A 144,179-nucleotide genomic window follows, 5' to 3' on the forward strand; every position below is an offset into this window, starting at 1 on the left:
CATCCTTAATGGTAGGCACTCAAGTTAAAGAGATAATAGCATTCTTGAAAGAATTTCCAGTTATCCAAATATCTAACAAGGTTTTTCAAAGACACTTAGATTGTGAAACAATCAAAAGCAAGAGGGACATGCATCTACAAATTAAAATTGGCTAGTTCCAAATTCATTAGTTTGCAAAATCATAGACAAATTGAGCAACAAGACTATCATAATGACCACTTAATTCTCAAACTATCATACAATGAGACACGGCCTTGATAAACCCTATTGAAGCATATAAGGTCAACATAGACATTCTCAAAACATCTACTTGAGGCCATGGAAACAATTGCCACTCACCATAAACTAAATCCAAGTTAATAGTCAAATCAATCAAGGACTATGTGATTTTTGTAGCAACTACCAATAGATATACAATCTCATTAGTTTGAGTGTCATACATGGTGTAATGGTTGCAAAGTGTAGTCTTGTTATCCTTAAGAATAGTAAATATTGAATGCCTTAGATAGAGGCATTATCTAATGGGACAAATTGATGCTTCTCTTAGATAAAAGAGACAAGTGACCCCACATACACAACCATATACATACATATATAATTGCATGTGTACATACAAAAATTGAGAGACATTCACAATAGAGATTTAGCTATGTCCATGTCAAATAGAATATTACAGTTGTATATACGAACTCAATCTTATCACATATACATACACATGCACATGGGCATACACATTCTCTCACTCTTATAGTTCAAGGATATACAACCAATATTGTAATCTTTCATGGCTACTTAAGACTTATCAAATTTATTAAATTGATGTTAGTCAAGGCATTCAACTACTAAAAGGATACTCCATCCAACCGTTTAGCTAGTTCTCCAAAAAGAGAACAATTGATTACTCGTTATGGGAGACTTAGACTCACTTCGGGACTTGTAAGAAATGGATATGGTTCTCATATAGCAAAAGGCATGGATCCGAGAATTCAAAATACACTCACAAAGAGTGGATTTAAAAATCATAATAGATAAGATAACTTTCAAACTAATGCTTTTAATGAGTGATGTATTGGCGAGCAGAGAGGAGTCCTTATTCTGACATATTCTATTGCAACATAAATCCAATGTAAGTTTTGTGTTTTTCTAAATGTATACAACTTCCAAGTAAGGTATATACAAACTGAATGGCTAGTTGAGGATTCAAATTGCTTATGATGAGATTTCAATATTCAAAGGTAGACACTTCCAAGTTAGGTGTATACAACTAAATTACTAGCTTGCTATAACATGGTAGAAATATTCTTGAGAAGGGCCAATCATTAGGCTCTTAAAACTTTTAGTCACCCCACATTTTAATCACAAGAATCCTCAGCTTGCCATTCTCCTTAAACAAGGAGTGCTTGGAGCATAACTACCCTTGGACAACTAGAGTCCATGCCCCTTTAAAAGTTGAAGAGAACCCCACCCTATGTTGTAGGATCACAAAGGCATAGGTAGCAATCACGATGAAGTCCCCCGTTCCATCACTTTGCATGATTCCATGAATTTTGAGAGGCCAATCTCCCCTAGAATGATTACGGCCTTAACGTGAGTGGAGCTTGCACCCTACATGAAGAGCTATAGCCTATCACAAGAATAATCCCAAGCATCTCATCTCACTAGAAAAGAGCCCCAGCAGGAATCCCATCATAAAAACATGGACCAACAATCCTTGTGGCGCTAGGGCAACAAAGTGTGTCTAGACCTATTATATCCAATGACAAACACAAACAACCTAGCAACTGCCCCATCCAATGTCCCTTCTCATGTCATGAGCCTTTTAGAAGCACATCAACATCAACCCCCTACACAAGACACATTAATTTCCACTTGACGCAGCTCAAGTAGTACCAGCTTTTAATGTTTTGCATTGATTCTTTCAATAATGTGCCTACCGAGGTAGCCATTTTCATTTTCCGTATTTCAACAGATCTTCCACAATCACTGCTTCTCTCTCTCTCTCTCTCTCTCTCTCTCTCTTTCAACCCCCCGCCCCCCGCCCTCGATTGGCGATAACGACTCCAGTTATAGGTTCACCCAGTGCTGCAAACAAATTGCAGACATAGCTGGAGTACCGGTAGCCCCTTACCTGCAAAACTATGATGCAGTTACAATCATACAGGTCTAACAGAAACGAATCAACATCTGGACAGACTCAGCTCTAGTTCTTGCTTTCACAGAAAAGCCAATGCTCGGAATCACACCTAACCGGGCATGAATCTTCGAGATCTTTAAACTGACCGGACAAGTTCGGTTAAGCACCGTTCTGCATGGAACATAAAGCTGCTTTTAGATTCCTGTCCCGCTGCATCTGTTACCGGGACGCACTACTTGCACTGGAATGTACAAATATGGCTGCCAAACTCTGATATGATGTCTACAAGACCACCATATCCACCCACCATTCTAACCTGCACATGAACATATAATGTCAGGAGTATGGAATATCAACAAATAAACATGCACCTGAAAAGGAAAGTCTAACAGAAGGATTTGTCCTTCCATGACATTATTTTAAATGTCCAAAACCCATGTTTATTTACCAGAAATTGAGATTTGAAGCACTCTTTGAACTTGCAACTCCTCAACAGAAGTGCTGCTTGAGTCATGCCTTCTAAAAGATTACAGACACTGGTAAACGTGGCTTGCAAAGTAAGTCAGTTCATTTAAGGATGGAGGGTAACCGCCTTGACACTTAGAAATGGTGGCCTGACATACTCCTACACTCCACATCTCCCTGTTTGCGAGGATACTACTTCAAGACTCATGTAGACCTGGTGAAGACACCAATCTAGATCCCCTTTGGAGGACCATGAACTGCTGAAAGCTAATAAAACGTAGCGTTCCTGCTCCAGGGGTCCTATGAGCCTTGTAAACTCTGTAAATGAAGTGTCATGAGGTGTGTACCCATTCCCTGGAGAGTAACCCAAAAGGACAAATGATCCAATCTAATGATTGAGTTCAGCAACCTCTACAAACAGAGTCCATAGAAAGGAGATTGGAAGAAGCTTCAAGTCTTGTGCAAAGAGTAAAACTAGTCTCATAAGAATGTTGTCAATGACACCTGTACATTCTAAGTCTGCTAAAAGCAGCACACTTCAGAGCCGAAATTACCAAAGCCTCAAGATGTGGAAGTGAGACAGCTAGAAGGACTAAGATTCACCCCACTATGTGAAAGGCAAGAATGTTTACATGAGAAGCGGAAGTGGCTGGCACTGTCTCTCCTCAGGCAAGGAACTTACTATCTAGGAAAGACCAGCTTGAAAACAGCTCACTGCAAAGGGGATGACAAGTTTAAATACAAACATCTAACAGCTGGTTTCTCAGTGTGACCACCTAGAAAGGGCACATTTCCAAATCCATATTAGCAAGATGGCTTTCCAGATTAATCTCTAAGTGTAAGCCTTTGCAAAATCTGGTTGATTGCACCTATGTGGCCTCAAAGTCAAGAAGCTACTTTAAAAAGAAGGCAGTGTCTAGCTGATAGAAACCTACTATCCAAATAATCAAAAGCATAAGCTATAATATTGTAAATTTTCCAATCAATTCGACCAAATCCTGCCATTTTACCAGCACGTACTTGAATTGAGAAAAACAGGTTGTTACATTACCCCACTAGGATGAGCGCACACAGAAAATGCAGATAACGGTGCGATTCCAACTTGTGAGATCATGTCTCCACCATAGCTAAAACAAGACAAGTGAGGTTGAGCTCCAACTGTAATTATCTGTATAAAGTAAAAAGACAGATTGCATTACAACATTGAACAGCTTCAACAATATGTGCACATAACAAATTATATCCTAAGCATGATCAGGCAATGCATGTCACTTCACATGTAGTTTGGTCATTACATGAAAAAAGTGGGAGTAGGTGGGCAGATTCAGAGTGTGTCTGTGTGCTCACTCATTGTGTATGTTGGTTTTGGAGGAGAGCTGTTGAGCTAGTCAGCTCTTTGTATGTGCATGTGTGTGTGTGTGTGTTTTTACCTATGCATGCTTATTGCAGATCCTTTTTTTTCATGGAATTTGTTGAAATGGTCTAAAGCAGAGGTCTTACACCAGTATGGACCAAATTGCAATGCTAGTGACTTTCCAGGTTCTTGAAAACTAGTATAAGGCTTGAAAGGGACATTCAATGGACAGAAACTCGTTTGACTGAGAAACTCAGATGCCAAGAATTACGTACATTTCTTAGAGGCCCCACATCCATGCATACCTCATCACCAATCCACCCTTACAGTAGGATCAATAGACAAACAAAAGAAAAACATAGCATTTTTTATTTAAAATCTGCAAAGAGTAACCATAGTTTATGATCTTTTTAGGTTTCTGGAAGATTCACTAGCATCTCTCCTCCTCATATGCTCTTAAATATCATGATAAAATTGTAAAGAATGGTCCAAATGATCTCCATAGTAGTTCCCTGCATTATTCTCACGGAATGTGATATCTCTTCACATGGAGAGACCACATGGCAGAAAGTGTGAATGTTATGTCCTTGGACATCAGGATGAGTGCTAGTAGCATTGGTCTCAGTGGTCATGAAGTGACTTAATGCGAATGCATTGAGGGCAGTTCGGGTTTAGGGCAGCTGAGTCCTATTTATAGAACTCAAGGCCCTATTGTGCACATTCATTGAATGATCACCACTATTGGACTCTTGGCATGTTGGCCGATACATCCGTATACCCAAATGGTGTGGTTTGGTGCTATAGAATCCCAACCCTTGGGATGTGGTCATGACCCAAAGTGCTACTAGCTCGCAAGCTTGGGCGTGAGCCCATTTGGCTCTACGGTTGGGAGGTGAGTTTGATGTCGAATCCTTTTTATGGTGAGTTTGGTTTGCATCATGTCTCATGTATAGGTTGGATCCTAGGGGACGTTATATTGGTATCAGAGCATCAACTTGCAATCGGACGCTAGATTCGATGACGTGCACAAAACTACTTTTGCTCACGGTGCGTCTAGCGTCATGGGCATGTTATGAGTCACTACACTCGGATCTATCCCCTTAAGCTCTTCTAAGGACCAAGTGAACACGTCCATATACTCTCGCAAGAGAGTAACAAGACTCGTCTCCTCTTCCTCAGTCAAGTCATCGGCAATTAAGACCGGTCAGGGTGTCTCCCCCTCCTATGCTAGGTTCACCTCCCTGACCTTGGCTAGTCTCTCGATGGGTTCACTTGTTTACCCTTGGCATTTGGCACCCGACAGGATTCCGTGAGGGTTCACCCTTGAAAAGTACACCTATCTCATTAAGGGTGGTTCCTCCTTCTCATCCCTATTGTATTCGACTATGCTTTGCAAAGCCTTGCAGGCTAGTTTCCTCTCTTCTTCTAGGTATGCGATGATGGCGTCTGCCATCCTGCCGCGGTACTCATACCGGGCGAGTGCATCGTAGCCGCTGACCAGTTATTGAATAGCCTCTGGGAAGACATTTAAGTCAAGTTCCTCATTAGACCTATGGTCTCTACTTACGCTGTACGGGCCTTTCCACTGCTGAGCTCAAGGAGCTAGGTTTTGAGGAGCATGAACAGCCAGTCGACAAGCATAAGGTCACTCGTAGCAAGGATCGCTTGAAGGACTTTTGTTTTACTTGCTATCAAACGGATCATTTTCGTAGTGATCATGAGTGCCCCCCGAATAAAAAGAGGAAGTCTACTTTCAAGACTTCAATAAACTCTCTTGAAGCTCTAGGTAATTCTTTAAAAATTTTATTCGAAGAATGTTTTTTTAATGCTAGTAATCCTATTACTAAAACTATTTCATTAATGCTAGTAGAAATAGTAGTTCCACCAATAAAATTGTATTTGATCCACATGATCTTCTAAAGGTCGCTCGGCATATAAATGACCAAGAGGTTACAATTTTATTTGATAATAGTTCTATTCGTAATTTTATTTCTTCATGCTTGATACAAAGACTTCAACTCTACACGATGCCTGTTAATTGAGTTTATAATGTTTAATATGTGGAGGGCCCTACAGTGGATCAATGGGATCAAGTAATATCGGACTAGGATCTTTCGATCCAACAATACCATGAGATCATGGATTTCTGACTTATGAACCTTAAGCACGTTGATGCCATTCTTGGCATGCCATGGTTCTTTGAAAACTACTCTTTGTATATTGATTATAAAAATAATGTATAGTACTTGATCACTGCCCTGTCAAAGTACGAGATGGTATGCATTGCTACCACATCCAGAGACAATAGGGTTTGCAGTGAGAAACACAAAGTATACAGCAAACACTCATAAAACAAAACTCAAAAACTCAAAAGAAGAAGATGAATGAAGAATGATGAACACTAAATCATGTTGTTATAATGAAGCAAAGCTCTAACATGACTTCATTGTCCTAACTAATCAAGCACTATGAAGGGAGCAAAATGTAGTATTCCAAGCAGCAAGATATCAAAGCAGATGCAATAGTAGGAAGAAGAAGATGAATGAATAATGATGAACACTAAATCATGCTGCTATAATGAAGCAAAGCTCTAACATGACTTCATTGTCCTAACTGATTAAGCACTGTGAAGGGAGCAAAATGTAGTATTCCAAGCAGCAAGATATCAAAGCAGATGCTGTAGTAGGAAGGACAGCTGTAGAGGGAGAAAAACACAATCCTCAGGGGCTGTTGGAGTGGATGAAGATGATAATCAGCAACCTGAATCAGGTCCGAATAAGGGATGAGTAGATAAAGGTGACTTGTTGGTAGCCAAAGCATACATGATGCTGATGAAAACAATAGCTCCAAGAAGAGGGTGGCTTGTCTAGACAGAAAATACAAATGAAGAGTACATTCTAAGCATTCGCGTACTATCTTCTTATCTGACTCTGAGGATCCTTGTAACCCTTGATTGGATTGACGTGCCTCCAAAACAGATGTGGTGCCATGATAAGGTGATGCGAAATAGGAATTTGTAAAGTTAAGGAGTAAAAGAAGTTTAAAGAAAAAGGAGGAGGAGGAGGAGAGCGGAAAAAAATAGAGGAGGATGGAAGAACAAAAAAACCTTAGAAAAAAAGAAGGGAGGAGGAGGAGGAGGAGAGAGTTGTAGGAGGTAACGTGCTTCAGTAAGAGTAGGACACAGTTGCACAAAAGATCGGAGCGAAGCTGAAAATAGATTTGCCCATTCACCGCAGGGTGCAGAAACGGTGTTTCGTCGTTCCTATTTCAGTCTGAAACGGCCTTTCCGTTTCGGAGCCCCCAAAACGTCGTTTTAGGGAACTATGGCCCTTAAGCTGCCCCCCAACTCACCCAAAAAAAACCTCTCCTATTATTAATATCATGTCTTCTCACGTAGTATCTCTCTTTAATGTGCCCATTTCCACTGAACCTCAACACATGGAGGATGCCCATCCGGCTTCTCCCAAACCCAAACACACGCATAGATAGTATCCCAAAGCCTCTTGACAAGGACAAGATAGCTAGGCAACTTCAAGACTATTTAGCTAAGGGTTTTATTGAACCAAGTAAATTCACCTAGGGCGTGCCTATCCTTCTTGCAAAAAAAAAGGATAGCACAATGCCCTTCTATCTAAGGACAAAACACCATCAAATACATATAGCTTCAAAGGACATCCTAAAGACTCTATTTCAAATACAAAATGGATGTTATCAATTTTTGGTCTTGTCTTTCGGATTCACCAATACTTCCGCAACTTTCCAACAAACAATGAATAATCTATTTTGTTCGTACCTTGGAAATTGGATAGTTGTTTTCCTTGGTGATATTTTTCTTTATGAGATGTCGTTAGAGGAGCATACCAACACTTGCATATTGTCTTATGTCTCTTAGGGCGAGAGCAATTGTTGGCCAAACTATCCAAATGCAAATTCTATGGCACGGAGTTGTTATACCTTGGTCATTTCATCTTGATTGATGGTGTCCATATTGATCCCGAAAAGGTATGCGTTATTGGGTGTTTTTGGAAATTCATAAAGGATTTGCTCATATTGTTGAACCCTTGACACATTTACTTAAGGATATCTAAAGCAAGTAGTACATTAGTCTGTCAGTTTTTTGGACTAGTGAGCTCAATCAATGTTTTTAAACAATGAAATGGCTCGTTATCACTACATCAGAGTTGCAAATAATCGATCTAAATAAACCTTTTGAGATTCGTACGGATACGGACGACTATGCTTTAGGTGTTGTCCTTTATCAGCATGGCCGACCAATCGCATTTGAGAGCCATAAGCTTACAATGCCCAAGTACATTATACCACCCAAGAGAAGGAATTATTAGCGATCATCCATGTGCTTAAAGTATGGCATCATTATTTAGGTAGTCCTTTTTCAAGATGGCCCACCCATTGCATTTGAGAGCCATGAGCTTGCAATGCCCAAATACGTTATACCACCTAAGAGAAGGAAATATTAGCGATCATCCATGTACTTAAAGTATGGCATCATTATTTTTGCTCCTGGTTTATTATTTGGATGAACCACCATTCATTGAAATACCTATATTCTCAGTCTGATCTCCGTGGTGGCCACAAGGAGAGATTGGATAGAGCTTATGCACGAGTTTGACTTCGAAATTCGCTATAGGAAGGGTGCAAACCAATACGGTTGTTGATGCTCTTAGTCGAATTCCTAAATTCAATGCCTTATCATTCTCCTAAGTTTCAGCTTATTTCTATCTCTCTCAAAGGGTGTTGCCAAAACTATCTTCACTTTGGTAAGATCTGGCAACTAGTTCAAGAGGGATCTAGTAGTGCGGAAAGCTTAGTTGGTATGAATGCTTAAAAGCTAGCTACTAATAGAAAGATGTCGGAAATGTGTTCCATTCATAATGGATTACTTTTTAAACAAGGCAAAGTATGTGCACTAGATGATCAAGATATTTGCAAGAATATTTTATACGAGTATCATGATGTGCCGAGCATTGGATACCCTAGCATACACCAAACTTTAGCCTTGGTCATCCGCTATTTTTGTTAGCCACGTATTAGACTATGGTTAACTTATGTGCGTGAGTGCCCATAGTATCAACTAAACAAAGCTTAACTGCATAAACAGGTATGGATACTGCATCCTTTACAAATCCCTAATAGAAAATGGAGTAGCATTTCTATGGATTTTGTAGTCGGATTGCCCCGTACGAATTCAGTTCATGACACAAGGATACCTTCTTAGATATCTTCCATATCATCGTTGAAGCATTCTCCCCTCACAACCTATGACAATGGCTGAAAGGGATAGGCACTCCATACTGTCTCCTTCAAAGCTGATGACCACACCAAATTTGAAGGATCGGTATTCTCAATCCAAAATTTATAGAATCACTTGTTATCAAGAATATGAGATATTTTGATGCACAGACTTTACAAAACACATATGGCATGCAAGTCCATTGACCAAGTCTACAATATGAAGGATCTTGCACACTAGTCAAAAATCCAAGTTGGTGCAAATCACAAACCCCTAACAGAAATTTTGCAAGCTCTTCTTTTATTCCTTCATCTAAAATGCAATATACTTGAAAAGCTATTATGAAATTTCGTAAGTTCTTAGTTTATTCCTCCTTTTGAGATGCACATACTTGAAAAGCTATTATGAATATCCAAATCCATACGAACATGCAAATGCAAGAAGAGGTGATTATAATTTATAAAAGAGGTCAAATAATAGCTCTATCTCTCATGCTTACTCTAATGAATTTGCCATTGGTGCTTCACCATCTAAATCAAACTCAAAATTCACAATTTTGATTGCCATCCATTTCACAAAATCCTTCCACTCTATACCCAACTTACACTTTTTGGCACATGTACCAAACATTGGTCAGTCATCTCACTTGGGGCAAACACCTAGACTCGCCATAACAAGCACTTTTGTATCACGTGTAGCACCTAGTTAGTCACAATTGTATTTCATGCCACCCACTTATCTAACTCCTCAAACAACTATCTATGCATCTACATCAATTGAGAATGCATTTACAAATGAGACCCATTTCAACAAGTCTAACTTTATTGCCTAGTTCAATCTAGCGGGGCATATCTTGAACTCTTAAGACTTGTGGGAACTCGTTCATTGGCAACAACACCAACCTAAATCCCAATGGTTTTCAAGGTAGTCCACCTTTTGAAGAGCAAAACAAGCAAAGCTACAATATCCACTATCAAGCTCATCCAAGGTCTTGTGTCCAAGTTCCATTCCCGACTTTAACTTTTTGACCTTAGTTCTAAGCGTTGGGCATGTTCGGTCCACTTCTATGCAGCTCAAGATTGTACCTAATATATCAACATCAACTACAAGCTCCAAGATTTCAAAATCACTAAGTGGAATGATTTGACTGTGCATTTGAGCATTAGGCACAATCTAGTCAACCACTATGTGGCTTGCAATCGTATCCAATGTACCAAAGGTCAAAATCACTAAGACGGATGATTTCATTGTCAAGTTGGCAAAGTACCAATGTCTATCAAGTCACTTAGTTCATGAACAATTTGCCATCTAATACTTCAATTTTATGCAACAAGTTATCTCACAACCCCAATTACCCATGGTCTATAGTTTGCATGTCAACTATTGTGTTCCACAACATTGTGCAATCAATTTTAAGCGATCGTCACTCAAATGTCTAATCATTTTCACGACAAGTGTCACTCAAAGACCAAGGGCAGTTAACCCTCTTCCCATTAAGACCTCGAGTGTATCAAGAAAGGGCACTTCTATCCCTTTCCCAAGTGGGAGAGATCATCCTCCCACGCCTATAAGTTATCCACGCCAGCAAGGTGCTTGCACTGATTAGTACCGACATGCTAGCCACATGGCTTCAAGAACCCCCTTAGCCCACCCCCATGATACTCAAGGGATTATTTGATTGGTTTGCCAACCCTCCTATGGACTTTGGTAGTCAAGAGCACCTTCTCTCCCTTAACAATATTGGATGCAGCCATCACTTCTCTTTCTAAGTTGTGCATCTGTTGAGATATTGGCAATCACACCCAGCTTAGCCTCTTTGTATGGAGCAATGTGGGCTCAGGATACAGAATCCCATAAGCACAGTCATGCAGAATGCTACCTATGGAGCTTCTATAAAGCATTGTACTTGACTATCACTTTAAAATGAGTAATGTAAGATCATGATGCTTTCCTCTTTCAGTTAGTGTCATTCTCATTGTTAGTTCATTACACAAGATTGTGTTTATGAGAGTGTCATTCTCATTGTCAGTTCATTACACAAGATTGTGTTTATGAGTCCAAGCTTCCAACTTGGAACCTAATTCACTTGTGTAACAGTTGTCTCTAAAGTCTCTATGTCAACATGAATCTAGCCTTTATCTTCCATCCTCCATAGCTCCTACCATGCTCTAGATCCTGACATTCTAACATGGTATCACAGCTCAGTCGAGCATGGCTTAGCTCTCCTCTCACTCCTCTCGGCTTTGCTCAACTTCTGTCCAGCTCAAGTTGAAGGCATGACTTCCTTTCTTCACCTAAATCTCATACCCACTATTTGGCAGCCATAGCCAACCTGTACCATGTCCACTTGGAGCCTTCATATCTCTCTCTACATGCCATATTTCTCAATGCTTCCTTCTGGGGGGTTGTTCTTCTACTCAAGACGCCGGTTCCTGGCACCTCTCAGAGTGCAACATTGGCCATTGTATGCTCTAGCATTGCTTAAACTCATGCTCGTTGCTTGTCTACGCCTTGCTCCTGGTCGTACCATCGATTCTCCTACGCGTCGTGATATGTCCTACAAGCATAGGGGAAAGCAAGCCCACTGTCTAAGCTTCCTCTAGCTCAAATATCTTGGCAAATAATCAACTCCACGAGCTGCTGTCACCAAAAAACTAGACCTGCACAAACCCTAATAGACAAGCACCATAGTCATCTTACTTCAAGCTCAAAACTACTTTATTTTCTCTCTCCTGCCACTCAAATCAATCTTCGACCACTCTAATCTGATTGAGAATTAAAGTTTCCAGCAAGCATTTCTCATCAAATCAGCAACAATGAGAGAAATCCAAGCATTAAACTCAACATCAAGTGCTTGAAAGCATAGTATCTATTGATACTTATCAAGTGTTATTTGACACTACATTCCTTGTGTCTCTTGACACAATTAAATCTTCTGCTGCTCAAATCTGAGAGTTTTTTGTGCTGATTTGCTGCTCCAACATGGGCAAAAACTCTCCAACTACTCGGTCCAAAGGGGTCGGGTTTGACACCTAGCAAACCCGCATCAAGCTCATCCTAATAAAGAAGGGTCTTTGGGCCATTACCAATGGCAAAGAGAAGAAGCCTTGGGATGCGAACCTTGCAGCTACTTGGCAGAAGAATGATGACAAAGCACATGCCATCATTAAGCTGAAATTGGATGACAGCTACATCCACCATGTGGATACCTGTGAAACCTCTAATGATACATGGAAGAGATTAGATACTTTGTTTGGTGCACAATCAAAATCAGCTAAGTATCGATTACTGATTGAATTTTTAGGCTAGATATGAAACCTAACACATCTCTTGCAACACATTTAAACTACATGGAAAGTCTCCTAACTCAACTTGCAGGAATTGATCTCAATATGAATGAAGATATTTGTATTGGTGTGTTGTTAAAAAGCCTACCTCCTTACTATAATAATGTGTCAACTACATTAATCAACATGCCTAGTCCTAAACTGATTGATATTAAGGCCTCCCTACTAGACGAAGAAAAGAAGATAAAATCCAAAGAAGAACCAAGCACCTCTAAAGATGAACAAATGTTATATGTCGGTAGTAAGTACAAGGGCAAGAAAGATCAGTTGGTATGTGACTTCTGCAAAAAGAGGTCGCAAAAGGCCTATCTAGCTGCTGTTAAAGAAGAAGAAGACCATGGAGCAAAAGAAGAAGACCACCAGGAGAAAGACAAGCCTCATCAGTTCTTCTACTCCTATTCTGATAGACTTTTTTAGCCTTATATTGCCTAGCCCTAATGCTTCTAACATAAGCTTGTAAACTCCTCATGTAACCTTGTACTACAGCCTCTGTACACTTTGTGAGACCCCTGTTACAGCCTCTGCATGTCCACCATGTCTTTGATACCCACATTTAGCCTTTTCTACGATAGCCTCTAGTATTTACCATGTTTGTGGTGTGCCCACACTTTGCAAGTGGTTACTCACTAAAGCCTCTACACACTTTGTACTTTTCTGGTTGTAATTGAGAAGGGGTGTTGAGATATTGGCAATCACACCCAGCTTAGCCTCTTTATATGGAGCAGTGTGGGCTCAGGATACAGAATCCCATAAGCACAGTCATGCAGAATGCTACCTATCGAGCTTCTATAAGGCATTGTACTTGACTATCACTTTAAAATGAGTAATGCAAGATCATGATACTTTCCTCTTTTAGTTAGTGTCATTTTCATTGTCAATCCATTATACAATATTGTGTTTATGAGCCCAAGCTTCCATCTTGGAACCTAATTCACTTGTGCAACAGTTGTCTCTAAAGTCTCTATGTCTACATGAATCTAGCCTTTATCTTCCATCCTCCATAGCTCCTACCATCCTCTAGATTCCGACATTTTAATAGCATCTACATTTAGTATGCAACCAAAAGCAATAGTACAAACTTTCCCAAGGGATCATGGAGCCCTACTCGGTTCAAACGACCATGACATTAATCAAAATACAATCACCTTTTGCACCTGCGAATCTAAACATTATGGGACCTACAGTTTTGATTGAAGCTGAGACTTGAATAGTTCAACACTCCCATATCGCTTGCCCCTCTTAGAGGCCTCGCAAGTTATAACCCTCCTTGAGGCTACAATGGCAGCCATTCATTTCATAGGTTTTCATCTAGATACCTGCTTGCCTCTTTTTCTTTGGGTGCTTCTCCTCCCCCCCTTTGGCATTGGCATGTTGGGGTGAGAGGAGGTGCTTTCTTCTCCTTCCACTATCCACTAATGAGAGAGAGAGTTATCCTTCTCTTGGTACTTACAAGATCTTGATCATTGTGCTAATATATTCTTATCTTTGTATCTGGATGATCATGCTTGTAATCCACTTTAAATAAGGCTATCTAAAAGAATATACCCATCGCCTTTGTATTCCTGGTAGGTTCATGGGCAACCAATCATAGTACCCCGAAATGGCATTTTGGGGCTGCCGAAACGGAACGGCCGTTTTGGCCCGAAACGGAAACGGGGAAACGCTATTTTAGCATCCTGCAGGAAAACAGACAATGGGTTATCCAGGGAAAAAAAGGACTTCATTTCGCATTTTCAACTAGTCTTTGGCACCTTCGTCTCGTACACTCCAACTCTCTACCTCCTGCAGCTGCTGCTGCTCCTCCTCCTCCTCCTCCTCCTCCTCCTCCTCCTCCTCCTCCTCCTCCTCCTCCTCCTCCTCCTCCTCCTCCTCCTCCTCCTCCTCCTCCTCCTCCTCCTCCTCCTCCTCCTCCTCCTCCTCCTCCTCCTTACTACTACTACTACTTCTTCTTCTTCTTTCCTCCTAAGTTCTAAGTTCTTCTCCTTCCAAGTTCCTTCTTTCCTTCTTCAACTTCCATCCTTCTTCCTTATTCTTCTTCCAAGTTCCCCCCCCCCCCTCCTCCTCCTCCAATCTTCTTCTGAGTTCTTATTACTTATTCTCTTTCCAAATTTCAATTTCCCATTACCTAATCATGATACCATATCCATGTTGGAGGCATGTCACTCCAATCAAGAGATACAAGGGCTCCAATGGATAAAAAAAGAGGTGATGCAACTATTATGGATTGGAGAAATCAGTGAGCGTAACATGCGTGAAAGACCACTTGGCATGTGTTTCCAACTAAGACATCAAGCCTTGCGCAAATATGATGGTAGAAGTAATGGTAAGTCTCCATCTTTGGCGCCGAAAGCGTACGGGTATTAAGCTAGAAAAGGATGAATCCTCTCATTTAATACCACATCAGGCTAATGAAGCAAAAGTGAGACAAGGAGAGGCTAGTGGGCCTAGTGGTGCTAGCCAAATTGGAAGTGCCAGTGGCCCATCAAAAAGAAATACATCCATATCCGTATTAAGTCCAAGTGCAAAAAGGACCGCGTTGCCATCTTAAAGGGCTCCTTGCATAGTGCAAGTATGCATGCAAGCCTTCAAAGGCAAGCAATCATGAAGGCAACTAGGAGCTCACACACTTATTTATTCCATGTGCTATCCCTTTCAATGTGGCCACTACACATCAATGGAAGAAGACAATCAGGACAGTGAGCCGCATAGAATGTAAGTGGAAAGGCCCATCCATGGATGCATTACGTACATAGGAGCTTCAAAAGGAAAAAGCATCCATAAAGGCTCAATTGGAGCCCTTGAAGGAGACGTGGGTAAAATATGGATACACTATGTTATGCAATAGTCAAATATGCACCGCAAGAATGTTTACAATGTTTTGGTCTCTTCATGCAAAGGCATCATGTCCATTAAGGCCATTGATGCCTCTACGTCAAGTCTTATAATCACAAGAGCTTTCATTTGGAAGCACATGTGACGGGTCATCATAGACGTAGGAGTCCAAAATGTGGTACAAGTGGTGACAAATAATGAAAGGAGTTATGTGTCTATGGAATGTATACTTGAGGAGGAGTTTCCTAGCATAGTATGGACTCCATGTACACCCCATTACCTTGACTTGCTTATTGAAGATGTTACACAAATAGCTTGGGTGAATGAAATTTTCAAGACAGCAACATGGTAAGATTTGTGAAGAAGAGGCCATCAGTCACAAACATGTTTCGAGCCAATAGCACACTTGAGTAGAGGTGGTGGATACTCCCGTGTGAGGGGGAGATCTTAGTCTAGGGGAAGAGGATCTTGCCATACTCGATCTAGTCATGAAAATGCAAACAAGGATAAAGATTGCAATTATTGTAGCAAGCATAGCCACATTGCAAAAGAGTGTTGGAAGAAGCAAGCTGATCGGAAGGGTACACAGCAAGGTCATTATGCATCTTCTAGTCATGTAGAGCTTGAGATTGGTGAGAGACTCTTTGCTATGACTCGTGTACGCAACAAGAGCAAGCAACAAGGAAAGCCTGGTGATGTCTAGTATATAGATTATAGTGCCTAAAACCACATGACACCGCATGGCGAGTGGTTTGTTGAGCTGAAATCATGTGCTAATGGCTATGTATGTATTGGAGATGATTCTCAGCACGATATAACACACACAAGTATTCTTCGTTTGGTTATGTCTGATGGCAGGAAAAATCACTTACATGATGTATTGCATGTACCGTCGATCACCAAGAATTTGTTATCTGTAGGTCAGATGGTTGAGCAGAACCTGCACGTATGATTTAATAGAGATGGTTGCTTCATAGAGCAGTATGGCAAAGGATCTAGATTAGTTGCCAAAGGCCAAAGACATGGCAAGATGTTTACTCTGGATGCAACTACACTTGAGTTGAATGCTGCTATGTTTACTCATGATGAGACTTTGCCACTAGATTTGATTATATGTTTATTGTATTAGAGAGCTTGATATGGGTTCTTCCAAATTTGATACGGACCATTGTATGCCAGGAATGGCTCACATGGAGTGAGCGAGAGTCTCCAAAGGCTCTTGCTTTTAGGCGCAATATTTTAAATTAGAGTCAGTGGGTTGAGGCAAAGGCATTGGTGAAAAACCTCACTCCTATTTACATTGTAATGCGCATCACTGATATGGAGAGAAATACTTTGGGCCTTCTATATGAGTATATGGATAAAATTGACAAGGCCTTGCTTCGCAACAAATTTTTGCTCTAAGACAAGTAAGTTATTCTTTAACTTTTATACATGTAATTATTTAGTGTCAATGACTCATGGATAATTGATCATTATTCTAACTTCTAAGTTTTTACCTTATTTTATCTATGATGTTGGGAATAAAGGGTCATCGTGCCTTTTATATGTGCACGGGTGTGAACACACCCTTAGCACATTGTACTTTCATACATATATCTATCTAAAACCTAAAATGGTACATTCATCATTGTATCCAAAAACGCATTCACTCTACACTCTGCTCTCTCACACTCTCCCTGTCTCTCTCACTGCGTGTAATAACTGTCTCTCTTGATCTCCATGCCTAATCGATTCCTTCAAACTGGTATCAGAGCATAAGGTGCTGCAGACGGTCGTCAAGCTGAGCGAGAGCTCAAAGGCGACCAGGAGAGTCATAGGTGTAAGCTGCAGGCAGTGACTCTACGACAAGCGTGGACCAAGCGTGCAACGGGCTGTAGAGCTGACGATCGAGAGGCTGTTGCTGCATGACTAGTCGAGCTGCGCGACAAGCGACGCGACAGAGAACAGCGACCTGGCGTCACGGAAGGAGGGCACGTGGGCGAGAGGCCACGCCAGCGACGAGGTCACGGGACGGCGAACAAGTGCCGTGTCCAGCGGGCGTGCGTCACATCGCACAGCTGACGGGTCCGTTGACCCATCAGATTTTTTTTCTTTCCCAAAATTCAACTTTTCTTTTCTCTCTGAAAATTGCTTCACCCACTAACGGGGCTTCGCGCGCGTAAGCACAAGACTTCAGATCTGTGTAAAATTAGCTCAAAAATTTAGGGCTTTTGTCGAATCTAGGGATCTCAACACAGAAGTGGACAATCTGACTCAGAAATTGCAAAGTCGGTGCACATCTGCACAGAAATTTTGGGGCTTCTCACATTTTTAGTGAAATTCTTTCAATTTCATTGAAATTAGTGCACGCAGGACTTGGACAATTTGGGGATTTGTCCAGATTTCATACGCGCAAGATGCAACAGTGATATTTGTCTCAGAAATTGCAGGAATTTGTGACATTTTGTCCCCGACATTTGCGGCTTTTCATGTACATGCACAAATTGGGCTGAAATTGACCCAATTTCTCGACATTGAGGCACATTGAACCCCGTACAATTTGAGGCTTTTGCAATTTGGGCAAAATTTGTGCAGCATTTGGTCATTTTATATACATGCAGGTTGAATTCCGCACAATTTGGACATTAACACTTGGTAAAATTTGGGGGTTTTACTGAAATTGCTTTATTTTGGTAAAATTGGACAGTCCTATGCATGACAGAGGAAAGGTAGATGTGTGTTTGACGATTGTGAGCACAAAATTTTGGGGCTTTTGACCGTTCGTGTCAAATTTTATGCTCGTGGATACACGAACAACAGAAATTGCAGCTGAAATTTTGGGATTTCTCATGTAAAGTGTGTACATGCCTTTTGGAACAGCTGTAGTCTGTTGGATAATGCTGTAGCACTTGGTTTGGTGCTTCTGAAAACTGAATTACAGATCTGAAATCTATACTTCTGCGTGGTCATTTATTGCTGATTGGTACTTGTTTGTACCTTGGTCACCTGGGTGACAATTTGGGCCTGCATTTACTGGTTTTTTGGTCACTTTTGAGCTGACAACCATGGCTGGCAGCAATGACAGCAATAATTTGATGCATATAAAGAAGCTTGAAGTGCACATAATTTTGCAACGTGGCAAAAACAGTGCTACAATATCCTATTACAAAAGAAGCAAGCAAAGCCGATCAAAACTAAAGGGGCAAAGCCTATGGACATGGATCAGGAGGATTGGGATGAGTTGAATGAGCTTGCACGCTCAACCATAGAGCTATCAATTTCTGATGCCTTGCTCTTCAACATTGAAGGTTTGGATTCTGCATATGCTATATGGACTAGACTGGAAGAACTGTATGCATAGAAGAGCGCTGCAAGTCAAGTGTATTGGCTGAAAAAGCTTATGGATTTGCGTATGAAAGAAGGTACAGCAATGTCTACTCACTTGAGTGAGTTTAACTCCATTTTCAGCCAGTTGGTTGCCTTGAAATTTATGATTGATGAGGAATTTAAGGCTACTTTCTTGCTTTGCACTCTACCAGAGAGTTGGGATACATTCAGGACTGCTATGAGCAATTCTAATGTGATCCTTTTGTATGCCGATGTGGAGAGTGCTCTACTTATGGAAGAGATGAATCGGCAAAACAATGCATCCAGCAAGTCTTCCAGTGCTTTGCATACTAGGGGCAGATCACAGCAAAAGGGCAAATATGATGGCAAGGGATGCAGTAAATCACGTGGCAAAGATGTTGAATGCCATCATTGTGGCAAGAAGGGTCACTTTAAACGTGACTGCTACAAATGGAAAAAAGAAAAAGGAAAAGGCAAGAAGACAGATGATTGCAAGGAAGAGAAGAAGGACAGTCAGCCTAAGAAAAGCAATGTAAAAATTGAAGAGATGAATGTAGTCACTCATGACAGTGACAGTGGCACTGATGTACTCTTTGTCTCTTCACATTTTGGTGCACATGCTCTACTTGCAGATACAGATGATGACATGCATACCTGGATTCTTGATTCAGGTGCTTCTTTTCATGTCACCCCTCATCATGAGTGGTTTTCCACATATACAGGGGGTCGACATGGTGTTGTCCATCTTGGGGACAACTATGCATGTGCAATTGCAAGTATTGGCAGTGTGCAGTTACAGTTTCAGCATGGCTCTGTCTTTACACTTCAACATGTACGGCAGTTCAGCTCAAGAAGAGCTTGATCAGCACAGGGCAGCTAGATGATGATGGTTTTCATAGCACCTTTGGTGATGGAAAATGGAAGATATGTAAGGGATCTAGGGTTATTGCCAGAGGTTGCAAGAGTGATACGTTGTATCCACTCCATGTATCTAGTGTGCGTGGCCATGTTGTTGCCGTGACTGAGCAGCCAAGTGTTTCTTTGTGGCATGGCCGGTTCGGACACATGAGTCAAACAGGAATGAAAGTGCTTTCTCGTTTGGGTTACTTGCCTTGTCTTCGTTATGCTGATTTTGAGCACTCTGATCATTGTATTTATGGCAAACATGCACAGACTTCTTACCAAAAGTCTCTTTCTTTGAAATCTTTTCCTCTAGAGTTAGTACACTCAGATGTATGTCAAATGCCAGGATTATCTTTAGGGGGAAAGAAATATTTTGTCACCTTTGTCGATGATGCTACACGGAAAGTATGGGTTTACCCTACTCGTAGCAAGGATGAAGTGCTTGACAAGTTTAAAAAATTCTTAGCATTGGCTGAATATCAGAAAGATAAGACACTTAAGTGTCTTCGCTTTGATAATGGCACGAAATATCTGTCCAAAGCCTTTCAGGCATTTTGTGACAGCAAAGGAATAAAGAGGGAGCTCACTGCCCCTCATAATCCACCCCAAAATGGAGTTGCAGAGCGTATGAATCGGACCATCCAGGATAAGGTCCGTACAATGCTGTCTCATGCTGCATTACCCCATGGTTTTTGGGCAGAGGCTGTTATGACAGCCGTTCACTGGATTAATCGGTCACCAAACAGGTCTTTGGGGGGGGGGGGGGGGCAGTTCCCAAGAAGCGTGGTCGAGCAAGCAACCTTCATATGCTCATTTGAAAGTGTTTGGCTGCGAGGCTTTTGAGCACATTTGTAAAGAAAAACGCAGCAAACTTGAGCCAAAGTCCTGTAAATGCATTTTCCTGGGATATGGTGGTGAGGGTGAAATGGGGTATAAATTGTGGGATCCCAAGAAAAGGAAAATAGTACGCACCAATGACGTTATCTTCCAGGAAGATCGCATGCACAAACAACCCTGAGGAGGTCCGTAGGGTTGTATTCCGGGAAGAAATACCTTTTGGACAGCAAAATGTGCCCACTGTACAGCAGCAAATACCTGTTGTAAATGAACCTGTAAATGCAGGAAATGATGCTGGAAATGATCAGCCAACTATTGCCCATGAAAATGAGCCATTAGATGTGCAGGAACAGCCAGGACAGCAAGCTGTAAATGCTGATTTGCAGGCTGAAATGCCAGGACAGCATGCTGAAAATGGAAATTTGCAGGAACAGCCAGCAAACAATGACCATTGGGTTAGGAGATCGTCTAGGGCTACTAGACAACCTGACAGATTTGTTCTTGGTGCAATTAATGTGGCTGAGTATGTCATGTTGACAGACTGTGGTGAACCGTCTTGCTTCAAGGAAGCAATGGACAGACAAGACAGCAAGAAATGGTATAAAGCCATGCTGTCAGAGATGGAATCTCTTGAAAAAAATGGCACTTGGGACTTGGTGCAGTTGCTTAAAGGGCAGAAAACCCTTCCATGCAAATGGGTTTACAAAATGAAAGTCACTTTTGGTTCCTCACCAAAGTACAAAGCGAGACTGGTTGCAAAGGGGTACAAGCAGAAGCATGGAATTGACTTTGATGAGATTTTCTCTCCTGAAGTCAAGATGACTACATTGAGAACTATTTTGGGCTTGGTTGCAGCTGAGGATATGGAGCTCATACAGATGGATGTAAAGACCGCGTTTTTACATGGTGATCTGCATGAAGACATATATATGCAGCAGCCTGAAGGGTTTGTTGAACAAGGGAAAGAACAAATGGTATGTAAACTCAAAAGGAGTTTGTATGGGCTGAAACAAGCACCAAGAGAATGGTATTATAAGTTTGATACATTCATGCAGTCCCTAGGCTTTCATAGAAGTCAAGTGGATCACTGCTTGTACACCAAGAAGACAGCAGATGGCAGCCTGATTATCTTGGTTTTGTATGTTGATGACATGCTAATTGCTAGCAGGGATACTCATGCCTTGGATTCATTGAAGCAAAGTCTTCATGGCAGCTTTGACATGAAGGATCTGGGTGATGCAAATCACATTCTTGGCATGCGAATACTCAGAGATAGATCTAAAGGTTTACTCTATCTATCTCAGCAGGAGTATATCTCCAAAGTCTTGCAGCGTTTCAATATGGAGGGGGGAAAACAATTGGGATTCCATTGCCTCCATATGTGAAACTCAGTGCAAAGGACAGCCCTACATCTGATGATGAGAAGGTTGAAATGGCCAAGATACCAAATGCTTCAGTTGTTGGTAGCTTGATATATGCTATGGTTGCTACACGTCCTAACATTGCTTTTGCAGTGGGAGTGGTTAGCAGATACATGGCAACCCCTGGCAAGAAGCATTGGGATGCAGTGAAAGGTATTATGAGATACCTCAAAGGCACAAAGAAGTGTATCTGCTTTGGAAAGCAGAAGGCATCTGTTGTTGGCTTTACGGATACAGACTATGCTGGTCATGCGGACTGCAAGAAGTCCACTTCTGGGTATGTGTTTACTTTCACAGGAGGAGCGGTCTCTTGGATCTCCAAGCTACAAAAGTGTATTGCATTGTCTACTATAGAGGCACAGTATGTAGCTGCCACTGAGGCATGCAAGGAGGCTTTATGACTTTCACGTCTGGTGGGAGAGCTTGGCATCACAGAGGTACCTGTTCTCCATTGTGATAGTCAGAGTGCTATCATGCTAGCACGGAATCCTGTCTTTCATGCAAAGACAAAGCACATACAGGTGAAGTATCACTTCATTAGAGATGTACTTGACAGCAAGAGCATTGAGCTTGTCAAAGTGCATACAGATGATAATTCTACAGACCTTCTCACGAAGGGTCTTCCAACAGAGCGGTTTGCTCATTGCCGACAGATGATGAGAGTTGGATAGATATATTTATTTTAGCTTTGTACATACTTAGACTTAGCTGATTCTTTTCTCCTCTTAAGACACATTGCGTTTAGGTGGAAGGTTGTTGGGAATAAAGGGTCATCGTGCCTTTTATATGTGCACGGGTGTGAACACACCCTTAGCACATTACTTTCATACATATATCTATCTAAAACCTAAAATGGTACATTCGTCATTGTACCTGAAAACGTGTTCACTCTACACTCTGCTCTCTCGCACTCTCCCTGTCTCTCTCACTGCGTGTAATGATTGTCTGTCTTGATCTCCGTGCCTAATCGATTCCTTTATATAATCCATCATCCTTCGCTCTCAAGGGTTGATAAGATTCGTACAATGTGAAAGGCACGATAGGATTGATTCCATAAACCAATCCATGCTATCGCACATATTTTGCATCCTCTTAGACGCAGCAAGGAGTAATACGCTAGTGAGGAGTTAGAGAAGGGCTTCATGGAGTACATTAAGCACCTCAGAGAGGGGATGATATAGATATGATGAGGAGAGTACAGAATGATTTGCTGGCATTCCGCAATCATTCTCTTCAGTTTGGCCGACAACTAGACTTCAAGAAATACAGCTTCAGCCTATCTCTTGGTGGGAGAAATATAGCAATTCTGCTTCTACTTTTATATGTGACTGGTGACTTTTATATTTTCAATCTTAATAATCTAATGCATTATGCAACCTAGGTAACAAGTTCTAAAATCTATTGCCCAGTTCAATGTTGGTTTTACGGCTTGTCTATTAGCAATTGCCAATTATTTAACCTCAATCTCTTAAATTTCAAAAGAAACGCATTGCCATTCGTGTCCTCTCGCAAGATTATCAAGGCATGTTGAGAGGAGTTGGAGCACATGGACCCTCTTCCACACCAAAAAGAGAAACAGGCTCATAACTGCCCAACTAGAGTATTTAGTGTTTTGCCATTGCAATCTCTAGCTTCTTGAGAGAACCGCTCTATCCCCTGAGCCTTCATAGGTAAATTGGTAATGATTAGTATTATGTATAATTAACTTTTTAACCTTGACACTTAACGTTGATTGGAAGTTGGATTACAAATTGTGATATATATGAACATTGAACATGTTGAATCTTCTCTCTTATCTTTGTCTCGTTCACTTTTGCAAGTGAATATTAACAAGATCAATATAGAGAATGTGCGTGACATCTCAAAGATACCACAGCAGGAGCAAGATATCTACTCCATGCTCCATGAGAAGCTATCGGCACCGATACATAAGATTCGTGCACAGTGGAGGGATAGAGTCACTAGAGCGAGAGCCACGCGTGGTCGTGCATCATAGACAAAGTTAGGGCCAAAGTTTCAGACTCAAGCTGAGGCTGTTTCATCAACTTTTCAATCAGGGTCATTGGAGTCGAACGAGATGGTGCACGGATCCTTGGAGTTTGAATGAGTCATGACTCATGATACACAGAAGTCAGTTTAGCATTGCACACTACGGTTACCAGTTGTTCATTGATGTTGATACTTATTAGTCAGTAGTTACTAGAATCTAGAGACTAGTACATAGTGCTCAGTGCTCACTACACTTTGGAGTTTTGATAGATTATTCACATGACATAGTTACACGTATTATTGTATCTTGATTTCACTTATTATGCATTTTGTTTCATTTTTCTTGATGTCAGTCTTCACTGCTCTTCAGATCATAGATGATTTACGAGCCATAAATTATAATTCATTTTTTTGCCTTAAGTTTTGAAAACCGAGTCTTAATTGTGTTAAGCTATCTTACGTTTCAACCATTGAGTCTTGACTCCTGAGTCTTTACTCATAAGTCATGACATGTGTAATGAATCATGATTTCAATCATGTGGCATGAAGACTCAAAGTTTTATATGAAATTTGGATACATGTTGTTGTAGGCATTGATATATTTATATACCCACATAATACCATATTTATTTTAGTGTACAATCCGAAACGTCATTTTCCCATTTCCAAATTTTGATCGAAACTCCACTTTCTCCCGTTTTCATTTCCCCCGTTTCCAAAACTCCCCTGTAGTATGCAGTCAATGTGCACCCAATGACCAATGATGCACTAGCTACTTTGGAGTGGGACCTTTGAATTATGAAAAGAGGGTGAAGATGATGTGACTTACACACCTTAGGCACAATCCTTTTTGGGCCTAAGAGTGGGTGTTGAGCCACTGATATTAGGGTTTGCACGTAGACATGATTATGGTGCATTAATCACTAATTATTCTCCATAAAACAGCACCAAAAAGCATTCAATACCAACTTATAAAAAATAAATGGCTTTATTTTTTATATTTGGATCCACCCCCAATCCTATATAAATAAAAGTCTTGTGTTTATGCATCCCATTCTGTTATTCCAACCAGCCACACCTTCAGCTCTCTCATCATGCATTGCTGACCACATTCATTCCAGAGGACATCATCAGTTCATGGAGTTTGTTCGAGTGCTGCCCCTGCTGTTAGATAGTTACCAGCAGCCCAGCAAACAGTTCATACTGCTGATAAGCTGTGTTTGCTGCTCCATACTGCCACTCATCTGATCAGCTTTCTCCTCAACTTGCTGCCCTGTGTTTTGCAGTCCATCAAGGCCACCCAGCATCCAGTCAACCTCAGGCAGCATCAGCAGCAAGCCTGTTTCACCTCTTGCATCTGTGTTTGGGCCACATACAGGTAGCCCTGCTGGTCACCTACCATCCAGAGTCTTCATTGACTGCTGACATCTCCGTCATAGATCTACAAACTATTGCTGCTCTGTTTTTGTAAGTACAGCACATTCGGACACCCAATCATTCAGTCACCCAATGCATATTTTATGACTTCCTTGTATATTACTTATATGTTGCAGCTTGTTATGCTGACAAGACTGACCTGTTAGTCGGGACGTTTTGGCCCAAAAAAAAAAATTTGCTCGCTCTTTGCAAACTATGCAATTGTTCTCCCGTGCAAAATTCAAATAGATTACTCTTATTTTCTTAGGACAGTTTTCACATAAGCTCAAGCGATCTATTTCCTAAAGCTTTCTAGAAATATTTTTGGAATGGTTGGGAAGAGTTCACTTTTCGTTTACATGAACCAGCCCGTCAGCATTAATGTATCATTCGCTTAACCTTCCCCATAAATCTGACACTGTTTCTGTTCCCCAGTAATGGATAAATACTACTAGCCTGCTAGGCACCTTGATCAAAGTCATAACAAGAAAGATTGTATGCAGTAATATTGGATCAGGACTATCTGCTTTATCAGGTAGAAAGACCTGCATGTGAGTTGCATGGAAAATCCCAAGGAGGGTTTTCCATTACCATGCTCATCGCCATACAACTCAAAAATCGGTTTACCAATAAATTGACGAGTAAACCCATCCTGCGAGTTATTTCAGCTCCAAGATAAACATGGCAATATCCGGGAAAGTGCCTTCTTCAACTGAGATGCTGAAATCCATGAACTCTTATTTGGGATTTACTCAATGACTGTTTCTTATGCAAATCCCATGGATTATATATCAGATAGAATAGTAATGTCGGAGATTTCTGTGGGTTTTTCGAATTCCATGAATCCAAATAAGTATCCTGCTTGTCAAGGGAGAAATATTCACATGCTTTAATTTTCTGGAAACAAACTTTCAAATAGCTTTCAAATAGTAAAGTTCACCTGTCTCAGAATGCATGATACGAAAGTACTGCCAAAATAAAAAGTATCAGGAAAGGAGAAAAGGGGATTGCAATCAGCCAAAATAAAAAGTATCCGGAAAGGGAGGAAAGGGGGGGTGCAATTCATGTTAATGATTGCATATTTAAATATTTTCCCAAACATGGATTTGATCCAACCTCTAGAACAATAGACATCATCCCACCTCCAGAAAGAAAAAGGTCATTAACTAGGAACCTGGTCATTTGCAATAGTGAGAGCTTGAGGTGCAGACAAAGTTGCAATTCTGGTAACTGCATCAAGTCCAGGTAGGTTCCATAAAGTCACAGAGTGGCCCCCAGTGCCAGAAACCTGCACTTAAGCTCCTTAGATCTTAAAATCACAGTCCTACAATCTCACTATTCTGTTCAAGTATATGGTTCTTATGAAGAAAAGTAACTGCAAGCAAGAGAACAAAATTATTACCAGCCAATTTTCACTTGCACCAAGTGCAAGACAGCTGACCCATGGAGATCTTTCCTTTGGACCTTTCCACACTTGTTTCCCTTTCCAAGGATCCAAAATAGCAACACAGCATGCGATTCGGCAATCTGTATAAAGTTTCAAAGAACTGTTAGTACTCATCAGCTGAGCCAACTTGAAGGTATGTTGCAAAAAATTTGGCCTTGCTCTACTTAATTAGGTTCAGACACTTGCCCCAAATTCGAACTGTTCCATCTTCAGATCCAGTAATCACCTGCAAAAAGCAAGGATTACATAGATCAATCAACTGTCAATTGGGATGTCTCAAACATTACACCATAAATGTACCTGTTGTTGAGTTGGTCTTGCACAAATACAGTGAACATAATCAGAATGACCTTTGAAAAACATCTTGATTTTTGTAGTTTCCTGAAAATAAGACACAGAAAAATAGAAGTTCACAAACCCTCATTAAACTTGTTACACACCGTTACTAAAAATTAGTGATTCTGTGGTATGCAACTGAACATCACAAAAATTACTCACAACATCCCAGCAGTAAGCAAGCCCGTCTCCTGCAGCTGAATATATGCAACCTTCCTGGTGTTCAAACACAACCATAACCAAAACCCACCTTGCTTGTCATGATAAAACTCACAAAACTGTCAAAAAAAGATGTTTCATCTATTTGGGGGGAAAATAAATGCAAGCACTGATAAAGTAGGAACATAAGCAGCAGTACTAGAGCATTTGAAGACCCATTCAAGATATAGTCTTCATTACCATGGCATCCCACCCACTTTATATGTGCAATATCAAAGTAAGTGCTGGATCTGCAACAAGTAAATTGACAAAGGAAATGAGCAAACTTGTAACCCTAGGGAACCTGAAAGTATTACCAGCTACAATGGAAAGAATAAACCCAAGACTAGCCAGGAATGACATCGTCTCAAGTAGTCCTCAAACCTAGTCATGCCATCCTATTGAACTTATGGCATTCCATGTGCTTAATACCAGTCAAACAACTAGGATGTCATCAAAACCTCAATTTGCAATGAGTTAGCCTCCTTTCTAGAGTAAGGGGGACGGCAAGTGCCCAGTAGTGAAATGAAGAATCTCCTGTCAATAAGCAATCGAGTGCGAAAGAAGAATACATTGTGGTGTTTTGACTACTTGAGTCGAATCCAAGTCATGCCACAAGGAGGCTTGGATTCTAGTGCATCATGTGAGATGTCAATATCCTCATTGAAAGCCATAGTAATCTCTACCGAAGGATGATGTTGCTCACATAAAGACTATGGCATGGTTATCTGCAAAGCCATAATAAGAACCTTAACATCCAACAAGGCATGAAACCAACCTTCCTTCTTGGATAGGGTGGTAATAACTGATTAAGTACTTAATTACAACAATCAATAAACGAGCATAAACTGAAATGCACACTTAACAATCTTGGACAATAAACACCTTGTTGGCCCCAAAACTAGCGTCCCTTGCGGTATTTCCTTAGATTATAGTGCAATTGGATGGAGTACAACCGGGATTACATGATCTCCTTTACTGATCCAAAAACCCCTTGCTGTCCAAATTGATCAACAAGTATTCCGAGCAATTTTCCCCTTGAATTTCATCTAGAACTTGTACAAATTGGACCCACAATTAGCCAAATGTTGCCCCAATTTACAATGAATGAGTTAGCACCTAAAAATCCCTAACAATTCCTTGAATTGCAGGTGGAGATTTCAATGTATGACAACCTTGATTGATGGCACAAGTCCCAAGGTGGCTGCTAAACCCTGATTTCTACAGAAATTTAGGGTTTACAACAGAAATTCTCTTGCTGTCCACCAAATCTGGCTGTGATCTTCTCCAAAGCTGAGAAACACTAAGACAAAGCTAGAGCAGGTGGGAGAATCCTAAGAGTAGAGAGAAATCTGAGATTCTTTGCAAGAAAATGCCAAAATCTGCTTGCTACCTTGTTCAAACTGCATTAAATGCAGTCGCCTGCTGCCATGAAGGCCCAAAATGTCATCACTTGATCAGCTAAGCTGCCACAAGCCCCTAGGAAGAGTTCTCTTGCTATCACCTGCCGCCTATAGGCCCCAAATGGCTATCACCTACCTCTGGTAGGCCCCAAATGGATGTCGTTTGTTGCAATGGCTGATTGCTGCCTGTGCAAAATGACAGCAGTTGCTCCCTCTCTCTCATACCAAAAAATGCATTGAATGGCTCTCTACCAGCCCAAAAACGGTTTTCTCAGTTGCATGGGTATTTTTGCCAAGTGACAACTTTCTAATCCCATTTTCCAGCCATTAAATTAATTTTCATAATTAATTAATTTTAAAAATTAATTTCAACCCTTCTGACCCAGCCCATATTAAATGTGCCTATCCATAATTAAATTGGCTAGGCCATTTGCAACATGGAGTCGTCCCCAACCTCAATTGACCCTTACGCTAGCATTAATTAATTAATTAATGCTAGTCCTTAGTGTCACCACTAATATTCAATGGTCAAATAACTGTCCTAGGGTCAAAATTGCACGAATTGACAACCACAACTCAAATGGCATAACTTGTCACAACTTTTATCTTTGACATCCACTAACTCCTCGAGGTCCTTGGCCATCAACCATGAAATAACTGCACTGTGCCGAAGGAAAAGCATACTGCATTGAAACTTCCAAAAAGCATCACAATCACAACATTGGCCACCATTATCTAACCATGCCATAAGCCCAAAACTTGCTGAAAATTTCCAGCCAGCATAAACATGACATAAAACTATAAAACAATCCAAAATTGTTGCTAGAAACCCATTGGATGCATGCATAACTCATGTTTCTCAACAGTTCTCACTTCCCAACCATAGTAAAGCATAAATTCAGCATAAAGCATGACTGCAACAATCAATGGCATAACTAACATGCTGTTGTCCATGGAACCAGCTGAACCATTGAAAAATGAGCATAATCTGATCATAAACTGATCTAAGAACTAGTCACTAATTGCTGCAAATGTGATCCCAAGCTGATCACAAATTGAGTGCAGAAACTGATGCAAAATCGATCCAAAAATAGCCATAATCTGATCATAAACTGAGTACAAAAACTGATGCAAAACCAATCCAAAAGTAACCATAATCTAATCAAAAAATGATCTGAAACTAACTGCTGCAAATGTGATCTCAATCACAAACTCGGTGCAAATACTGATGCAAAACCGATCCAAAGGTAAACATAATCTAATCTCTAACTAATCAAAAATTAAGCTGAAATTGATCAAGAATTGATCTCAAACTGATGATAAACTAATGCAAAACTTGTGTCAAACTAATGCAAATGTATAGTTTCAATGCTTGTACTGCTACTAGCCTTCCTTCTCTGATAGGGTGGTAAATAACATGCTTAAGCACTAATTACAATAAGCATAAAATTCACACAAATTGAAAATGCACACTTTACCACTTTAATCTTGGACAATCAACACCCAGTTGGCCCCAAAACTGGCGCCCCTTACGGTATTTATTTATCTTATATCACAAATGGAAGGAGCACAACTGAGATACTCTAATCTCCTCCACTAATCCAAGTGCCTCTTGCTATCAAAACTGACTACTAACAAGCCTCCAAACCAATTTGCCCCTTGGTTTGCTTGGGGATCAATCTTCACCCTACTCCTTGAAATACAAATTCAACCCCAAATTTGATATTGCCTAGTTGACTTCTTAAATCTCCCTAAAATTCCTTACTTTCGACTACTAGAATTTAAGTCCAAGGCCCTTAATTCTGAGCTCACATCCCAAGGCAGCTGTCAAACCCTAATTTTTGCTGTAAATTAGAATTTACAACAGAGATTGACTGAATCTCTTCCTCTCATGGCTCAAACTGCTAGAAAATGCTAAGATAACTTAAGAGATGGCTGGGGAATGAGAGAGAATGTTGTAGAGAGAGAAATTTCAGAGTTTCATCGCGAGAAACATTGGGAAAACTATTGTTGCCCTGCTCCAACAACCATGGAAGCTGTCATCTATAGCTTAGGATCACCACAAAGACTGTTGCCCCATCCTATATGTTGTCATCTACACTAGAAGAAGGGTTGCTGTCACTACTCCTAGAGGGCTCCAAACTATTGTCACATGTTGTAGGACTGACCCCTAGCAATTGCAAATCACATCAACAGCCTCTCCTTGCTCTCTAACAGCCTCCTTCTCTCTTATCATAGCTGGAATAGACTCCACTAGTCCCTAAAAACGCTTTTTCCACTTGCATGGGCAAGTTTTACCAAGTGGCAACCTTTTAGTCTCACTTTTCAACATTATCTAGCTTATTAATTTTCAGAACAGTAATGCTAAAAATTGATTTAATAATAATTCTAATGCTCAAAAATTTATTTTCACTAGCCGATAATTAAATTGGCTAGGCCAATTTATCTTCCAAATATCCTTAAGTAATTATTAGCCCTTAGATTGGCATCAATTTAGTAGTCTCTAATGTCACCACTAACATTACTAGCCAATAAATTGATCTAGGCCCAAATTTAACACCAGATGCCACCTAGTACCTATCAAACATAACAAATTATAGCTTTTGCCATTGGCACCCACTGCATCCTCAAGGTTCTTCGCCTATTACATGAAATAACTGCCATTTGCATTACATGTGCTAAACAACCTTGCACATTTAATTGATAACTTAATCAAATATTATTGGCAAGATTAAAGCATCTCCAAATTTCACATCCCCGTGACAGACCTCCCCCTTGAAATCCTACAATCGTCCTTGATTGCATTGCATTGTGCCGAAGGAAAAGCATAACTTAATCTCACAATGACTAGTACACTGAGTAGTGACCTAATGAAAGACATACTATCAACACAGTACCTTGGATGCATACTGAATGCATCCGAGATCCACTACATACGAGAGTTGTCCACAACTCGTAGAGTGGAAGTACTACTCCCCCCCCCCCCTTGAGCATCAGGCAATGCTTCGGACCCTTGCTTTGCTAAACCTAATTGATCCCAAACTGAAGTCGGCTCCAATTGAAAGGCATCTCGTTAAAGTTGCAACAATTGAGGATGGTCTATTAAGTTATTCTCTTCCATCCACTTTGCATCATTTGATAAATCAATGATGAAGCTTCACCAAGAAACATATGAAAACATTACCTCTAACTTTACTTGCCTCGAAACCTCCACTAGGTTGTAGGCATTTCTTCCCCTTAAGCATTGCAATGCTTTATATTTTCACATTGCTGCAATTACAACTTAACTAATATGCAACATTGCATCTAGTTGACTAGCCTTTCATTTGTATCTAACATGCTAGGAGCACCAAATGAATAAGGAAACATTCTTGTTTGCATACTTTGGACCATTGCAATGTGATTATGCATGGGAATTTGCATACTACCAGCCACACCAAGATACATTTTCCCATACATTACATGCATTACTAGCAGCATTTTTCCTCATGATTAATACTATATGGAGCATTTGCATAACCAATGTTAATGCGATGAGTCCCAAACAAAGTGATTACATATATGCATTGCCAAACTTGTCACTTTGTGCCCTAGCATCATGCCAACATTGCTCTACATGGAATTATGCATATTATTGGCCTTGCATACCATGCGTTAGTTACTGCATTGCCCGCAGGTCAGTTTGCACAACCCCTTTGCATGCTGCTCTGCAGTCCTACAGGACATCGGTATGTTGGTCGGCAGTGTGTTAGGTCAACTGCGCGCCGGACTAAACATGGCAATGGTAGATCAACTGCACACCCCTCTCTCTCTCTCTCTCTCTCTCTCTCTCTCTCTCTCTCTCTCTCTTCGTAAAAGGTAATTGTATTAATTACGAAAAAAGGTACAAGATTACATGATTACATGATTACAAGAGACACAAGGGCCCTAGGCCAACGTGTGGGAAATCCCCGTATTAATGCACTAAAAAGGTTACACCAATCATGGCAACGACCCAGAGGCAATTGCCATATGCCAGGGATGCAAATCCTCCCGAGGGAGCAAGTCGGAGTGTCGAATGAGATCTAGCTGCCAATGCAAGAGCCCTTTAAGCCTGGCAATATGTCTCGATACATTAGAGGCCGAATCAAAGAGAAAAGCATTGCGCGTGGTCCAAATGTGCCAGCATCCCCAGTATCTGAAAAAGTGAAATAAGATCTGCATATGTAACTGTGGCGGTGTGGGGTACTTTGGGCGCACAAAAACCCAATCGAAAGGAGTTAGTGAGGACCCCACCACCACGCGCCAGATTTGCGACAAGAGTAACCAGATATTCTTGGCGAGCGGGCAAGAAAGAAAACGATGTCGGGACGATTCCGCAGTAGTAGTACAGAAGAAACAATTGCCATTCGAGATTCGACGCTTGGAAAGGGCCGAGACAAGAGGAAGACCACCAATCATTACCCGCCAAAGAAAGACTTTGCATTTGAAAGGTGCCTTATTCCGCCAGCCCTCCATCAGCGTCGCCTGCCACCATGACAGCGATTTCCGCAGTCCCCAAACAGTATTAGCTTTCACACCCAGCCATTGGTGATCTTGAATGAAAAGATGATACACCTGATTAGTAGAGGCCTTTTCCAGACTCAACCGGCCTGCAAGGTCCCAGTCCTGCCAAGGACGATCCACAGCCAGGACAAGAAAGGGTTGCCTACCCTGAAGCTCCAACAAAAGCTTTTCCCATAAACCACGGTATCCGCGCGGGATCCTGAAAAGTCTCCTAGCAGTCCGAAACGATGCGAGGACATTGTGAGTGGCAAGGGTAGCATCCGCAATCGAAGTCACACCTAAACGGGCCATGCGGTTAAATCTCGGTCTGAGCTGATGTTTGTCTTCCCATGAAAGTAATCTGGATACTGCCAACAATTCCAGCTGAAAGGAGTTAGTCTGCAAGCGGTCCCCTACTGGATGCCAACGGGCCTTTTGGAGCACCACTTTCCAAGAGCCGACCAAGTGCAGTAACAAAGAGGAAGAGGGACTGGAAAATCGAGAGTCAGCATTAAGGACATGCCACCAGGAGGCCCGAAGCCGTGTGTTACCATGGCGTAGCCCGCTGTCCTCAAGAAAATAACGGGCTATGATGGTCCACGGGTGATGATCCACACACATGGCACGAAAAAGAGACCAATGAAGAGCCAGCATATGAGTTTCTGCATCCAAAATAGCGCCACCACCCATGCGTTTAGGGGTGCATGTATGTGACCATGAAATCCATGAAATGCCTGCCTGCAGGGAATCCTTCTTCCATAGCATGAAACGAATGGGATGAGTGAGAGCCTTCAAAGTAGTAGGCGTCCACGGCAGCAATGGCAGGAAATACGTTAGCATTGGTAGCATAATTGTCTGAGCCACTTTGAGGCGCACATGGAATGGCCACGCTTGCGACTTCCAATACATAAACTTCGCTGTCAGTTTTTGTGAAATCCACTCCAGTAGGTCCTTTGGCCATACATCCACTCCCAACGGGTATCCAAGATGCCTGACAATGGATCCACGGGAAACCACTTGGCCCTGCCAGCCTAATGACTGTAAATCAAGCTCCGTGCAACTGAGAATGGCCGACTTAAAGGCATTGATGCGAAGACCAGAGGCCTGACCAAAAGAGCGTCCAAACATCTAATGCCTTTCGAATGTTGTCCCTGTCTGCCTGCAAAATCATAAAGGTGTCATCAGCCAAAGATTGGCTAATGAAGTGCTGCCCCAAAGGAAGAGACAATCCTGCCAGCTGAGCAGAAGCCGCCATTGAGGATAACATTGAAAGGACCGGGTGAGTCGCCAAGGCAAAGAAGAGAGGACTCAAAGGGCAACCCTGTCTGACCGAGCGTGCAAGGACAAATGGCTCTGTAACCCCACCATTGAGCATAACTCTTGAAGAAGCCGTAGCACTAATGGTGTAGATCAATCGGGACATCCGGGTACCAAAGCCCATAGCAGACATGAGATCTGCAATGAAAGACCAATCCACATAGTCAAACGCCTTTTCCAAGTCCAATTGAATCAATACCACTTCCTAACTGGAGTGCCGCGCATAGTCAATAGCCGTTTGCACATTCAAGATATTATGCAGAATGTTGCGGCCCTTTATGAAACCATATTGGAGAGGATGCACAATAGCTGGAAGGTGCTTGTGAAGCCGATTCGCCAGCACTTTGGAGAAGATTTTATACATCGAGCCCATCAAAGAAATTGGTCTCCAGTGTTGCAGCTTTGACGGCGAAGGGACCTTGGGGATCAGTTTGATAAGGCCTTGTTTCCATGAGGAAGGCATGACCCCTGTTTCCCAAACCTGCTGACACATGACCGCCAATGGCTTCACCAACTGCGTGGCCGAGTTCTCAAAGAATTCATTAGTGAGACCATCCCAACCAGGACTTTTATCCTTAGGCAGGTGCAACAAAACATCCATAACCTCCTCCTCGCAAATATCCGCCTCCAAAGTGGCTTGCATATCAAGTGGAACCTGCTGGCGGACCAGATGATAGAAGACCGAGCGGGCATGCGTAACATGGCTAGAAGGCGGGGGAGAAGAACCAAGAAGTTCCATAAAATAATTTCTGCACATAGTGACAATGGTCTGCGGATCAGTGACCATGCGACCTTCCGAATCCTGGAGTCTAGTCATATTTTCGCGAGCCGGAGAAGCATGCAAGACGCAAAAGAACTTATGAGACTGGCAGGCACTATCTTGTAATGTGTCAGTCAAGTTATGCAGCTTGGCCTGCTGATAAGATTTCAACTGAAATACTTGAATAAGATGGGCCAAACGCCTTTCTAGTGACAGCAGAAAATCATCATCTGGGGAATCCACGAGCAAGGAACGGACCAAAGCCAGTAAGTCCTCTGCTGCATGTCGACGTCGCCGACAAAGAGAGGCATGATGAATCCCATACTGCCGAGCAACCCGCTGCACATTAGAGAGCAGCCGTGCAAATGCAGCCAAGCCGTCAGAGGCGAAGTCCAATAAGAACCTCTCAATCAATTGCTGCATATAGCCCTGAAAAATTGGATGCTTTAAATAAGAGGAGTTGAAACGTAAAGGGAGCCTATCCAGCAACTGCATAAAAGGTGCAATAGATTGTGCCCGCATCTCAAGCTAGAGGGGGAAATGGTCCGACAACGCATATTGCTGCAAGACCTTCATTTCCAGCATCTCGGGAAGAAAATCATCCCCTTGCATGATATACATTCGGTCCAACAGCGACCAAGTAGTTGCATATTGTGCGGAATGAAAAGTAAAGCCTGAAAAAGAAGGGTGAAGCCACGACCAAAGATCTTGCTTAAGCATGCGCAAAGCAAAGGAATTCCACACCCGACTTTCCGGCGTATCCATTACCGAATGCCCTGAAGTGGACTGAGAAGAGTCAACACACATATTGAAATCTCCCATCAAAAACCCCCTTCGGCCAAGTGACATGGAGCCCTGCAAAGTCGACCAAAGATCCCGTCGGGATGAGGGATCATTCGGAGCATAGAGGCCCAGCAACCATAAAATCTCTCCTTCAAATAAGACTTCGATTACCAAAAAGCGGCCCTGCACATCATTTTTGACAAGAACAGGCTGGTATTTCTCATGGACAATCATCAGCACGCCCGAATAGTGCGTAGCATGTGTCCCTGCATAAAACAGACGGAAGCCATGACAATCCACAATTTTCCCTGCTTCAGCGTGACTTTTGTGCTCAACTGCACATAATACATCCCAGTGGTTCTCATGCAAGACAGTCCACATGGCATGTTGCTTATGGCGAGAGCAAATGCCTCGCACATTCCACGTGGCTATCTTCATATATCTTCAAAAAAGGAAATCAGGAACGAGGCGCCTGTTGCCTCGATTTCACCTTTTCCGCAAGAGCATCTAGGACACCCTCATCCAGAAAATCAGCCAATACTGCAAACGAATTCTGGCGACCTGCTTTAGAGGTAGAAGGAAAATCCACTGCCTTGGGAGTGGGGGGGGGATAACGCCGATCCCAGGGTATAATCACATTACCTTTTGTATCAAACGCCAGCTTAGCAGGTGGGCCCTTGGGGCTGTCTGTATAGGCTTTCCCTGTAGACTGATTACGGGGGGCAGACGGGGCCATAGTACGCACAGCCGGCTGTGAAGTGAACATTTCTTTCCTGCGCATATACGTGCACACGGAATCCTGTGAAGTATTAGGCCCAGGATCCGCCAGGCCTGCATCCAACTTTTTACCTTTTTTTTGACGTGCCTCAATCCAATCAGTGCTACGAGAATCCAAACCCAGGACCTATTGTTTGCCTTTATCCACGACATTTGGTGGCTGAAGGGCCTCCTGTGTCGGGGCATCAAGCACCATGTCATCCTTAGGCAGCACAACCTGCGCATCCTCGGAAGACGGTTGCCTTTCAGGGCATTCGGCCATGAAATGCCCCAATTTACCACATGAAAAGCAGTGGCCTGCAAAGTTGCCCCATTTCAAGCGAAAATGCAAAGGATGCATGCCAGAACAATTGAGGCGAAGCCACGCAGGCCTTTTCTTGGCTGTGTCCCATAACATGCATAAACGGTTTCGATTCATAGCCCTGAGGCTTGGGGGCACCAGCACTGTTCCCACAACGGCCATCGCATCCTTCAACAATGGCCAATAAACTGCCGGACAATTTTCCACTTCCACCCATACCGGGCATTCTCGTTGAAGCAGACGCTGGAAATCGCCCATAGGGCGCCATGGTACAACATGGACCAAGCGGCGATCAAAGAATAATGGCAGCTTGGACAGGAGCTCAGCTCGATGTGTTTCCGATTTCAACAGCACCTCATAAAAGCCGCGAGGTCCAAGGAAGATCTCCTCAACACACTCCCCTTGCAATAAATGGTGCATCCACTGGCGAATATGTGAAAGCACTGGGATCCTGCCAGTGAAGAAAAGTATAACTGCACGGTCATAAAACACCGAGAAGGACCGCAAGACTGATTTCGGGTCCACCGTGGCTTCCAGCACATCATCAGTTCCCGCGTCAGAAAAAGTTTCATTGTTGTGCTGGACATAATCGCCAAGCAGAGTATTGGCAAAGTCCAGCAAATGCTCCCAGTCAATCTCCTGCGAATCCACAGGATCAGAGGCAACCTGCGCATAGGAACGTTCCTGAGGACCCAATTGGCTCGTCAGAAGTATACTTGGAGCGTTTGCCCGCAGGCGGCAGTTCAGAACCCGGAGGCATCTCCTCCGTGCAGGGCACCATATCCTCCGGCTCCTCTGTATCGGAATCAGGGCCAAGGGCTGCCACCGTCCGGTCTAGAAAATCCATATCCAGGCCAGCCATACTGCTTCCTTAGCTCTGCACGCGGACGTAAAGCAGGGGACCACAGGCGAACAGGCGTGCACTCGTTCAGGCCTCTCTCTCTCTCTCTCTCTCTCTCTCTCTCTCTCTCTCTCTCTCTCTCTCTCTCTCTCTCTCTCTCTCTCTCTCTCTCTCTCTCTCTCTCTCTCTCTCTCTCTCTCTCTCTCTCTCTCTCTCTCTCTCGTTGGCTCTCTCTCTTGCTCGCTCTGCAGGTCCCGCAGACCTGCAAAATCAGTGCACCACCCGGCTGCAGCAACAGGACTGCAACGGAGAACCGGGTAGACACGCGCAGATGACCCGGGGTGCCGGATAACAGGAGAAACACGGGGGAGGCGTAAATGTGGCTGCATCAGCCCCGCACGCTGACACAGAGAAGTCTACCACAGGCGGAGCAGATGGCAGGCAGGGCGGACGACAGGCGGGGCAGACGTCAGTCAGGGCGGACGTCAGGCGGGGCAGTCGTCAGGCAAGGCGGTCGTCAGGCAGGGCAGACGTCAGGCGGGGCAGCATTCGACAGGAGGGGCAGACGCCAGACGTCGATGCAGGCGGGCAGACGAAGTCGCAGCAGGCGTCCAGCGAGCAGGCGCGAGGCATGAACGAAGGCGTGAACGGGCGCAGGTACAGACGGGCGATGGTACCTGCGACAGGCGTGGCCACAAGAGGGACTGACGGGCGCAGCAACGGCACGTCCTGACGGGGTTCGCGGCTACACAGGGTGAACGACTCGCTCGCTAGGTCAGGCGGGATGAAGGTCCGCCATCGCTCCTCGCTCCCTCCGAGTTCTCTCTCTCTCTCTCTCTCTCTCTCTCTCTCTCTCTCTCTCTCTCTCTCTCTCTCTCTCTCTCTCTCTCTCTCTCGTTCGTTCTCTCTCCCGTCTGTTCTCCCGTCGCTGCCCCGTCCATTATACCTGCTCTCTCTCCCTCCATTCTCCCAATTGATTGTCCGTCCGTTCTCCCGTCGCTGCCCCGTCCTGTGCGCTCTCCCGTCTACCGCCACTATCTTTCAGTCGATCACGTCACTCCAAGAAAAGGGTGGAGATCACACCACTCCAAGAAGGGCCGAACAGGAAGGGCGCTAGAATTATATTCGAAGGCCCTCAATTGTGTTCACACCGGTGGAGCAATATGTCGTAATCAACTTGCGCCCAACACAACAAGACGGAGTTCACCCCCAAAATGGAGAAGGTCCAGATAGAGCAGATGATTACCAATGCCATCAACAAAGTCAAGAAGGAGTATGACAACGGACTGAGCATAGTGAACAGGCAGCTGAACGATAAGATTAAAAAGCTGGAATTGAAGATAGAAGCCCAAGATGGGGAGATTCAATCACTTAGGCAGCTACTGACTGACATTCAGCTCAGCTCCAAGCTAGAGGAAGGAGAAATTCAACCTAGCATGACTGAGGAGCTCACCCACATCAAAGAGGAAGTACAACAACTCCAAAAAAAGGAGGAGGAGACGACGAAGGAGGCTATCTCTTGGGCAGAGATGCTCAAGAAAACCCAACAGCAAGTAGAGGAGGCGGAACAATGGATTCAAATTGCAAAGAAGGGGAAACACCTAGCACCACACCTACAACCACCATAATCAATGACACATTGGAGGAGGAACAAAAAAGGAAAATGAGAGCACTCCATGTTTGGGTGACGGGGCTGAAGATGCATGAAAAACTGGATGAGGACACCAAGGTGCTATACACGCTAATGAATATTAAGAAAGACACGCATGTCTCCAAGCACCCGCTTGGAGAGTAGGCAAGAAAAGCACAAAAAGGAAGAGCTCAAAAGAGCGTGCACTCATTCTCCACTTCCCCACCATGGAGGCTGGGAGAGACTTCCTAGCTCAACGCCGTACATTGAAGGGAAGCAATGTGTTTTTGGGTGACGATCTCACACCAACCCAACTAGCCCACATGAGGGAGTGCATGCCAAAAATTAAGGCAGCCAGGGAGGAGGGCAAACTTGCCTTCTACAGAGGAGGGAGAGTGGTAGTCATGGAGAGGCGCCACAAATGACGGCATAAGACCCATGGGACCAGCCTTGCAATGGCAGTCTGGAACTGTAACGGAGCCCTCCAATTGGATGTGGGAGCTTTTGAGGAGACATTCAGTGGGAGAGATATAGTGTTCTACTCAGAGACACATCAGGGACCACATACTACACTTCCACGGGTGACAGGCTATAGGTGGGAGTCAGCTTGCAAGAAGGAGACACGCACAGACCACAGTAATCGCGGGTCGGGAGGAGTGGCAGTGTTATTCAGGAAGGAGATACAGCACATGATCCAAGTGGTCCGCAGAGATGAGCAGGCCAGATACATGTGGGTGAGAGTGTGTGGTGAGGAACGCACTTTGTATGTTGCCATATGCTATTTTCCCCCTATGACGTCCCGATACCCCCCACCCAAGGGGCAATCACCATATGTGGCTTTGGATGAGGATATTTGGGAGTTCTCGAAGGAGCGAGAAGTTATCTTACTAGGAGACTTTAATGCCAAGATAGCCTCCCATCAGGTGTCTTTCTTTGATGCATCTGAGGAGATGCTACAGGAACAGGATGTGTCAAAGCTACAACTGGAGAGGACATCTCAGGATATGGGGGAAGTTACCGAATATGGGAGATACCTTGTGGAGATGGGCACAACACACAGGTTGGCCATTCTTAATGGCCTAGCTAGATACCCCCTATCCGGCACCTTCACATGTTATCCTCACCGACATGGTGCCAGCATAGTAGACTATGTTCTTGGCCCACCGATGCTGATATCTCACATCTAGGACCTCTCGGTATCCCCACGCCTTCTCGGAGTTGCAGTGGATCATGCCTACATATCATTCACCATCGACCTCGAATTCAATGACATGCAGACCCATCATGCAGCTCACCGACACCCGAGATACCTCTTTTCCAAAGAGACAAAGGATACCTATGAGGCGGAGATCCTTAGATTGTTACATGATGCAGACCCCGACGTTCCATTACAGGAGCTGACTCAACAGTTTAGTGAGGCCCTACACATCGCTGCAGGTGTAGCCTTCCCACACTCAAGACCCACACAGAGAGCCTCCACCGGGGTGACACCTCGAAACAGCTGGTATGATGATGAGTGCCGTGAGACCACGGCTACAGAGAGAGATAGCACTAGGGTCCACTACCCACAGACAGGCACAGATACTCTTTAGGCGCCTCACATGGTGGAAGAAGAGAACATTCTTGGCCCAGCTGGAGCGACACCTATATCAGTTATTCTTGAGCTAGGACTCTAGAGAGGCTTGGAGGCTTTTCAAAGAGCATTGCCCGACCACACCTATTATGTCCACCGCTGTATGGGAGGAGTATGCAACTAGTCTTTATACTGTGGAGGGTCAGCCACCTCTTCCTGACCCACTTGAGCCTTGTCCACAGACCACCGCTTTCTTTACAGAAAGTAGGGTCCAAGAGGCCATTAACAGACTTAGCAGAGGAAAGACTCAAGATCATGATGGATTAGTAGCCGAGCACTTGATCCGTGCTAGAGATTTGGTGGCAGGATTCCTAGCTTACATGTTTAACAAAGCCATGTGTGAAGGCCTACCAGAAAGCTGGAGCACGAACACTATTGTGCCTATCCTCAAGTCAGGGGACCCTACTCTACCCAGTAACTATCGGACTATCATGGTTGGGCATACATTGGCTAAGTTATATGCTTCCATCCTTGAGCATGAGTTAAGCAAGTGGGCAGAGATGTGGGGTCTTAGAGCGCACGGACAGGCTAGCTTTAGGAGAGGCTTCTCCACATTGGATCACATCCTCACACTCAGAGTGATCATTGAGGAGGGAAGGGTCCATGGCCGACGGACCTACTGCTGCTTTGTGGACTTCCGCAAAGCCTTTGACCCAAGGTGGGTGTCCATGTATCTCGGGCGAACAATAAAGCCATCATCTGTAGTATGAAGGAAATGCACACGGTAGAAAGCCATCTTTGTCCCTAGCTCCTGCCCTGGCATCAACCATGTTCGCGTGATATCCAATTGGGTAAGATCCATCTTGATGATCTTGCAGATCTCTAACCTGCTCAGATCAAGAGATGGTGCATCAAGGGAGTACTGGAAGGGGGGTAACTTGTCCATGCTAAAGCCATGCAGCTCAAATCAGGCCGACATCTGTGCATACCAACATGAAGTATCACCTTCTCTGGCAAGCTGCCTGGAGGACTCAAGGGCCAACCGTGCATATCTGTGTCTGGGTAAGTCCCATAGGCTATGTATGTATGTGACTGATCGAGTGAGAGCCTCTACCACAATCGGTGTAGCTGCTAGCTCGGCTTTGATGATCTCATGTGGCACTGAGGCCTTACATCTGATCATCCTGGATATCATGGACACTAGGGGTTTCTCCATCAACCTCCATCTGTTATAAGTGCGCCTTGATCTGCTACAGTGGTTAAGACTAGGCCCCCATATCTGTACTCCATAAAGTAGTGTGGATGTGACCAGTGTATTGAAGAGCCATAGCTTGGTACGGGGTTCTTGGAATTGCACTTGTGAGCACATCCTCTCCAAACCACCTAGTGTTGTGTATCTACGAGTTAGTCTAGTGTCTGCTGCCTCTCGCATAGAAAAGGTGGGCCCTGTGAATAAGACTCCTAGGTATGTATAAGAATCCATATACTCTAGCTCCTTAGATCCATATGTGAATTTAGGTGTTGATCTCCTGACCCACTATGGTGTAGTCTTAAATACCATCACCTTGGTTTTACCAAGGTTCACTGAAAGCCCACTATCCAAAGTATAGGAGTGTAGTGCATCCAAGTGCCTTTGTAGACCCTCTGGAGAGTCAGCTATCAATACAATGTTATCTGCATACAGTAGGAGAGGTATCTAAGTGCCAGCCAATGGAGCTCCTCTATCTCCTTCTTGTGAAATGTAGTCAACAATCCTATCAATGTACATGCCAAATAATGTCGGAGAGAGGGGACATCCCTGCTTCACCCTAATGGTGGAGTAAATAGGTGCTGAAAGGGCCTCAGGTGTCCGGACTCTGCCCAGAACTCTCTCTTACAGTGCCAAAATACCCCAATTGAGCTCTTTCGGTACTCCCATGGTATGCAATCTATTTATTAGCCTGTCTCTCGGTACTGTGTCAAAGCAGATATAGATCCATCCCACCAGAGGAGCACATATGCCAGATATGCCAATTAGAACCAGAGACAGAGGAGCATTATATTTGCGGCTGCCAAACGTATTATGAGGTCCGTGGTCGTTTCCACTGTCTCTTTAGAGATGGATTTGGACCACTATCCAGAGTCATGGATTTTACAGATCAGCGATGCCTTGGCCTCTTTCTTCTTGAGATACAACGGCTTCGTGACATGCATCTCAGGAGTACAGCTGCCCCAGGACATCGAGGCCCTTCACAGAGATAGCTCACAGACTTCTTTGCAAAGGAGACTCAGAAGACTTCAAACAGTTACAACCACAGCCCACACGAGAGCCTCTCTCACCGCCACAGTCCACACACAAACAAGGAGTACTGATTGATCGAGCCGTTCAGCTTAGGCGATCCAGACGTCCTCGGCCTCGGCACAGACACCGACGATACCTTCATAGGCGGATACAAGGGATTATTGCTCGGGCTAGAACTAGGTCCTCCATACCCACATGAGATTGTACCATTTGGAGCTCATTGTTACTAGATAGAGCTCTATGTTTTACACATAGCTATAGTTAGTTTCCTTTCTTATTTTGCTTTGTGCTACATACATATTTTGCCCAAACAGTTGTACCATCATACACATGATTGTAACTCATGGCCTCATAGGTCATTTTGGCCTTTTGTAGACGTGTGTGTGTGTGTGTGTGTGTGTGTGTGTGTGTGTGTGTGTGTTCACACGTGTATGCATGCTAATTTCTGTGCTAGATTCAAGTGGTGAGAAAGACAAGCAGCTCCCTTTTCTTTCACACTGCTCTGCAGTCCTTTAGAACATCTGTATACTGGTCGGCAGTGTGTTAGTAAACTGTGCGCTGGGACTGAACATGGCAATGGTGGATTAACTGCATGCTTCTCTTTCTCTCACAATAGGCAATTATATTAATTACGAAAAAAGTACAAGATTACATGATTACAAGATGCAAGATGGCTCCATGCCATCATGCATAAACTCGCTTAACAAAATATCAGATAACTAAAAGAGTACAAAAGTCACGGCAAAGAAGCAGTAAAGACTACCATATGCCAAGGGACCAAGTCCTCCCTAGAAAGGAGATCAATGTGCTGAATAAGCTGAAGCTACCAATGTATAAGACCTTTCAACTTGGCTAGGCGAGTTTGCACCCCACATGCGGAATCAAAAACCAAAGCATTCCAAGTTGTCCAATTGTGCCAGCAACCCCAGAAATGGAGGAATGGAAACAGAATCTTCATATGTGGTTGTGTTGGAGAAGGGTATTTGAGCCGCGAGCAAATACCCAATCAAAGGGGCGTACTGATGTGCCAACTAAATTCTACCAAATAGTAGATAACAGGGACCAGATTGTCTATGCCAAAGGGCACAAAAGAAAATAGTGATGAGAAGTTTCGTAGTGGTAAGGCGGAAAGACAAGCATCATTTAAGATGCGGCATTTTGCAAGTGCCGCGGCGAGAGGCAATCCACCAACCATGACATGCCAAAGGAAGACTTTACTTTTGTACGATGTCATATAGAACCAACCCTCCATGCTAGTCATTTTCCATCAATGCCAAGATTTGTGCGCACCCTAGACAGTATTAACCTTAGTGGCCAGCCAATGGTGGTCCTTACTCATAAGATGGTATACTTGATAAGCTCAAGCCTTTTCCAACTAGAGTCGACCTGCAAGATCCCAATTCTACCAAGGTTGATCAGGAACGAGGGCAAGGAAGAGCTCTCTAGGCTGCAGTGTCATCAAAAGGTGGTCCCACAAGTCCCAATAACCTCGAGGAATGCAAAAAAGCCTCCTGGCGGTATGGAAAGACATCAACCACCGGCGAGCCACCAAACTAGTATCAAAAGTCAAAGATAAGCCTAGTCGTGCCATGAGATTAAATTTAGGGCGAGCCTCTTGCTTCCCATCCCACAAAATCAGCTTGGACACTGCCACCAATTCCATCTAAAAAGAGTTAGCAGCAAAATGATTCTCCGCAAGGTGCCACTCGGACTTTTGAAGGACCAGCTTCCACGAGCAAACAACCTAGGCGAGTAGCAAGAAAGAGGATAAGGAAAAGGGGACGTCAGCATTAAGAACATACCACTATGAACCGCAAATGGTCATGTTACCATGAACCACGCCCCACTCTTCCAAAAAGAACTGCACAACAAAGACCGAAGGGTATCGATTAGTGCACATGGCAAGAATGAGAGACCACCAAAGAGCAATCATGCAAGTGTGTGCATCCAAAATAGCCCCACCACCCATATTTTAGGAGTGCAAGCATGGCTCTAAGACATCCGCGAGATACCTGCACGTAAAGTGTCTTTTTTCCATAGTATAAAGCAAATGTGCCCAATAAGAACCCTCAAGGTGGAGACACTCCAAGGCAAAAGCAATAAAAAATATGTGAGTGTAGGAAGCATAATGGACTATGCCACTTTAAGATGAACATGGAAAGGCCATGCTTGGGATTTCCAATACATACGCTTTGCCTCCAATTTGAAAGAAATCCATTGCAACAACTGCTTGGCCTGAACATCAACGCCTAGGAGGTAGCCCAAATGCCACGTGGCATTCCCATAGGGGATCACCATCCCTTGCCATTCCAAAGACTGAATTTCCAGATTCAATACAATTGATGAGAGAGGATTTGGCTACATTAATACGAAGACCAAAGGCTTGGTCACAAAGTTTCCTTACATCCAATGCCTTGTGAAGGTTCTCTCATTCTGCTTTGAGGCATTAACGCATCATCAGCTAGCAATTAAGGGAATAGAGAGACCAGCCAGCTGTCCTGTGGTCACCAAGTGAGAAAGCATGGAAAGGACTAGATGGGTCGCTAGGGCAAAGAAGAAGGGGATCAAATGGCAACCCTATCTAACCAATCGCACAAGAGTGAATGGCTCAATGACCCCACCATTCAGCATGACCCGCATAGAGGCATCCATGTTGACTGTGTGTATGATGTATCAGATGGGACATGACATGTGTGGACCAAAACACATAACATGCATGAGTTCTGCCAAAAAAGACCATGCACTCATAGACACATGCAAGCCGCAGAGGAGCAAAAGCACAGATGCACAAACATAGATGTCAAACATCCAGTGGGAGATTCTGCAGCATAAAGGCACACATGTGCAAACATACATGCCATACATGCAGTGGGAAATCCTCAACAACATCAATAGCAAACAGTAAATCAAAGTTAAAGAGTTCATTTTTACTTATTATTACTGCAAACACTGATTCTCAATATATTTCAAAAAAGGTTTCATTTTGATTGAAGAAATAAAAGCTTGGTTGGAATAATGACTACCTGTGAGTTGATTGCAAGAGCATTGGTCTCTGGCATGGGAGCCAAGGCTCCTCGGGGACCTCTGTAAAGCCACATTAATACATAAGTTATCTATCAACCATGAGAAAGCTTCTCAAGACATGAACACCATTCCTAAACCACCTCACACAATTTCTAACTAATATACACATTTGCTGCACAATGCTCTCTCAATTCTATTTTCACAAGGGATCTTTAAAAAGTCATATTTAGCATTTGAGCTTTCTCCATCAGTTTTTCTATCTATAACAAGCAAATCAGATAAATAAGTGTTCAGACTGCACTCCTTCAAATCAAAGTTGATTGCAAAGGGAAATTCTCCATACTTCTTTTGAGGATTTGACATAACAAGATCTGGTTCCAACAGCTTGACTGCAGTTCACATTCAACCAACAGTCAAAGATAGACAAAACCGTATAAACATAACATGTTAGAGGTCCAATATGTGACTCAAAATGATTATCAAGAAGTATTAAACATGACAGCATAACATGTTATAGAAAACGCCTGTATTCTCAGATGCTCTAGAAATTCAAATGGTGCACTTCTTGCCTTCGTTATATGAACAAGCCACAAAGAATTACCATGACAAGCTCTAAATACTTCATCCTTTAACCTTTGCCACTGCCATCCTTGTATTCTGCCATCATCTCCACAGCTGCAGTTACCAACTCATGAAGGTAAGCTTTTATACTCTGTACAATGCTATTTATGTATAAGTGTATCGAAATTTGAAAATAACTACTTTGATTTTCACCAGATTTAGAAGATCCAATGTGGATGCCTGAACGGCCACACTCATTATTGAGCTGGTGTTTAAGCTACATCAATAGTATGAATTTTTTAACACAAAAAACTGGTCCACTGAGCCACAATCTTCTACTAATCCCTGTCACAAAAACTGATTCCATGGCTTTATACAAATCTGCTGATTTTTTCTCTGACTTTATTGAGAGAACATTTGTGCGAATATGGTCTCATGTATGAATTTAGTAGAGTCATTATGAATTCCTCATCATGCCATTTGGATTAACACACTAGCAACATTCAACCGGTTAATCTAGGATATATTTCGCCCTTATTTGGATGATTTTGTGCTAGTATTCTTTGATGATGTCCTTGCATTTTAGTCTCAAAAAGATCATGAAGTCCAACTGAAGATTGTACTTCACACTCTTACAATAGAATCAGCTCTATGCCAAGAAGAGCAAGTGCATCTTTTGCATGGATTGATTGAATACTTAGGGATGTATTATCTCTGCCGAAGGAATCTCAATTGATCCTACTAAGGTCATCCATATTCTTGATTGGCGGATCCCCAAGAAAGTTAAGTTCACGGATTTCCAGGACTAATGAGATGGTATCAGATTTTCTTTAAGGACTATTGCACATGAACCCTACCCACTCCAACTCCAATACAACATGCTCTAGCCCAATTTGAACATAAAACCCTTAAATGACTCGAGATTAATTTCATATCCACACAGGAGCTCTACAGTCTCAAACAATCTATCCATAACAGCTCTGCCAAAGAAATCCATTCATACAGCTCCTCAAAAGAACTGCTCAACAAGGTAATACAGAAATTAATGATTCTCCTTCCAAGACAAGTGTGTTGACATTTGCAATGCACATGTTCTAGTGTTTATAAGTTTGCCAATATCACATTCTTCTTCCAAAACACGGGGGTTGACATTTGCAATACTCATGTTGTAGTGTTTGCAAGCTTGTTGACATCGTATTCCATACCCACTAGGGACGCCCTACAATCTATCCATAACAGCTCTGCCATAACAATCTATCCATAACAGCTCTGCCCTACAGTCTCAAACAATCTATCCATAACAGCTCTGCCAAAGAAATCCATTCATACAGCTCCTCAAAAGAACTGCTCAACAAGGTAATACAGAAATTAATGATTCTCCTTCCAAGACAAGTGTGTTGACATTTGCAATGCACATGTTCTAGTGTTTATAAGTTTGCCAATATCACATTCTTCTTCCAAAACACGGGGGTTGGCATTTGCAATACTCATGTTGTAGTGTTTGCAAGCTTGTTGACATCATATTCCATACCCACTAGGGACGCCCTACAAGTTCAACTCTCAAGGCAATAATATTCCAAAAATGGGAAACATGAAGAACATTATACAATGTAAACTCACAACTAACAACCACAACACTTTGGCTTCTTTAAAATGCTTCTATTACTTAATCATTCAGCACACCAAAAACGTACAAGCATCAATGAAACAAAATCTCGTCTTAAAAGAAACATTTAAAGTAGTCGCTCTATAAGGTGGCTAGGTTATTGAAGAGATGACAATATTTCTTCGAAAGATGACTCAAAATAAGAGGAATTAGATGATGAAACCTCAAAGGACGAACTTGAAAGAATCAATTATAACACTGATGGACAAACCATAGAGCAAATCCTAACTGATTCTTCTTTGAAGAGTGTAACCAAAATGTTAGTCCATGGTAGATCAATTGAAGTCAACAACAAAAGCGAATGGCTGAAATTTCTAGATGGCCCAGATTGTGAAAAAGCTGGACTTTGAACTACCAGAACTACCCACCCTATACAACATAGAAGAACATAAAGTAAATATTATTCATAATGAAGAAGAAATTATAAGGGACCCTTGGAAATTCAACTTAGAGTTGAAAGGAGCAAAGATAACCAAGCAGAATGTTGCACTCTATAAAATGATGCCAGGCAATCTTCCTCCTTATCATATTTTTAAACCAGAGATGTATCTACATGCTAACTCACACCTGAATGCATACTAAAGAAGAATCTCTTAGTAGGGAAAAAAATACCTACCCCAAGAAAGGCCGGAGATTAATTGAAATCTCTTTCTCTAATGGTTCAAACTGCTGGAAAATGCTGAGATAACGTGAGAGGTGGCTAGGGGATGAGAGAGAATGCTGTAGAGAGAGAAATTTCAGAGTTTCATCACGAGAAATGTTGAAAAAATGTTGCTGCCCTGCTCAAACAGCCATGGAAGCTGTCACCTACAGCTTATGACCACCAGAAAGACTGTTGTCCCACCCAATATGCTATAATCTACACCAGAAGGACCTTGGGTTGCAGTCACCTGCTCTTGGAGGGCTCCAAACTACTGCCACATGCTGTATAACTAATCCCTGGTGACTACAAATCACATCAGCAACCTCTCCTTACTCTCTAACACTCTCCCTCTCTCTCACCATGGCTGGAATATAGTTCCACCAACCCCTAAAAACGTTTTTCGCACTTGCATGAGCAAGTTTTACCAAGTGGCAACCTTCTAATCCAATTTTCCTGCATAATCATTGACCCTTAGACTAACATTAATTAATTAATCAATGTTGCCTAGTCCCTAATGTCACCACTGACATTTGTGGCCAATAAATTGGTCCAGGCCCAAATCTAACACCGAGTACCACCTAGTACCTGTCAGGCATAACTCATTATAACTTTTGCCTTTGATACCCACTAGGATCCTTGGCCTGTTACCATGAAATAACCGCCATGCACTTCACATGTGCTAAACAACCTTGTACATTTAATTAATAACTTAATCAAATGCTATTGGCAAGATTAAAGCATCTCAAAATTTCACGTCCCTGTGATAGACCTCCCCCTTGAAGACCTTGCAATCGTCCTCGATTGCACTACATTGTGTCAATGAAAAAGCATACTGCACTGGAAGTTGCATAAGGCATCATGGTCACAACATTATCCACTGTTGTCCAACCATGCCACATGCCACATTCCCCAAAACTTGCTGCAAATTTCCAGCCACCATAAACATCAGATAATACTAAGCATTAGCCCATAACTATTGCTAGACACCCATTGGATGTATCCATAACTCATGTTTCTCAATTGTTCTGACTTCAAAACCATAGTAAAGCATATTCTCAACATAAACCATGGCTAAAACTATCAATGGCATTTACTAACATGCTGATGTCCATGAAACTAGTTATAAACCATTGCAAGATGGATGCTTCAATCAAGCACTACTTCAAAGTGTTGAATGCTTCATCACAATCAGTGGTCCGTACAAACTCTACATCTTTCCTCAGAGCTTATGCAAGGGGGTTGCCTTTGTCGCAAAGTGCGCAATAAACCGTCTATAATAGCCCACATGGCTAAGAAATCCCGTCAACTGTTTCAAGTTAGTTGGCACTGTTAAAGTTGCAATCTTCTTGATCTTGGCAGGATCTATTACTATCCCCTATACAGAGACAATGTGGCCCAAAAGAATTCCTAAAAAGACTCCGAAGACATATTTGTCAGGGTTGAGAGAGATCCCATACTCTTGATATATGTCAAAGCACTGCTCCAGGTGTCCCCAATGCTCATGAATTAGGCTACAGACACAGAAGTCATCTAGGCACACCTCAATGAAATCATGTAGATGGTTTTGGAATGCAGCCATCATCACTTGTTGGAAGATAGCATGAGCATTATAGAGCCCGAATGGCATCACTCTATAAGCATAGGTTCCCTATTCTATTGTGAAAGTTGTTTTGGATTGATCTGCAATTTGGACTTGGTTATATCCACTGAATCCATCCAAAAACGGAGCATAATCTGATCATAAACAGATCACTTGTTGATCTGAAAACTGATCACAAACTCCTACACATGTGACCCCAAAATAATCACAATTTGATTGCAAAAACTAATTAGTAACTAATGCAAAAACTTATGCAAAATTGATCCCAAAAGTAACATACCAAACTGATCATAGACTAATGCAAAAGTATAGTTTTAGTGCCTTGCTGAAACTCAAACTCATCTGCATGCATCTCACAATGACTAGTACATTGAGTAGTGACCTCATGACTGACATACTGTCAGCACAGTACCTTGGAATACTGTTAGCGCACTACCTTGAATACATCTGAGATCCACTACATATGAGAGCTATCCACAACAGGAGTGGAAGTGCTACCTTTCCCTTGAGCATTAGATTGATTGAAATCTCTTCCTTTGATGGTTGAGACTGCCGGAAAATGCTGATATAACTTGAAAGATGGTTGGGAGATGAGAGAGAATGCTATAGAGAGAGGAATTTCAGAGTTTCACTACGAGAAACACTGAAAAACTGCTGCTGCCCTGCTCCAACAGCCATGGAAGCTGTCACCTACAACTTAACACCACCAGAAAGACTGCTACCCCATTCTATATGCTGTCATCTGCACCAGAAGGACCTTCGGTTATTGTCACTTGCTCCTACAGGGCTGCAAACTACTGACACATGCTATAGGACTTATCCTTGGTAGCTATAAATCACATCAATAGCCTCTCCTTACTCTCTAATAGCCTCCTTTTATCTCACCATGGCTAAAATAGACTTCCATCAACTCCTAAAAACGTTTTTCCCACTTGTATGGGCAAGTTTTGCCAAGTGGTAGCCTTCTCATCCCATTTTCTAACATTATCCAACTTATTAAATTAATTTTCAGAATAATGATTCTAGTGCTCAAAAAATTAATTTCACCAAACCAATCATAGCAGCAAAGAAATGTGTTTCTTTGCTTTTGAAACTTATGAAATGTTTTGTAAAGTACCAAACGTTTCTTTACATAAAAAACATGGAGAGGGAACCCAACCAAAAAAAAAAAAAAAAGTGAGTTAGACTATTAAAAGAAGGTTGATGTTAGTCTATTCTTGGGGGCCAAAAAAAAAGTTTAAAATATCAAAAGAAACATACTTTTCATGACCTGTTGCATGCACAGCCTATCACACCTCCCATCTCACTCATCTGTCCTGCTCTGTCATGCCCCATCGACAGTCTTGCACCTGTCCACTTCTGCCTTGTCCTGGGTCCTACACTTACTATCCCGTTTCTGCAACTCCTGCGCTTATCCTTTAGCCGTAGAAAGACTTTGTACTAAACCTAAAGGAAGCCCTTTATAAACAAAAGAAACACCCCCCGCTATCCAAACAACAGTTGTCTTCTCAACCACCATCTTCCCTCTTCTTCTCACGAACCACAATGGGACGTCCTAAATTTGTAGGATAGGCAAAGATAGAGAATATCATCGATGAAAGTAAAAATTGAATCTCCGGTGGAAGAAAGATATGGAGGTATAAGCATTACAACAATCTTTACAAAGGAAGTGCTCCATAGTTGAAACCCCATCTCTTGAATATTCCTGGGCAAGGAATTGCTACTTGTAATGATGACATCCTAGACGATGTGATTGTTGCAGTGGGCAGAGATCCAAACGTCTTCCATTAGGCAAAAAGAACTTGGTTGAGAATTGAAAGAGAAAAGGAAGATGTTCATATGAGGCAACCCCCTTCTACTACAGATTCATCTCGAATGTTGGATCATCTACAGCTACAACAACTCAGCTACATCCTACCATATCTCCCTCTCCAAATGCCAATCTAAGCACAAGTGTATCTCAACTTTCTAATTCTCAAAGCATGCTTACCAAACAAAAGAGAAAGAAAGGGACATTGCAAAAGAGTTGGCTGAAATTGAAGCATGAAAAGGCTAGAAGGGTTGTTAGGTAGTACTTTTTTGAATGTAATGTGCCATTTGATCATGCACGAAAGCCAGCCTTCATCAATATGTTGAGTGCAATGGCAAAGGCAGGTGAGACCTTCAAGCCCCCATCCTATGAGACACTTCGTACAAAGGAGTTGAAGACTGAAGTGTTAGACATTGAGAGGGAGTTGGAGCCTTTCAAGGCTGCATTGGTGAAGTATGGATGTACCATACTATGTGATGGATAGTCTAATACCAAACATTGCCCTCTTATTAATATCTTGGTTTCTTGTTGTCTTGGCACTACCTTCTTGACAAGCATAGATGGCTCGACGGAGGCTCACATAGCACACTATCTATAAGCAGTTGAGAGCTGTGATTGTGGAGGTTGGCCCTGCAAATATGGTATCAATGATAACAAATAATGCAGCCAGTGCAAACTGGAAAGGTCTTATGTAGAAAGGGACTTTCCTCACATTTGTTGGTACCATGTGCATCACACTCTCTTGATCTTCTTATTGAGGATATAGGGAAGCCTGAATGGGTGGCTAATGTGATAAAGAAGGCTGAATTTTTAGTTGATTTTGTATGCTGCAAGAAACATGCCCTTAGTATTTTTAGGGCCAATTGTGATATAGAGTTGCCAAGGCCTTGTAGTACAATATTTGCCTATCTTTTCATTGTTCTACAGAAGCTGGTCAAATGTCGGATTGGATTCAAATGTATGATTGTCGATTCTATAGAGGTGGCTTGCATGGCCTAAAAGGGAGACTCCCAAGGGAGTCTTGTTTGACGATCTCATCCATGAGGCCAACTTCTGGCACGATGTAGAGGCAATCGTCAGATTCATGGAGCCTCTCATTGTTGCTTTGCGGCTTTCTGACTCCGAGGAGTACACCATGTGTCTCATCTATGAGTTCACGGACAAAGTTGGTGGTGCCTTTGATACATGTACACTTATCTCACGCCTTAGATAGAAATATTTATTCTTAAGCTCTTGGTCCATTTTGTATTTTAATTTTTAAGTGTTCATAATTCAATTTTCAATGGACTTTGTAGATAACTTATAGCTTGAAACTAATCTTTCTATCCACTTGCAAGATGGATAAAATCAAGGAGATATGGCAGGATAGATGGGATTGGTTTCATCACCCAATCCATGTTGTTGCTTACATCTTGCATCCTTATTAGAGAAACAAGGGGCAAAAGCATGATGCCGAGCTCAACTAAGGATGGACTTCTTATCTTTGCAAAGTGGAGTAAAATCTTGTGTTGCAGGACATAATTGAGGGGCATTTTGTGGCATATAGAGATCCTCTTGACCCTCACTTTGGGAGTGCATAGGCTAGCATTCAAGCTTGACAACTCAAGCCCGTTACTTGGTGGGAGAAGTATGGTAACTCATGCTCCCAACTTCAACATATTGCATTGAGGGTTTTCTCACAAGATTGTTCGTCAGGAGCTTGTGAGAGAAATTGGAGTTTATTTGCAGCCATACACACAAAGAAAAGAAATTGTTTATCTCCTGAGCAACTCAAGTGTCTAGTTTATGTAAATTCAAATTTAAAGCTTCTCCGCTTCAAATTTAAAGCTTCTCCGCAAGAGAGAGAATCGCAAGGAACCAAATGAGATCAACCCCAACTCCTTCAAGGTGAAAATTCGCTTAGAAGAATTGGTACATCCTACACATGAGGACGATGAGGTGTGGGCCTTGCTTGCAGTAGAGAGAGCACAACTTCGGTATCACAGAAGATCTAAGACTAGGGATGTTGATACATTAATTCCAATAGAAGGTTTCCATCAGGATGGTAGCAGTTAGTGCTCGAGCTAGTGTCACACAAGACACAGAGGATAATTGGAGTGTGAGTGAGGAGGATAAGCATGGGGATGATGATAATGATGATGGTGACATGGTGATGATGATGAGTCTCAGTAGTGACTCACGAGTCATGACTCATGAGGATTCATGATTTTGGATTAGACTCTAGAGTCTTACTTTTTTGGGATTTTGTCACTTAGTCAGTGTAGTATCCATGGACCATTATTGTTTGGACAGTTCATTATATTACTCTAGTTTCATTTATGAGTTATTTATGATGTATCATCATCCATTTTACATTGCTATTTGCACAAGAGCTATGTAAAACGTCTATTCCAATTTTCTTTATGTGATATGTATAAATCAATAACCATGATGTTTAAGGTTTGATTATAGTAAGCTTATTCAAATATAAATCTTTGGCAATAGTCAACAATGGATTATGGATCATGGATGTGTATCGTGTTATTCTAAATTGACTATAGTGTTTTATGTTTTATCACTTTTGCTCAATTCACTTGTTTTTGTTTAAAAAAAAATTCCATAGAGATTTAAAATCTATTTTCCTAGTTTAAAACTATTAAAAAACCTTTTATAAAAAAATCTCGCGTTTCTTATTTTACCCCCTCCCGAAAAAACTTACGAAACATATTTCTAACATTTCATTTCTAAACATTTCTGATGTTATTAGCTACTATGCAGCCAATAATTAAATTGGCTAGGCCAATTTGTTTTCCAAGTATCCTTGAGCATTTATTGACCCTTACACTCGTGGCTCGCATTAATTAATTAATTAATGTTTAGTTTCTAATATCACCACTCACATTACTGGTGAATACATTGGTCTAGGCCCAAATCTAATACCAAGTATCATCTAGTACCTGTCAGGCATAACTTATTACAACTTTTACCTTTGACACCCACTGCATCCTTAAGGTCCTTGGCCTATTACCATGAAATAATTGCCATGTGCATCACATGCACTAAACAACCTTGCACATTTGATTAATAACTTAATAAAATGTTATCAGCAAGATTAAAGCATCTCAAAATTTCACGTCCTGGTGATAGATGCGCATCATACTTGATTCAAGAAACAAAAGAATCAATGTCCTAGATTATCTTTTGAGGTCCTTTCAAACCAGCCAGCTGACAAGCCTAAAGATCACTGCTAAATAATTAAACTGTTGCCAGAAAGTAAAAACTAGTGGGTTCCAAAGGAGGCATTGCAACCAAAAACCTTCACATGTCAAAGCCTGCTCAAGCACCCATACTTGAAACATCAAGAAAAAGTATTGGAATCCCAAGCAAAGACCAGTAACATGTCTGGATCCAAAGTGCCTCCAGAAGATAAAGTGCACATCTAAATGCAATGGAAAGCAGGTATCAACAGGCAGCAAGGCTCTAATATTAATATTGCCTTGCTTTGAAGAACTGTATCAAGGATGCCAAACCATGCTGATGAAATGGAGCAATACTATGCCACCTCAGCAGTGGCTGCTGGCCTGCCATCAACACAGGATTAAAGGAAGTTGCAAATGGTCTTGTCCAGCCAGATGTAGTGTACCTCATGTAAGAACCATACTTGCTTGAACAAACACCCTCCCCCCCCCCAACCGCCCAAAACCTTTTTTTTTCAAGTGTTCCCCTTTTTCAGCTTTTACAGCTTGATTGCTCACTTCAATCCTGTACTCAGCATTGCTTTCTCCACCTTAGTACAACAAATACACTAGCATATTCTCCCATGGCAATTGCAAGAACACAGTTCAATGCTGTATATGTAAGGATTAACTCTTTGAACCCTGTACAGAATCTGGGCAAGAAACTTGACATGTAACATCAGCTGATTGAAAAACACAATACCTCAACAGTAATGCATTGTCACCGGTTCCATAAAACTGCAAATCATAAGCAGGCCCAGCATGCTTCTGCAGTGATAGGACTGGCTCTGCTACCCTTACAAATGTAAACCACAGTAAAAAACAAGAGTACCAGGACTCCGCAAAATTTCAGAAGGTTACATATATCAAGTACATGCAAAGGGTAGCAGGAAGTTACTGTGCTAGCTTATCATGATCCGATTTCATGGTCTGCAAAACAAGATATGAAAGACTCCATCATAACCAGGTTCCTAGATATCACTGTCTTTTGAAACATCTATAAACTCAAAATAAATTTCGAAATCCACAAAAATGTAAACCTACAATCACCACAATCATGATACTTTACCAAGAAACCTCAACCTACAAACTTTTTTGCATAATCTTCTGATAAACCATCATTCAGTGTTAGCTACCTGAAGTTATCAGACTTACTAAACAGCTATACTTTTCACCACTAAAGTGTCATACTCAAACAGCAAATTACCAAGTAAACCAAAATATCATCTTTATATACAGCTATGAGGACTCCAAACCCCTGCTTTAAAGTGTGACTCTGCATGAGAATACTTCACTACAGTGACATTAGCCCACTTAAAAAGCCCTTCATAAACTATTGGTTTCAACGTACGACATCAATCTTGTTAGATGCAGCACAAAATGTTATGTTTTTCTCAAGGCTGCAGATAATATGATTATTGCGCATACATGCTATAATTTCGAGTGATACCTCATACCATGTAATATTTCCACACAATAAAAATTAGTTGGTTAGTTCAAAAGTTAGTTAGTCAAATAATAAGTTAGTAAGATTACTAACTAAAGACTAACTAAGGTAAGAACTAACTAACATTAATAACTGATAATTTTTATTTAATTAAAAATATTTTATTTAGAAAAATCGAGACTCGTAAATCCGATATTTTTCTCGGATTGACAAGGACCGTAGCCACCCTTCATGTAAATTACAACGTGAACGAGACTTATGAGCTATATTAATCACTAGTATTAATGTGTATGGTTTGGGATGGTCCAAAAATATTAGATTTTGGGCAAAACTAGTTTATTTTAGATATTATCCTAAAAAAAGATATGGAGATTTCTAGAACTGGATGTTATTTAAAAGAAAAGGCAAGTGATGTTTTAGTTAGTTTTGAGATTTTATAAAAAGAAAAAAATAAAGAGAGGATTTGTGAAATCGTGTGCGCCGCGATCGCAATCCACAGACAGAAAACAGCACTTTGAACAGAGAAAAGAAAAAGGAGTGAACTAAGAGCTTTCTAACCAAGTGTCTTGGTGTTTTACCCCCCTTTCGAAGCCAATGGAACCATCAGATTTATGATCTGAGCATCAGATCGCTAATCTTTCCAAGATCCCCCTCCACAAAGAGCTCCACTTCTCAGCCACAAGCCCTATTCTCTAATCCACTATAAATATGAGGCATGGGGAGGCACAAGAAAAGATAAGGAGACCCCGAGAGGCTGCGAGAGAGAGGTAGAGAGAAGGATACCCCTCCAAGAGATTGTGAGAGAGAGTTTGAGAGAGAGAGAGAGAGAGAGAGAGAGAGAGAGAAGAGTTACCCCGAGAGGCTGCACAATTCCCTCTATCTTGATTCTCAACTTAGCCATCTTCTCCTACACTCTCCCATCTCGAATCTATTCCGCCTTCTTAATCTTTTGAGTCTACTTGCGGACGATGACCCCCAAGCGAAGAATATCACATACGGATGGCAATCCCATAACCAACAACGAAGCTTCGAGCAAAGGCATCACTGTCAATCCAACTGCGGTTCCGGTTGTAAGTAATGTATTTCCAAATTGATAGATGCTTATTTTGATTATCGTATGAGATATGTTAGACCCATACTATGATGCACAAGTATAGATCATTTCATCTCACATATTCGTAGGATGGAGCTTGCGAAGTGTATATATCAAGGAAAGTTAATTGCACCTAGTTGCATGTGGCTTATTCGTTGATAGAGCAATTACAAGGAAGAATCGGTCAAGGGTTATGAATGGCATAATAATGACATCAAAAATTGTGCATACAAGCGTTAAGTAAATTTTATATAGAATCGCTCGTTGATCCCAAGGGGGAGAGCAGATATGCGATGGAAATGTTATCGCGACTATTCTTACATTGTTTGGGAAGAATGCCATTGGTTTTGTTGGTTGATCGAACATCCTAAATGCTTTTACATTCAACTGGTTGTTAGTTGTTGTTTGGAAGATTATTCCAAGTGCTTGTGGTTTATGGTAAATGCATGGCAAGGGTCTGTAATGACAAGTCGCCATGGGAAAATAGAAATGTTTTCTTAGAAAATGATATTAGGACTGAATGCCTTGTTTGTGCTTGATTCTTAAAGGATTTATTTAAGAAATGATATTTTACACGGATGGATCACCTCCATGATCGCACCGCGAATTAACCCAAAGAGGGCACTGCTCAATTCATGGGCCGAAGGTCGAGTGGTGAAAAGGCCAACCACAGGAATGATGTTTCGCTCCTAGACAACTTGCGGGTCAGTTAGAGCTCTGGACACCCCTTGCTAGGTCTAAAATGGAGTTGAAAACCTTCATAGCTCCCAACATCTGGGTATGTTGGGAGATCATATTCTAGATAAAGGATTGAATTTGTGGTGCCATGTGATTTAGACCAGTTACTTTTGCAAGGCAGAAGGGATACTTCTATTGGACAGAAGCGATACATAATTTCTCCTATATGGGCGAGAGACAAAGATTAACTTGAAGATAAGTTAAGAAACTTGTTTGAATCTTGTTTGTCAATAGATTGCTTTGCTCTGTTTTCGTGTCTGTACTATAAGTTATGTGAACGAACCCTGTTTCCTTAAAGGTTTAATTAATGAAGCTGATTTTAAGCGTCACACATAAATGTGGTAGGACCTAATTAGAAAACTAAAGCTATTAAGGAAAGCGGGTGGGCGGAACCCCCGACGGGTCCGTCCTACAGCAGGGTGGTCCCAGAGAACTAGGAGGCTTCTCACAAGGTTTTACCGACGTCCGACGATCCTTAGGAATTGTTAGATTAGAACCCTGATTCATGTCGTTTTAGGGGACCGAAATAGGACTATGCCCTACGCACAAAGAGGTTGAGCAGTGCATCCCTCTCATTTCCCATTCTCTTTGAACCAAGTGCGGCATAGGTCTGCTTCGGATTGGTATCTCTGCGTAAAATACGATGTCCAAAACCCGACGCTAGAATGCTATTAGGAGACCTTAACAACTAGAAACTCAAATTTCAGATCGATCCTAGTGGGTTCGGTCGTGAATGTTTCGTTGCAAGGCGGATTCGGGAAACCCTAAGCGACAAAACTTGGAACATTCCATGGAAATGCCGAGCAGCAACGCTTAGATTCGTTTCTCGATAGACCGTTAAAAGCGTGCCTGGACAGCTGATGGGCGGGCACCTCACATACCAACATTAAACCAAAAAGATAATTGTCACCCCACTGAGTAAGGGCAAAAAAGAGAGCACACTTTGATCGCAAACTATGTGAAAAAATGACATTTGTTGAGCTTATCCTTCAAAAACATGAAAAGGGGTTGGTTTTGACCAGTTGTACCTCTGTTTTGTTGTGATGACCAGTTCTCAAGCTGCATTGACTGAATTTGATGCATTGATGAATGCGTTTTGATTCCAAGTATCTGCCTTTGCAGGTTTTGCATTATTTTGTTGGCTGGGTCACAGTATTTTCAGGCTGATTTACTGCTTTGGGTCTTTTGGTTGTCTTAACTGCATTTTACCTCTTTTCAATAGTCGTTTTTGTAATCAGCTGTCATCTTTTACTGCATGTAAACTCATGTCTAGTGCAATCTGGGTTATGTTTTGGCTGTACTCTCTAATGATCAAATTGTTCATAAGTGCAATGACACTCTAGTTGTCGCAAAAAACAATAGTGGGAGAGTCACATAAAAACTAAAGTGGTGTCAATAAGCTCCTCAACTAGATAACCTTTGTGTTACCATCAAAGACAGCTCTATACTCCACCTCCGCAGTGAAAGCTTCCACCATCTCCTGCTTACAGCTAGCCCAAGAGATGGATGTCATGCCCAAGGTAAAGAGATAGAGGGCATGGAAACATCGAGTGTTAAGCTCTCCTGCCCAGTCAAAGTCAATACACCCTTGCAAACATAAACTAGAACCATAAGTCAATCCATAAGAATAGGTACACCACAAATATCTTAAAACACAAAGATATGCAATCCAATGTGACATCCTAGGTGCTGTGAAATAGTGACTAAGCAAACTAACTGAGTAAGCTAAATTTGGCCTAGTGTGAATCAACCAAAGGAGTTTTTCTACCACAAATATATAGGTGCGCTCATTGAAGGACTCACAGATCTGAATGAGACTTGCATCCTCAACAGTATGGGTTTGGCCGCACCATTGCCCCTACTAAGGATTAGCACCACCCCACCTCCCCTACTGGGGGATTTTTTGCCCGTGCAAAAAAACCGATTGAGGATAAATCTAGGTCTTAGCTTTTGGTATTGTGCCTCTTGCCTTTGATCAACCCTCATCGTCAAAGTAGCCATCCTTCTAACAATGTTGACAATACTCATTTCTCTTTGGTACATTCTACTACTTGGGTTTTAAAGATGACTAGTGTTATGCTAAGAATTGCTCTTAGCCACTTAAACAGCCCCAAAACATGCTTATTTTAGGCTTATTTTAGCCAAAACCCTAAAACGGGAAGCGGATCGAGAGAGTTAAGTGGGAGAGGATCTAGAACCCTAATTTTCTATAAATTGGCAGCCAGCCCTCCACTCTTTCCTCAATCTCGTTTTTGCATGTTTCAGGTGTTATCAGCTTGCTGCCCACACCCCGTTCGCGGAGAACATCTCAACCCTTGCTCACTGTTCCCTACAGTCTGGCGCTTGTTTCCAGCTCTCCACACACTGATTGCTACTATTTCTGCCTGGCGACTGACTGCTGATCATCTGCACTGCTGTCGTACAACGTGCCACATCAGCAAACTGCTGCGTTTGCAGACCCCAACTGCTGCCCTGACAGTTTTCTCTCTCCCGCTGCAGTCGCTGCAGTTTTTCTCTCTCCTGCAAACTGTCCTGCCTGCGTTTTTAGTCTTTCTCTCTTCTGCAAGCTGTCCTGCCTGCGTTTTTAGTCTTTCTCTGCATTTGCAGGCCCCAGCTGCCACCCTAACAATTTTCTCTCTCTTGCTACAGTCGCTGCAGTTTTTCTCTCTCCTGCAGGCTATCCTACTTGCATTTTTAGTCTTTCTCTCACCTGCTGCCTGCGTTTTTAGTCTTTCTCTCTCCTCACTGCTGTCCACATCAGATCCAGCTTCTCACTGCTGCGTTTGCTGTTGTTTGACATCCGGAGGCTGCCTTGTTGCGATTAAGGATCCGTTCGGAGTACGACATACTCTCCAGCTCATTACCCCTGCCCTAATCCTTGAGATACAAGAGTTCGAGGTTCAGTATTCATTCACTGCATAGTGTGTTTGCTGCATGAGCATCGTATTATTAGTAGTTATATCATTTCATTTATTAACTGTGTTCATTGTCTCTGGGTTACCCTAACCCTAACCCTAACTGTGTTCTTTTATCAGTCTGTGCTTTGTCATACGGTTTCTATTTATGCTTCTGTATTAGGGTATTTTCTTTACATGGTATCAGAGCCTGGTACTCTCTGAGAAACCTAGGTCTTTGATCTGAGAGCTCTTCGCAAGAAGCAAGAACAACAGTAGGTTCAAATAACTTCGAACACATCAACACCGATTCTGTCTCCAAAACAGCCTATGCTAAGAACTGAGCAAGAGTGGCCCGATCAGCTTGCTCCATAAAGTTCCGACATGGTGAAAGACACATCTGAGTACATGGAAGAAAAGATAGGTACGCTAACCTTTGAAGAATATAAAATCATAGTCTATCGACGAAAGAAGATTGAGAAGCTCGACCAAAGGATTGCCCTTCAAGAAAAGCTTCTGAATGAAGGTATACATGATTTTCACTCTTCAGATGTTACACGTAAGTCTAATGATGTTGCAGGGCCGTCGAGACTTCCATCAGGGATGGCAGGGCCGTCAAGACCTCCATCAAGGATGGGCCCCCCTCTTGGAGAGCAAGATCCAGAGTATTTTCCATTTTTTCAAACTTTTCCATCCTCTCCAGTGCAAGGTACTTTTGATTCGCCTTTTGTGTCTTCTTCTTTCACCTCTTCTGTTTTGCAATATACTGATAGAGATCATGTGGAAGAAAGAGTCCAGTCTATTGACTACGGAAAAGGTCCTCTTGAGAACCAATTCTTGTATGTTAACACGTGCCACGGGGATTATAAGAAAAAGTCAGGTAACTCTTCTTCTACCCTTCCTTATTTTCCGTCTACTTCACATAAACAGAATGAATTTGGTGTTCCTTTCACTTCATTCCAAGTTTGCAAGGCAGCATTCTTTCTTCAGGGTATTGCTTTGCAATGGCGGTCAACTTTAGTTCGTCAGAGTATTTGCTTCAGATAATCCGATAAAGTTTAAGCAGGTTTCCTCTTTTGTTTGGCTCACATCTTTTGAGGTAGATGTTATGAGACCATGGCACAAGCTAAGATTGTGCCAATTTAAGAGGATGCAATAAGAAGTTTTGGGATGCTTTGCTTCCTTTTACTTCTTACACACTTGTACCGGAAGGTTGAATACTAATGCGAGGAACTCAGAAATCCATGACGCCGTGAAGATTTGGAATGCGTGATCGCAAGAAGCACAAATGTTGCCAAAATTGATGATTCCTTACTTATTACTGATAGTTCATATTGGGAGGGCATTCTGTTCTATAAACTCTCAGCCATACCTCACAGTTGACAACAACTCCAAACGCACAGTGGGTCTATAACAAGAGAAGCTAGCTTGCAGAGGAAGGAAAAGAAGAGACCTGGGGAGTCTGCAGGCAAGAAGAGAGGGGGTATAAGCAGACGCTGCCGTCGCTGGAAGCGGTAGCCACGATCTCAGGAGAGGCAGAGGAGGAAGAAACCGGGCAGAAGCGCGCCGCAAAGACGGTGCGCGTGGAAGCCACCATGTCCGCTCGAAGACGAGCTCTGTAAGCATCCTCGTCCCAGTTGGTGAGATCGCCCCAGCCACGTTCCTCCATTCCAGCTCCAGTCACACACGGACACTATCTGTGCGTGCGTGAGTGTGTGTGGATCTCTCTCTCTCTCTCTCTACACATAACCCCTGTGTGTCGTAGGCGGCATAGGAACAATCCTCATGGTAGCAACTGCAATTTATAATTATCTAATTATTAATTGCAATCATTTAATTATTATTTTCTTATTAGTTCTTTTTAAATGGGGCACGAGGCACATGTGGGCCACATCACTATCTCACACAAGCCCAAAGTGATGGGATCAATGGCCAAGACTAGTGTGTGCTTCTCGAGGCAAATCTTATGACTTACACAACCACAGCAACCCATGACTAGGCGCTCCGCGCCTAGACTCGCCCCGGCGAGGGCGGGTGCTAGACGCGTGGCACCCGCCCCCGCGTTTCTTTGTGAGGAGGTTGGGGGCTGCCACGTGGCACCCGCCCCGACCTCCCCTTAACTAATAGTAAAGATGTGCACGCCAATAACCTATTCACTAGGATCATCATCATCACTTTTGATTATCATCATATTTTCTTCACCAATGTTGTCAAGCATGGATACTTAAACTCCCATAAATCACGTCATCACCCTAAACTTTAGCTAGATCACCAAAGTGTCCCCTCATGTGAGAATAGACCAGTAAGCCATCGAGATTCACTTATTGTGCATACAAATGTACAAGTATACCCTATAATACAATGGGGTTACAAAAAAGAAAAATAGGCATATTGTAGAAGTTGCACAGGCATTGATGGCTAAAAAGAATATGTCAAAGTATTATTAGTCTAAGACTTTCTCCCACATTTGTAATTCCTGTTATGACCCCTAAAAGAATGTTTATATGCAAGAAGCCTAACATGTCACACCTGAAAGTGTTCAATTATATTGCAAATGTTTATATACATGATGAGTTGTATAAGAAACTTGATCCAAAGGTTGAAAAACATACCTTTATAAGATAGTATAGAGTAGAAAGGGTGCCATTGTTTTAACCTTGTCACCAATAAGTTTAGAGTAGGCAAGAATGTTATTTTTTATAGATGAGTAGTTGGTATGCATATTGTGGAGATGCATTGGATGATGATCGTGGTCATGATAGTCATTTATAAATAGAAAAATAAGAATCACAAACTCTTAATGGACCAGAGATATCATTTGGTAGTAGATCTGCAATCAAAGTCTAAGAGACTAAGGAACAATCCCTCATATTCAAGTGCATCCACCAATAGTGTTATTGAATAATAACAAAGGGAAGAAGAAAGTGTTAAATGATTATGATGCATCTACTAGTCATTTATTTATTGATAGAGACTCTAGTGAGTTGACGAGTTTCAATGATAAGCTTTCCTTCAGTCAAGGCACTAAGTGTACAAAGAGCACATGGTAATGTAAAGGCTCCATTGAGTAATCTAGTGGTACTCTAGCAATGTGAGATACCCAAAAGTTTTAGTTTTGAGGGTTATACAACTCATCATTATGCTTATATGGTGAAGGCGATTAAGAATATTAAGCCTGCTTATTTTAAGGAGGTTGTTGGTCATTCTCATTGTAATGTAGTAATGGATAGGAAGATGGTTGCATTAGAGGCCAGTAAGACTTGGGATCTAGTACCATTACCCAAGGGCAATAAAGTCATTAGCTATAAGTGTATCCACTTATAGCCAATAAAGTCATTGGCTATAAGTGGATCTATAAAATTGAGCATAATGCAAATGGTTTTATTAGCAAGCACAAGGATCATCTTGAGATTCTCTTGATTAGTAAGCAAGACTACCAAAGTAGCTCTAGTACTTTCTTCCACAAGAAAAGAGAACTAGAACTCCCCCAATTTTATCACCCACTTTAGCAATCTTCTTGACAAAATTGTGTTTTTTATCCCTTGAGGTGAAAGAGAATAGCTTGTCAGAACCATAAAAATTTGTGGCAAAATATATGCTCGAAACCTTCTGCAAGAAAACACCATACTAAACATAATGTGATTAGCATCTAAAAAATTCCTCTCATCCTTACCCATTACTTTGCTTACATAGTAAACTAGCTTCATATATTATTTATCCTTCCCCTTTCTAGTACAACCACCCTAGTTGCATCCATTCCAATTGAGAGATTTACATAGAAATCCCTTTCCTAATCTAATGGGTGCAAATTTTCCAATCTTCCCAATACTTGTTTTACCTTTAGAAAGCCCTACTCACATTCATAAGTTCATACCAAGGGATCCAACCTCATGGCTTCATGAAGAGGGAAAAGAAGCTAGGATGCTAGTGGAATAAAATTGGATAAGTATTTCACCTTTTGGTTAGCTCCCCTTTTATTAATGAAATAAAAGGTTTTAATTTTGTAATAATGAAGACTATCATTAACTGCTTTGTATTTTTAGAAGTAACATCGAAGCCTTTACTTTATCATAATCGGCCTTTATTCCATTTTTGAAAACCATGTCCTAGTATCTTCACCATAGCATGAGCCAATCTGCAATTTTTAGGATTTAGTTGAATCCTAGATTCATCTAATCCTCCCCAATGGCAATATCAAGCTTTTCACAACGATCAACTCTAGCACAATAAACAAACAATCATCAAGGAATACCCTTATAAACTTTCCCAAATAGGGAGACGCCACCCTTTTTAAAACCAAGCTTGACCAAAGAATAACATTCCATAACACAAACATCCCCATGGTGTGATGAAAGTTATATTTGTGGAGTGATTGACAATCGAAAATACCTTAGGTACTTGTCATATAGATTCTATCTCCCATAGTCTGGTAGCTCATCCAAAATTTGATCAATGAAGGATAATTGATCATAATCTCTTTCTGTAGCACATTCAAGGGTTTGAAATCCACAAAGATTCCCATCCTCGACTCTTCTTGGCTTGGATGATAGTATGGTTACCCATTCCAAACACTCTACAAGATAGATACATCTCGCCTTCATTAGTTAATCCACTTCCTCCTTTGTTAGGAAAAGAGTCTTGAGTGGATAGGATCTATGAAAAAAGCTCAATTGTAATGCCAATGGGGGTAATGGACTAGCATAGCTAAGGAGTTAAGGGATAGCCTATATTCTAGCATAGGATGCCAAAAGGTAAGCATAAGTGTATATGGAACAAATCATCAAAGGATGGGTGATCAATGTGAATGGACTCACTAAGGTCAATCTAAATATTGAGTTCATGGATATGCCTAAATATATTAGTGTGGTGGCTAAAAGAGGTTATATTATCTTGAGTGGTTGGGGGGTTAATTAGGCTTTTTCTAACTTCTATGCTCAAGAGAGGCTATGGCATCCACTTGTGCATGGCAATTGTATTAGAGCAAGGTTCAACAAAAGGTCAAAGAGCATGTGCATGGCAGGCCTACATTCAATCAACACACAAATTCCACCAACCTTAATGACAAGGACCAAATTGCATAATGTAGTCCTCCTATGGGTTATGATTGACCAAGGCATACTTGACAATAAAGCTACAAAGGCTTCATTGATATCATTGGCTACACATGAGAATCAACTATTTTCTTGGACAAAAAACTTTTTGAGAGGTCACTAATTACTTAGATGAACTCGAACTAGTTGATAATAGTGAATTTCTTGGACAAAAAACTTTTTGAGAGGTCACTAATTACTTAGATGAACTCGAACTAGTTGATAATAGTGAATTTGATTCTCTAATGACTCGCATGGTGACACAAGAAAAAATTGCTGATGTTAATGAAAATGCCACAAAGATCTCATATCTTTTAAAGTAGCTTTGTACAACAACAAGCTTTGGGTATCATGAGGATGACTTTTGAAAATGAGGTTGCTCCTAGAGTTGGTCTATTAATAGGGCCACCTTAAGGCATTGAGGTCTTTAGCTATCTCGAAAAATAGAAAGCTAATAATATTTGTTAAGGAATATGAAGCCACCTATGTTTTGAGAAGAGGAATGAGATTGCAACAATGATGCATTCACCATTTTTTGCAAAAGTGGAGTAAATTGCATTAGTTATGTCATACATCAGATTCCATAAGAGCCCTTGAGACAAGTCTTACACTTGATGGGTAATAACTACAAGTGGTGGATGTGTCTTGTTCTTACTACTCATCCTATGACATGGGCAAATTTTGAAGAAACATTTCATTAACAATTTCTCCTTGAGAATGAAGAGGACCATAATTGGAGTGCTTGTGATAAGAGTCCAATGGAGGATCTAACACAGACCAAATACATCCCTGAATAGAGAGAAGTCATTCTCAAACTTGATGGCTTAGATGACTTTTAGAAAGTTCAAGGATTCATTTGAGATTGGATAATGAGCATAAGGTCAAGGGAAAACTCAATATCCTAAAATATTGGAAGAGACCATCAAGAGTACACAAAATTTTGATGTTTTACTAGGTAGGAAAACATCTACATATGCATCTACACATTCAAAGTCTCCATCAATATTCACAGTTAATAAGAACGGAAAGAGAAAGTTTAGAGATATATTAAAATATGATAATGCTAAGAAGCCCAAAGGGGGCTAGAGGGTCATTCTCAACCAAGTAGCTTGCCAGAGCTTGTGAGAAGAAGTCACGTGTCCATATTTTAGACCCTCATGAATGCAAGGATTATCTAGAATTCAAGGTTAATGAGCTTGACAAGAGAAAGGGAAAAGAAAAAGCAATACATATGGTGCAAGTTCTTCCTTGGAGGCTTGCTCTAAGTATTTGGTTGTGCAAATTAGCTATTAGGCTAATGGGCATGAGCATTACTTGAGTGTCTTTCCATGGCAACATATATTTGGCTCCCATGAGTTGTTTTGTATGCATGGCATGATTAATGGATGATGAGTTTGCATTATTATGGATGATGGATCAACTCGCAAATTTCTTATCTATACATTGGCTAAGAAACTATGTTTACCTAAGGTGCATGGCACCCATACATATGTTGTTTTTGTTATGAATGAGAGTGACAAGGATGATGGGATAAGGAAGTACCTGATGGTTCATTAGAGGTATAAGGGCATACTATGAGTGTGAATTTCCAAGTTATTAACATGACTAAGGTAGATGTAGTTTTAAGCCAAGAGTGATTGCACAACTTGATAGCATGCTAAAGCGTAGTTATGAGCATAATGCTCTTACATTTGAGGAATGGTGTGCATTTTTTGTTGTAGGGTGAGTGTAAGGCCCATGGAAGGTTCCACCATCCCCTCTTATATGTACAATTGTACTTAATTATGTGGCCAAATATAATGGAATAGAAGATATCTATTTTTGTTATGTATTGTCTCCCTTTTTCTCTTTGCACAAGTATGTGTTTTATATTGCTGATGTTGTTGTAGATATTTCTTTAGTGGAATCTAATGATAATTTAAGTATGCATCATGACTCTACTCTCTCCTTAAAAGAAAAGACCTTATTGCAACATTCTCTTATGAACTCTTCTTCTCTTTTTCTACCACATGTTCATGATAATAGGCTACATGTACTTAAGGAATACGACGATGTGCTTTCTCTTTGATTTACTACTAGGTTTACCTCACGAATATACTATAACACACAATATTGACATTTTACTGGGGAATAAACCCATTAGTCGACCACCTCGTCAAAACCTAGAGAAGTGGAGAAGCAATTGATTGATTATCCCCAATGAGGATTTATTCAACCTAATTCTTCTCCATGGGATTCACCACTATGGTTGGCGAAGAAAAAAAATAGGCCCATGCACATCTGCATAGATTATAATGGTTTAAATGCAATCACTATAAAGAAAGTATCCATTTTCTTGTATTAACAAGTTATTTGATCAACTTAAAGGAGCATGATACTCCACCTAGATTGACTTGAGGGTAGGGTACCATCAAATTGAAATATGCACAAAGGATATGGCTAAAACAATATTTTAAATGCATTTTGCCTATCATGAGTTTTTGGTTTTCTCTTGCAACATTCATGACACTTACCGATGGTGTCTTATGGCCACATCTTATTTTCGTGGATGATATTCTTATTCATAGTTATTCTAAAGAGGAACATTGAAAACATCTTCACTTAATCTTTAAGTTGCTCAAGAAGCATAAACTTTGTACAAAGGAAAGTAAACGTGAATTTTTCAAGATGAAAGTTCACTACCTTGGCCATATCATATTTAAAGGACTTACCAGGATGAATCTAAACAAGGTCCATACTAAAAACTCGAGAAATTAGGAACATTCCTTGGTGTGGCAAGATTTTACCACGAACTCATCAAAGATTATGCTAAGATGGCTATTCATATGATGAATCAGTAGAAAGCTCAAGGTTGCACTTTCTTTTAGGGCGAGAAACAACAACACACTTTATCACTACACCGATGTTAGTTATAATGGATCCATACAACCATTTGTAGCAAAATTTCATGCTAGTTCCACAAGCATTGGGATTGTGCTACTCTGAGAGGGTAGACTTGTGGCTTTTGAAAGTAAAAAGCTAGATAAGGCTTGGTAAAATCATTATGTTTATTAATGTTAGCTCTTTGCGATTGTTTATACTTTGAAGAAGTGGCACCATTATTTGTATGGTGTTGTATTTGACATAGTATTTCATTAAAACAATATCAAGTAGTTTACTATCCAAAAGGTTTTGAAGAAAAGAAAGTAGATAATTTGAACTATTTCAAGAGTTTGACTACATGTCATGCTATTGTAATGGTCAATACAATGTTATAGTTGATGCTCTTAGTAAAAATCCTAAGCTTGTAAATCTCATTTACCCTATTCAAGAGTGATTTTGTAGAACTTTTATGAAGCAAATGTGAGAAAATGTGGATAAAAGAAGGGATCCCTCACCAATCTATGCATAAGATGTGAATAACGCAGAAGGTTCCTCTCTTACAAGTGATGAGCTCAATTGATGTGAGAATTTTATTATCAAGAATGGGTACTTACTTCATAAGGGTTCACATATGTGTACCTTAGGACTCATACACATGGAATCGATTTCTTTATGAGTGTCACAATAGTTCTATGCATGTTATCTAGGTATAAGAAAGACCTATGCACATTTATGTCAATAATTTTATTGGTCTAGAATGCATAAGGGAACAATATATTATTCAATGCCAATACTCTCAAACTCATTAAGTTTCCTAATGGCATGTGGGAAAGTATCTCTATGGATTTTATTATTAGACTCCCTATTAAGAATCGTATTCATGATATGCCATTTTAATAGTTATGGATAGACTCACTATGATGGGTAGATTTATTCCAACAAAGGTAAATGTTAAAAATCCCAACTTAGCATGGCTTTTTGTGGATAAAATTTATAAGCTATATGGGCTACTAGCCAATATGATAAGCAATGATGATCCAAAAGTTTAATAACCATTTATGAGCTACTTGCCAATATCATAAGTCATCATGATCAAAAGTTTAATGGCCATTTTTGAAGAGTTGTATCCAAAAGGCTGGATACAATGCTCAATTCAAGTTATATAGATCATCTTCAAATAGATGGACAAAATGAGTGGGTATAACAAGTTCTAAAAGATATCCTATGAGCTTATGTAAGCCACCCCACACCCTAATTAGAAAGATTATCTATCCATCTTAGCATTTGCTCTCAACCGTGCTAGGCATCTAACTACATAAGGTTTAGTCCATTTGTGCTTATGTTATTGGGGATTAAGGGCCACCTGTGCCTAGCCGCTTTATATCTTGGCTTTTGTGCGTCTTTGTGTTATTGTAAGGCATGAGCATAGAGAGAGTTTGAGTAAGAAAGGGTATTGTGAACACTTTTTTATTAAAAATTTAATCTTTGATATATTGAATAGCTAGGTATTCTCTAGGTTACTTTCATTAAAGTTACGTTAACTTGTCTACCTAAATAATGTTACTAGTATTAATATTTATATATTGTCTCTTGTAAGTCTTTGTGCTACTGTATGATATGAGCACGGCAAGATTTTGAGTAAGAAAGGGTTTTGTAAACTTTATGCTTGAGGGACAACTCGAGTATATTATATCGTCTTCCCCTTAGAGAAATTGAGGTGTCCTAGTCTTGACAAGACCTAGGGTATTGTTTTTTAGTCTTGATTTGATCCACTCAAGTTTCTTTATAAAATTCTCAATTGAGGGTTTATGTTATCAATCAATTCATTACATTTTCCTTTGATGTTGTGTGACATATCCACCTTTATAAGCCAAAGATAGCCAAGCAAGAGAATGTGATGATTGTGACAAGGGAAACAAAGATGACATGAGGTGGCATTGCAAAATAGGCTAGAAAGAGTTTTAATTAGCTAAGGTTCAATAAACATTACATGATTAAATCTACCACACCAACCTACCTTAAGTAATAGTAATCTATTAATACTAATTAACTATTTAACTTAGGTAACCAATTTATTTTGATTAATATTCATAAATTACCAATATATTTTGATTAATATTGCTAAATATATTGAATATCTTAATCTTCGATAGCTTTAAGTATTGGAAAAACTCTTGCTAACTAAATTTTTAATCTTTGATATGACTACTATACTATTAACTAGCCATGTAACCTTTGCACTATTCTAATCACCTAAGTAGTTAACTTAACAAACTAGATAACGTTACTTAGTGTTGATCTTTATATCTTGGTTCTTGGATGTCTTCATGTTATTGTGTGTCGATGCAGTCACGACAAGATTCCAAGTTAGAAAGGGATCTTGCAAACTTGATACTGAAAGGAAAACCTTGGTATATTATATCAACAATGTAAGAAATACTATAGTTAAGTAGCAAAATACAACAAAAAGACTTAGAATAAAGTTTGAAAGGAAAAACTTACTTCAATCTTTTGAGCTAGTACTACAAGTTTATAGTTGGGCAAAGTCACATGTCTCATATACATGGGGTACATTTGTCAAAGAAAGATAACATTACAAATAGTGTTCATTCTATTGGAATGAATGCATTTATCACTAGTTAAAGATTTCTTAAATGTTAAAAATCCTTAAGGATTATAGGAATGCACTTTATATGTATTACATAATGTTGAGTATTACACACACATAAGTCTATATGCTTCAATACCATCTACCTGCACCTTTGTGAAGCTTTAGGATTCGAATGAGCATGCTATGTTCTCTTGAAAAAATGAGTATATTGACCATCTAGCTTAATGTCAAATCCTTTCTTGTTATTTATATTTTAGTTTTATGGAACGAACAGAGAGAAGAATACAAGATAGGCCAAGGAAAATAGGCTAATTCACAATGAAAATATAGACTAAATAGGCATAGAAAAGAGGATAAAATAGAGCTCTAAGAGAAGTGGAATGGAGTAGAAGAGCTAAGAGAGAAGGGATGTCCAAGGGTTATTGGATTTTGGAAGAGGTGTAATGGAATAGAAGAGCTTAGAGGGAAGGGGTATCCAAGGCCTTTTTGATTTTTAAAAAAAAACTTTACCTCAAAATACATTACAAAATGTGAGTAACATTTTTTTTTTCTTGATTAGAAGCTCCTATATGAAAAATCTCTAAAAGTTATTGAAAGAAAGTCTCAATATTTCACTTTTCTCAATTTCTATTAAGAAATGAATTAGACCACATCTACTAATCATTTGGCATTGACTATGAAGCATCACACTCCAATAACTAATCTTTGCCTTTGCACTTCTTTTCCACCAATAAAGTTACTCAAGGGAGATGTTGATTATAAAATGCGCTCCAATTGGGCTTTCATTTAGAGGCCTTTCATGTAAAAACACTATGTGTATGGAAAAATGCCAGTGCAAGAGATTAACAGAGAAAAAGTTTGAGCTACTCCCACCATGCCATGACTGAGTGTCAACTCAATGTCCTTGGCAAGGAAGTTTTTGTTCCTCTCTCCAACTATACATTGGGGTGGAAATAGCAGACGCATGGTGGTGGGAATTGACTTCTCGACACATGTGCACTTTGTATATGTTCCTCCCCCTCCAAAAGGGAGGCTGATGAGTTTTGGCGACCTTCTAACATGTCAAGCATTCCTCTTGGTACAGCCAATGGACTTCCCCCCCTTAGCTCTCCTACTTTATTAATGGAACCCCTTTTGTCAATGGTCCTTGCGGTCCACATTAGCAACCTGCCTCACACGAGCCAACTCCATCATCATGTGAATGGTTTTGACCTCTAAATGAATGCTAATGGATTCAGATACCAGTACAAGGATCCTCTCTAGTAGGAATGAAAATCATGAGGGATAGAGAATCATCAACTAGATTCTTGTACCAATCGGTATCTAGTAAGAAACGTAGTGTCAATCCTTTCTGTCCATTCAAGATAACTCTATTTTCTTCAATAATAATGAGTCTCCACAAGGTATCTCAAGTATTTTTCATTTGTCTCCTAGCAAGTTGGTAGCTCTTCCCTCCCAGTCCCCCCCCTCCCTTGGAACTAGTCATGGTCAAGGCTTCCATGAAGTTGTCATGCATGGAAGCTCTACAGCTCACATAAGGGAACTCATCACAACCCATGCTCAAAGGGCACAAAGAAATTGTAGAGGTGACTGCCAAGACTCATGGACCGCTTACTGTTTAAGCGTTTCAAGCGAGCACTAATGGCTACCTCTCATATAGCCAAGACACCATCCCTCTCTACGAGTGTAGTGAGCTTACCTTTATGCCCGATTGAGTTGCTTCCTCTCTCAATCATTCCAATAGCTCTACAATGCATGATGCATGCTCAAGCATCCTCAAGCCTCTTCCTCCAAGCTCCATCCTCCATAGCCACGCGCGAGACGAGAGAAGAGAAGAAAAGAAGAAAAAGAGAGGAGATGGTGGAGGGCTTCACCTCCAAGATCCCTCACCCTCACACACTCCCTCTCTCACACTCTCACACTCTCACACTCCCTCGCTCAAGCACTCACAAGCAAGCAAGAGAAGAGAAGAAGAAGAAGAAGAAGAGTCCACTTTGCCACACACCAAAGAATGAGCTCTCATTCACTTTTTGAACTTTATATAGAAAACCCTAAATCCCTTTTGGGTGGCTATCCCCTTTTTCTTACATGGTCGGCCATGGCCTAGGGCCCTTTGTCCCATTGTCATCCTTTCTTTCTAGCTTAGTCCTACCGCATGTTCATCATTACAAATTGCATAGGAGGGAGCCTGGCGCTCTTTTATAGAGGTTTTGGCTGCGCCTTTATATTTAAAGGTGCGCCTTCTTGCTTTTGGCTTCTTGTGGCTTCCATGGTTACATCTTGTACTCCTGGTGGGTCCACTCTCTTGTAGGGCACCTTTTCCTCTTGATGCCTTGTTTTTCACTTCCTTTGCTTTGTAGTAAACATTACCCCCCTCCCAGTTGAGTGCCAGTCCCATGGCACTGCTGGGTGGGTGGTGAGTCGGGACGATGTTGCGGGGTAGCCATGTGGCTTTTTGAGTTTGTATACAAGCTAAGTTGGAAGGTGTGTTGAGGGATTTATGCCTTTGAAATTGAAGATAAAGTTGGACAAATCCCTACGTGGAGAGAGATTGATGGGTGGATCCATTTTTAAAATTGAATATGGTGTTAGATGGATCCTAGTGTGGAGAGAGACTGATGGACGGATCCATCTTTAAAATTGAATATGGTGTTAGATGGATTCATCTTCTAGCTCTCCACAATTGCCTTCTCTTGCGATGTTCCAAATGAGCTTCTTCATTCACTTTTTGATTGGGCCTACCTCAGTGTGCCCCTGCTTTGTTTTGCCTACATGGTGACATTGTCATAGAAGATGGGGAGTGCATTGCATGGATGATGGGGTCTTCGGAGCTGGTGATTGGGGTCTTTGTTTGTACTTGAAAAGAAAAGAAGATGCACTACCTGGGGGTGTGCTCTGTTGTCCTCTGGTGCATTGAGCTCATGCTAGTGGGACTGGGAGCAAGCATGGGCATTATCCCTCACTTGAGGACTTAGTTTGTGCATAAGGGAGGTGCAGTGCGTGTAGCTTAGGGTGACAGGTCTAACTATAGGCGAGTGTTACCTCCCTAGGTGTGTCCTTCCCTTGGTGTGCCCTAAACATGAAGTGGGGAATCAAAATGAGGCTAGGGGGTTAGGGACCAAGCCAGCCGGACCAAAGCCACCAGACGCACCTAGCTTGAGGACCCCTAGGTGCATTGACTGCGATCGATGTGCAACTTTTTGTGGCTACATGTGATGTCTTTTTCTTTTTCTTTCTGTTTTAAAAAATATATATAAAGTTACAGAGTCGTGACAGAAGTTTAATCTTCATCATCAGAGTGAGGTGGAGAAGGGGGCTTAATAGATTTGTTAAGAAACTGGCGGCTTTGGAGATATCCCTTGAGGTTTAGGCCAGCCTGAAGGGCGGTGGTGGAGAGGAATGGATAGTTCCAGCGGGTGAAGCAGCTATCATTCATGTCCTCTAGAAAGGCTAAGCAAAATGAAGGTAATAAAGTAGCTCGTATCATTAGTCGGGCCATCGTGCAACTATCTATAGCTTCTTTAGGATCAAAATGGAGTACTGGGAGGCCACACTCTTGTGAGGTGGGGTCTTGCCTAAGGAGTATCCTAAGCAGTCTAAGGTAATTACAAGTAGTAATGTTGGCGGGGTCAGGGCATGAAGAGAACTCGTTAGTGAATTGGATTAGAGTATCATACAAGTTCTTTGATGTGAAGACGAGGGCCTCTTCATATGTAGTATAATGAGGATGTTAGATTATAGGGAAGTCGTAGCAACCGTGGACATTAGAGTCAAAATCCACTCCCACCCTTCGAGGGTAAGGCATAAAGGTTGTGTCATTCCGCTCGAAGGGTTGAGTGTTGCAAAAGGCCATCCAGGTGTTTAGGTTGGAGTCGTAGACCCTTCTCCATTCGTAGCCGACCACAGACCTTGGCACTTCAAAAACCTTATCCTGCCAAAACTCAGCATCTTCAATGGCCCATAAGGTGGGACTCTGATCTCTCTCCTCCAACCATTTCTGTCCAAGCCTGCTTCCGATGTTAATTACCTCCTCCACCACTACCTTGAAGGGCAAGATCCTACGCAAGGTGGTGGGGAACTTGAAGTTAAAATCAAAGGGGATCCTGGACATTTCTTGCCTTTCCCAGATTACCAGATCGGCATGGAAGCTTACTGGGGCATCATCCTTGCATGGTGGGATGGGTGCCTAGGGGTTCCCTCACTCCCTTGGCATTCCATTTTCTCCTTGTGTCCTCCACCATTTGTTTTCTTCTTTCCTCAATGCTGCCTTTCTTTTTGCGGAGGTGTCTGCGTGTTGTTGCTCTTCAGTCCACAGGGAAGGAGGGGGTGGGACAAACTCTTGTCTTCGTGTGATCCCACTTCAAAGTTTGTTGAAAAATAGACAAATGATGTATGCTCCAGGAAGAGCTGTCATGAATCCCATATGTACAGTGAGGCAAGTGGAACAACCCAAACTCTATAAAGCATTGTACTTGACTATGAAATGAATAAAATGTCATGATGCTTTGTACTTTCAGTTAAGTGTCTTATCATTGTCAATCTTACAAAAGATCGTGTTTATGAGTCCAAGCTAATCTATAATTGAACCTAATTCACTTGTGTAACAGTTTGTCTCTACTCGTCCATGTCATTATGAGTTTTGTCTTCATCTTTCATCCACCATAGCTTGTATCATGCTCTAGATCCACATCGTTTAACATGGTATCAGAGCACAACTGAGCATGGCACAACTCCATTTTACTCTCATTTAGCTCAAGTTGAGTTCAGTTTAGCTCAGGACAAGAAGTCTAGGACCTCATCTCCCACTACTTCTTCTCCACAACCTTGTGGCAGCCATAGCCAACAATACCCTGCCTACTGGAAGCTCCCATATCTCTCTCTACCAGCCAAATTTACCAAGCTTCCTTCTGGAGAATGTAATAAAGCATATATGCTTAGCATAAATGCCTTAGTCTAGGGTAAGTATAAAAGGTGGAGGTGTAACATGTGTAGCATCTTTTTGCCATTTTACAAACATTTCTTGTTTGAGGTCTCAACCTCCCACCATCTAAGAGGGTGAATACTCTTGGCCACCATAGCTTGGGGTGCATACCTTGTTGCAGCCTCTCATCATTTGATTCTCAACCAATATTGGTAATACCATTTCTTACCAAGCTACCTTGGCTATGGCTTCCTAGTATTTTATGTCTATTTCTTGTATTTTCAGTTTAAAAGCTTGATGTGGAATTTAGCTTTATTACATTGGTATCAGAGGATGGACTTTGATCCATGGGAAGGGTCATTTTCATGGTGGATCTAGTCACAGGCTTGGTACAGGGTAACTGGGAGGACAAAATTTGGTCACAAGACTAGTTAAAGTTTAAACCGCTAGCCATGGCTATCCGTATCAAGTCATTACTATTTTGAAGGTTCTTGGAGGCTCTATGGTGAAAATAGCAGCTCGTAGCCAATCCATAGGTCATTTTGGAGGGAGATTGGACTAATTGGAGTTAAACAGGGATTATGGAAGACTAAACAGGGTTACTTTTTGTTAAGCAAGGGTTTCTTCTTCTCTTTTCTCTTTCTCTCAAGCTTCCCTACAAACTACCATGGAGATTTCTTCTCATATTTTCTTCCCATGAACTCCAATGGACAAAAGGCTTACATAGGATTCTTCTATGGATCATGAGCTCTCTATTGAGTACTTCTATGGCATAATTTGCCTATCATTTCTTCACGAGGTAGAGGAGTGTGTTTTCAGCCTATTTGCGCCATTTTCTCAACAACATACTCTTGCCGCACGTGTTCAAAAATGAGCCATAGAAGCTCATAGTAAGCAAGCTATGGTCTCTACAATGCTTGGCAATGATCCTTCTTCATCAGTCTGGCAAGATTTCAAAGCATTGGTGGACTCCTATTCTCTCTTGAAACTCTAGAGCTCACTCTTTCGGACAACATGAAGATTCTTGCAATTTCTTAAAGTATGGAGAGGGCTTTCATGATCTATGGCTTCTTGGAGATGAAGGCAAGCTTCTATGCTTGAAATAGAACCGACATTGAAGCATTTTGAAGAGATTTGAAGCATTCTTGCTCTCTTGAATTGGGGGAAAACACGGCAGCCACTCAATTCTTCAAAATTTTTGGTCTTACAAGACTCAAATCATGGGGCTTTTGTATTCTTGAACTTCGAGAAGGTCTCATTAAATCTACTACATCAAAGGATGGCCAACATTGGAGCAATCTATCAATAATTGAAGGCATGTTCTCTTCATGAAGGCAAGAAGGTCCTGAATTCTCATAAATTCTTGATTCTAATCAAGAATTGAGGCTTCTTCAAGGTTCTTGGATTATCTATAGCCCTTTCTTGAAGACATTCAATCAATGATGGCATTCCCATAATCAATTGGAGCTTCATGATTGCTTGGAGTTGGAGCAAACATTATGGGGTTAATCTTCTCTTGAAGCTGAGCCTATACCCTTCAACTTGGATCAATTTGATGGTGGATTTTATGGAGTATTGACCGATTGTGATTCATCTATCATTCTTCATCAACAATCAAGAGGTATTCCTATTGCTCATTGTTAAATCTCTCTTTCCATCCTATTGTTGAGCTAAGTCCTATTGTTGATAAGAGAGATATTGACCAATTTGAGCTTCTAAATTTACTCTTAGATAACATGAGAACTCAACCTAGGGCTGATTGATGTTGTTTACTGATTTCCAGCTTTGTCCATTCATAAATTGATGCCTAAATGATTGCATAGATTGATTCATTACTCCTTGCTTTGTTACTTGATCAACCCATATTACAAAATCATGCAATTGCCTTTCATTGATGCTTAAGAATTGCTTAACCTCTAACTTTGGGTTTTTTTGTGGTTCAATCCATTGAGAATATCCAATAAATTGTAAAAAAAGGTGAGCATAGTAAATCAGTGAGTCACTGATTACTATTAGTAAACCTTTCTCATCCTCAGTTTTCATATAATTTACCCTTCAATTCTTGCATACCATGAAATGACAAAATTGTGATTTAGCCATGCATGGCATTCCTTGATTGTTAGAACACTAGCTCTGCCATGTATATTTCGACCGAGGAAAAAGGTCGAAGCCGGACGAGATAGCAAGACAAAAGAGAGGTGACCCTCCCTTGCTATTTAAGACTCCGTAGGGGTACACAATAATCACTCACCACAGGTGGTGGACTATGGAAGACCACTTGGGAAAGAGTGGATGAAGATTTCAAGACTTGGGGTACCGAACATGGCAGTTTGTGACATCCTTGGACATATTTACAGGTCTTTTCACATAGGCACCTATCAGTTGCAAGGGTTACTGGATACTTATAGGTGCCTTACAGCCTACACAAGTCTACTAATTGCTTTGAAGTTCTACAAGTACTACAGGATTCATTTTAGGGTCAAACAGGGTTCCCACAGGGTGTTAACAAGTTACAGGAATTCTCTGGACAGGTATACAGTTCTTATTATAGAAAATTCTGTCCTAATTCAAACTAAGAAGTTGATAGCTCATTCAAAGATGGGATCCTAAGCTCCAACTTGAATAAAAAATTTTGTTGATCCGACATCGGAAGCAAAAGTTATGGTCAATTCACTGACAGGGGGTCTAGTGGACTGCACCTAAACAGGCTGTCTGGAATACACTGTTTGAGTTCAATTGACCTATATACACTACTGCAAGTTGAGATATTATTAAATCTGGTATCCCCATATAATAAGATTTCCATAGAGCTATTAAGCATTGGGATTGGTGCCATATTCAGAGAGAAACAAGAGGTTTAGTGATAAACTGTCTGCTATTATAACACTGTTTCCTAATGACCAGGAATAAGAAGAAAGACCCTATTACTGAGGCATTGAATGATGGTGTCAGAGACTTCCAAGAGGATCAAAATTACACAACTGAAGCCCATAATGTTGATCAAGTAGATGAAGAATTAAGTATTGTGATTGCTCATAGCACACATTAAGCACAACAGGATATACATGAAGAGCATGCAGGGAATGATTATCTCCTACTATCAAAAGAGCTGGGACATGTCAATAAAGGCCTTTCTAAGGATTTGAAGGCTTTGAATGAAAGTTTAACCCATATGAATCAAGGTTTGGTGCAAGGGATGGCTTAGGTACACCAAGGAATCTCTGAATTGCAGCAAAGCAATAAATTCTTATTCCAAGAGCTCATCTTAGCCATAAAGGAAATCGGAAGCAAACCACAAAGTGAACCTCAAAATATTGAAGACTCCCATGCGATTCCCTTTGTTGGTAATCCTTCCCATCCAAACAAAGAAAAGTATCAGCTAGTAATGCACACCTTTGAAAAGGGAGAGTCATCTAGAGTCAAGGGCAACCATCATCCTTCACAAATTCATGGTATTCATACCCCAAGGCCTCAGTTTAGCAGTCCAAAGGATAGTCATAGACATGAAGGGGAATATGACAACACTCGATGGGACAGTGATTATCATGGATGTGACCCCTTCTACAAGAATTTTTACCATCAGCCCTCAAATGCACAAAAAGGAATGATGGTAAAAATTCTTGTAGAAGGGGTCACATCCATGATAATCAAGTTCATGAAGGTGGAAGGCATGATGAGCGAAGATTAACCCATGACATCCCAAACCAAGAGTGTGTTTCAAATGGAAAATCCTCATCTCATGGTTTTGGGTCACCTACTTTTAGAAAAAATTCATGAAATAAAGATTCATGGAGACAACAATCTCATGGGCAGCCATCTTACAATGAAAAAGAATATAAAGAGAAGATCAATATCACTAATTTCAAAGGAGATAATGGATCATCTTCAGAATGGGAGGAGTGGATCAATAAGCTTGAATTGTACTTCACCCTTTGCCCTAGACGTGAAGAGGCCAAAATTTATTTCGTGGCTCTTCATCTTGAAGGTTATGGCCATACTTGGTGGCGTTACATGCAAAAGATTGGGCAAAGTTTTGACTCTTGGGAGGAGTTCAAGCAAGCGACGATTGATGTCTTTGTGTCTCCTTTGGAAAATGAAAGACTTCAAAGAAGATGGTATGCATGCGCTCAAAGGGGAATGTTTGTTAGAGACTATTCCAATGCCTACTTGAATCTTTCCATGTATGTTGAAGGTATTTCAGATTTTGCTAAGTTGAATAAATACATTTTTGGTCTTGACCCTGCCCTATCATCGAAGGTAGGAGCTCAACAACCAAAAATATTACATGAGGCCATACAATTGGTTGAAAGATACTCTTTGAAGTATAAAAGGGATGCAGAAAATTTTCAGCAAAGAAGTATGGGTAATAATGTTTCCAATCAACCTACAAAGTATGGGCAAGTTTTCAGCCAATCAAGAGACTCTTTTAGACAAAAAAACAGAGGTTATAACAGTCCAAACAATTATAACAGCAAAGTGCCAACATTTCCCACTATTTATGCCTCTAAACAAAGTGGAAATTTTGTGCCAAAGCAGGGGCAAACTTTTAGAAATGTGGCTGAGACAAGAAGTACTTTTTCAAGAACTGAAAATGCTCCTAAAGTGCCCCAAAACAGTTCTAACAGCAACTTCCTTCATCATGACAAGCTTCGGGAAATGCATGCAAAAGGATTATGCTTCAAGTGTGGGGAGAAGTGGTCACAAGATCATAAGCTGAAGTGTAAAGCTAAGAACTCAAAAATCAACATGGTGATCACTCAGGAAGTGGAAGTTGAAGAAGAAGAAGATTAAGAGAGAAATTTACTGCATGTTGATGCATACCCAATGGTCGAAGAGATTCATGAAGAGGAGCATGCCACCAACGAAGAATTCTATGATCCCATGGATGGATTTACTTTTGATCCAGGTGGTAATCATGATTCTCATGTTTCCTTGTGTACCATCTCACATGATACATGGACCGGTTGCAAAGGGGAAAATACACTTAGACTCAAAGATTTCATTAATGCACATATTTTAGTGGATACGGGCAGCACTCATAGCTTTGTCAACACCAAATCTTTGAATGGGCTGAAGTTGCTACCCATTGATATGGATTCTTCCTTGCGGATACAAGTTGCCAACAGTGCATATGAGTCTAGTAAAGAAGTGTGTCCATGTTCCTCAATTGAGTTATCGCCCTCTTGCACAATAAAAGTGGATTTGATCACTTTGGCAAATTTACCTTGGACTTGGAACACATGCTAACGGAATTTAATTAGCCAGAATAGCACATAGAGTTGAAAAGCATAGACCACAAACAAATAGAACTCATTTCCATGAAGAAGTTGCGAAAAGAAATCAATGCAAAATCATGCATCTTCACTCTTTTGCTTGCGAAAGTAGATGAAGGTCAATCAACAAATCAGCCATCTTCTCCTTCAAAGGAAAGGGATCCAAGATTAGAAGAGCTATTGGAAGAGTACAAGGATTTATTTTAGCTACCATCATCCTTACCTCAAAAGTGCGAGGTTGACGATCCTATTGACTTGTTGCCCAATAAAAAACCCATCAACAAACCTCCCTATCACTTGTCCAAGTTTGAAAGGGAAGAAGTAGAGCGTCAAGTCAAGGAATTGCTGCAAATGGGTTTAATTCAACAAAGTCAATCACCATTTGTCTCTCCAGTGCTCTTAGTCAAAAAGAAGGATGTATCATTTCGCATGCGTATTGATTATCGGGATTTGAACAAGTCAAGGGTCAAGAATAGGTATCCTATTCCCCGAATTGATGATCTTCTGGATGAGCTTAAAGATGAAAAGGTCTTCACCAAAATAGATCTTCGATCGTGTTATCATAAAATCCGAATGAAGGAAGAAGATGAGTTCAAAACAGCCTTTAGAACTGAAAGAGGGTTATATCACTTCTTCATTATGCCACTTTTGGACTTTCCAATGCACCTGCTACTTTCCAAGCCCTTATGAATAAAATATTGTTGCCTTTCTTGTTCAAAACAGTTCTTGTTTTCTTTGATTATATTCTAATCTATAGTAAATCCAAGGATGAGCATTTGAAGCATATGAGAGAGGTCTTTGACACTTTGTGAAGACACACACTCTTTGCCAAGATGACGAAGTGTTCTTTCATGGAAGATGGAAGTTGAATACTTAGATCATGTTGTGGGAGAACAAGGGATTAGAGTGGACCCCAACAAGGTAAAATGTATCAAAGAATTGCCTACTCCTACGAATGCAACCTCTTTGAGAGGATTCCTTGGGTTGTCATTCTTCTATAGAAGGTTCATCAAGAATTATGCTCATGTGGTGGCTCCATTGACGGATAGGCTAAAAAAGGAAGCTTTCTTTTGGGACTTCATCACCGATCAAAGTTTCAATGAGCTAAAATCTCTTCTAATTTCAACACCCATCCTTGTATGTCCGGATTTCTCAAAGGAATTTATAATATGTGCGGATGCTAGTAGAAGAGGAATTGGGGTTGTTTTATGTCAAGATCATGGAGTCATAGCTTATGAGAGCCGAAAGGTTGATGACAAGGAGCGTCAGCTACATGTTTATGAGCAAGAGATGTTAGCAATATTGCATGCTATCAAAAAGTGGCATCATTACATTTATGGCAGCCATTTCAAGGTCAAAAGTGATCATCGTGTGCTGAAATATTTTCTTTCACAACCAAATTTATCTCCCAAGCAACAAAGATGGTTAGCTATTCTTCAAGGATATGACTTTGAAATATCTTATATGGCTGGAAAAGACAATCTGGTGGCGGATGTCTTATCAAGAATGTGGGCATGTTCCATTTCTACCATTTCAATTGTGCATAAGGATTGGATCCATGATATCCAAGAGGAGTATTTGCTTGATGAGCAAGCATCAATGATGATGAAGGAATTTCAGCAAGGCAAAGGAGAAGAGTATCCAAATTTCAAATGGCACAACGGTCTTTTATGGTATCATGGTAGAGTATTCTTGACACCACAATCTTTTTTCAAAGACCGTATCTTGCATGAGATGCACTCTTCACCCTTAGCGGGACACCATGGGTTGTTCAAAACATTTGACAAAATCCATAAGAGTTTCTATTGGAAGGGCATTTGGAGGGATGTTAAGGATTATGTTATGCAATGTCTTCCGTGATAACAAAATAAAGATTCCTCTCTTCTACCCGGTGGATTACTTCAATCACTTCCTATTCCTCAAGGCAAGTGGACTGATATTACAATGGATTTTATTGTGGGCTTATCTACAACAAAGCATGACTGGAATAGCATTTATGTGGTGGTGGACCGATTGACTAAATCAGCTCATTTTATCCCTACCAAGGCTCAATTTACAGCAAAGCAAGTGGCTGAACAATTCATGGAATGTGTTTTTAAGCTTCATGGTATGCCATTGAAGATAGTATCCGATTGTGATACTAAGTTCATGGGAAGCTTTTAGAAGAGTTTATTCACTTCTATGGGAACAATTTTGATTCCTAGCACGGCATATCATCCCCAAACCGATGGCCAAACGGAGTGTGTCAATAAATGGTTGGAAGTCTATCTTTGTCATTTTTGCCATGACACTTAAGCTTTGTGGGATCGTTGGTTACATCTTGTTGAATTCTGTTATAATAGTACTCATCATATGAGCATTGGCATGTCACCATTTGAAGCGCTTTATGGATACAAAGTGCAAATCCCTTCATTCCTTTTTCATGAAGATGTAAATCCACAAGCCAAGGTTGAAGTTGAGAAACTGGAAGCTCTTTTGCATCAATGCAAGGAAAACATTCGGAAGGCACAAAATGTTATGAAGGCTTATGCTGATGAAAAGCGGAGACCTTTGGAGTTTGAAGAAGGGGATTGGGTATTCCTCAAAGTGCCTAAATCTAGGTATGCTTCTCTCAAAGGCGGTCATAATAAGTTGGCTCATCGTTACTATGGGCCTTATCAAATCCTCAAATGAGTTGGTGAGCTTGCAGACAACCTTGATTTGCCTTCTTCAACAAGGATCCATTCTACCTTCCATGTTTTCCAACTTAAGAGATATGTGGGTCCATTCATAAAGGTTTTATAGGAGTTACCTCCCATGGATGAAGATGGTCTTATCATTTATGAGCCTGAAAAGGTTATTGGCAAAAGAGAAAAGATTTTAAGGAATTGTTTATTGCTGGAGTACCTTATTAAATGGAGAGGTTTGCCTATGGAGGAGTCTACTTGGAAAACATCATCATACCTTGACTCTTTTCCATGGCTTTTGCAGGAAATAGAGTAATATTTGAACAAGACAGCTTGTTGTATTAAATTTCTGTCATAAAAATATATGCTCTATGGTCATCAAAATTGGATTTTTATGGCATGGCTAGATACTAGGGATTGTCCTCTACATTTCTATAGCTCAATCATGATGGTTGGACATTCCTTCTCTTCAAGTTAATACCATTCTTGTGTAGCAGCCTGTTTTGGATAGTTTCCAGTAGTATATTCAAATTTCATACCTATACTTCATTGATATATGATATCTTCTTCAGCTTGAGTTTCATTTAGCATGGATTCATCACTTACAAGCTATTCTTGTAATCTTCCTTTATGAATTGTCCTAATTCCAGCTTTGAGGACAAAGCTCTTTTAGGCCGGGATGGCTTGTAATAAAGCATAAATGCTTAGCATAAATGCCTTAGTCTAGGGTAAGTATAAAAGGTGGAGGTGTAACATGTGTAGCATCTTTTTGCTATTTTACAAACATTTCTTGTTTGAGGTCTCAACCTCCCACCATCTAAGAGGGTGAATACTCTTGGCCACCATAGCTTGGGGTGCATACCTTGCTGCAGTCTCTCATCATTTGATTCTCAACCAATATTGGTAATACCATTTCTTGCCAAGCTACCTTGGCTATGGCTTTCTAGTATTTTATGTCTATTTCTTGTATTTTCACTTTAAAAGCTTGTTGTGGAATTTAGCTTTATTACAGAGAAGTGTTCCCCTGCTATTGAAGCTTCTCTGTATCACTTGAAACATTAGCATTGCCCTTCCATAAGCTCAGCATTATCAATTTTCTCAAGCTCTGTCTGCCATAGCTAAATCTATACCTACCTCTAATTGAGCTTCTTGATCTCCACCTACACGGCATAACTTCACCTGTTCTCTTCAAGAGACGTGTTCCTTTACTGAAGGCGCTTCTTCCCATCACATTAGAAGCAAACATTGAGCTCTACAAGACAAGGCATTGACAAAAAGCATGAACCAGGCACAGAAAACGCAGGCATGAAATCGATGCCAATCAGCGACCAGAACGCCACAAAATCATTCTGAAGATTATAGGGTTTTTGTAGAGCTTGAAGAGAGCTACATTTCCATAAAAAAACTTTTGGAAATGATCCACTGCAGCTCATGAAATCAGTAAAAAATCAGACATGTGTCTAAACGCTAATGTAGGAAGCCAAAGGAGCTACTGGACCCAAAGGAAGAGGTCGAGGATTCAACATCGACAACAGAAGTTGGATGCAATGTCATAATTGTGGTAAGACTGCAGTGAGTGCTTTCAAAAAAAAAAGAGCATAACATATGCAGAATGACCACCACCAAGGTCAATTCATGAATGAAGAAGAAGAAAATGATACTTCCACTACCATCAACAACTCTGACAGAGTGTTCTAAGGAATTTGATTCCCATAATGGATGTAAAAAACCCTACCAAGATGTAAAGTTTCAAGCCTTAACTTGACTAGGCTGCCAAAGAGCTAGTCTCCTGGTCCATGTACACATGCAAGGGGGCAAAAGCTAGCAAGGGTAGAGACTCATCATTTGAGGGGGGTGTTGAAAAATAGACAAATGATGTATGCTCCAGGAAGAGCAGTCCTGAATCCCATATGCACAGTGAGGAAAGTGGAACAACCCAAAATCTATAAAGTAATGTACTTGATGATGAAATGAATACAATGTCATGATGCTTTGTACTTTTAGTTAAGTATCTTGTCATTGTCGATCTTACACAAGATTGTGTTTATGAGTCCAAGCTAATCTATCTTGGAACTTAATTCACTTGTGTAATGGTTTGTCTCTACTCGTCCACGTCATTATGAGTTTTTTCTTCATCTTTCATCCACCATAGCTTGTGTCATGCTCTAGATTTGCATTTTTTAACAAAGTTTACATCCACCTCCCTCTCCTGGCTTGGCTCTTACTGCTCCTCTTCGAGGAACCCGAGTGTGTCTACTTCCTGTGAGGTTAGGCATGCCAATAGGAGATAATGGCGTTGCTCTTCTAGGCTTGGGCCAACTCTACTAGGTTGTGGCAGCATTTGTAGTCTTGCCTTCAATGCCCTACAAGCCATTCCCAGTTTCTTTTTCATTGCCTCTATGGACTCTCCCTCCTCTGCCTGGGTGACATTCAATAGGGTATCCAAGAAGACACATTTGGGTGTGGAAGCTCACTTGGGCAGCTTTTGCTCTGCTTTCAACAAGTATCTTTTCCTTTTTGACTTGAGTGAGACGACAGGCCAAGGCTTTGACCCTTTTTTCCTTATGATTGGCCCATTCTTCTACCCTCTTGTTCATATATTCGAGGCTTTCCCCCTGCCTCTAGGCTAGCACCGTCAACCTTTGTTCTTGATCTTCCATTTCTGCCCTTAGCTTTTGTTGCTCTTCCTGTGTTGAGGTAGCCTCTTGGGCCAGTTTCTCCACTTCTCTTTTGTACTTGAGAGCTCTCTCCTCCCTCAGCTCCTTCAGCTCTTCTATGGCATTTCACCTGGTAGATATTCATAGCGTGCCATAAATCTCTCCATCATGCCATTGTAGGCATCGTATAGCTTCGGTTTCTTCATTAACTTACACTTGCCATTCTGCTTCTATCTCTTCCTTAGCTTGTAGCTGCTCCTTCAGCTTGTGAACTTCCCTTTGGGGCATGGCTATTTGGTATGTTTTCTCTAACTGGGATGCAGCCATGGCCTCTTTTTAGGCTTCTAGCTCTGCCGCCGTGATTATCTTCTCCTCCTTGGCTTTCTCTAATTGAGAGAGAAACTCCTTGACATATTCGTCGTAGTCTTTAGGCGGCCTCTTTGTTGCCGGGACGGAGGTCATGGAGCCTGCCACCTTCTACCTCTTTGGGTCTTGCCTCAACTCGTCATCTGCTACCATTCGCCTTTTGGTTCCTACTAGGGGGGTTTCTTCTCCTACTCCTTGGTCCATTTCTTTATTCACGAAGGTTTGGACCCAAGCCATTAAGTTCATGGCATCCACTTGGGTCATAGAACTGGGAGTGGAGAGGGCGGTGGTGGTGGTGGTGGTGGGTGTCAAGAGAGTGGGAATGGGGGTAATTGGAGCCTTGCCCTTGCCTTGTTGCACTACCAATGGTAGAAACTCTAGCACATGGGCATTTGAGCTCGGGCCGTCGTCTCTAAATGGGCTCATGAGTTCCGGCCCATCACACCTAAACTGCTGCTCAATGGACCTGCGCATGGAAATGGCTATGTCTTCCTCCTCCTTTTTTCTCAATTCCTCCTCCTCCTCCTCCCGCTTTCTCCTTCTTTCCTCCTCGGCCTTTTTGGACTCTCTATGGGCCTTTTGCAAGTTTGTCTTTTCTTGTTTCCTCCTCTCCTCTTCTTGCTAATATTCTTCTTCGTCTGCTAGTTTGCTCTTCTCGTTCCCTGCTTTCTTCTTCCTCACTCAGTGTCCTTTCATTGGATTGTGCCTCTTGTTCATGGTGAGGTGGCGACTTGCTTGGTGTTTCATCCACTCCTTATCCCCCTTCGTCCTGCCCTTGTCCCAAGGCTTCCCTGATGATCATGGTGAGAACCCCATCGAATCCAATGGTTGTAGTCTTTGACGACAAAGCTTTCCTTTTAGCTTTGGCGGCAGGAGATTCTCCTCTGGTAGGCTATCCTCGCTTTGCCAAGGCTTTTGTTGAGGTCTCAATGGTCTTTCTCACAAAACCTTTGAGGTTCACCTCGTCCAAAGACCTTGCTATGATGCTCTTTAGTAGAGGGACGTTGATGCGGCTCATGATGGTGTTGTATCTTTGACTAGAAAACAACACGTGCACCATCTTAGCTTGGAGTTGGATTTCAGGGTCAGGAATATCCGCCAAGCTGATACCATCATTGCTGTGAACCTTTACCTTTTCCATTCCTAGCAAGGCATATACATGTCTCTTTGACTTTCTCTCTACATTTTTCACCAAGCCCAATGCCTTTTCCACTTGCTCTGGGGTCAATTCAATCTGCACTTGATGAGTTTCCTTTTCCTCCTGCACAGTTACAGTGCCGCAATTCCTGTGGAAAGTCCTCATGAACTCTGCATAGTGGAAGTAGTCCACTCCCTAGCTTACTGCTTCCATGTATTTTAGTAGATTGCATTGCTCGATGATCTGCCTCACTGTCCATTCTTCAATGGCCACATCTTCTAGGTTGAGAACTTGAACTAGTTGAAGGCTCGTGTTTCCACTAAAAGTCCATATTTTGCTTGTTCTTCCTCTGAAAAAGGCAATTTTCCAGCCTTTTCTTGGCCTGCCATGATGGGTGCCTGTCATGAAGCCATATTCACCATTAGTGTTTTTCAGAATAATTACAAGCAATAGGAAATGACTACATACTTATTGAACTAAAATGCTAGAGTGTAGGAGTAGACTTTTTCCTCCCAATAGTCTATTGATTTCAAATTTTATTGAAATTTTTCTCAATCACAAGTTGTTGCATTCTACCTTGCAATGTGTGCTTTTCCTTTATTGTTTTCCTTATGTGTTTGGTTTGATTCACCTTATCCCCACCTTACCCCCTCCCCCTTCTGAAATAAGAAGAATCCTTCCTAGGATCAAAGGGTTAGAGGATGAAGGACCTTTAGTGCACAATCTCAGTGTTTTACTTTCACATGAGCCAGGCGTAGAAATTCGGGTTGTATCCTAAAGTAGCATAGCTATCCATGTCTAAAGGGCATATGCTTGCACGTGTAATGTAAGTGAGGACATCAAGCAAGAAGTCATCGGAGTCCACTCGGCTAGCAACATGTAACTTCTCCTCAGTGAGGATGCGGTCTAAATAAGGATGTCCCTTAAGGTGTTCTTCCAGGGGTCGATTACAAATGGTAGTCAATACCCTATAGGAAGTTGGAGCGACATAGGTTGGGTCATATTCAAATGCCTTGATTGTGCATCGTTGTTCAGCGTTGGTATTTATTTGGCATCCCTTTAGCTCCCATTGTAATCATGGAGCATACCATTTCGGCAAGAAGGAGGAGTTGTTGTTAGCAAGTTGTTGCAACTTCTCGATTTCCTGGTTTGTGGTCATGATCATGTTCTTGCTATACGACATAATGAGATGCTATTTGATTGCTTGTTCCTTGGATATCTCGGTTGCAATTAACTCCTCAGCTACTTTGGAGGCTTTCACGAATACAAATTTCAACTCCTCCCAAAAGCAAGGGAGTGTTCGTACTTCCATCGCTATAGGTTTTTCCAAGAGGCCTAAGTCTAGTCGATCATAGCTTTTAGCCAATATCATGAAAGTAGTAGCCAAGCATCAGAGGCAAGCAACCCCGGTGGGTGGTTGAGGCTTGACAGAATTAGAGAGTTCAACATCTTATGGTCGCAACATGGTTTGCTCCTTAGGTTGTAGCTTGGCCTCATGTTCAATGGGTTGGATTGTAGTTGTGATTGTGGTGCTACTAGATGCATTTGAGGTCCGAGGGGCACCACTAAGGCTAGATCTGGGTGGTTTGACAATAGCAGGCTGCTGCAATTTTAGGCAATAGATTGGTTCAGGCCCTGCTGAGCTAGGCTTTGGCAGTTCCATGGATTTGGCGGCCTAATTTTCTTGTGGTTTGAGTGTCTCCAGCATGATGTTTCATGTGGTCAAGCTTGAGGGTGGTGTTTGAGTAGGGTCTTTGGTTGTTTTGGCTTTAGGCAGCCAAATCCAGGTGTTATCCCGCATAGTAGCCTTGCGCTTATAATAAGGCCTTGGGAACCCATCGCAGCTTGACCATACGTTGATGTTTATAGTTTCGTCTTGGCTTCCTAGGTTTCAGGTGTGGATCATTAGCCTTGCAAGGCCATATGTTTCTATTCCTAGGTGGCGCTCTCTGTTTAGTTACCCATTTGAACTAGGGTTCATGGGCTTCAGCGTTGGTTCTAGTTGGTTGCTAGCATCGAGGCTTGATAGGTTTGTTGAGAGTGGAAAAAGACTGAATTTTTGACTCTGTAGTGGCTCTGGTGCCTCTTCACATCAGACATACCTCTTGGGAGATGCATCCACGACCTAAGAAGGATTATTAAGAGTTATTATGAGAGTATTGTAGTGAGGATATGATGTGCCATTGATAGGGAGAGAGAGAGAGAGAGAGAGAGTTAGAGATAGCCAATTCCATCAAAACAGTGTAACTATATATGAGAAATTGAGAGAGAAAACTATGAAGACATTGAAGATGAATACTATGTGATTGGTTTCCATTCAAAGATGGTGTATTCTTTTGTGTTCATTGTTCTATTGATGGATTCTATGAAGATGTTGAAGATTATGGTTGATTCTATCAAATCAGTGGGAGATATTTACTATGATGCTGCATGAAGATTTGCTGTTTTCTTTATTTTGGTCATTAAAAGAATGAAATAAAAGCTTGTTGATGTTACAAGATAGATTTTCTTGTAGTAGAATCCCTTTTTCCTTGGTGTTTCTCTTGGGGCTCCATGTTTTTGGTGCGCAGTCGGGAAACTTGCCATCAACAAGCATTAGAAGAGGCTGAAAATGAAGGAAATGGCATTGCCAAGAAGAGAAAAATTCAATGGATGTGTGTAAAGTTCCTTCTTCCACTGAAGAGTTGGAGATTCTTATCATCAAAGCCACTTTTCACAAGAAGTTCATCCCACAATGGCGGAAACATATCACCATCATGATGCATGCTCTATGTGGTAGACTGTTTCCTCTTCCTATTGAAGCAGTAGAAACTTGCATCTTGGTGGAAAATTGTTTGGGAACAAACTGAAGAGTAGAAACAGAGAGAATGACCATCCATGGAAGATTTGGCATTCATTGAGAAGTTTCTAGATATCATCAAGTGGGAGATTGTGAAGAAGCTTCAAGAGTTGTGGTCTGTGGAGGTTCACGAAAACAAGAAGGAAAAGAGTTAGAATTTGCTCATAGATACTCAACAGCAAGATACATGGGATGCTTGGTGCACTTACAATCTTCTATTTGTCCAATTAGCAACCCACTGGAAGTTGGTAGACAGAGTGTTTTTCACAACATACACTGTAGACAGAGTGTTTTTCACAACATACACTGTTGAAACCCTCAGAAGCTAGCATTATTATAATGGCATAACAACGATCCTAAGAAGAATGAGTTTTGATACTTTCAGAATGGAATATCTCCCCCTCTATAGTGGTTTGAAAGCCGAATTCAGAGATGTTGAAAAGAAGGAAGTAGAGGAGATGTTGGCCAGAGAATCCCACAGAAGACCAGTCAATGTGCAAGCTGCAGTGGAAGGTGCAAGATTGTATGACGAAGTTGAAGCAAGGCTGTGAATGACTCAAGGTAGAGGAGTCTTACCTCCTCCTATGCCAGGAATGGTATACCCACCAAATGCAGTCCCAGGGACAGTTCCCTACCCCTATCCCCAGATGCAAACAATGCCGTAGTATAATGCACCTAATCCACTGTGGTCGCCACAAAGGACAATGCCTCAAATGATGGTTCAACCACAACAACAGTGGCCTCAAACAGTTCCTCCAATGGCTACTCAACAATAGTGGAACCTACCAACTGGAATCAACAACCCCAAGTCTCAGCAGGAGCTTTGAATGAGAGCCAGAACGGAGGACCTTCTGGATCAACCCAACCAGTGTATGCAGTAATTACAGAAGCTTCCCAAAATCCCACTACAAGTACTTCAGGAGGTGAAAATTTGAAGGACTACTTATCCAACTCAGTTGCAAGTATCAAGAAAGAGCTTATGGATGTGATTACAAAGCAGCTAAAGACGTTGAAGGTGAATACCACCAATATATCCACTCCTACGGGAGCTGGAGGAGATGTGATACGCTCTAATACATGGTGCAGAAAGTGTCATCAAGCGGGACATTTAGCTACTGAAAGTACCTGAAAACCAACCATTCCTGGAGCCTTCTGTTCCTACTATTTGCAGAAGAACCATAAAAAGGATATGTGCTCTCTGAAAGAGATGCATGAATGAAGATAGAAGGATGAAAATGCAAGATTCAACTTGCTAGAATCCAAAATGTCAACACAGGATATTGGACCAAAGCCTAGGGAGTTCGGTCCTAATTTTGGTCCAAGGAGGTTTGCCTCTCAAAGTTACAGAGGATGACAGTCTAGCGGTGGTCAAAGATCAGAGGTGGACTGTTATAGGTGTGGAGAAAATGGTCATACCTTTCCAAATTGTCCAAACCCTAGAAGATCTGTGGATTACAAGCCCTTATGCACCCGATGCAAAGGAGAATGCCACACTGCAAAGGACTGTCCAAGTCCAGCTCCTATTAAGGCCAATGCTACTGATAGCCAACAGAAGGCACAAGAGCCTGCCTCCAATTTGGTAGAGTTGGAAGTTGCCACTGTCACGTACGCCAAGAAGAAGGGACCAGTTGTGCAAGAAGAGAACAACTCTCCTGCCAAGACTGTGAAGTTCAACTCTCCTGCAAGAAGTGAATAACTCTCCTGCCAAGACTGTGAAGTTCAACCTGCCAACAGAGGGACAGAGCAGTACAGGATAGAACAGTGCAGTACATAGCACTATAGTGCTACAGAGAGTCACAGAGACAGTCCCAGAAATAGGACCAAAGGTCCAGGAGATAGATGAGACAGAAGCACCTCCAGAAACAGAGGAAGTGTCGATGCTGCAATTATTAGAAGAAAAAGAAAAGATGAAAATGGGTGTAGCCCCATTCCCCAGTCGGCTGGAGAAGCTTGTGGATCCTATCAAAGATTATGACTTGGTCAAAGACCTAGACACCTTTAAACCAAACCTAACATTCCGACACTTACTGATGTTGTCTCCTAGCTGCTGAAAGAAATTCAAAAGCATCTTGACAAGAAGACGAGGACTAAGGATTGCTCCTTCTCAACAGCGACTAAGACCAATAAGGCCCCAGAGCCTGTAAAGGAAGTAGATGTGGCTAATGCCTTCCTAGATCTTGGAACCCCAGAGATTAGTGTATAGATAGAAGGATGCTTCATCTCAGATGCATTGATTGATGGAAGTTCATCCGTAAATATAATGACGGATGTGACAATGAAGGACTTAGGGTTGTAAGGAATTCAACCTACACACTGGCTTATTAGATTGGCAGACCAAAGCAGAATTAAACCGTTGGGCATTCTCCCATATGTAAAAACAACCCTTACAGGAAGAGACTATTGACTGACATATTTGGTGGTCAAACCAAATTCTTATGGGACCTCATACCCTCTGCTGTTGGGAAGACCTTGGCTTTTTGAAGCAAGAGCCAGGACGGACTGGTTTAAAGGAACCCTAACCCTAGGCAGAGGACCCAACAAACTGGTGTTAAAGTTGTATGGATCACAAAAAGGCAATGGATCCACATCCATTGAAGTCATAACTAACTCCTCCAACGAGGTAACAGATGGTACATCAGGAGACGAAGAGGCTGTTAAGCAGATCTTTCCTAAGAAAATAGAGGCACAATCCCTAATAGCGGGCACTGTAAGCCAACTGCCAAGGGAAGCACAATCCTTGTCCATGGGATAATACCTCCTGCCTCAACTAGAACTAACGTCTAAAATCACCTCTGACAGTGAAATAGAGATAGAGCGAATATAGAGACAGTAACAGACACAGAGCTAGAGACAGAGGCAAAAGCAGAGTTAGAAGCTGTGACAGAAACAGAAGTAGACGCAGAGGTAGAAGATCTATTCTTCTCCTACAGAGCCTCTACAGAAGCAGAGACAGAGCCTCCAGAGGAAGAGGTTGAAAATAATGAGGAAGAAAACAAAGCAGGTTATGAAAGTGCAGATGAAGAATTTCCTCTGATAGCGGATGATCTTGCTGATGTCCCTACAGAGACCTTAGAGGCTGAAGATCTCAGGGTGCTGTATGGAATGACTATGGTTCCATTTGGGTTGGCCAATGGACCACAAAGTATGCAGAATCTGTATAAGCAATGGATTAAAAGCATAAAAATTAAGTTTACCAGTGGCTCCCGTCGCCCTGACCGTTTAGTCCAGAGAAAAGATAATGATGATGCCCCCTGCCACCAACAGAAGCTAGAGCTATCAAAGCCTCTGCCTCTAGAAGGTCCATGTTATGTGACATTCCTGGACGCATCCTTTGAAGATGAATCCCTAAGTCCAGAAGAATTTACCACTCACATAGAAGCAAAAAAAGCTCTGATATTCTTCCAGCAACCTCAACAGACAAATGAGTCATCTGTTCAGAAGGAGGATACTGGTTCTAGCGGAACATCAAACGAGGATACTACTCTCTTGAAAGAGTCAGACCTCTATCCAGAAGCAATCCGTGGGACATTTATCCGCGAAGTGGAAGGTGAAAAACAAGTAACATTTTTGGATACTGACGGTACTGAACTCACTTGAAAGTGGATCTCAATCTTCCAAAAGAGGAACTAGTGGTCCTGTGAGACTTATTAAAGGAGAACTTAGACGTGTTTGCTTGGTCGTATAAAGATGTAAAGGGGATTGATCCCACAATATGCCAACATCACATTGACCTAGAGCCTGATGCCAAACCTGTAAGGCAAAGACAAAGGCATATGAATCCTAATTACTCTGCTTTGGTGAAGGCTGAATTATTGAAACTTCTTGAAGCGGAGTTTATTTATCCCGTGGCTAATAGTGAATGGGTTTTGCCCATTGTGGTAGTACCCGAGAAGAACGGGAAACTTCGAATATGTGTAGAATTTCGAAAGCTCAATTCGAAGACGAAGAAGGATCATTTCTCTATCCCTTTTATAGACCAACTGTTGGACACAGTGGCAGGCCATGAGCTATATTCCCTCTTGGATGGATTCAGCGCATATAACCAAGTCCAGTTTGTAGAAGAGGACCAATCTAAAACAACCTTCACCATAGAATGGGGGACCTATGCCTATAGAGTGATGCCATTTGGGCTCTGCAATACTCCTGCCACCTTCCAAGGAGTCATGATGGCTGCTTTCCATAATCATTTGCATGATTTTATTGAGGTGTATCTTGATGACTTTTGTGTCTATACTTTGATTTGTGAGCATTGGGGACACCTAGGGCAATGTTTTGATAGATGTCGAGAGTATGGGATTTCTCTCAACCCTGACAAATGTGTCTTTGGTGTCTCTTCAGGAGTTCTTTTGGGCCATATTGTCTCTGCACAGGGGATTGCAACAGACTCGACGAAGATTGAAAAGATTGTCGCCTTGACAACACCAACAAACCTCAAGCAATTGAGATGATTTCTTGGCCATGTGGGCTACTACAGAAGATTTATTGCACACTTTGCAACCAAGGCAGCCCTTCTGCACAAGCTCCTAAGGAAAGATGCGGATTTCCTTTGGAGGACTGATGACTGTGAAGAGGCCTTTAATATCCTAAAATAGTGCCTTATCCAAGCACCTATCTTGCAGCCTCCTGACTGGACGAAGGAGTTCCATGTGCACAACAGATGCATCAGTTGAAGGGCTAGGTGCTGTCCTATGTCAAAAGGCCCCCTCTAAATTAGATCAACCAATATATTATGCAAGCTGAAAGGTCACTGATAGGGAACGGAACTACATAGTGACAGAGCTTGAGTGCTTAGCAATGGTGTTTGCACTGGAGAAGTTTAGAAACTATCTACTGTCAATGCATTTCAAGTTCTACGTGGATCATGAAGTCCTCTCTTTCTTGATGAACAAAGTAGATGTTAAAGGACGACTGATGAGATGGTTCTCCTCCAAGAGTTCAATTTTGAAGTAGTCACTAAGCCTGGCCGTTCCCATGTCCTAGCTGATCATCTATCACGAATCCCTCAAACAGAGGAAGAGGAACAAGACGATCCAGACCTTCATGATGCTTCCTTGTTTCTAGTTGAAATAGTTACTCCCTGGTATGCAGACATAGCCAACCTCCTGGCAACTCAACAGTATCCTCCTGGCATCTCAAGCCATGAGAAGAAAAAGCTTATGTTAGAATCAGTCCCCTACACTTTGCTAGGCGGTGCATTGTACAAGAGAGGCAAATATGAAGTATTGCGAAGATGTGTTGCAAGGGATGAAATCGGCATAGTATTGAAAGCATGCCATGACGAACCATGTGGTGGACACTTCGCAGGAGAAGCGACAGCCAAGAAGGCTCTGTTACCAGGATACTGGCGGCTGACCCTCCACAAGGATTCATATGACTAATGTAAGAGATGTGATGCTTGTCAGCGAATGGGAAACCCACCAAAACAAGTGCCATGCCACTGCAACCCATTCTTCCCCTAAAGCCATTAGAGAAGTAGGGGATTGATTTTGTGGGTCCCATTGATCCACCCACTAGACGGAAGCAGAACATATACATCCTAGTATGTACAGATTATGTCACAAAGTGGTGTGAAGCTAAAGCCTTGAAGCGGGATGATGGTAACAGCGTAGCCCTCTTCATGTACGAGAATATTATCACCTGTTTTGGCAGTCCCCTCGAGCTGCTAAGTGATAGAGGTACTCATTTTCTTAACAAAATTATGGAGGAGCTGACAGAGCTATATAAAATCCGCCATCGCAAGTCCACTCTCTATTACCCCAGAGTCAATGGCCAAGTTGAAGTCACCAATCACATCCTTTGCTTGATCCTGACAAGAACGATTGCCGCACATAGTCGCAACTGGGACGATCAACTTACAGAGGCCCTCTGGGCATATAGAACCTCCCATAAGGCAGCTACAGAACAAACCCCTTTCCAGCTAGTGTATGGGATAGAAGCCGTCTTCCTTGTTGAACTGGAATTGCCCTCTTTGCGAGTGGCAGTTTAAAGAATGCTTGGGAGATGATGAGTCATTGCAATGCTATCTCCTACACTTGGAATGCTTGGATGAGATACGGCGGATGGCCCTACAGTGCATGGAAACCACTCAAGCGCGACGAAAAGCCTATCATGACAGTTTCATCAAGCACAAGGAGTTCAAAGAAGGTGATCTTGTCCTAGCCTATGATTCGAGATTTGGCAAGTTTCCTGACAAGCTTCAACAACGGTGGATGGGCCCATACCAGGTACTTGCTGTCAATCCTAATGGCTTTGTTCAGGTGCAGACCGTTGATGCCTCTGATGATCCTTTCCTGATCAATGGCTATCGCTTGAAGATGTACTTCCCTCCCTGGGGAACTTGACAATCACAGTCGGCCTACCCTCTCCCTTTTGGGTGGCGCACTATCCTTCTCGTCGTGCTTTTGATAGCCCTTATGATTCTCCTCATGAGGTGGTCTCGTTCTGCTAGCCCCTCGCAGAAACATCTCAACCCGACCTTGTTCTCTTCTCGTTTGATCCAACAACGATGTGTAATGAAGGAATAGGAGAGAGAGAAGAAGAAGAGAGAGAGAGAGTGCAGAAGAGAGAGAAAGACTGCAGGAAGAGAGAGAAAGAGAGTGACGAGGAGAGAGAAGACTAGAAAAAGAGAGAGAAAGACAGAAAGAGAGAGAAAGAAGCCATGAGAGCTTGGAGAAGGAGATGAAGATGAAAGGAGACTTGTATTAAAATCTGATAATGAAAAATCAAGTCCCTAACACCTTATATACTAGCCAGTGTAGCTAGTATTTCCCCATTATTAAATCCCCCTCTCTTACATTCCATCCCCACCCGAAGGTTTTTGTCCTCAAATACAATTTGGGTACTTATGTTAACTAGGTAGGAGCAGATCAGAGTATTACTCTGCTGCATTATTACAGGGGTTTACAAATGAACGAAGAGGTATTATTATGTATGTCGGGTCATTGGGGTGGGTATGTTACATGGTACTTATTAGGAAATTATAAAAACGAAATTTGACCCAAGTATCTTGAGTGAATGTGAGTTACAAACAGTGGACAGCAAGCTATTTACTACAGGACCCTGCTGTAGTAAATCTGTCATAACTTTCTGTAGGAGACTCTGATCGGGGTGGGCCATATATCAAAACGGAGCTCTCGAAGAGTACTTTTAGCCCGTATATGATGTCCGTTGCTGTCCATAGTGCAGGGTAAAATCTGTTTTGAAACAGAGAGCTGTCTGCAATCATTCTGGAAGAAAAACAGGGCCATAGTTAGCTAGATTGAGCCAAATCTGCTTCTAATAGATATGGGAACTCTTCCAAAACTAAAACTGGTCTCCAAGAAGCTTACTCAAGTGGTAAACCTTGCCACTTAATCAAGTATTTCGTGATGGAATGAGAGCAAAGCTTCTTTTCCCTTTGTCCAATGATTTGCTCGGGTATGTATTGAATGATGCCTTCTTCATTTATCGGTGGTAGCTCCTCAACATAATCCACTAATGATCCAATGAAGGGCTTCAATTGGCTCACATGGAAGACATTATGAATTTTTGTGGATGGTGGTAGTTCCAACTGATATGCCAAGTCTCCCACTCTTTTGATAATCCGATATGGCCCATAAAATCTGTGTGCCAACTTATTGCTGGATCCATCCTTAAGGGTGGCATATCTAGACTTGGGCACCTTCAAGAGCACCAAATCCCCTTCTTGGAATTCAACATCCCTTATTTTGTCATCAGCATAAAGCTTCATTTGATCTTGTGCTTTCTTCAAGTTGACTTTGCACTATTGAACTAAGGCCTGCATTTTATCCAAATCCTCCTTGCTTTGTGGGTTTATTTTATTATTGAAGATAACTGTGGGGAGAGGTACCTTATATCCATACAATGCCTCAAATGGTGAAACTCCAATGCTAGAGTGGATAGAGTTGTTATAGGCAAACTCAGCCAGATACAACCACGAGTCCCAAGTGTTTTGCACATCATAACAGAAATGTCTCAAGTAAGTTTCCAGCCACTTGTTAACCCTCTCTGTTTGGCCATCAGTTTGTGGATGATAAGTAGTGGAGGGAGCTAACTGAGTGCCCATAGAGCTGAAAACTGCCTGCCAAAAATTGCTCATGAATTTAGCATCCCGGTCATGCACAATGACCTGTGGTAAACCATGTAATTTGAAAACATGTTCCATGAATTGGCTAGCTACTTGAGAAGCACTATATTGAATCTTTGTAGGAATGAAATGGGCTGCCTTGGTGAGTCTGTCCACAACTACATAGATGCTATTCCACTCCTTCTTAGTCACCGGTAAGCCGGTTATGAAGTCCATAGTGATATGTGTCCCTTTGCCTTTAGGCATAGGCAATGGCTGTAGTAAACCGGCTGGTTTTAAGGTGCTGTCTTTGTTTTGTTGACATGACACGTAGCTCAAAACGAAATCTTTTACATCCTTCCATAGGCCCTTCCAATGGAAGCTTTTAGCAATTTTGTCATAAGTTTTAAAAATGCCCAAGTGACCAGCTGTAGGTGAAGAATGCATCTATTGCATGATCTTTTGCTTGAATGGGGAATTGTATGGGATAGCAATCTTGCCCTGAAACCATAAGAGACCGTTCTTAAGCTGATATGGAGAGTTCTCTTCTACATGCCCTTGCTGTAATTTCTGGAAAATGTGGCTGAAATCAGCATCTAACAAATAGGCCTCCTGAAGCTCTTCTATCCAATCACTATGAAGTTCTGTAATGGCTGAAACTTTACAAGCCCACATTCTTGATAATGAATCAGCAACTACATTGTCTTTTCCCCTTGTATGTGTGATGTCAAAGTCATAGTTCTGCAATATAGCTACCCATCTGCGTTGTTTGGGGGTAAGATTAGATTGGGAGAGGAAGTATTTGAGGACTCTATGGTCGCTCTTGACCCTAAATCTACTGCCGTACAAGTAGTGGTGCCATTTCTTAATGGCATGAAGGATGGTCAGCATTTCTTGGTCGTATACATTCATGCTCATCTCATTTTCAGCAAGTTTTCGGCTCTCAAATGCTATAACTCCATGCTCTTGTAGCAATACAGCCCCTATGCCTCTGCCACTGGCATCACACTGAATGGTAAATTCTTTTGAAAAATCTGGGCAAACCAAGATGGGTGCCGAGGTAAGCAATTCTTTGAGCTGATTAAAGCTCTTATCAGCGATGGCATCCTAGGAGAAGGCCTCTTTCTTAAGTCTATTCGTCAGGGGAGCTGCAATAGTGGCATAATGCTTAATGAATCTGCGATAGAATGATGAGAGACCAAGAAATCCTCTAAGTGAAGTGGTATTTGCAGGTGTGGGCCAGTCTGCATCTGCATGAAAGAACATTTTGTTTCTTTGGCAAAGAGCCTGTGCTGCCTCAATACATCAAACACCTGCCTCATGTGCCAAAGGTGATCCTTTAGTGATCTACTATAGATGAGGATGTCATCAAAGAAGACCAACACAAATCTGAAAAGAAAGGGCTGAAGTATTTTGTTCATTAAGCTCTAAAAGGTGGCCAGTGCATTAGTTAACCCAAAAGGCATGACCAAGAAATGGTAAAGCCCCCTATCAGTCCCAAATGCTATTTTGACTTCATCCCCTGCCCTCAAGTGGATTTGGTGATAGCCTGACCTCAAATCTATCTTCCTAAAGTACTTAGCCCCCTTGAGCTCATCCAGCAAGTCATCTATGCATGGAATAGGATACATGTTCTTCACGGTGATCTTATTAAGATCCCTGTAATCTATGCACATCCTAAAAGTTCCATCCTTCTTTTTGACCAATAATACAAGGGAAGCATACGGTGAAGAACTAGGCTCAATGAACCCCATGTCCAGTAATTCTTTGATTTGTATGGCAACTTCTTCTCTTTCGCACCGAGACAATCTGTAAGGTGGCTTGTTCACAAGCTTTGAATGAGGCTCCAGATCTATGGGATGATCAACCTCCCTATTAGGGGGTAGTGCTGTGGGCACTTGGAAGAGGTCCTTGTACTCTTCTAAAAGAGTTTTCAGTGATGAATTCTTTACTGTTTTAGTGGAATGATATGAATTTTCTTTATTTAACTGCAATACAAAGATTTGGGACCGTTTCTTGAACTCCTTCTTGAGTTGTTTGCTGGTAATGAGATGAAATTCACTATCATTTTGAATTCCCTGCAAGTGAATGAGCTATCCCGCACTAACAAACTCCATATACAGCAAGGAAAATTCCATGGTTATAGTGCCCAAAGTTTTCAGCCAATCACAACCCAAGACAATGCCTATAGGCCCCATTTCTAATGCAATTAAATCTAACTGCTGTTCAAAATTTTCAGCAAACTGAATATGAACAGCAGGGCATACTTGTGTGCTAATTTCTTCATCCCCATTGGCAACTTGCACCTTTACTGGTTGCTGTAAATCAGTGGGAAAACACTTCAGCCTGTCCATGACTGCTCTGTTAATGAAACTACGAGTCCTACCACTGTCCACGAGTATAAACACATCCTTCCCATGAATTTGGCCCTTAATACGCAATGTATTAGGGCTTCTGGATCTTGTCCAAGCATCCATTGATATGGTATAAGCAGTGGCAGCATGTGTTTCAGCATGTGGTTCAATCTTTCTATCCATACTCTGTGATAAATGGCCACCGGGGTCAAAAGGAAACAAATCAGCAGGGTCAAAGAATTCTTCTTAAACAAACTCTTCATCAGCATCATCTGTTTCAATAGTCATAATGAAAGCATGTGTATCTTCAAGGTCCTCCTCTTAGTCCTCAAATACCAACATGCTGTGAACTTGTGTCTTAGTATTTCTAAAAGCACATTTTGAAGCATGATCAGGTGTATACTTCTTGCCACACTTAAAACAAAGCCCCTTTTCTTTTCTTTCTTTATACAAATCCATGGGAATGGATCTTGGACTACCAAAGGCTGAAGCATTTTTATTTTTGTTGTCCCCTTGCCTATTATCCATTCTTGGGGTGTTTGCTATCCTTAAATTGCCTTGTGGACTTGAAGCATTAAAAGTAGGGTATGTGGGAATTTTTGGAGTGCTGAATGACATGTTACCACCACCATAACTGGTCCCAAACTGCCCTGGCTTTACAGCACCTCTTTGCTGTCCAGAATATGACTACATGTGTCCTCTTTGTTGCTGCCCAAACACTGGCTGAGATGCCCCTCTTTGCTGTCCATACTAAAATGAAGCATCCCGACGATACTTGCGAGAGTACCTTTCAGCCAATTCAATAGCTTTGAATAAATCCGATGGGTCTTGAGCTGAAACATCAGCCGAAAGTTGGGGATCCAGCCCATACACATACTTGTGTAACTTGGCATCATCACTAATCGACTCAACATACATGGTAAGGTGGAGGAACTGATTTGTATATTCTCTAACAGTAAGACCACGCTGTTCAAGGCCATACCATCGGCAAGCAAGCTTTTCTTTCTCCACCGGTGAGACAAATACTTGCACCATGAGTGCCTTGAATGCTTCCCATGAGTTTACTTGCTGATTTTCTCTTTTAATATACCTCCACCATGTATGTGCAAATCCTTCCAAGTGGATCGTTGCAAAATGGATCTTTTGGTCATCATTACGGGGTAGGATGTCAAAATAGTCCTCAAGCTTGGAGAGCCACTCTTCAAGTTCAGCTGGGGATGACGATTAACCATTGAATTTTGAGAAGACAATCTTGTCTCTCAGCTCTCTTTCATGATTAGGTGGCTATGCCACATATCCAAACTGAGGCTGATCCATGTGGCTACCCAAAAATGAACCATTGTTAGAGAAATTTCTACCAAAAGATGGCTGAGCTCGTATAGATGGCATGGGGCCTTGTGATGATTGAAAATTTCCCCTTATTGCATTGTTCATGGGCTCTTCTTGTCTATGTGAAGGCTCTCCTATTCAAAAGTGCTGTTAGGAATGCCCATTCTCCCCAAAATGCCTTGAGAGCTCATATTTGCTGCATTCACTGGTGGAGCCGTCACTCGTTCAGCATGCATACACGATCTATCTTCATGTTCCTTCCCTTTCATTTGAAATTCCATCCACTTAGTAATCTGGCCAGCAAGGGTGTCCATAGCGGTCTTCATTTGACCAATGCCTTCCATCAAGTCTCTATGTCTCTCAGCATGCCTTGTCTCATGCGAACTGAGGGTATTAGTGAGTGCACTGATGCCATGAGAATAATCTTCATCTTCCACCTCAGGGTTAGTTTCATCCCTCGAGGCACGTGCATCCCTTACTTGTTGCTGCAGGTCATCATTTGCCTTAGTTTTTCCCTTATTCCCTGCCATTGTTAGGTGCAGTCCCGTTACACCACCTGTCACTATTTTGCCTATAACTTGAGCTAGGAAGCTCCCATTGATCTACTTTTTTGTTCAAACCGGAGCCAAGGATGCCCTCTTCAAATTGAGCATAAGGATGCACTCCCAGATTTTATACAAAAAATTCTGTAATAGGAAAAGTACTGCTGTACTGTGCAGTCCAGCAGCCTGTCTACACCTATAGGAGACCTGTTTTGACCTGTAAGTATTTTGTGGAATCCCAATAGAGTTCCAAAACTGATCCAAGCCCTTAGTAGGACCTGTGGGCACTCTACAAGACCTGCACCTCAGTTCTTGAGAGTAGGTTTACCCCTGTAAATGCAACAAACTGCTTACAGCACCCTGTGAGGGTTAAGAAAAGGGGTTACAATGGATTATCTTGTCAATGCATGACTGAGGGTCATCCCACGTGGCATAATGCATTGCCCAATCATCCAATTTCATTATTTATAGCCTTATTCTAGAACTAAGCATGTCATAAGCATCTCTTACCACCATTTTCCCATGCATAGCCATCTCTTATAGATCTAAAGCATTGCATTCATTGCCATTGACTGCATATGTATTCCCATGTCTGCAAATACACCCTCAATAGAATTTCTATACATTTGCAGCCAATGTTACTTGCATACATCAGTGCCTAGTCAATATCTCAGTTCTTCAAGTGAGTACCTGCACCTGCAAAGCAACTTGGGCTCCGGATCACCGGGAGGTGGGCAAAGTTCCTTCCAGGCCGGGTTGTGCACCCCTTCAGGGTCTTTAGTGGCAAGGGGGGGTCATCCCTCTTTTGTCTTGCCACCTCGCCTGGCATCGGGCTTTTTCCTCACCCGGAGTATACATGGCATACATTTATTATTTAAGCAATCAGCATGCTATGCAGGGTGGCTTGGAAATAATTCTTTTCATGAGGTGCATGGAATTGAATTGGGAATAAGGAGAGGGCTTACCAAGCAGTGACTCACTGCTGACTTACCCTTATACAATGGATTTTTTAATGATTTAAGTGGCTCAATCAAGAAACAACAACTCAATTGGTTAAGGTAAGCATAAGCAATAATCCTCAATGAGTTTCATCATGAATTTACCCATTCCAATGCAATGAAAGTGAGGCAAAATGACTGTGAAAAGTTGGACAGCAGACAAGCATCAAATTTATCTCCTAATTCCTACTTGAGCTCTTGCATTCTCTCAAGCAATTGGTTATGGCTCAACAAGAGGATGAATTTGAGAGAATAAGAGTTCAAGAACCAAGTACCTTATGATGATTGATGAAGATGGCAATCAAACAATGATTCAGCCTTTCTTGAGTGCTCCAAGACGCTCCATTATGCTCCAATAAGCTCCATGGTGGCAATACTCAACTAAGAGAGGAATCTTTGAGCTTGTTGATCTCACCAACCAAGACCAAAAGCAACAAATCTGAATAAAACAGCTAAAATACCATGTAGACACAAGAAGACTAATTTGTTGGACACCACATCTTCTGATAGATCTCTCTGCAAAAGCCTTAATCTCAGAAAAATAGCACAGAGCAATTATGGAACCCTCAAAAGGTTCTCAATTGGCTTGATCCATACAGAGAGACGTCTGCCTCAGTTGGTGTTTATAGATCGGGACTATGAAGCCTTTGCCCTGTCCTATCTATCAGGCTGCTCTGATAGACTTCAGTTTTCAATCAAAAATTGCCTCGAGAAAGGCTACTCGATAGTCAGCATTCGGCCCCAATGCTATCCAGGAGTATTATATTCACCACATGGATGGTTGCACTTTAGACACAGAGGCAAGAAGCAGTCGGACGCTATTGGAAGTACAGTCTGTTTCAAGCTTCACAAGAAGCAGTCGTTTCAAGCTTCACAAGAAGCAGTCTACAGTCTGTTTAGAAGCAGTCTACAATTTGTTTCAAGCTTCACAAGAAGCAGTCAGACACTTCCTCCTCGACATTCGCTACTGAAAGTATAGTCAGCTGTCTGAATTGTGCGCTGTCTTCACAAGAAGCAGTCGGACGCTTCCTCCACATTCGCTACTGAAAGTATAGTTAGCTGTTTGAATTGTGCGCAGTCAGACGCTTCCTCCTCCACATTCGCTATTGGAACAGCGGTTTCTCAGGTCCCTTGCCTTCGGATTTCTCCGCCTGGTCTCCCCTCTGTAGCAGCTTGATCTCTGGACAAAGCTCTGGAGGATTTCGGGCTAGAGTTGAGCATCAATTTCACATCGATCTCCCATTCTACCAGCAGCACTGCTTGCTACCGATGCTAAATAGTGTAGCAGGCTTGCGTGAATGGTTCGCTCAGAATGATGATACCCAGATTGTGCCACAATTTAATAAGATTGTAAAGCTGGATCCTCTGCTTGCTGTGGCCAAGAAGGAAAGGAAGTGGCCAGCCATTGGACATGTCACTTCTGATACCTTTGTGTACTTAGAAGATGATGATTCTGATGATCAAAAATGATGTGCAAACTACTGATTAAGATGCAATCGAGGAGAAGTCATGTAAGAAGAGCATTTCCCCAGCTCCAATGTCTGCAGAAATAGAAACTCCTGAACTGTGCTAGACTTGTCAGCCTTTCCAAGCGTAGTCTCTCGAGATGATCAAGGAGATGGTTGACATTGCTGGAGCATTCCTCTTTGTAATAACTTCAGGGTTCACAGCAGATTGTTCCCATTTAACAAGACCAGATCTGGAAGATCAAGAGCAAAGGCAAAGTGAAAATAACCAAATGACTACTTAGAATGAATCTCAAGGTCCCTGGGAAGCTCTCATAGAAGCCATCTGAACAATAGAGGTGGGAGAGAAGAGACCTTGACTGGTTTTTCTCCATGGAAGCTTGGCTGAAGCTTGAAAATGAAGAGAGAAAAGACTCTTCCTGAAAAGTAACCAGAACTTTACCATCTTTTACTCCATTTACCATTGTTTTTTAGGAAAATACCTTCAAATTTGGCCCAAAATGACCCATGACCTACTAAATGTGGTGTTCCAGCCTCCAATCTTGGTCCAAGGACTCCATTAATGCTCCTGACTGCTGTCCTCTTGGTCCTTGACCTGTGGCTCTTCAGTGCTCCTTCATTTTTGTGCCTATCACTGTGTACCTGAAACTTCTTGGATTTTAAAACTGAAAATGATAGTAATTGAGCATGTAAAGTAACTAAATGGATCAGAAATAGAGCTTTGATACCACTTGTAATGAAGGAGACAGGAGAGAGAGAAGAAGAAGAGAGAGAGAGAGAGTGCAGAAGAGAGAGAAAGATTGCAAGAAGAGAGAGAAAGAGAGTGACGAGGAGAGAGAAAGACTAGAAAAAGAGAGAGAAAGACAGAAAGAGAGAGAAAGAAGCCATGAGAGCTTGGAGAAGGAGATGAAGATGAAAGGAGACTTGTATTAAAATCTGATAATGAAAAATCAAGTCCCTAACACCTTATATACTAGCCAGTGTAGCTAGTATTTTCCCATTATTAAATCCCCCTCTCTTACACGATGGCGAGGTTGGTCCTGACACATGGCATTTTTACCATTTTCTTTCTTAAACAAAAAAAAAAGGAAAATAGAAGAAAAAAGGAAGAGAAAAAAAAACTGTAATGGGAGAAAATGAAGAAATTCCCTGTCATAACAGGCCTCGTTCCAAGAAAAGGTGGAAACACCCTTGGGCGAGAAGCTGACTGTGGAAAAGGTAGTAACACCCTGTAGTTCAGGATAGCTGACTCACCAGCAGAATCTTTCCAGCAAGTAATTTGAAGCCACCTCCCTTGGTGCGCTGTTTCTACAATATCACTCGGTCTGCCCTTCTTAATAGACGACTCTTCTTATAAGTCATTGAAGTACGAGATTTGTAGGCTACCTCCCTGGGTACACCTCCTCCTCAAGATCCCAACGACAACAACAGCCGACATGATCTTCATCACCAACCCCTTGAGTGATGCGACCTTTCATCCTAATAGGATGGGGACGTGAGTATGGGCTGCCCTCTATATTTATTATCAGAGAGGGAGACAGAGGGTGGGGTGAGTGACCAGTCTTTCCCTTTAAATCAAATGAGAGGTGAGATGTGTGAACGGAGTGTTGCATGCACGGGATGGGCCTCTCAATGCACAATGCACGATCTGTTCCTGTGCACTGCACCATAAGGCTCCCTGGCCTTCCTTCTTACACTGTATGCTGGCATAGGGTGGGATGCACAGTTGCACCATCAAATGTGCATAAGGCATACAACCTCTGCACAAGTGACAACGAGAATTACATCAATGGGTTTCAAGAATGGGCTGCCCTCTGTATCTTTCAACATAGCGTGAGACAGAGGGTGGGCTGAGTGTGACTGGAGTTTCTTCCATCAATTATTGAGAGGTGAGGATTGAGGGGCGTTATGACAATTGGAGTCAAGTACATTTTCGTTTCCCTCTGCATCCACGAGATGGGTTTCTGCCATCGGCACATGACACATCATTCTGTTCTATACACTGCACTACAAGGCTCCCTGGTCTTTCTCCTTGCACCTATGCTAGATGGGCGGGATGCACTAATGCACCATTAATTGTGCACCCTGGCATACTCTCTCTGCATCATTCCCTTGTCGATTCCTAAACTGGGTGTGAGCTCTGGGTTTCATTATTATTTTCTCGAGTGATGTTAGCAATGGAGCGAGTGACTGCTCTTTCATTCCATTTGAGTGATCATGAGTTGAGTGCAATATCCTTGTCATCGATGAATTTCTTGTGATTCCTTCAACCAGCTACCTCCCTGGGTGCTACCACATGGTCCCTGCCACGATGGCCGTGTGCTGTAAAGACACCTTGTACCTCTTGTAGCCGATAACGACACAAGACGCAACCTCGATAGTTGACATTCCTCCTCGGCAATATGGGCCAAGTTTTTCTAACTCGACACTTTCTGTTTCTCAGTGATGGTCATGTCTTAAGTGTGGGGACATTCATGGTGGGCCTAATGTGTGGTACTAGGTCCTTGATGTTCGGTTTACCCTTCCTGCTAAGGTTTTAAGGGTGGGGACGCGTCCCTGCGCGTCTATGATGCATACCCCCATGCATATACCCTGTTTTGATCATATATCTATGCCATGACTTCATTTTACCCTAATGAGATCCCTTCCCCACTCCTCCATTCTATTTTCTTTTGTCCCTGGAGCTGTTCTTTGGCCGTTTTTCTTTATCCTTTGTTTTGTGATTTTTCCATGTGAACGCACCCTACGTTCACCGAAATCCCAATCCAACCTTACAGTCCTTTTTGTCCCTTTGAATTGCCTATTTTTCCTTTTTAGCAACCCCTGTTTCGACAGACGGCTCTAAAGTTATTAATTTTTGAAGCAATTCCCATAACTTGGATGGTTTTCTATGTGAATGCGCCTTTATTACTTCAAAACCTTGATCTGATGTGCCAGCCTTGTCCTACCCATTCCTCCTAATATTTTTCCTTTTTACTTCATGTCATTTCGATGCACGGTTCATCCGTTATTAATTTTTGCAGGTTTTCGAGCCCTTTTCGTGCTTATTTTTTACAATTTTCCATGTAAACCTACCCTATTTGTATCAGAATTCCAGTTTTATTTGACAATCGTATCCCACTAGCCTTTTCCCCACTTTTTCCTTTTTCCTCCCCCCTCTTTCGATTGTCAGATTTTTAGTTATTAATTTTTTCGAGTGTTTTCGGGTGTTTTTTTGTGTTTTTCCTATATGAATCCCTCCCAATTTTCCCCAAACTGAGTTTTGATGTGCCAACCCTATGAATCCCTTTCTTTTGGATATTTTTCCTTTTTACTGTCCTCTATTCCAGTGCACGATTTTTCTTGTATTAATTTTCGAGTTCATTTTCAGGTCCGTTTTTGGGGTTTTTTCCATGTGAACACGTCCTATTTTGATCAAAATTGTGTTTTGCCATTATAGGCTTGTAGGACACATTGTTTTGCACAATTTTTCTTATTTTCACACTTCATTCTGATGCGCAGATTTTTTGATATTAATGCATGTAAGTGTTTTTGGGCTTATTTCTTGCATTTTTCGCATGTGAACCACCCGATTTTGCCCTAGAAACTGAGTCGCATTTTTCCATCATTTTCCCTCATCTTCCAACACCTTTTTCCTTTTTACGGATTTTCGATCTGACGTACGGTTTGGGTTTTATTAATTTTTCTTATTTTTTGCCGAGTGGCCGTGTTTCTTGTGTTGTGCGTGAACGCCTCTGTTTTTGGTTTTACACGCCTCAAGATGTCCCCGTGGCATTTATGCCCCGTGCATCGCCGTCCCTGCCCCATTTGATCCCGTCATTGCAATTTTTTTTACCCCGCCCTGCGCATGCGCGCGGACCGGGGGTGCGAAAAACAACAAATACCCCAATCCAATCCCTTAAATAATAATAATAATAAAACACACAAACTTTTGTTTCCACAAACAAAAAAACTAAACATACAAAAAAAAATCATAATAACATACTAACAAACAACACCAACAAATTACATTAAAATAACAATAATAATTTAAAAAAACACCCAACAAAACAGCTAACAACACAACCACCACATTGAATTAAAAAAAAAAACAAAAAACAAAACAACCACCAAATTAAATTCCAAATCACAAAAAAACAAAAAAACAAAAAACAAACAACCACACAAAAAAAAAACCTAATAAAATTTGAAAAGAAAGAAAAAAAACAACCGCTTACCTGCTCCCACGCGCCCTCCGTTCTCATCTCCCCTCGTTGTCGCCAGCATCTCCCTCTCCATTCCCTCCGTCCTCCTCTCCCTGCGTCGTCGCAGCAGCGCCCTCTCCTCCATTCGCTCCTGTCCTCCCCATCGCTAGCCCCGCCTGTGCCTCGCCTACGCCGCCCTCCCTCCCTCCTCCCTCCAGCGTCCGCCCGCCTCTCCCTCATCTCCTCCACTCCCTCCTCCTCTCCCTTCACGCGGTCCCTCCAGCGTTCGTCCGCCTTGCCGCATCTCCTCCTCCTCCTCCTCCTCCTCCTCCTTCCCCGTCGTCGTCGGCCGTCCCCCCTTCCCCCACCCCTGGTTAGTCCTAACCTCACTCACCTTACTTAAACAAACTAACCTTACTTAACCTGACTAACATTACTTACACATATTAACCTGACTAACATTACTTACACATATTAACCTGACTAACATTACTTACACATATTAACCTAACTAAAGTTACTTACACAGACTAACCTAACTAACCTAACTTAACAAACTAAGCTAACCTCACTAACCTAATTGATTTAACTACCTAAACTAACTTAATTGCTTTAACTGCCTAAGTTAACATAATTAACTTAACCTACTCAGTCACCTAATTCACTTAGGCTACTCCCTTACATCCCCCGTTTCTGCCCTTCTCCCTTCTCCTCCGTTGTTTTCCTGCCGTGTGGCTATTATCGGTGTATGGGTGTGGCTAGCAGGCGTTCATGCGCAAGGACGCGCTTCCGATTTGTCCGTGCGGTGGTGAGTTGCAGTCAGCTGTTCACACGCAGTCATCCTCCGTTGTTCACACGCAGCTCGGGTATCGCCTTTTAATTTTCAAACCCACAAAATACATAAAACACATGAAAACTTCAAAAATTCATTAAAATTTATTTAAAATCCACAAAAATTGCAAAAAAGTTTCTAAATTTTTTTCAATATTGCTGAAATCATTTGAAATATTTTCTAAAGTGAAAACTCAAGAAAATAAATTGCAAAAAATTCAAAATTTGAAAATTCCTTAAAAAATACATGCAAAATGAGTAAAATCATTAAAAATTAGTAAAAATTCAAAAAAAATTCCAAAAAATTCCACAAACCCCCTTGTCCCTTTTGTCAATAATTTGTCAATTGGAAATGTTTCTGTAATATTTCTACCGAAAATATATTAAAGGCCATGTGAATTCTCGACAAAAGACAATGCTGGCATTGGGTCCCAGAAGGTATGAACTTGGATACGATGTAACATTATCTCCTTTGGCAAAAACCGGGACTATGAATCCGCCTATGTCGCGTGAATTCCCTCTTGGGAAGGGGTCATAGGGATAATATTTTTGAATTGGGCAATTTTTTTTAAAAAAAATAAATTATTCCCTCCTTCCCCCAGCCGACTGTCGTGCTGGGGGAGAGGGAGGAAAGGTGGGATGACTAGGCATCCTTGTTGGATGCTCTGGAGGGGACGTAGCCATGCCAAACACCGCGTAGGGGAGGGAGGATTCCCTTCCCTCTCCCTATAAAAACCATACTCAAGGGAGATGGAGGGGACGGCAAAAATGGTGATGCTGCCCAGAAGACATGAAGTCCCCCCGTTGCCGTGAAAGCAAGGGGAGAACGCCGTGAGCTGGGAGAGGTTACGGAGGGTTCAGATGAAACAGGAGAGGGAGAAGCCATCTCTGCATGGTGCCGCCGCAATCCCGCCTCCCGGCCATCTTAATATCGCCTGGGGGAGTCATTTTTCTCCCCCCACGTGCCCTTTCTTGGAAGCTCCTTGGAAGCTTCCAAGGGTGGGCTTCCTAAGCCCCCCCTCATGTGGCCTTTAAGACTATTCTCCCCCCCCCCCCCCCCCCCCCTCCTTAAATTTTCCTTGAAGCGCCTTTATGTGGCATCCTTAAGCCTTTTTCCACCCCATGCAAAAATCTCCTCCTTAAAGCTCTTTAACGCCTTTCCCCTTCTCACACAAAATAACCCTCTTAAAAGGTCTCATACACCCTTTCTTCCCCTTTGTTTCCCCCCTTTTTCATTTCCACCAAGAGCTATTGTCCTCCCCCCCCCTCCCCAGGATTCAAAGCCCCTTCTCGTGCCCATTCGTAATACCTTTCAAGTGGGTTGAAAGCCCAGTTACTCCGTGATTTAACCCCTCACTAGCGGGTTATACATTCTCCTTCCTTCCTTTTCCGATCCACTAAGACCGTTTTAAACCCTTTCCGTGGTTTCTCCCCTCCTCCACAGAAGTATCCCTTCAAAGAGCTTCTACGAAAGGAAGGGAAATAAAACTCATAAAGGACGGTGGAATTTCAAAAAGGAGTTCGCAAAGCCGCATCCAAGACAGAAAGGCTACATTCACGATGGCTCCTAAGAAAGCCCAAGGCGTAGCCGCAGGAGGATCATCTCCTAACATCCATGTGGACATCTCACCCCAAGTCCAGGTTTTCCTTTCTAATTTTTATTTTACGTTGTTATAATTCAATCATGCATGGATGATTTCTTCTAGGAGATAGGATGCATTTTCTGTCTTGAATATTTTGGTTAATTTAAAAGAATTAGCTTACGACGAACAAGTTTGGTAATTAGTATTTTCAATAAAACGAACAAAAATAAAGTGAGCAAAAAATTGATATGCATTTCTAGCAAGTAGTTTTGTGTATTTCAATGAACTGAACTTAGATTAATGTCCATATTTACAAAATGGAATTAAGATAGTGCACTCCGTTTAGGCATGGAAGTATAAATTGCATGTCGCATTATTAGGACATATCTTCTTCGCAAATGAGTCATTATGGAAAGTGCTAATAACCCATAGGAAATTGCAAGGCATGAAATGATTCTTACGTGCATAACTCTAGTCAATTATCGTTTTTCAACTGCATAATTATTAGAAAAAGGCTACTTGTTTTAGCATGAATCTTGTTCGCAAGTTATAGGATGATTAATTGGAATTAGGATATAACCTAACCTATGCTTGATCTTAAAGCAAAAAGTTAGGGTTGAAAATCAACTTATGTGTAGACAATGAGTCATGTGTTTATGGAAATGATAGCATAATTATCTTCAAGAATTAAACAAGTCGGCTTAAACCTTGACACCTAAAAACCGCGAAGGGACTCATTTAGGAAGAGTTAATTCAATTTCAAAGAACTAAGTAGGATTTAACACATGACCTAGTCGCACGTATTGCTAAAACTGAAACTCCTACACCCTAAATACTTGCCCACATTCACAGAATGTAGGGACAGCGGAACATACTTGAGAAGTGATCTAGGGTTTTTCCCTAGGAATCTCTCGCTTAAAAAAAAAAAAGATGGAACTTGGAACCCTAGGACTGACAACGTCAGCCTAATGTAATCATGAATAGATTGTTTCGTGAATCCATTCGAAGGGTAAATAGTCCCAGAGCTTGATGCAACACTTGTGCGACAAGTAGTAGAGTCGCACGAATCTTGTGAATTGATCACAAGGAAATGGCCAAATTCCTCGGAATGAGGTTGGCAGATTCTTATGCAAGCTACCTTGCAAGAGGAAGAATAATCGTCCTAATATAGTATCTTTCTTGAGTAAAGATAATCGCTTGGAAGCAAAAGACCAACCGAAAAATTGGAATAACATACGAACTTAAGGTATTGATCAAGTCAGGTTAATAGGGTACGCCCTAACCCAGGATATAGGCAATCTTACCAAGTCGGAAGTAATCCCGGATCGAGTGCTGGATGCATTCGGAAAGAAGGATTCGCTCCTTAGTAGTTGGCCAACAATAACGACCAATGGAAATGATTGTGCTTGTTACAAATTTAAGAGCACTGTTTTACTTTGTTTGATCAAAGAATTAAAGGATAAATGGATACCTAATGCTTCAGGTAGAAGGCCTGAAGGGAGAGGCAACTTCAGTTACCCCCGACTGCCTGCCTGACCCTAACCAAGGGGGTTGTTAACCGCGCTGGGAAGGTGGACCGAACCCGCCACGAGAGGTCTCTCCGTTGAGCGCTACTTGGAGTAGGAGGATGCTTGGGTGCCAGGGGGGCTCTGGCCTTAAATCCCTCACCTTCCGGGCCTTGCACAAGAGGCTAACGTGACTCGGGATTGGATCTCGAGGCCTGCATACTAGTCTATGGGCGGAATATTGGATTAGTGATCCCTCTGGATTGCTGGATAGTCTTCGGGCGGATTGTGGATAAGCCTATGGGCTGGACTTTATGTATTTCAAAGATAAATATGATAACATGTTGAAAAAAAACTTGTTTAACATTGCTTTTCTATGTCAAGTGCTATGATTACATGAAGGAACCAGTGCCTAACGGGGCTAATTAAGGAAGCTGATTGATACACGTCCAACTATATGTGTTAGGTAATTAAATAACTAAAAAAACCTGAGGAAAGTGCGGTGGATGTGGCCATAGGTCTGTCCTACGGATGGGTGGTCCCGGTTGGTCGGGAACTTTTCTCAATCAAGATGGACAACAGAAAGATCATTCAAGGAACACGAACAACAAGAGTGTTGACCTAGAGTTATAACTGATACCGATTTACGCTGTTTTAGGGGAACGGAATGGGACTATGCCTTATGGCAGAGAGGTTGCTTCGCATCCCTCTCGTTTCCCATTCTCCTTGAACCAAGTGCCGCATGAATCTGCTTCGGACCTGGTGTTTCTGCGTAAAGAAGTTCGCTTGGGTTCGACGCTAGTTGCCGTTAGGAAATGACCAATAGGGAAAACCCTAATTTAGGTCGGTCCTAAGTGGGAACAGCCGGAATACTTCCGCTACGTGGCAGACGTGGAAAGTCCTAGATCGCAAACCCCGTAACATTCCATGGGAGTGTCGGGCAGAGCTTTCTAGACATCCTTTCCGATGGACTGCTAAGATGTGTCCTGAAGATACAAGTGGATACGTTATAGTTGGTATTAGAACCAACCAACGAAGGATTTGTTTTTATAAAATCTTAATAAGATGAACTGAAGCAAATGTTGCTGTTCCAAACATTTCCTTACTTTCAATGCTGTCTTGCAGAATTACGAAGCATGGAACAGGTTCTTAGTGTTCCGCATCATGTTTATGATTGCGATGCATACCCCGTATTATCGACAAAGGGTTGAGATGATGAATATCCTAGAGCGAATCTATAATCCATCGCCTTTGTACATGGAACGAAGATGGACGGGTGCCTCAAGAATATATAGCTGCCCACCGGTTTGCATACCTTCAAACCAACCTAAAGAGGATCAAGTGGTTGGAAGACCTAAAAGTCGTGAAGCTGTTCATTTTTGTGGAGGCTCACGTAAATTCAACTTTATATATTCGAGGTCGGAGGGTTGAACTAAACTCATATGTATATGAGGAAGTGACTCGTGTAATCCCCGCCGATAGGATTAAAGTGTTGGGGTGCCATGAGAAGAATGGATTCCAAAGGAAAGGATACCCTGATCTTCCAATGACTTACCGATTCCTAAAGATCCATGACCCAAAACCATACTATTATACAGTTCCTGTAGATAAATATAATACAATATTATTCTCCCCAAACTAAATGTAAACAGTTGGCTTATCATCGCAAGAAATGTTGTATTCCAAAAGGGCTATGCCCATATAAATACAATAAGACTTCTTTTTATCAATGCTTGTTCCGTCGTTGAGAATTGATAAGAAGTTAAGTGGTTAGATTTCTTGATTGATAGCTAAAATCGAAATGAAATATGAATCGTAACAATTATCAATTAATAAAGAAACCTTTATCCAGGCACAACCCCCTGTACAGGTTCCCAGTTCGCCTCCTACATCAAGTACTGCTGTAATCTAGGAGAAGAAGTTTCTTCTCAAGCAGATTAAGCCGCCCGAGTTTGACGGGAGAGGCAGGTCCGTCCAAGCAGATGCTGAAATTTGGATTGAATCCATGGAGGATTACTTTGAAGTAGCCCGTACTGCACTTGCCAATCAGGCTATGCTCGCCAAGCTGAAGCTCACCAGAGAAGCCAGACTTTGGTGGAAGCAATGCTGCAGGGATCAAGGGATCATGGAAGGATCCATAACCTGGAAGAAGCTGAAGAAAGCCATGCAGGGAAGATACTTATCACCTGCGTATCGCACACAGAAAATGAATGAGTTCTACGAGCTAAAACAACTGGGACTCACTCTTGACGCATACTATTCCAAATTTGTCTCACTTCTTAAGTATGCACCACAGATGGACATGACACAGCAGGTGTCAAAATTTTGTGTTGGTTTAAATCCACCAGTAAATACCCATCTCGAATCTATGCATCCATCAGATCTTCAGAACGCTCTCATTCGAGCTGCCCCTATAATTCAGGAGGTGCATGTTAGACCAAGAGGTAACAAAACTTGGTCTTATAATGACCCGAACAGAGGAGCATTCAGGCCTCAAATGAAGAGAGTTCAAGGTCAGAATCAGGGACAAAGAAAGAAAGCAAGAACTAATAATGTCAACAACTTTGTTCCTACTCAAAGCAATGGCCGAAACCTCCGTTGTTTCCACTGCAACAAGGCCGGTCATTTCAAGAGGCAATGTCCCAAGCTTGGAGGAGGACATCGCCAAGCACATTTCCAAGGAATGGGCCGTGGTCAGGGAACTGCTACCCGAGGCAGAGAAAGAACCGCCTGTGTTGCCAATAGGCAAATGTGTGAAGAAGAAGAAGATCCAACCATGGAAGCCGAGTTTGAAAGGGTGACAGTCCATGCCGCTCTACACAAGAAAGGCCCGAATCGCCAGTTCTCGGTGATTCAGACACCGTCGGACTATCAAGGTAAAAGTTTCAAGACCTTGATTGATTGTGGCAGTACACATTCCTTTATCTCATCAGCTTGTGCAAAAAGATTAGGAATAGCCATAGTAGAAGCACCTACCTTGCTTGTGGAATTGGCAAATGGTCGTGAGGTTACTTGTACCACCCAAACTGCTAAGGTGGAATTCTTTCTGGGAGGAAAGACGACTTCGGTCAAATTCAGAGTCATGAGCCTAGGTATCCATGAGTGTCTACTCGGAATGGATTGGCTTAAACCTAATGACGCCCACATTCATTGTGGAAAGGGCCAAATTTCCTTTCGTAACTCTGAAGGGGATTTAGTCACAACTCAAGGTGAGGCTGGAGTGCCAAAAATTCAATTGGCCAAGGCATCTCGGATTATAAAGGGAGTTAGAAAGGGACTACCTGTCTACTTGATTAAGCTCAATAAGTTAGATCAGAAGCAGGAGTCTAGTGAAGGACCTTCTTGGCTAAAGGAATACATGGATGTATTTCCTGAAGAACTAACAGAACTCCTACCTCAAAGAGAAGTGGATCATGAGATTAAGCTAGTATCAAGAGCTGTGCCAATTGCAAAGAGACCTTATAGAATGTCTATACCGGAAGAAATTGAGTTGAAGGAACAACTCAAGCAACTGCTAGATCAAGGCTATATCCATCCTAGCAGTTTACCAGGGGGAGCTCTAGTACTGTTCCAGAAAAAGAAAGATGGAACACTTAGACTATGTATTGATTACAGAGGGTTGAATCAATCGACTGTCAAAAACAAGTACCCTATTCCTAGAATGGATGAGCTTCTTGATCTCTTCAGGGTGCAAAGATCTTCTCCAAGATTGATCTCAAGTCGGGTTACTATCAGATAAGGATCAAGGAAGAAGATATCCCCAAGACGGCCTTCAATACAAGATATGGACACTTTAAGTTCCTAGTTATGTCGTTTGGGCTTACAAATGCGCCTGCCACCTTCAACAGGTTAATGCAGGATATCTTTAGGCCATATCTTGATGATTTCGTGCTCGTCTTCTTCGATGACACTTTAGTCTATTCTAAACAGGAAGAAGATCATGAACCCCAACTTCGGATTGTCCTTGAGACAATGAGGTCACATAAGCTATATGCTAAGATGAAGAACTGTGCATTCTTCAAACGTTAGATTGAATATCTGGGATTCATAGTATTAGCGGAAGGAATCTCAGTGGACCCAGCCAAGGTCAGAGATGTGCTAGAATGGCCAATACCAACATCTGTAAAAGAAATACGTAGCTTTCTTGGATTGATAGGATGGTATAGGGTCTTCATAAAAAACTATGCTTTGATTGCAGCACCGTTGACGGACTTACTGAAGAAGCAAACATCCATTGCATGGTCAACTCTCGAACAAACCAGCTTTGATAGATTGAAGCAAAGTTTGGTATCAGCACCTATCCTAAAACTTCCAGACCTCAATAAGGAGTTCGAGGTAGTAACAGATGCTAGCACGCTTGCCTTAGGTTGTGTGCTCATGCAGGAAGGTCATCCTGTAGCATACTCTTCAAGGAAATTGAAGAGTCACGAGAAGAATTATGCTACACATGATCTGGAATTGTTAGTTGTCATCCATGCTCTAAAACTTTGGAGACACTACCTGTTGGGTAATAAGTTTACTCTAGTGACTGATCATAAGAGTCTCAAGTGGATCTTTGCCCAGAACGAGCTCAACATGAGGCAACGTTGGTGGATTGAAGTGCTGGAGGAGTATGACTTTGAGATCAAGTACCGACCATGAAAAGAGAATGTAGTTGCCGATGCACTCAGTCGCAAGGCATTCCTTAATTCTCTAATCTTGCAAAATCCATCAACAGCTAGATCTCTAGCTATAAAGATATCTATGCCAAACAATCCAATATTTGAGTTAGCTAGTGAGGAAGCATGCCATGATCCAGCCTATCAAAGGATGCTAAGGGAAATCTCTATCAAGGATTAGAACCAAAAGCTACAGGCTAAGTATCATGAATTCTCTATCAATAGTGGACTTGTCTACTATAGAACGAGGCTGTGTATACCGGCAAGTCAATCACTTAAGCAGAAGATATTGTGGGAAGCTCATGATTCCCCTTTCTCAGGACATCCTGGCTATGCCAAGACTCTCAATGTAGTTAGGAAGATCTACCATTGGGAGAGGCTTAAAGGTGACGTTCTCCAATATGTCACCGAGTGTTTGTCTTGTCAACATATCAAAGCTGAACATGTCAAAATGCCAGGGAAGTTACAACCACTTGACATTCCCCAAATGAAATGGGAATTCATCAGTATGGATTTTGTTGTTGGCCTACCCCAAGTTCAGGGAGGATACAACTCCATCATGGTCGTGGTTGGCATGCTTACTAAAGTTGCACACCTTATTCCAGTAAAGACAAACTATAAAGCCTCAGACATTGCAAGATTGTTTATCAAGCAGATATTCAAGCTACATGGGCTACCAAGAAGAATCGTTAGTGATCGTGACTCTCTCTTCACATCACACTTCTGGAGAGCTATCTGTGAAGCCATTGGGACTCAACTCTGTTTTAACATAGCTTACCATCCACAAACCGATGGTCAAACAGAGCGAGTCGATCAAGTCATCGAGGATATGCTTAGGGCACATTGCTGTCATGAGCCAAAAAGGTGGATTCAATACTTGCCTTTGGTTGAATTTGCCTACAATGCTTCTTACCAACAAAGTATTCAGATGACCCCTTTCTAAGCATTGTACGGTCATGATTGTCAAAGCCCCCTAAACTTCTCAGACCCAACCTTGTCTTGGAAGCTTCCAAGGGTGGGCTTCCTAAGCCCCCCCTCTTGTGGCCTTTAAGACTACTCTTCCCTCCCCCCCCCGGTTAAATTTTCCTTGAAGCGCCTTTATGTGGCATCCTTAAGCCTTTTTCCACCCCCATGCAAAAATCTCCTCCTTAAGGCTCTTTAAGGCCTTTACCCTTCTCACACAAAATAACCCTCTTCAAAGGTCTCATACACCCTTCCTTCCCCTTTGTTTCCCCCCTTTTTCCTTTCCACCCAGAGCTATTTTCCTTTCCCCCCCCGGGATTCAAAGCCCCTTCTCGCACCCATTAGTAATACCTTTCAAGTGGGTTGAAAGCCCAGTTACTCTGTGATTTAACCCCTCACTAGCGGGTTATACATTCTCCTTCCTTCCTTTTCCGATCCACTAAGACCGTTTTAAACCCTTTCCATGGTTTCTCCCCTCCTCCACAGAAGTATCCCTTCAAAGAGCTTCTATGAAAGGAAGGGAAAGAAAACTCATAAAGGACGGTGGAATTTCAAAAAGGAGTTCGCAAAGCCGCATCCAAGATAGAAAGGCTACATTCGCGATGGCTCCTAAGAAAGCCCAAGGCGCAGCCGCAGGAGGATCGTCTCCTAACATCCACGTGGACATCTCACCACAAGTCCAGGTTTTCCTTCCTAATTTTTATTTTATGTTGTTATAATTCAATCATGCGTGGATGATTTCTTCTAGGAGATAGGATGCATTTTCCGTCTTAAATATTTTGGTTAATTTAAAAGAATTAGCTTACGACGGACAAGTTCGGTAATTAGTATTTTCAATAAAACGAACAAAAATAAAGTGAGCAAAAAATTGATATGCATTTCTAGCAAGTAGTTTTGTGTATTTCAATGAACTGAACTTAGATTAATGTCCATATTTACAAAATGGAATTAAGATAGTGCACTCCGTTTAGGCATGGAAGTATAAATTGCATGTCGCATTATTAGGACATATCTTCTTCGCAAATGAGTCATTATGGAAAGTGCTAATAACCCATAGGAAATTGCAAGGCATGAAATGATTCTTACGTGCATAACTCTAGTCAATTATCGTTTTTCAACTGCATAATTATTAGAAAAAGGCTACTTGTTTTAGCACGAATCTCGTTCGCAAGTTATAGGATGATTAATTGGAATTAGGATATAACCTAACCTATGCTTGATCTTAAAGCAAAAAGTTAGGGTTGAAAATCAACTTATGTGTAGACAATGAGTCATGTGTTTATGGAAATGATAGCATAATTATCTTCAAGAATTAAACAAGTCGGCTTAAACCTTGACACCTAAAAACCGCGAAGGGACTCATTTAGGAAGAGTTAATTCAATTTCAAAGAACTAAGTAGGATTTAACACGTGACCTAGTCGCACGTATTGCTAAAACTGAAACTCCTACACCCTAAATACTTGCCCACATTCACAGAATGTAGGGACAACGGAACATACTTGAGAAGTGATCTAGGGTTTTTCCCTAGGAATCTCTCGCTTAAAAAAAAAAAAAGGTGGAACTTGGAACCCTAGGACTGACAACGTCAGCCTAATGTAATCATGAATAGATTGTTTCGTGAATCCATTCGAAGGGCAAGTAGTCCCAGAGCTTGATGCAACACTTGTGTGACAAGTAGTAGAGTCGCACGAATCTTGTGAATTGATCACAAGGAAATGGCCAAATTCCTCGGAATGAGGTTGGCAGATTCTTACGCAAGCTATCTTTCAAGAGGAAGAATAATCGTCCTAATATAGTATCTTTTTTGAGTAAAGATAATTGCTTGGAAGCAAAAGACCAACCGAAAAATTGGAATAACATACGAACTTAAGGTATTGATCAAGTCAGGTTAATAGGGTACGCCCTAACCCAGGATATAGGGGATCTTACCAAGTCGGAAGTAATCCCGTATCGAGTGCTGGATGCATTCGGAAAGAAGGATTCGCTCCTTAGTAGTTGGCCAACAATAACGACCAATGGAAATGATTGTGCTTGTTACAAATTTAAGAGCACTGTTTTGCTTTGTTTGATCAAAGAATTAAAGGATAAATGGATACCTAATGCTTCAGGTAGAAGGCCTAAAGGGAGAGGCAACTTCAGTTACCCCCGACTGCCTGCCTGACCCTAACCAAGGGGGTTGTTAACCGCGCCGGGAAGGTGGACCGAACCCGCCTCGAGAGGTCTCTCTGTTGAGCGCTACTTGGAGCAGGAGGACGCTTGGGTGCCAGGGGGGGCTTTGGCCGTAAATCCCTCACCTTTCGGGCTCTGCACAAGAGGCTAATGTGACTCGGGATTGGATCTCGAGGCCCGCATACTAGTCTACAGGCAGAATATTGGATTAGTGATCCCTGTGGATTGCTGGATAGCCTTCGGGCGGATTGTGGATAAGCCTACGGGCTGGACTTTATGTATTTCAAAGATAAATATGATAACCTGTTGAAAAGGAACTTGCTTGACATTGCTTTTCTATGTCAAGTGCTATGATTACATGAAGGAACGAGTGCCTAACGGGCTAATTAAGGAAGCTGATTGATACATGTCCAACTAAATGTGTTAGGTAATTAAATAACTAAAATAACCTGAGGAAAGTGCGGTGGATGTGGCCATAGGTCCGTCCTACGGATGGGTGGTCCCGGTTGGTCGGGAACTTTTCTCAATCAAGATGGAGAACAGAAAGATCGTTCAAGGAACACGAACAACAAGAGCGTTGACCTAGAGTTATAAGTGATCCCGATTTACGCTGTTTTAGGGGAACGGAATGGGACTATGCCTTATGGCAGAGAGGTTGCTTCGCATTCCTCTCGTTTTCCATTCTCCTTGAACCAAGTGCAGTGTGAATCTGCTTCGAACCTGGCGTTTCTGCGTAAAGTAGTTCACTCGGGTTCGACGCTAGTTGCCGTTAGGAAATGACCAATAGGGAAAACCCTAATTCAGGTTGGTCCTAAGTGGGAACGGCCAGAAGACTTCCGCTACGTGGCAGATGCGAAAAGTCCTAGATCGCAAACCCCGTAACATTCCATGGGAGTGCCGGGCGGAGCTTTCTAGACATCCTTTCTGATGGACTACTAAGATGTGTCCTGAAGATACAAGTGGACACGCTACAGTTTCCAATAATGGCCAAAGTATTATTTGAAGTCAAAATCCTAAATTTAATACTTCTCCTCATGGAAATTCATTTTAAATTCCAAAAATCAGCCGAGAAATCATGGATAAATTACAACATATTGTTGACACTTATTGGATTGTTGAAATTTCACCCTTACACTTCACAATATAATCATGTGTCATATATTCCGTTTTAATTATTAAAAAAATAATTAAAAAAATAAACAAACACAACCAAACAATATACACAATACAAACACATCTAAAATAAAATTATTTAAAGCAAATAAAAATCATAAACAAACAACATTGAAAAAATAAATAAAAATAAACTAAAAATCAAATAAAAATACTGAGGTGCTTTATTTTTTCCAGTAGTGATGTTTTTTTTTTTACTAGATTCCTTGCATTTGGGGACTACTCAGTGCGCCTTCAGTCTATTGCATACACACCCCTATCAGGTATTTATATTTGAGCTTTATTCAATTTTATTCTCCCTTAACCACAATTAATTGCTAAAATGAACTATATTTACCCACTTTTTCACGCGCATTCACGCTAAATACACAGTTTTTAATAATTTAAAATCAACCAGCCATTCACTTTGCACACGCTATGTGCGCTTCAAAGGCACCTTAATTTTTAATAAGAATGAACTAGTTATCACAAAAAAATACGCGCCGGCAAAAAAAAAAGCTTCACATCACCATTAATTTTTAATTAATGAATTTACATTTAGAGACCCCAAGCTGGGAATCGCAGTTCGGGTTTCATTAAAGCACCGTTTCACCCTAATAAATTGTAATTAAAATTTTAAGAAGGAACCGCCGTTTTATTATTAAGGTTTATCACCTAATAAAATGTCACCCATTGTTAATAATTTCTTAAAATGTGCCCTTCATTAAAACCATTTCCCCTCACTGTACTTTTTTTCCTTTTTTAATAAACACGCTTCGTGGGATGGGCGCGTAAAGTCCTCTTAGCTGAGATTGTTGGTTAAGGTTATGGTCAGGTCATGATTAGATTTTTATGGTATTATGGCTTGCTTATGTGCTACGATTACAGGCACGGTTTGCCGTTTTTCTTTTTTCCTTGCCTGATATGGGGTGTTGGGTGCTTGATTCTTGCATTGCATGAAGTTTTCGATCGCATATGTGTAGAGGTCATGCCAAATTTTTTCTAGGATGTAGGTTGTTTGTAAATTAGTTAGTTACGTCTATATTTGTGTGGATTTCTTTTGATTAATTTCTTTTTGATAGCTATTTTGGTTATTTTGCAGGCATTCTTTGTGATTGTCTGTGTTTGTGGTGTGTGTGTTTTCCATCTGAATGGTACCTCATGCTCCTCCTCCTATCTGGTATATCCCACTGATCAGTAGGGATTATTCTTCCCTACTGGCTTTTGAGCCTATAGCGAAAGCAGGACTTGCGATTTTCGTGGCTGCTTCATTCCCATTGATTCTAGATGACCCATCCCTGTGCGATGAGTTTCTTGCATCATATAGTAAGAAGTCGGACCTAGTCCATGGTGCTTCTATGGTATTGACACCCCGAGGGTTAGGGAAGCTTTGTCTCTTCCCTACAAAGGAGAGCCCTTTGTTACAGCTAGACAATTATTCTCCAATGATGAGATTTTCAAGTTGTTACAGAAGCAGACCAAAGAGATTCTGGATGTCAAGAAAGTGATAAATACTTCAGGCGTATCTTTTTCCATGATCACTGATCCTCTTTGGAAGTTAGTCTGCCAGTTTCTCCAAGAGGTTTATGCCTACCAAAACACCATCCCATTATTTGTCCAAAGAGCTTTTCACAGCTTCTAGGATGGTGGTAAAAGGGGTGGCCATTGATTGGAGTACTTACCTACTTACAAAGATGGACCAACATTTTGTCAAAGTAACCAGAGAAAATGTCACAAATGTCACTTATGGTTCCTACCTATATGCTTTGTTGACATACTCACGCCTTAAGAAGGGTGTGCTTCCACCTCCTCCATCTGATCCAGTACCCCCCCTCCACCTTCAGAAGAGTCTGAACCTATTGACATAGAGGATCTCGATTTGCCTCCTCCATTGGTCATTCAGCGGAAGCGCTTGAAGCATGTGGCAGATAAAACTCCCTCAGTCCTTCCTTCAGTCACAATTCTTGCTACATCTGGCAGTGACCTCCCTGCCTAACTTACATGTAACAATTTATTCAGGGCACATAGAGAGGGTTCTTTGGAAATATCACTCCCTTCATTGAACAGTTTAGTGTCAGGAGATGCTATTCCATTTCTTTGTAATGACATCCAGAGTTCGATTGAACTTTCAGTGAGACAGCTTGTGTTCAACAGCTGTATGTTTCTTTCTATGAAGAACTGATACAGTCCAAAGACCAGTTGCATAAGGCAACCTTAGAGTTAGCCTCTACTAAAGACACACTTGCAGATCTGTTTAAGCAGATGGAGCAATAGACCCAAATGATTGAGACCTAGAGAGAAGAAATATCTTCTTTGAAGTTTCAGTTTAACAGAAGCTCAGTCTGAGGTCACTCGAGTCTCAGAGGAGAAAGAGAGAATGTCCAAAGGATCTTAAGAGTTTTAGACTCTTTTAGATGCAAAACTGTCAGCCTTATAGACTGCTCATAATACAGTGGAATCACAAGCTTCCCAGATTAAGCAGGTGCAAGACCAACTGATGCAGTCACGGTCTATTCCTCCAAGCCCCAATGTTCCTATTATTCCTTCTATCTCTCAGCAGGACTTGGCAATTCTCTAGAGATAGGCCACATTATGTCCCTTGTTTCAAGATAAAGTGGAAAGATTGCAGTCCAGGATGGATTTGTTATGGTCTACATTTGAGCACTTTTAGGAGTATGTTCCTTCTGACTATTCTTTCTTTGTCCACTATCAGTTTTGCAGAAGTTGGCCTTCTATATGAAGCTTTCAACGATGGATCTTCCTCTTCAAGAGGATGGTCAGAGTGGGGCTTGGTCTCCTAAGTTGCTGATAGAAGTGGTCCGTATTGTTTTTGAAGATTCTGTGACGACGGATACCATGTTGCTGTCTTACATGTATCTACGAGGTGATCTGTTGATTTCAGATGATGTAGATCTGGCCTGGTATGTGGGGGATGTGGTTTTGCAAGCTGTTTTGTATGTCAACTATTTGGAGTTGTGGATAGATGACATGTTCCAGTGTTATTCCTCAAAAGTGGCTACTTGCCCTGACAATTCATGGCATTCAATGATTGATTCTGTGGTCCTGAATCAATGTCAGAATACAGCTTCTACTTATGTACAGAGCACTAACCAACTGAGGGTGGATCTCCTAGGTTATCTTTCCAAGAACCATCCGTTTGATTCATCCTTTTTTGATGCCTATCAGAGAAGATCTGTCTTAGGTCCCTATGTTCCTAGCCTATTATACTATCAACAAATGGCTCATCACTATGATACTTATCTTTCCCTTTATCAAACCAACTCAGCAACAATCTTACCTCTTCTTTTCCAACCTCAAGGTTTTTCTCAAATTCCTATATTTACCTATTGTTCTTTCATCGAAGATCGAGTTTTTTTCCATTCTCCACCATATCCTTCACCATCTATCCATATACCTTCTACTTTTTCTGTTTATCAATTGACACCTTTCCTAACTGATTCACTTAAATTTTCAGCCACTCGTTCTTTATCTTATTCCTCCTTTTATGATTTTGCCTACCCACCTCTTCATCCACTTTTGTTATTCCACTTCCATCTCCTACCACTTCTATTTCTCAACCCCCTCAGTTGGTTAATGAGTACGATGGATTTGATCAGCAGATTCCAAGAAGAAGAGGATGGAGCTCGATTGATTCTCTCACAGTACCCCAGATAAACTGGCCAATAATTTCAGGGGACTAGACTACTGCTAGTCAAGCATACCAGAATTACCTTCATTTTGCTCACCAATATTCACAATCTCTAGATCTTTCAGTGAGATTGACAGCTCATTTTTCTTGATATCTAGCATACATGCATATGCATTCCCATAATGATCAAAAGGCCATTCCAAAGCTTTGTATGAATGTCAATGTGAACATTGATTCCCAACAGTTGGATGTCCTATATTTTCATGTCCTATGTTTACCTAGCAGATACCTTGTTTTGCTAGAAAGGATGTGCTGCCTGCAGTTCTTTCAAAATCCTCCAAAGACATTTGTGGATGAGTCCTTCTCCATGAATCATTTTCCAAACCACCAAGCCTTCAAAAGGGATCACCTTCATTGATGCCTTTGCAATGTATTTTGGATAATTCTTAATGATATATATCTCTCTTTTTGGAGGTGTCATTCAGATGGTTGTGTTAGTGTTTTGTGTTTGTTTGTGTGTGTTGTGATGAGTTCGTGCTGATTGCGAATAATTTGTTTGAGAGCTCTTTTCAAACTATTGATGGTGGATGGAAAGCCTATGGTGGAAAGCTGAAGACGAACCTCTTATATCCTTTAAAATTTGTTATGCTTTTAAATGATTATCAGATGAGTTAATGAATAACGAAGTTTTCCTTTAGTAGTATTTTTTCTAGAGATACATGTGATAAGTTGGGGTCGTGGTTTGGAGCGATTGTTGAAGATACTGAAGAAGATCAACATTGAGCTCTTTAGTGAACTTATATTCTTCTTTTCCTTAGGTTGTGAGGATGCTTCCTTTCTAAGTGTGGGGATATGTTGAGAGTGGAAAAAGACTGAATTTTTGACTGAATTTGGCTAGTCAGGCGGCCTCGCTAAATAGTGGTGGAAACCAAACAATGAATCTGAATGTTGTCCTAGTTGGTCAGCGGCTAATTCCTAATCAAATGGTTAGGCCCATGGGATGACAGACTGACGATCGCGGCTATGAGTCGAATGCTTCTAATGTCCTTGGTGAAGTTAAGGATATAATGAAGCACTACACCAATATGATCTCTGAACATTATCGACAAATAGCTGTGGATGTCAATTTTCTTAAGAAGCAACATAATTTGATAGGGAGCCAACGCCCTGAAGAGGGTGGCCCCTCAAGATTCAGCTGTAAGTGGTGTGGGGGCCAACATTTCCCTAGGAATTGCCCGAATGTCAAATGTGATATTTCCAGAAAGTCTGGCCACTTAGCTGCTACCTGTTGGAGTAAGATCAGTTCTCTCCAACAAGGGAGTAAACAACGAGGTCCAGTTAACCATCGCGCACAAGGAAATAATCTCTGACAAGACGATGGACCAAGGCAAATACTGCAAAGAGGAAAGGTTGTTGTAGAGGAGTTACCTCATGGCAGTGGAGTCAACCTTATTAAGGCTGTACGTGAAGTAGTAGAAACTTGCATCTTGGTGGAAAATTGTTTGGGAACAAAGTGAAGAGAAGAAACAGAGAGAATGACCATCCATGGAAGATTTGGCATTCATTGAGAAGTTTCTAGATATCATCAAGTGGGAGATTGTGAAGAAGCTTCAGGAGTCGTGGTCTGTGGAGGTTCACGAAAACAAGAAGGAAAAGAGTTGGAATTTGCTCGTAGATACTCAACAACAAGATACATGGGATGCTTGGTGCACTGACAATCTTCTATTTGTCCAATTAGCAACCCACTGGAAGTTGGTAGACAAAGTGTTTTTCACAACATACACTGTTGAAACCCTCAGAAGAAGCTGGCATTATTATAATGGCACAACAACGATCCTAAGAAGAATGAGTTTTGATACTTTTAGAATGGAATATCTCCCCCTCTGTAGTGGTTTGAAAGCCGAATTCAAAGATGTTGAAAAGAAGGAAGTAGAGGAGATGTTGGCCAGAGAATCCCCCAGAGACTGAAGCTCTCTCTGATACTATCCTGTTGAGTAGTAGTGAACAACTGGTTGGAGCCAACCCCCTGATGAATAACGCAATCAAGAGGCAAGCGTTATAATGAGTCCAGAGGTACGTGAGAAGAGAGAAGGCAAAAATCAAAGCTGAGAACGAGCTCGCAGCAGAAGCCTCCTTTGATGCCCTAAAAGCACTCTTTACAGAAGTTCCCATGGCAACTCAAGGTCCGCTTCCTAGTTAGATTCGTCTTGGAAATATTGATGACAGGCCAGCAAATGTAGTCCCATTGCCAGTTTTTAAGGGAGAGTATAATGAAGACCCTGATCTTCATGTAGCAGAATTCATGGTAGCATGTGTGGCTAATAATGCTAGAACCCCTGAGCATTGGTTAGCGATATTTCCCCGCCACTTTCAAGGGTGCAGCGTTTCAGTGGTATGAGAGACAAGCAGCAAGAACTTTTGGCACATGGGATGACTTGAAGTTGTCCTTCCTCACTAAATTCAAACGTGAAGGTTTCGAAGAGCGGATGCGAGAGGAGTTCATGAACCTAAGTCAGTCCTCTGGAGAAAGAGTAGAAGCTTATGTCTCGCGAATGGAATCCATCCTGAAGAGATGGACTAACCATCATTTGGACGAAGGCATTCAAAAAGGAGTGTTTCTCAGGGGCCTACAACCAGAAGTTCACAAGTTCGTGGAATTGAGAAGACTAGTCAATCTGCAAGCTGTAGTGGAAGGTGCAAGATTGTATGACAAAGTTGAAGCAAGGTTGTGAATGACTCCAGGTAGAGGAGTCTTACCTCCTCCTATGCCAGGAATGATATACCCACCAAATGCAGTCCCAGGGACAGTTCCCTACCCCTATCCCCAGATGTAAACATTGCTGCAGTATAATGGACCTAATCCACTGTGGTCACCACAAATGATAATGCCTCAAATGATGGTTCAACCACAACAACAATGGCCTCAAACAGTTCCTCCAATGGCGACTTAACAACAGTGGAACCCTACCAACTGGAATCAACAACCCCAAGTCTCAGAAGGAGCTCTGAATCAAAGCCAGAACAGAGGACCTTCTAGATCAACCCAACCAGTGTATGCAGTAATTATAGAAGCTTCACAAAATCCCACTACAAGTACTTCAAGAGGTGAAAATCTGAACGACTACTTATCCAACTCAGTTGCAAGTATCAAGAAAGAGCTTATGGATGTGATTACAGAGTAGCTACAGACGCTGAAGGTGAATACCGCCAATATATCCACTCCTATGGGAGATGGAAGAGATGTGATGCGCTCTAATACATGGTGTGGAAAGTGTCATCAAGTGGGACATTTAGCTATTGAATGTACCCAAAAACCAACCATTCCTGGAGCCTTCGGTTTCTACTATTTGCGGAAGAACCATACAGAGGATATTTGCTCTCTGAAAGAGATGCATGAACGAAGACAGAAGGATGAAAATGTAAGATTTAACTTGCTAGAATCCAAAATGACAACACAGGATATTGGATCAAAGCCTAGAGAATTCGGTCCTAATTTTGGTCCAAGGAGGTTTCCCTCTCAAAGTTACAGAGGACGACAGTCTAGCGATGGCCAAAGATCAGAGGTGGAATGTTAGAGGTGTGGAGAAAATGGTCATATCTCCCCAAACTGTCCAACTGTGGATTACAAGCCCTTATGCAGCCGACGCAAAGGAGAAGGCCACACTGCAAAGGACAGTCCAGCTCCTGTCAAGGCCAATGCTACTGATAGCCAACAGAAGGCATAAGAGCCTGCCTCCAATTTGGTAGAGTTGGAAGTTGTTTTTGAGGTTTGAATGATTGATTTTTGATGGATTTAGAGTGATGTATGGTTGATAATGGAAGTGTTTGAGAATGTTTTGGATGATATTGAGTATGTTTTGGAAGTTCATGATAATTCTTAGTAGAGATATGAAGCTTTGTTGAGGTTCTGATTGGTTCTGTATACCTTTTGTATAGCTTCTGTTTTATTCTGATTTTATTCTGTATGAAGCATGGATTGATGATTGATGAAGATTGAGATTTTTTGAAAGCCTATTGAATAGCATTTGATAGTTTGGAATGGTTTTAGTATGATTTATGAGGTTCTGATGACCCTCTGTAGACCTTCTGTAGAGCCTCTGTCTTTGCTCTATCTTTGCTCTGTAACTGTTCTGTATCTGTTCTGGTACTGTACTGTACTGTTCTGTAGATCTTCTATAAGTGTTCTGTAGAAAGTATGTGTGACTTTGGAAAAGTTTTTTAACTTTTGGAAATGATGAATCTAAGTTCAAAAGAGCTAAAACAAATGGAAGAAGCAGCTGCTGAAGATTGAGCTCTAGGGCCTCTTCACATAAGAAATACCTCTTGGGAGGTGCATCCACAACCTAAGAAGGATTATTAAGAGTTATTATGAGAGTATTGTAGTGAGGATATGATGTACTATTGATAGGGAGAGAGAGAGAGAGTCAGAGATAGCCAATTCCATCAAAACAATGTAACTATATATGAGAAATTGAGAGAGAAAACTATGAAGACATTGAAGATGAATACTATGACCATCATGCATATGTAAGCTGGTGGTACTGCTTCCTCATCCTCACTGTCCAACTTAGTGATAGTGGCTACTCATAGTCGTATGTGGACAGGGGGTGCTGGCATTGGGGGCTCATGCAATGGGTGCGTGGGAGGGAAATACTTCTTTATGCTGCTATGATTGACGAAGCATATGCCCTCGCCCTCTAGGGTTTCGAGTTCTATGTTGCCAGTTCAGCTGATGGTTCGAACCTTAAAAGGTCCTAGCCCCCGAAACTTTAGGTTTTTCTTATGTCCTTTGACTGAGTATAGTAGTACTAAGTCACCCTGTTCAAAGTTGTGCTACTTGATATGCTTGTCAAACTAGGATTTGCATCTTGCTTTCTCGCATATGAGTGCATGGGTGGCTAGAAGCCAGGTTTTCAATAAGCGTTCGAGTTCAATCAAGCGTTCCATCCATGCCTCCTTTCCATCCCATCTTTCTTGAAGGGCTATCTTGAGGCTTGGTACAAAGAATTCCAAGGGAAGGATTGCCTCTGTACCATATGTCAATCTAAAAGGGGTCTGTCTTACAACCGTCTTGTAAGCCATGCGGTAGGCCCCACCATCAACTTGTTATCCCAATCACTGCGTGAAGCAGAGATGACTTTGGTTAGAACGTTTACTAAGATGTTATTTGTGGATTTGGCTTGACCATTTACCTGAGGGTAATAAGGCGAGGATTTTCGATGGATGATTAGGAAGGAGGACATGAGGTGACCTATAACTTCATTGATGAAGTGAGTGCCTTGGTCTCACGGACTAGTTCAATGGGGCAGCCGATCGTGAGATCACTTGCTTCCATAGGAACTTGGCAGTAGTCCTAGCGTCATTTTTTCTCGTAGCTTGTGCTTCTGTCCATTTTGTGAGATAGTCAGTGGCCACAATGATGTATTTGGCTCGTGAATACTGTGCTGCGAGACTAATGGGTCCGATGAAGTCAATCTTCCATTTCTCAAAAGATTGTCATGTGATAATTGGGGTTAGCTCCATGTGATCCTTACGAATAGGGACTTTAGTTCGTTGGCATTCATCACAATGCTTCACAAATCATGTCGCATCTTGGAAGAGGGTAGGCCACCAGTGCTAGGGAATGTAGCACTTTGCAAGTTGTTGCATCTCCTTTGAAATGTCCTCCTATGATTCTGTCGTGTGCCTCTGTCAGCATGTCATGCATCTCATGCTCACACATACATTTGTGCAGTAACCCATCTTGCCCCAGCCTGTAAAGTTGGCCTATTATCAACTGATAGGGTTAGATCTTTAGGATGAGCCACCTAAGTCGGGTTTTTTCTATCGATCATTTCAACAGTTCGTGCTCAAGCACTTGAACTATGTCATCTGCCCAATACAGCATCATGTCAGCTCTTAACAAATCTTTTTCGCTGGTGGATAAGCAGAATAGATGGGCATCTGATAGTTCATCCACAATGCTTTGTCCGCTTCTCCTGTGGGAATATGAGACATATGGTCAACCATGTAATGTTGCTTCTCTTTACGCACCACCACTGAGAAGTCAAAATCCAAAAGTAGAAGAAGACATCTAGTAATGCGTCTTGTAGTGCATGGTTTGTTAACAAGATACAACAAGGCTTGATGGTCAACAAAGAAAGTAAAAGGCGTAGCCAAAAGATAATGTCAAAATTTCTTTACACCAAACACCATAGCCAAGCCCTCTCTCTCCATTATCGAGTAATTCATTTTAGTCTCAATGAGTTGTTTGCTAGCAAAGCTCACTGGGTAATCCAGGTTTTGTTTCCCAGGTTGGCACAACACAACTCCTACGACGAATTTCGAAGCGTTGATGTGCACATGAAATGTGAGTGTCTAATTTGGGGTCGTAGAATCAGTGATGTGGTCAGAGCCTTTTTCGGCTCCTCATATGCATGTTGGCATTCCTCGGTCCATTCGAATATGATCAACAACTTTTATAGAGGTCTAGCAATCAAATCACTGGACACCCTTGAAATTAAATGGGGGTGGAAGATTGACAATGACCTTGATCTTTGAGAAATCTTTGGCAATGCCATTCTTTGATACCATGTGTCCTAGGATACATCCATGCTTCACCCAAAACTAGCATTTCAAGGGGTTCAAGGAGAGATAGTATAGTTGAAATTGTTCAAAGATTGTGTCTAAGTGATCTCGCCAAGTAGACTGAACACACAAGTTGTCTACAAAGACCTCTAAGTCCTTCCTTAACATGTCTTTGAATATTGTACACATCAACCATTGGAAGGTGGCTGGCATGTTGGTCAACCCAAAGGGTATGACTATGTAGGCAAAAATGTCCTATTTAGTGGCAAATGAGGTTTTATGCCTATCGTTAGGATGTACTTGCACTTGATTGTACCCAGAGAAGCAGTCTATGAAACTATAGGCCTCCTTGCCAGCCACTCTCTCAAGCATGTGCTCGGTGTACGATAGTGGGTAATTATCTCTCTTTGTAGCTGCATTTGTCTTCTTATAATTGGCACACACTCTAATCTTTCCATTCTTCTTTAATATGATGACTATGGGGGAAACCCAGTCCATGTGTTCAATTTCATAGATGAATCTTGCGCTCATTAGGTTATCAATTTCTTCCTTGACAGCATGAGTGTGCTTCAGATTCATGGAGTACAGTCGCTGCTTGACCGATGTCGTGTCAGGTGTCTTGGGTATGTTGTGAGTCACCACACTCGGGTCTACCCCTTTGAGCTCTTCTAGAGGCCAAGCAAAGATGTGTACATACTCTCGCAGGAGAGTAATGAGACTTGCTTCATCTTGCTTAGCCAAGTCATCGGCTATAAAGACAGGTCATGTGGTCTCCTTCTCCCTAGCTAAATTGACCTCCTTGACCTTTGTGGGTCCCTTGATTGGTTCACTTGCTTGCCTTTGTCATTTGGCTCCCAGCAAGATCACCACCCGATCTCCCTTTTTGAACTTTGTGAATCATTTTGGTAGGTCTTGCAGTTTTCATATTCTTCTATTCGGGTTTATTTAGGTAGCTTCTATCGCTTCTCCCTTAATCGTCAGTGTCTTAGGTGGACGAGTAGGTCCCCCTTGGTGCTTCTAGTCTTGGGGGGTCGAGGCATTTCAGGGTCATTATTTGAGTTGACTTCTGATTCACAATCGAACTCTCTATCTTTGCTAAAAGAGAGGCTTGCTCCGGGTGGTCGTAGCTCAAAGGGTGAGTCTGTTTGCAACAGTGGAGCATCGCTTGATTGGGCTAGGCCTACCTGCTCGTAGTTGATTGCTCCTGTGTGCTCCAACCAAGTTCGATTGCAGTCCTTGTGTTTGATTCCTCTCTCTATTCTAAGGGCTCCTGCTTGCGTGGTGTGGCGTCTATTCATATTTGTTTAATTACACGTCCCCAGTGTTGTATTCTAAGGTATCGACTTCCCGTTCGCTCTCATCATTGAAGGAACAACAGTCCTCATATTCGTCATCAAAGCTGTCTTTGTCCGGTTGCTCATCATTCTCCAGGTTCTGACACATCTCTTCTTACTGGTCAAGGATTAAGGCCCAATTGTACCTTAAGTGTAAATCGTGTACCTTGGACAATCGCCATTCAGGCTTGTCCAAGAGGTCTTGGAGTGGCTTAAGATTCGTTGCTAGATTGCCAGGCAACTTGTCGGTCAAGTACCCTAGGATTTCCAGGAGCTCTCGTCTATTGTTTGGGACTTGGAATGCAACAAGTTTGGGTCTTCCATGTAGGCTTCCAATCATCATGTATACTAGCACTAAAGGTGTGTCCTTGAGCTTTCTAGTTGCCTTGAAGGCTTGTTTGTACTCCTCAGTGTGTCTAAGAATGGTAGGTCGATGGTAGCAAGAATATGCATCCAGCCTCGCTCATCCTTAGGGCATGGGATATACTTGGTAAGGGCCCCATAGGAGCCCCTAGTCTGTTCGTCGCCCTTCAGCATGGTGGAGATAGCATCTAGGTTGACTGGCGTAGTCTTCCAAGTGTCCATGTCTACTCTTACAGGCTCTGTTCGATTGCCTAAGAAGATAAGACCGTTGCCCCAATCTTCTATGACTCTTGCATTGTGCATCCATGGTAGATGGCCTAGCAGGATGTCGTAGTCCACTCCCTTCATGACTATAAAGTCAACCGAGAATTGGACTTCTACAATCTTCACTGGCCAATTTTTCAACACTCCACACGATTTCACCTTCATTCCGTTAGCCAGAGTGACGTTGAACCTAGCAATTTCGACTGGTGGGTTACCCCAAGTTTGGAGTACTGCATAGCTTAACAAACTCACTACTATGTCTACAATTCCCTTTCTTGTGACATCCCCCAGAGCTAGGTAGGACTGTATGCATTTTCATGCCTTCCCAAAAAGCATTGACATGCAAGGATTTAGGCATGGAGTGCAGCTTCTCGGTATTTGAGTTTCTGCATCGTGCTCAAGCAAGTCTGCGGTAATTAGCTAATTGGGTTCTTCAACCCACTGCTTCAGCTCTAGCCATAGTGTTGGATGCTGCCTAAGCAGGTCACTTAAGCTTAGAGTTACAAGGGTGGTCACTAGTGTATTGAGAAGGTTGCTAGTCACTTGCCCCTCTCCTAAATTTGCAGTTCTTGGCCAATGGCCTTAATTGTTTTTTTGGCCCAGAGCATTTAGACTTTGTCTAGGAGGCCTTGCTTGTGGTGTCATTGCCTCCCATGATTTTGGTCGTGGGAGAGGGATTGGCGTGCTTATGCTTGAGAGATCATCGATTTCCTCTTCTAGTATGGGCTTAGCATCATTTAGGTGCTCTTGGGCCTCCTTCACCCACTCTTTCACCTTCTAGGTAGCCTCGAGTTGGTGCTTTAGGTTGCGGTACTCCCCGATCTTAGCACTTTTCTTTTTAGCTATTTGTGGGGATGGCATTTCTTCCTCTGCGTTAATAATTTTCCTTTCAACCGACAGAGTTGTGGCACTTTTGATTTTAAGGGTGACTTTAACGTCTGGTCTTTTCTTCCTTCGTCTCTAGCTCTTCTTCCCAACCAAGGTTGCATCAAGGTTGTTAGGCCCTGGCAAATGATAGGCCAACCTACTTCATTTGCACGCGGGTCATGACATGCAATGGAATAGGTGTGGCCTCCCCATTGAGTGTCTCGACACACCAAACAACCCCAATGGAACCGATGGCTCATTTGTCGAACTAGAGGATAGCTTCCGCCTAGGGAAATCAACAAAGAGGTGAGTGATTCCACACTCAACGCATCTCAGGTCAGCCTTATCTCTATTTGTTTGCTCCCTCTCGGGGCCTTGCGAAAAAATGTGTCCTGGGTGACCGCAAGTCCAACACATAATTGGCTCTTGGGTCTATGCCCTTAGGCCTCTACCTCTCCCCCTACCTAATGCCATCACACGTACTGGTCGGTAGCCCATAAGGATTGCATTGTCTTCCTCATCATACGACACATATGGGTTTATGTAAGGCTTGTCGCTACTATCCACATAGTGGACTGGAGTATCACTTGGTGGGTGGGTCACGTAGGGTTCAGGTGGTCTAGGGATACCTGTAGGATTTATTTCCATCCTAGGGATGGATAGCTTAGCATCATTATGTGCCGGGAGAGCTAGTGGGGCTCCCCTTCCAAGGAAGTTTGGTGGCCTATTCTCAAGGTAGGGTTGACCGTAAGGCTATGGGTACGGGAGTCTCCGAGGTAGTCTACAACACATGGCATCATGGCGGAACCTACCATAATTAGTGCAAGGTCGTGACCTAGGGTCCTGGCACGTGGCTGCCAAATGGTTCTAGCCACAATGAACGCATTGGACATGTGGGCATGTTGGTCATCTCATCATCTCATGTAGTTTGGTTATGTCCATCTTAATCTCTGCTAGCTCTTGTCCCAAGTCAGTGCCCTTTCCTTTATCCTGCACACTTGGGCCTGCTCTCTCACTTAGTGTTGAGACTCTCTCAAAAATCATGGTGCTAGACTCTTCTTGATTCGAGCACCTGGAGCTTCTTTCCTTGAGCTGGTCATCCAGTCTAATAGCTTCCTGAAAGACCCTTGCTAGTGCGTCTCGCTGCAAGCTTGAGTTGTTGGCCAAGGCTTTGTAGAGCTCTTCACTTTGTATTTCACTGATGAATGACATGGATACTGCTCTTTCACTTGGTCTCTTGCCCATTGGGATTCTCTTGAAGAGGCTCCTCACTTGAGTCATGTAATCTCGAATATCCTGTTTCTCTCTTTGGTTGACGTTCATAAGTCGCACTAGCAGGTTGTCCGAGTACCCAAGTTCAAAAAATCTCTTGATGAAGAGATTTTTCAAGCCATTGAAATTGGCATGCTTTGCAACATCCAAACTCGTGTACCAAGTCTGGCCCTTGTCACCTAAGCACAGTCTGAAGGCTTGGGAGCATTGAGTAGGATCGGTAAGGCCATTGGCCTTGCAGACCTGTTCAAACTGTTTCACAAAGCTATATGGATCATCATTTTCTTGGTATTTGTCCAGCTGCTTTGCCACCACAGGCATTTTCAATTGGCTTTTAGAGCCTTAGTTAACCCCTAACCCTATTAGCAGTGATGTTGCTAATGCTGCAGCGCTTTGCTTTGCTGTCGTGTTATCTAGTAGTCACTTTGTCAAAAGCTCTCGTCAGAAGCTCGACGCTCAGTGTGAGCTCTCCCTCTAGTGCTCTCTTGCTCTCTGATCGATTTTTTCTTGCTAGGGCTAGCACTCTCTGGATCTCTCGCATTTCTAAACTATGGCGCAAGCTTCCAGTTTGCTGGTCTTGATTGTACGCAGCTAGGCCTTATAGGGCCCTACGAGCAGCTTCCTCTCTTCCTCAAGGTTTGCTATGACATCCTCTATAGGTCTATTGTAGTGTTCTAGTCGGGTTTGAACATCATATTTGTGCACTAACTGTTTGACAGTCTTGGGAAAATCGCCTAGGTCTAGCTCTTCATTGCTTCTATGGCCTCAGCTACCCTCTTCCATGTCCAAAGCTTCTTGCTCTACCAAGTTGTTGATCAAATTGATAAGGCCGGGTAGATCCACTTCCATGATAGTGCCTGTCCTTGTTGCGTCCGTGGCTTTTGGCTGTGTTCTTCGCTTGGGCCTACCTTTGGGGATTCGATTACCCTTCTATTGGGTCTTCTCTTACTGCTGTGGGTTCCTTCAAAGTTTAATGTTTAAGTGAATTCATTATTAATTGCAACCAGTCCTCAGCTTACCCTCACTCTGTGAGTGTGTGCGTGTGTGTGTTCTTTTTTGTGCACTATACGAAATCAGGGTTTTAACTCTTTTCAAGTGTGGTTCAAGTGATGGAAATCAAAGTGAGTGAGAAAACAAAGTGTGTGCAGCTCCGGTGCTCGTCTATGGGTTGGCTTGATAGGGTCATATGTTCAGTTCCTAGCTGTTCTCACCGACTTCTTGAGTTTGTTTGCTGCGCTATCCTGTTCGACTCGTTCAGGGTTGAGTTGGGGTTTTGCAATCAACTAACGATTGACAAATTTGTGCAAAAAAAGACACCAAAATGTGCTCACATGGAAACAACTTTTTGTAAAATGACTCATTGCAATTGTACCCCTTTGTCAAAATTTCAAATATGAAGCAATGTAAAATGTGTAGTCCAAAAGGCTCACATACTAAAATGTTGAAAGGAAAAGCAAGGTCAAACACCTTTTGTCTCATTCCACAAATAAAGGGTCTTTTAGACCTTAGCCAAGATGTATGCAATTCAATTTTCTAATATCAAGAAAAGAAAAGGAAGAGGTTTGTCAGGTGATTTGAGGAGGTGGGAGGTTGAGGTGGTTACACCCTCTCTTCCTTTATCTTCTCCTCTCACGCTTTATTTCTTTCTCTCCCATTTTGGCACAACTCTCATCTTTCTCATTCTTGTTTCTTTCTCTCTTGTGCTCCTTTGCAAGATCTCATGGAAAGTGAGGAAGAGGAAGAGGGTGAGAATGGATGAATTTCCTAATTTCTTGTGTGCTTCTCTCTTGTGTGTTTGGAGAGCATGGATTCTTGGTGAGAAGGAGAGTTTTCTTGCAGGTTTTTCATGGCCAGCAAGCTATTTGCAGCCTCTCTTGGCTGGGTTTGTGGTTCAATTTGTGCCATGGCAGGGTGCTGTTCATCAGCCCACAACACCAGACACGATTCTAGACTGTTCGGCCACGATTTCTGGGTTTATAACTACTTGTGAGGCATTTGGTGGGTTCTTCTGGAGTGGGTCATGCTTCTCGTTAGTCGGGGTTTGTCAATTTTGATTTTTTTCTTCCTCAGTTTGTGTCCGATTTATTAGTGTTCGATTCTAAGAATCGGACAGGGTTGGGTCCGATTGTCACAATTGGACAAAGTGTGTCTAATCGGATAGCTCGAGTTGGTCCAATTGGGACACGTCTGATTCTCGGAATCGGATGGGGGCGCTTGGTCTGTTTGAATGTATGCCCAATCGGACAGGATACTAGGTCCGATTCTATGGTATGATTCTGGCGATCGGACAGACGATCAGATGGGATAGTGTGTCCAATTCCTTCTTGTCAGATTCTCGAAATCGGACGAAAGTGGTGTGTCCAATTTGGAGATGGTCCGATTTTCAAAATCGGGCGGGTACGTTCAATTGGACGAAACGGGCTTGTGTGAGTCTGATTCTGGGAATATAAATTTAATAACCCATAAACTATATTGAGAAGTATTTTTTATTATTATTATTATTATTATCTCTCTCTCTCTCTCTCTCTCTCTCTCTCTCTCTCTCTCTCTTGTGAGAGGACAAAATGGTACAAAGCAATCTATGTGTATGTGTGTGTATCTATGGATTATGTAAAACCCAAATGGTTAGTCCTCTTATTAGTGTGGCAATTGCTTCTCACATGCAATCGTCTCGTCTTTCACTAACATTACATGCTTTTCCACATTGCATGTAGCCTTATTTTGTCCCTATCAATATTGAGAACCCAAAAGTCTTTGGTGAATAGGATGTTATATTACTATTGCATTGAAAAGTTAGGGTGTGCCACACGAGTATGGGCCTAGGCTACACTTCATGCAAGCAAGTGGTGCATTTCATACATCATATATGTAAGTGCTTCAAAATAATTGTAGTGTGGCCACTACGTCTATAAGGTTAGTGCCTTGTGTGTGTGTGTGTGTGTGTGTGTGTGTGTGTGTGTGTGTGTGTGTGTGTGTGTGTGTGTGTGTGTGTGTGTGTGTGTGTGTGTGTGTGTGTGTGTGTGTGTGTGTGTGTGTGTGTGTGTGTGTGTGTGTGTGTGTGTGTGTGTGTGTGTGTGTGTGTGTGTGTGTGTGTGTGTGTGTGTGTGTGTGTGTGTGTGTGTGTGTGTGTGTGTGTGTGTGTGTGTGTGTGTGTGTGTGTGTGTGTGTGTGTGTGTGTGTGTGTGTGTGTGTGTGTGTGTGTGTGTGTGTGTGTGTGTGAAGGGGAGGATAGGAGAGAGGAATAGATAGGGAGGGGTAAATAGAGAAGAAATTAATAAGAGGTGAAGGGAAGAATCCATCCTCTCTTCTTGTACAACACTTTCTCAAAGACATCACAAAGGAAACGGAGTGTCAATCCCTTCCCTCCTATTCCACCCCTTCATAAGGAAGCCACTAACTCAAGGATGGCTTGTACAAAGGACAAAGTTTAGGGACTCAATGCTCGTGGGAAGTGCTAATAAGCTCAAACAGATACCAAGCTAGAATATGGCTCCAGGATTACATTGATTTCTAGAATCCCATTGGATGAAACATTAATACACTTATAATCTGCAATGGACTCCCTAGTTCTTCCTATTGTGGTTTGAGTCACAATAGATAGTTTTCTCTTAATTGATTATTGTTATCACATCTACAGTAATACCTTAAGTAAACTTAGACTTAGTGGATTCTCACATGGATGATTCTTGTATGGATCTTAACTAATCCCTAGATCTACTTTATGAGACAATGCACTTGACTAAGTAAGTTGAATTTGAAAGCTAAACATGGATGGCAATAAAGAAGAAAAGATGAGGCATAGATAAGCTATGCGGTACTAAGCATACTTATAAAAATTAGTAAATTCATCCTCATAGGAAGATATTATGAGAATAAGTTATCTTGGTATGATGACATTAACCATCTTGGCCTCTTCCTTTGATAAGGAAACTTTGTATGATTTTATATACTATGAATAAATTGATAGACCAAACAATTAGAATTAGTCGAGAACTAAGTCTTAGGATAAAATAAGTATGAATGTAGCCCTTGACTATTTGTTCATGGAGTTACAATGATCATATTGAAAGTTCATGATAAGATGTCATTCTCTTTTAAAGAGCAATTATGAATTTGTTAAGTTTGATTGAGAATGCATGAAAAGATTTGCTTCAAAGGGTTAAATTGCTATATTGATGGTTTTGGAAAAAGAGATACTTCTAGTGGAAAACGAGGTTGTTTGCCTTGCTTTTGTTTAAACATTGAGAATCCCCTTAGGGGGAGATTTGTACTCATTATGAGGCTTATCAAGCAAGGGTTTAAGGCACAGGTGGATCATCTCCATGATCACACCATGAAAATAGATACTAATAAAGGTAAGGAACCTAAAAGGGCACTGCATGATACACTAGCTAAAGGTTGAATGGTGTGAAGGCCACCTTGGAGCATTGGTTTGCTCCTAAGGTACCTTGTAGGTCAAGGAGGCTCTAGACACCCCGTGCTAGGCCCAGGATAGAAGTTGGAAAACCTCTGTGGCCTAATATCTCTAGACATTAGAAGACCCTATTCTAAATAAAGGGTAGATTATGGATTGTGTCCATGGAACTTGGACATAGGTATCCAATTGTTTGGATATGGAAGGGATGGAATACCAATGTGGGAGTATACCTCAAAGAAGACGCATGATAAATACATTGTTTTTTCAATTGCTTTCAAAGAATTGTTTGACATTGTGTTTACATCTGTAACAAAAATTACATGAAGAAACTAGTGTTTAATGGCTAATTAAGGAAGTTTTATTTGCATGTCAATATAAATGTGTTAGGTTAATTAAATAGTTAAAGCACACCATTGAGGAAAGTGGGGAGTAAAACCCTTTACAAGTCCAATCGTCCTACGGATGGGTAGCCTTGGTGAGCCAAGACTTTCCCTTCAAGGCATTGAAATTAGGATAATCTAGGAAAGGACTGAATGACGACCTTCCTAAATAATTTTAGATTTTGATCGCATGTCATTTTAGGAGACCATGATGAGACTATGCTTTACAGGAAAATAGGTTGATGTGCCAACTCCGCCTCATTTCTCACTCTCTTTGAACCAAGTGGCACACGAGTCTACTTTGGTTAGAGTGGTTTGTGCAAAGTGTTAGATATGATCAATGCCCCACCCTCATTAGGTGCTACCAATGATCCATGATGCTCAAAGTTGTAAGGCCCCCATTATGAGGAGAAGCCAAGTGTGAGCCCGGACATTGGTGGAGTCCTGACTTGTATATCAGATGAGGTCTATGTGACCGGATGGCAAAAAGGTGACCATTGTGGGTCTAATCTTTGGGTTAGACAGAGTGGTTAAGCTGGTAGCAACTCGAGGCACATTGCATTGAGTTGCGTAGTAAGGGAGTTAAAAGGGGCCCCTATTGTGGGGTCCGGGGGCCGCGGAAGCGGCCCCTGGCTGGGGGGTCCCAGGGGGGCCAGCGGCCCCCCTGGCGGGGGTCCGGGGGCAGCGCCCCCGGCCCGATGG

General features: G+C 41.8%; 1 protein-coding gene and 3 pseudogenes across 3 annotated transcripts; 3 read left to right on the forward strand and 1 right to left on the reverse strand.

The window, feature by feature from the left end:
• Positions 1–1,057: 1,057 nt before the first annotated feature.
• On the reverse strand, positions 1,058–63,891 carry DWA1 (DWD (DDB1-binding WD40 protein) hypersensitive to ABA 1). Of its 3 annotated transcripts, none has more exons than XR_015692723.1 (14): positions 63,595–63,891; positions 56,868–56,899; positions 56,673–56,765; positions 47,076–47,149; positions 46,818–46,863; positions 46,474–46,534; positions 27,225–27,278; positions 27,027–27,107; positions 26,913–26,952; positions 26,682–26,806; positions 26,454–26,567; positions 3,651–3,767; positions 2,281–2,450; positions 1,058–2,128 (listed from the first exon to the last, which is right to left on the reverse strand). XR_015692723.1 is itself a non-coding variant. In XM_087690213.1 (13 exons), the coding sequence occupies exons 1-13, from the start codon at positions 63,808–63,810 to the stop codon at positions 2,367–2,369; spliced, it is 1,137 nt and encodes a 378-aa protein (XP_087546339.1). In that variant the 5' UTR covers positions 63,811–63,891; the 3' UTR covers positions 1,059–2,366. The 3 variants fall into 3 exon arrangements, 1 of the variants encoding a protein (XP_087546339.1); XR_015692722.1 differs by having other exon boundaries at positions 1,059–2,128; positions 2,244–2,450; XM_087690213.1 differs by having other exon boundaries at positions 1,059–2,450.
• Positions 39,181–40,021, forward strand: LOC148028397 (uncharacterized; annotated as a pseudogene).
• LOC148028398 (uncharacterized) lies at positions 40,052–41,818 on the forward strand (annotated as a pseudogene).
• Positions 53,074–54,619, forward strand: LOC148028399 (uncharacterized; annotated as a pseudogene).
• Positions 63,892–144,179: the final 80,288 nt, after the last annotated feature.

This window comes from Lygodium microphyllum, chromosome 12 (genome assembly GCF_053477565.2).
Source record: "Lygodium microphyllum isolate KBCC chromosome 12, Lygodium_microphyllum_v1.1.10, whole genome shotgun sequence".
NCBI classification, from domain to species: Eukaryota; Viridiplantae; Streptophyta; class Polypodiopsida; order Schizaeales; family Lygodiaceae; genus Lygodium; species Lygodium microphyllum.

What these genes read in the sequence shown, in the direction of transcription:
- DWA1 (XM_087690213.1), bottom strand. Translation starts at nt 63,810, where the DNA reads ATGGAGGAACGTGGCTGGGGCGATCTCACCAACTGGGACGAGGATGCT. An exon ending in CAAGACCAACTCAACAACAG is followed by an intron (nt 26,953 to 27,026) that starts GTACATTTATGG and finishes TGCTTTTTGCAG; the next exon opens with GTGATTACTGGATCTGAAGA. An exon ending in TGTGCGCTCATCCTAGTGGG is followed by an intron (nt 2,451 to 3,650) that starts GTAATGTAACAA and finishes GTTCATGTGCAG; the next exon opens with GTTAGAATGGTGGGTGGATA.